This window comes from Arachis ipaensis, chromosome B1 (assembly GCF_059453495.1).
Source record: "Arachis ipaensis isolate K30076 ecotype BB chromosome B1, ASM5945349v1, whole genome shotgun sequence".
In the NCBI taxonomy this organism is placed as follows: Eukaryota; Viridiplantae; Streptophyta; class Magnoliopsida; order Fabales; family Fabaceae; genus Arachis; species Arachis ipaensis.
The window spans coordinates 121,130,389-121,274,567 of NC_142436.1; the positions used below are offsets into that span (position 1 = coordinate 121,130,389).

Here is a 144,179-nt window from a genome sequence, read left to right on the forward strand (position 1 = left end):
CTACAAGTCCATAAGCCTGTTTCCTTGAATTTTCTGCCATTTCTAGTGAGATTCTTGTAGCTTGTACCTCAAAGATCCCTAGTTTCTCCATTACAGAGAGTGGCATGAGGTTTATACTTGACCTAAAGTCACACAGAGCCTTTTTAAAGGTCATGGTGCCTATGGTACAGGGTATTGAGAACTTTCCAGGATCATGTTTCTTCTGAGGTAATTTCAGTTAAACCAGATCATTCAGTTCATTGATGAGCGATGGAGGTTCACCCTCCCAAGTCTCATTACCAAATAACTTGGCATTCAACTTCATGATTGCTCCTAGATACTGAGCAACTTTCCCTTCAATAATATCTTCATCCTCTTCAGAGGAAGAATACTCATCAGATCTCATGAATGCCAATAGTAAGTTCAGTGGAATCTCTATGGTCTCTATATGAGCCTTAGATTCCTCTGGTTCCTCAATGGGGAACTCCTTAGTGGTCAGTGGACGTCCATGGAGGTCTTCCTCGCTGGAAATCACTGCCTTTTCTTCCTCTCCAGGTTCGGCCATGTTGTGTATATTTATGGCCTTGCACTCTTTTTTTGGATTCTCTTCTATATTGCTTGGGAGAGTACTATGAGGAATTTCAGTGACTCTTTTACCCAGTTGACCCACTTGTGCCTCCAAATTTCTAATGGAGGACCTTGTTTTAGTCATGAAACTGAAAGTGGTCTTAGATAGATCAGAGACTATGGTTGCTAAGTCAGAGTGGCTCTGCTTAGAATTCTCTGTCTATTGCTCAGAAGATGATGGAAAAGGCTTGCTATTGCCAAACCTATTTCTTCCACCATTATTATTGAAGCCTTGATTAGTCTTCTGTTGATCCTTCCATGAGAAATTTAGATGATTCCTCCATGAAGGGTTATAGTTGTTTCCATAGGATTCTCCCATGTAATTCACCTCTTCCATTGCAGGATTCTCAGGGTCATAAGCTTCTCCTTCAGGGGAGGCTTCTCTAGTACTGCCTGATGCAGCTTGCATTTCAGTCAGACTCTGAGAAATCATATTGACTTGCTGAGTCAATATTTTATTCTGAGCCAATATGGCATTCAGGGTATCAACCTCAAGAACTCCTTTCTTCTGAGTCATCCCATTATTCACAGGATTTCTTTCAGAAGTATACATGAACTGGTTATTTGCAACCATTTCAAATGAGTTCCTGAGATTCTGCAAGCGTCTTCTTCAGATGAAGAGATCCACCAGCAGAGTGATCCAATAACATCTTGGATAATTCAGACAGACCATCGTAGAATATACATAAGATGCTCCATTCTGAAAGCATGTCAGAAGGACACCTTTTGATCAATTGCTTGTATCTTTTCCAAGATTCATAGAGGGATTCACCTTCCTTCTGTCTGAAGGTTTGGACTTCCACTCTAAGCTTGCTCAACTTTTGAGGTGGAAAGAATTTGGCCAAGAAAGCATTGACCAACTTTTCCTCAGAGTTCAGGCTTTCTTTAGGTTGTGAGTCCAACCATATCCTAGCTCTGTCTCTTACAGCAAAGGGGAAAAGCATGAGTCTGTAGACCTCGGGATTAACCCCATTGGTTTTAACAGTGTCACAGATTTGCAAGAATTCAGCCAAGAACCGATGAGGATCTTCCAATGGAAGTCCATGAAACTTGCAATTCTGTTGCATTAGAGAAACTAATTGAGGCTTAAGCTCAAAGTTGTTTGCTCCAATTGCAGGAATTGAGATGCTTCTTCCACAGAAGTCAGAAGATGGTACAATAAAGTCACCAAGTATCTTCCTTGCATCTCCACCATTGTTATTATTTTTGGCTACCATCTCTACTTCTTTTTCGAAATTGTTACTCAGGTTATAAAATTTGTTGTTCGTTCTCTCCCTGGCAATGGCGCCAACAACTGGTGCACAATACCATGGTACAAACATAACTTCACAACTTCGCACAACTAACCAGCAAGTGCACTGGGTCGTCCAAGTAATAAACCTTACGAGAGTAAGGGTCGATCCCACGGAGATTGTTGGTATGAAGCAAGCTATGGTCATCTTGTAAATCTCAGTCAGGCGGATATCAAATGGTTATGGAGTTTTCGAATAATAATAATAAATAAATAGAAAATAAAGATAGAAATACTTATGTATATCATTGGTGAGAATTTCAGATAAGCGTATAGAGATGCTTTCGTTCCTCTGACTCTCTGCTTTTCCGCTGTCTTCATCCAATCAATCTTACTCCTTTCTATGGCAAGCTTTCTGTAAGGGCATCACCGTTGTCAATGGCTACATCCCATCCTCTTGTGAAAAAGGTCCAAATGCTCTGTCACGGCACAGCTAATCATCTGAGGTTCTCGATCATACTGGAATAGGATTCACCCTCCTTTTGCGTCTGTCACTACGCCCAGCACTCGTGAGTTTGAAGTTCGTCACAGTCATTCAATCCCTGAATCCTACTCGGAATACCACAGACAAGGTTTAGACTTTCCGGACTCTCATGAATGCCGCCATCAATCTAGCTTATACCACGAAGATTCTGATTAAGAGATCCAAGAGATAATCATCCAATCTAAGGTGGAACGGAAGTGGTTGTCAGGCACGCGTTCGTGGGGGAATAATGATGATTGTCATGTTCATCACATTCATGTTGAAGTGCAAATGAATATCTTAGAAGCGGAACAAGTTGAATTGAATAGAAAAACAGTAGTACTTTGTATTGATTCATGAGGAACAGCAGAGCTCCACACCTTAATCTACGAAGTGTAGAAACTCTACCGTTAAAAATACATAAGTGATAAAGGTCCAGGCATGGCCAAATGGCCAGCCCCCAAACGTGATCAGAGGATCAAAAATACAATCCAGGATGTCAAATACAATAGTAAAAAGTCCTATTTATACTAAACTAGTCACTAGGGTTTACAGAAGTAAGTAATTGATGCATAAATCCACTTCCGGGGCCCACTTGGTGTGTGCTTGGGCTGAGCTTGAAGTTTACACGTGCAGAGGCTTCTTCTGGAGTTGAACGCCAAGTTGTAATGTGTTTTTGGCGTTCAACTCTGGTTCGTGACGTGTTTCTGGCGTTTAACTCCAGACTGCAGCGTAGAACTGGTGTTCAACACCCTTTTGCATCATCTAAACTCGGCCAAAGTATGGACTATTATATATTGCTGGAAAGCCCTGGATGTCTACTTTCCAACGCAATTCGAAGCGCGCAATTTTGAGTTATGTAGCTCCAGAAAATCTACTTTGAGTGCAGGGAGGTCAGAATCCAACAGCATCAGCAGTCCTTCTTCTACCTCTGAATCTGATTTTTGCTCAAGTCCCTCAATTTCAGCCAGAAAATACCTGAAATCACAGAAAAACACACAAACTCATAGTAAAGTCCAGAAATATGAATTTAACATAAAAACTAATGAAAACATCCCTAAAAGTAACTAGATTCTACTAAAAACATACTAAAAACAATGCCAAAAAGCAAATAAATTATCCGCTCATCACAACACCAAACTTAAATTGTTGCTTGTCCCCAAGCAACTAAAAATCAAATAGGATAAAAAGAAGAGAATATACTATAAATTCCAAACTATCAATGAAACATAGCTCCAATCAGATGAGTGAGACTTGTAGCTTTTTGCCTCTTGAATAGTTTTGGCATCTCACTTTTTCCATTGAAGTTCAGAATGATTGGTATCTATAGGAACTTAGAGTTCAGATAGTGTTATTGATTTTCCTAGTTCAGTATGTTGATTCTTGAACACAGCTACTTTATGAGTCTTGGCCGTGGCCCTAAGCACTTTGTTTTCCAGTATTACCACCGGATACATAAATGCGACAGACACATAATTGGGTGAACCTTTTCAGATTGTGACTCAGCTTTACTAAAGTCCCCAATTAGAGGTGTCCAACGTTCTTAAGCACACTCTGTTTTTTGCTTTGGACCTTGACTTTAACCGCTCAGTCTCAAGTTTTCACTTGATACCTTCACGCTACAAGCACATGGTTAGGGACAGCTTGGTTTAGCCGCTTAGGCCAGGATTTTATTCCTTTAGGCCCTCCTATCCACTGATGCTCAAAGCCTTGGATCCTTTTTATTTACCGTTGCCTTTTGGTTTTAAGGGTTATTGGCTTTTTGCTCTTGCCTTTTGGTTTTAAGAGCTATTGGCTTTTTCTGCTTGCTTTTTTTTATTTTTTTTTTTTGCCATTTTTTTTCTGCAAGCTTTGTTCTTTGCTGCTTTTTCTTGCTTCAAGAATCATTTTTATGATTTTTCAGATTATTAAATAACATGTCTCCTTGTCATCATTCTTTCAAGAGCCAACATATTTAACATTCTTAAACAACAACTTCAAAAGACATATGCACTGTTCAAGCATTCATTCAGAAAACAAAAAGTATTGTCACCACATTAATATAATTAAACTAAGTTCAAGGATAAATTCGAAACTCATGTACTTCTTGTTCTTTTGAATTAAAACATTTTTCATTTAAGAGAGGTGATGGATTCATATTCACTACTTTAAGGCATAGACACTTAGACACTAATGATCATGTAATAAAGACACAAACATAGATAAATATTTAACATAAGAAAATGAAAAACAGAAAGTTTAAGAACAAGGAATGAGTCCACCTTAGTGATGGTGGCGTTTTCTCCTTGAGGAACCAATGATGTCCTTGAGCTCTTCTATGTCTCTTCCTTGTCTCTGTTGCTTGATCCCTAGTGATTTTGGTGCTCCTATCCTTAGTTGCTCCCAATAATTGTGTGGGGGAAAATGTATCCCCTGAGGTATCTCAGGAATCTCTTGATTTGTAGTCAAATGTTCTACCACTAAGCTATAGATCCTTTACATGAATCTCTCCATCTCCCATGACTTGGAGGTGGAAGCTTTTGTCTTCCCTTTTCTCTTCTCTCTTTTTTTTTTTTTTGAGGTTTCTCTGGCCTTAGGTGCCATCAATGGTTATGGAAAAGAAAAATAAGCAATGCTTTTACCACACAAAACTTAGAATGTTGCTCGCCCTCGAGCAAAAGAAGAAAGAATAGATGAAGAAGAAGATGTGGAAAAAAAACTAGGATTATGAGGAGGGAAGGTGGGGATCCTGTGGGATCCACAGATCCTGAGATGATCCTGTGAGGTTCACAGATCTTGAGGTGTCAAGGATTTACATCCCTGCACCAATTAGGCATGTAAAATGCCTTTGCATGCAATTCTGGCATTTAAACGCCAAACTGATGCTTGTTCTGGGCATTCAGTGCCCAGATGCAGCATGTTTCTGGCGTTGAATGCCAGCCAGATGCTTGTTTCTGGCGTTCAGTGCCAGCTCTTCCTCAGTGTGCATTTCTGGCGTCTGAACACCAGGATGCTGCTTGTTTCTGGCGTTCAACGCCAGATCCATGCTCTGTTCTGGCGTTGAACGCCAGCCAGATGCTCCTTACTGGCGTTTGAACGCCAGTGAACTCCTCCTCCAGGGTGTGCTATTTTTAATGCTGTTTTTTATTTTTCTTCAATTTTTTCAGTTGTTTTTGTGACTCCACATGATCATGAACCTATAAAGACATATAACTAATAAAAATATAATTAAATAAAAATTGGGTTGCCTCCCAACAAGCGCTTCTTTAATGTCAATAGCTTGACAGTGGGCTCTCATGGAGCCTCACAGATGTTCAGAGCATTGTTGAGACTCCCCAACACCAAACTTAGAGTTTGGATATGGGAGTTCAACACCAAACTTAGAATTTGGTTGTGGCCTCCCAACACCAAACTTAGAGTTTGACTGTGGGGGCTCTGGTTGACTTTGTTTTGAGAGAAGCTTACTGTGCCTATTTTCCATGTTTACAGAAGGATGTCCTTGAGTTTTAAACTCAAGGGAGTCCTCATTCAATTGAAGGACTAGTTCACCTCTGTTAACATCAATCACAGCTCTTACTGTGGCTAGGAAGGGTCTTCCAAGGATGATGGATTCATCCTCGTCCTTCCCAGTATCTAGGATTATGAAATCAGCAGGGATGTAAAGGCCTTCAACCTTTACTAACACGTCCTCTACTTGTCCATAAGCCTCTTTTCTTGAGTTGTCTGCCATCTCTAATGAGATTTTAGCAGCTTGCACCTCAAAGATTCCCAGTTTCTCCATTACAGAGAGTGGCATGAGGTTTATTCCTAATCCCAGGTCAAATAGAGCATTCTCAAAGGTCATGGTGCCTATGGTACAAGGTATTAGGAACTTTCCAGGATCCTGTTTCTTCTGAGGCAATCTCAGTTGATCCAATGCATTTAGTTCATTAGTGAACAGGGGAGGTTCATCTCTCCAAGTCTCATTACCAAATAAATTGGCATTCAGCTTCATGATTGCACCAAGGAACTTGGCAACTTGTTCTTCAGTAACATCTTCATTCTCTTCAGAAGAGGAGTACTCTTCAGAGCTCATGAATGGCATAAAGAGGTTCAATGGAATCTCTATGGTCTCTAGATGAGCCTCAGATTCCTTTGGTTCCTCAAAGGGAAACTCCTTATTGATCACTGGACATCCCAGGAGGTCTTACTCCTTGGGATTCACGTCCTCCCCTTCCTCTTTGGATTCGGCCATGATGGTTATATCAATGGCCTTGCACTCTCCTTTGGGATTTTCTTCTGTATTGCTTGGGAGAGTACTAGGAGGGATTTCAGTGATCCTTTTACTCAGCTGGCCCACTTGTGCCTCTAAATTTCTAATGGAGGACCTTGTTTCATTCATGAAATTTACAGTGGCCTTAGATAGATCAGAGACTAAGTTTGCTAAATTAGAGGTATTTTGTTCAGAGTTCTCTATCTGTTGCTGAGTGGATGATGGAAAAGGTTTACTATTGTTAAACCTATTTCTTCCACCATTATTAAAGCCTTGTTGAGGCTTTTGTTGATCCTTCCATGAGAGATTTGGGTGATTTCTCCATGAGGGATTATAGGTGTTTCCATATGGTTCACCCATGTAATTCACCTCCGCTATTGCAGGGTTCTCAGGATTATAAGCTTCTTCTTCAGAAGATGCCTCTTGAGTACTGTTGGATGTAGCTTGCATTCCATTCAGACTCTGAGAAATCATATTGACTTGCTGAGTCAATATTTTGTTCTGAGCCAATATGGCATTCAGAGTATCAATTTCAAGAACTCCCTTCTTCTGAGGCATCCCATTACTCACAGGATTCCTCTCAGAAGTGTACATGAACTGGTTATTATCAACCATGTCAATGAGTTCTTGAGCTTCTGCAGGCGTTTTCTTTAGGTGAATGGATCCACCTGCAGAAGTATCCAATGACATCTTAGCTAATTTAGACAGACCATCATAGAATATATCCAGGATGGTCCATTCTGAAAGCATGTTAGAAGGACTTTTTAGTCAGTTGCTTGTATCTCTCCCAAGCTTCATAGAGGGATTCACCTTCTTTCTGTCTGAAGGTTTGAACATCCACTCTAAGCTTGCTTAGCTTTTGAGGAGGAAAGAACTTGGCTAAGAAAGCCATGACCAGCTTATCCCAAGAGTTCAGGCTATCTTTGGGTTGAGAGTCCAACCACACTCTAGCTCTGTCTCTTACAGCAAAAGGGAAAAGCATGAGCCTGTAGACTTCAGGATCTACTCCATTAGTCTTAACAGTATCACAGATCTGCAAGAATTCAGTTAAGAACTGAAAAGGATCTTCAGATGGAAGTCCATGGAACTTGCAGTTCTGCTGCATCAGAGAAACTAATTGAGGTTTCAGCTCAAAATTGTTAGCTCCAATGGTAGGGATGGAGATGCTTCTTCCATGTAAATTGGAATTAGGTGCAGTAAAGTCACCAAGCATTCTCCTTGTATTATTATTATTTTCGGCTGCCATCTCCTCTTCCTGTTCGAAAATTTTTGAAAGGTGCTTGCTGGATTATTGTAATTTAGCTTCTTTTAGTTTCCTCTTCAGAGTCCTTTCAGGTTCTGGATCTGCTTCAACAAGAATGTTCTTGTCCTTGCTCCTGCTCATATGAAAAAGAGGGAACAGAAAAATAATAATAATAATAATAATAATAATAATAATAATAATAATAATAATAATAATAATAATAATAATAATAATAATAATAATAATAATAATAATAATAAGGATCTTTTTTGCCTAGGTATAGAGGTTCCCTTATGTGAGTAGAAAAAAAGAAAAAGAGAAAATCTGAACTCAGAGAGAGAAAGAGGGTTCGGATTTTTGGTGAGTGAGGGAGAGATGTTAGTAGATGAATAAATAAACAGAAGGAGATGAGAGAGAAGGATTTTCGAAAATTATTTTTGAAAAATGGTTAGTGATTTTCGAAAATTAAAAGAAGAAACAAATTAAAATTGAATTTTGAAACAATTAGTTAATTAAAAAGAATTTTTGAAAAAGAGGGAGATATTTTCGAAAATTAGAGAGAGAGAGTTACTTAGGTAGTTTTGAAAAAGATAAGAAACAAACAAAAAGTTAGTTAGTTAGTTGAAACAAATTTTGAAAATCAATTTATGAAAAGATAAGAAGATAAGAAGTTAGAGAAGATATTTTAAAATCAAATTTTTGAAAAAGATAAGATAAGAAGATATTTTTTGAAAAGATATGATTGAAATTAGTTTTTGAAAAATATTTGATTTTTAGAATCACAATTAATGACTTGATTCACAAGAAATCACAAGATATGATTCTAGAACTTAAAGTTTGAATCTTTCTTAGCAAGCAAGTAACAAACTTGAAATTTTTGAATCAAAACATTAATTGATGATGTTATTTTCGAAAATTAGGAGATAAAGATAAGAAAAAGATTTTTGAAAACTATTTTAAAAATTTTCGAAAATAAATAAGAAAAGTGAAAAAGATATGATTTTTGAAAAAGATAAGATTTTTAAATTGAAAATTTGATTTGACTCATAAGAAACAACTAGATTTTAAAAATTTTGAAAAAGTCAACTCAAATTTTCGAAATTTATGAGTGAAAAAGGGAAAGATATATTTTTTTATTTTTGAATTTTTAATAATGAAAGAGAAAAACATGAAAATGATGCAATTCATGAAAATTTTGGATCAAAACAATGAATGCATGCAAGAATGCTATGAATGTCAAGATGAACACCAAGAACACTTTGAAGATCATGATGAATATCAAGAACATATTTTTGAAAAATTTTCAATGCAAAGAAAACATGCAAGACACCAAACTTAGAAATTTTTCATGTATAGACACTATGAATGCAAGAATGCATATGAAAAACAAGAAAAGACACAAAACAAGAAAATATGAGGATCAAACAAGAAGACTGGCCAAGAACAACTTGAAGATCATGATGAATGCAATGCATGAATGCATGAATTTTCGAAAAATGCAAAATATTTTAGAAAAAATGTAATTGACACCAAACTTAAAATTGACTCAAGACTCAAACAAGAAACACAAAATATTTTTGATTTTTATGATTTTATGAATTTTTTTTGGATTTTTTTTTCGAAAATTAATATGAAAAAGAAAAATAAGGATTCCAAAAGTTTTAAGAAGAATTCCAGGAATCTTGCACTCTTAGTCTAAAGCTCCAATCTGAGGGTTAGACATGGCTTAATAGCCAGTCAATCTTTAGCATGTAAATCAGGTGGATCTGGAGCAGCAGCAGGTGGATTAGCAACAACTAGCTTGCTCTTGATAATGTTGGGTTGGAAGCCCCAGTCCAAATAAATTTAGACATGGCTTTACAGCCAGTCAGGCTTCAACATGCTTCATGAAACACTAGAATTCATTCTTAAAAAAGTTTAGAATAATTTTCGAAAACAGATGAGAAATTTTTGAAAATAAGAAGAAAATTACCCAATCTAAGCAACAAGATGAACCATTAGTTGTCCAAACTCGAACAATCCCCGACAACGGCGCCAAAAACTTGATACATACGAAATTGTTACTCAGGTTGTAAAATTTGTTGTTCGTTCTCTCGCTGGAAATGGCGCCAACAACTGGTGCACAATACCATGGTCCAAACATAACTTCACAACTTCGCACAACTAACCAGCAAGTGCACTGGGTCGTCCAAGTAATAAACCTTACGAGAGTAAGGGTCGATCCCACGGAGATTGTTGGTATGAAGCAAGCTATGCTCATCTTGTAAATCTCAGTCAGGCGGATATCAAATGGTTATGGAGTTTTCGAATAATAATAATAAATAAATAGAAAATAAAGATAGAAATACTTATGTATATCATTGGTGAGAATTTCAGATAAGCGTATAGAGATGCTTTCGTTCCTCTGACTCTCTGCTTTCCCGCTGTCTTCATCCAATCAGTCTTACTCCTTTCCATGGCAAGCTTTCTGTAAGGGCATCACCGTTGTCAATGGCTACATCCCATCCTCTTGTGAAAAAGGTCCAAATACTCTGTCACGGCACGGCTAATCATCTGAGGTTCTCGATCATACTGGAATAGGATTCACCCTCCTTTTGCGTCTGTCACTACGCCCAGCACTCGCAAGTTTGAAGTTCGTCACAGTCATTCAATCCCTGAATCCTACTCGGAATACTACAGACAAGGTTTAGACTTTCCAGACTCTCATGAATGCCGCCATCAATCTAGCTTATACCACGAAGATTCTGATTAAGAGATCCAAGAGATAATAATCCAATCTAAGGTGGAACGGAAGTGGTTGTCAGGCACGCGTTCGTGGGGGAATAATGATGATTGTCACGTTCATAACATTCATGTTGAAGTGCGAATGAATATCTTAGAAGCGGAACAAGTTGAATTGAATAGAAAAATAGTAGTACTTTGTATTGATTCATGAGGAACAGCAGAGCTCCACACCTTAATCTATGGAGTGTAGAAACTCTACCGTTAAAAATACATAAGTGATGAAGGTCCAGGCATGGCCGAATGGCCAGCCCCCAAACGTGATCACAGGATCAAAAATACAATCCAGGATGTCAAATACAATAGTAAAAAGTCCTATTTATACTAAACTAGTTACTAGGGTTTACAGAAGTAAGTAATTGATGCATAAATCCACTTCCGGGGCCCACTTGGTGTGTGCTTGGGCTGAGCTTGAAATTTACACGTGCAGAGGCTTCTTCTGGAGTTGAACGCCAAGTTGTAACGTGTTTTTGGCGTTCAACTCTGGTTCGTGACGTGTTTCTGGCGTTTAACTCCAGACTGCAGCGTAGAACTGGCGTTCAATGCCCTTTTGCGTCATCTAAACTCGGCTAAAGTATGGACTATTATATATTGATGGAAAGCCCTGGATGTCTACTTTCCAACACAATTGGAAGCGTGCCATTTTGAGTTCTGTAGCTCCAAAAAATCCACTTTGAGTACAGGGAGGTCAGAATCCAACAGCATCAGCAGTCCTTCTTCTACCTCTGAATCTGATTTTTGCTCAAGTCCCTCAATTTCAGCCAGAAAATACCTGAAATCACAGAAAAACACACAAACTCATAGTAAAGTCCAGAAATGTGAATTTAACATAAAAACTAATGAAAACATCCCTAAATGTAACTAGATTCTACTAAAAACATACTAAAAACAATGCCAAAAAGCGTATAAATTATCCGCTCATCAGGGGTTTTCAAAAATTAAGAGAAGAAATAAAAGTAATATGAAAGCTAAATAAATTCATTAATTAAAAAGATTTTTGAGAAAGTTGTTAGTGGATTTCGAAAATTAGAGAGAGAAAAGTAGTTAGGTAGTTTTGAAAAAGATAAGAAATAGTAAACTTTTAAAATCAAACAAAAAAAAATCAAGTGGTTAATTGAAAAAGATTTGAAAATAAATTTTGAAAAGGTAAGAAGTTAGAAAAAGATTTTGAAATCAAATTTTGAAAAAGATATGATTGAAAATCATTTTGAAAAAGATTTGAAAAGGAAATTAAAAAGATTTAATTTTTGAAATTAAAGTTGATGACTTGACTAACAAGAAACTAAAAGATATGATTCTTAGAATTTAAAGATTGAACCTTTCTTAATAGGCAAGTAACAACTTGAAAATTTTTTACTCAAAACATTAAATGTTAGCAATAATTTCGAAAATCATGAAATAAAATTGAGAAAAAGATTTTGATAATTAAATTTTAAGATTTTCGAAAAACATGAAAGAAAAATGAAAAAGATTTGATTTTTTTTTTGAAAAAGATTTGAAAAGATAGAATTTTTTTAAATTGAAATTTTAACTTTACTAACAAGAAACAACTAAAATTTAAAACTTTATGACTAAATCAACCCAAAGTTTCAAAATTTATGAGGAATTAAAGGAAAAAATATTTTTTTATTTTTGAATTTTTAATGAGGAGAGAGAAAAACATCTAAGTGACACAAAACATAAAAGTTTAAGATCAAAACAACAAATGCATGCAAGAACACTTTGAATGTCAAGATGAACACCAAGAACACTTCGAAGATCATGATGAACATCAAGAACATAATTTTAAAAATTTTTTAAGAAAAAAAAGACATGCAAGACACCAAACTTAAAAACTTTTAATCTTTAGACACTAATAATTCAAGAATACATATGAAAAATAAGAAAAGACACCAAACAAGAAAATTTAAAGATCAAATAAGGAAAATTACCAAGAACTATTTGAAGATCAAGAAAGAACATAATGCATGTACTTTTCGAAAATTAAAGAAAAATTAAAAGCATGCAATTGACACCAAACTTAAAATTTGACAATAGACTCAAACAAGAAACACAAAATATTTTTGGTTTTTATGATTTTATAAATTTTTTGGATTTTTCAAAAACTATTTTGGAAAAATAAAATTAAGGATTTCAAAATTTTTAATAAGAATTCCAGGAATCATGCAATGTTAGTCTAAAGCTTCGGTCCAAAAGATTAGACATGGCCAATGGCCAGTCAAGCTTCAGCAGAGCATCACATACAACAGCCAAATTGATGAAAAATCCAAAGAAGCATAAAGATAAGTGGAAACCTCGGTCCAAGATATTAGACATGGCTTAATAGCCAGCCTTCAACATATCATGATGAAACTCTAGAATTCATTCTTAAAAATTCTGAAGAACAAAATTTTTTTGAAAATTTTTTCGAAAATAAAAAGCTTAAAAATAAAATAAAATTACCTAATCTGAGCAACAAGATGAACCGTCAGTTGTCCAAACTCGAACAATCCCCGGCAACGGCGCCAAAAACTTGGTACGCAAATTGTTTGTTTGTTCCATAGCAACGGCGCCAAAAACTTGGTACCACAAATTGTTGATCTCAACACTTCTTCACAACTCTGCGTAACTGACCAGCAAGTGCACTGGGTCGTCCAAGTAATACCTTACGTGAGTAAGGGTCGATCCCACGGAGATTGTCGGCTTGAAGCAAGCTATGGTCATCCTTGTAAATCTCAATCAGGCGGATTCAAATGGTTATGAGGTTTTGATAATTAAAAGATAAATAAAACGGAAAATAAGATAGAGATACTTATGTAATTCATTGGTAGGAATTTCAGATAAGCGTCTGGAGAAGCTTTATTGCTTCTAAACTTCTGCTTTCCTACTGCCTTCTTCCAACCATGCGTTACCTCCTTCCATGGCAAGCTGTATGATCCTCTCGGATGAAAACAAATCCATATCCGCTATCACCGCATGGCTAATCATCTGTCGGTTCCCGCTAGCATCAGAATAGGACCATTGTCCTTTTGCACACTGTCACTTGTGCCCCACATTCGCAGGTTTGAAGCTCTTTACAGTCATCCCTTCCCAGATCCTACTCGGAATACCATAGACAAGGTTTAGACTTTTCGGATCTCAAGAATGCTGCCAATGGTTCTAGCCTATACCACAAAGATACTAATCTCACGGATTCGTGTATTAGATATCCAAGAGAGTATACTCCAGCTGTCGTCCAATGACTACATTGAACATCATATAGATCGCTTTATGGTTGTCAAGCACACGACCTTGGCTAAGCGAGTAACGAAGATTGGGTGATTGTCACGGGTCACCCCTTCATTCTGACTTAACTGAATTAAGAACAAGAGTATATCTTGGAGAAGAAGTAGGCATGAATTGAATAGAAAAACAATAGTACTTGCATTAATTCATGAAGAACAGCAGAGCTCCACACCTTAATCTTTGGGGTGTAGAAACTCCACCGTAGAAAATACATAATTGAAAAAGGTCTAGGTATGGCCGTGAGGCCAACCTCCAAACGTATACAATGATCTAAAAGTGATAAAGTATCAAAAGCTGGTCAAAAAGACATAAAATAAATCTCTAAAATTAGTTTTTATACTAAACTAGTAGCCTAGGGAAAAATGAGTAACTAAGTGCAGATAGTGCAGAAATCCACTTTCGGGGCCCACTTGGTGTGTGCTTGGGCTGAGAATTGAAGCTTTTTCGTGCTTAGGCTGTTCCTAGAGTTAAACGCCAGCTTTGGTGCCAGTTTGGGCATTTAACTCCAATTCTGGTGCCAGTTTGGGCGTTTTACGCCAAGATATTTTAGGCTGACTTTGAACGCCAGTTTGGGCCATCAAATCTCGGGAAAATATGGACTATTATATATTGCTGGAAATCCCAGGATGTCTACTTTCCAACACAATTAAGAGCGCACCAATTGGGCTTCTGTAGCTCCAGAAAATCCATTTCGAGTGCAGGGAGGTCAGAATCCAACAGCATCTGCAATCCTTTTTCAGCCTCTGAATCAGATTTTTGCTCAGGTCCCTCAATTTCAGCCAAAAAATACCTAAAATCACAGAAAAATATACGAACTCATAGTAAAGTCCAGAAATGTGATTTTTGAATAAAAACTAATAAAAATATACTAAAAAGTAATTAAATCATGCTAAAAACTATGTAAAAACAATGCCAAAAAGGGTATAATTAGATTAGCAGGGCTATTAAGATCAGTCTTAATTAGATGAGCGGGGCTATTAGCTTTTTGCTTCTGAACAGTTTTGGCATCTCACTTTATGCTTTGAAGTTTAGAATGATTGGCATCTATAGTAACTCAGAATTTAGATAGTGTTATTGATTCTCCTAGTTTAGTATGTTGATTCTTGAACACAGCTACTTATTGAGTCTTGGACGTGGCCCTAAGCATTTTGTTTTCCAGTATTACCACCGGATACATAAATACCACAGACACATAACTGGGTGAACCTTTTCAGATTGTGACTCAACTTTGCTAGAGTCCCCAATTAGAGGTGTCCAGAGCTCTTAAGCACACTCTTTGTTTGCTTTGGACCACGACTTTAACCGCTCAGTCTCAAGCTTCTCACTTGACACCTTCACGCCACAAGCACATGGTTAGGGACAGCTTGGTTTAGCCGCTTAGGCCAGGATTTTATTCCTGTGGGCCCTCCTATCCATTAATGCTCAAAGCCTTGGATCCTTTTTATTACCCTTGCCTTTTGGTTTAAAGGGCTATTGGCTTTTTCTGCTTGCTTTTTCTTTTTCTCTTTTTTTTCACAAGCTTTTTCTATTCACTACTTTTTCTTGCTTCAAAAATCATTTTTATGATTTTTTGGATTATCAATATTTCTCTTTTTTTCATCATTCTTTCAAGAGCCAACAATTTTAACATTCATAAACCTCACTATAAAAAATATGCACTGTTTAAGCATTCATTCAGAAAACAAAAATATTGCCACCACATCAAAATAATCAAACTATTTTCAAGATAGAACTCGAAATTCATGTACTTCTTTTTCTTTTGCAATTAGAAACATTTTTCATTTAAGAAAGGTGAAGGATTCATAGGACATTCATAGCTTTAAGACATAGACACTAGACACTAATGATCATGTAATAAAGACACAAGCATGAATAAAACATAAAGCATAGTAAACGAAAAACAGAAAATAAAAAGCAAGAAAATTAAAGAACGGGTCCACCTTAGTGATGGCGGCAAGTTCTTCCTTTTGAAGATCTTATGGAGTGCTTGATCTCCTCAATGTCTCTCCCTTGCCTTTGTTGCTCTTCCCTCATGGCTATTTGATCCTCTCTAATTTCATGGAGTGTAATTGAGTGCTCTTGGTGCTCTATTTTTAGTTGCTCCATATTGGAACTCAGATCTCCTAAGGAGGTGTTGATTTGCTCTCAATAGTTGTGTGGAGAAAAATGTATCCCTTGAGGCATCTCAGGGATTTCTTGATGAGGGACTTCCTCATGCTCTTGTTGAGGTCCATGAGTGGGCTCTCTTATTTGCTCCATCCTTTTCTTAGTAATGGGCTTGTGAGATGAATCTCTCCATCTCCCATGACTCGGAAGTGGAAGCAATTGTCTTCCCTTTCCTCTTTCTAGAGGTTTCTCCGGCTTTAGGTGCCATTAGAGGTTTTGGAAAATAAAAAACTTTAGCTTTTCCCGCACCAAACTTAGAATGGTTGCTCGTCCTCGATCAAAAGAAGAAAGAAAGGAGTAGAAGAAGAAGATGGAGTAGATGAAGGTGCGTGAAGGGTTTGGCCAAGGGGGTTTTAGGTGGTTATGATGTGTGAAAAGGAATGATTGATGAGGGGCTTATATAGGAGTGGAGTGGAGAGGGGATTCTTGTAATAGGGGTTGGGTTTGGGAGGGAGATGGAGGTGATTGGTGGAGGTTATTTTGGGGAAAAGTTTTATGGAAAGGTGTGAAGAGGAGAGAAGAAGAGGTGGGGTAGGTGGGGATCCTGTTGGGTCCACAGATCCTGAGGTGTCAAGGATTTCTCATCCCTGCACCATTTTGGCATGTAAACGCCCCTTTGAGTGCCAATCCTGGCATTAAACGCCAGGTTGCTGCCCATTTCTGGCGTTTAACGCTAGCTTTTCTTCCCTTTCTGGCGTTTACCGCCAACTTGATGCCCTTTTCTGGCGTTAAACTCCAGTTTGGTGCCCTTTTCTGGCGTTAAACCATTTAACGCCCATTCTGCTACCCTTACTGGCATTTAAACGCCAGTAAGCTCCTCCTCCAGGGTGTGTTGTTTTTTATTTTGCTTTGATTTTTGTAGTTGTTTTTGTAACTCCACATGATCATCAACCTAAGAAAACATAAAAGAACAATGGAAAATAAAATAAATATAATTAATTAACATTGGGTTGCCTCCCAATAAGGGCTTCTTTAATGTCAATAGCTGGACTTTACTGAGCTTTAATATAGTCTCAGTTTTGAGCATTCTTGCTCAACATTGCTTTCAAGATAATGTTTGACTCTCTGTCCATTAACAATGAACTTTTTGTCAGAGTCAATATCCTGAAGCTCTACATATCCATATGGTGACACACTTGTAATCACATATGGTCCCCTCCACTGGGATTTTAATTTCCCAGGAAATAATCTGAGCCTAGAGTTAAACAGCAGAACCTTCTGTCCTGGCTCAAAGACTTTGGATGACAGTTTCTTGTCATGCCACCTTTTTGCTTTCTCCTTGTAAATTTTTGCATTTTCGAAAGCATTGAGTCTGAATTCCTCTAGCTCATTCAACTGGAGCAATCTTCTCTCTCCAGCTAACTTGGCATCAAGGTTTAGGAATCTGGTTGCCCAGTAGGCCTTATGTTCCAGTTCCACTGGCAGGTGACAGGCTTTTCCATACACAAGCTGGTATGGGGAGGTCCCTATAGGAGTTTTGAATGTAGTTCTGTATGCCCATAGAGCATCATCCAGACTCCTTGCCCAATCCTTTCTACGGGTACTTACAGTCCGTTCCAGGATTCGTTTTAGTTCTCTATTTGAGACTTCAGCCTGCCCATTTGTCTGTGGATGATATGGAGTTGCCACTTTGTGATTAATTCCATATCGGATCAGAGCAGAGTCAAGCTGTTTATTGCAGAAATGAGTCCCTCCATCACTGATTAGTATTCTAGGGACACCAAATCTGCTGAAGATATGCTTCTGGAGGAACTCCAGCACTATCTTAGTATCAGTAGTAGGTGTGGCAATTGCCTCTACCCATTTAGATATGCAGTCTACTGCCACCAGAATGTAAGTGTTTGAGTATGATGGTGGGAAAGGCCCCATGAAGTCAATACCCCATATATCAAACAACTCAATCTCTAAGATCCCTTGCTGAGGCATGGCATAACCATGAGGCAGATTACCAGCTCTCTGGCAACTGTCACAGTTACGTACAAACTCTCGGGAGTCTCTATAGAGGGTAGGCCAATAGAAGCCACATTGGAGAACTTTTGTGGCTGTTCGCTCACCTCCAAAGTGTCCTCCATATTGTGATCCATGGCAATGCCATAGGATCTTCTGTGCCTCTTCTCTAGGCACGCATCTGCAGATCATTCCGTCTGCATATCTCTTAAAGAGATATGGTTCATCCCACAAGTAGTACTTTGCATCAGAAATTAATTTTTTTGTTTGCTGTCTACTGTATTCTTTGGGTATGAATCTCACAGCCTTATAGTTTGTAATGTCTACAAACCATGGTATTTCCTGAATGGCAAAGAGTTGCTCATCTGGAAAGGTTTCAGAGATCTCAGTAGGAGGGAGGGACGCTCCTGCTACTGGTTCTACTCGGGACAAATGATCAGCTACTTGGTTCTCTGTCCCTTTTCTGTCTCTTATTTCTATATCAAACTCTTGCAGAAGCAACACCCATCTTATGAGCCTGGGTTTTGAATCCTGCTTTGTGAGTAGATACTTAAGAGCAACATGGTTAGTGTAGATAATCACTTTTGATCCTACTAAATAGGATCTAAACTTATCAATGGCATAAACCACTGCAAGCAACTCTTTTTCTGTGGTTGTGTAATTCTTCTGTGCATCATTTAGAACACGGATGGCATAGTAAATAACATACAGAAGCTTATTGTGCCTCTGTCCTAATACTGCACCAATGGCATGGTCACTGGCATCACACATTAATTCGAATTATGATCAACTTAGCTTTCAGAGTTTCAAACGCCTGCAGACACTCTGTGTCAAAGACAAATGGCGTGTCAGCAGCTAGCAGATTGCTCAGAGGTTTTACAATTTTTGAAAAATCCTTTATAAACCTCCTATAGAATTCTGCATGTCCCAGAAAGCTTCTGATTGCCTTAACATTGGTGGGTGGTGATAATTTTTCAATCACCTCTACCTTAGCTTGATCCACCTCTATTCCTTTGTTCGAAATTTTATGCCCAAGGACAATTCCTTCAGTCACCATAAAGTGACATTTTTTCCAGTTTAAAACCAGGTTAGTCTCTTGGCACCTTTTCAGAACAAGTGCTAGATGATCAAGACAGGAACTGAATGAGTCTCCAAATACTGAGAAGTCATCCATGAAGACTTCCAGAAATTTTTCCACCATATCAGAGAAAATAGAGAGCATGCATCTCTGAAAGGTTGTAGGTGCATTGCACAGACCAAATGGCATCCTTCTATAGGCAAATACTCCAGATGGACATATGAATGTTGTTTTCTCTTGATCCTGAGGATCTACTGCAATTTGGTTATTACCTGAATAACCATCCAAAAAGCAGTAATAATCATGACCTACTAGTCTTTCTAGCATCTGGTCTATGAATGGTAAAGAAAAATGATCCTTTCTGGTGGCTGTATTGAGCCTTCTATAGTTAATACACATACGCCACCCTGTAACTGTTCTTGTAGGAACCAGTTCATTCTTTTTATTGTGAACCACTATCATGCCTCCCTTTTTGGGTATGACTTGGACAGGGCTTACCCAAGGGCTATTAGAAATAGGATAAATAATCCCAGCCTCTAGTAATTTAGTGACCTCTTTCTATACCACTTCCTTCATGGCTGGATTCAGCCGCCTTTGTGGTTGGACCACTGGCTTAGCATCATCCTATAATAGGATCTTGTGCATGCATCTGGCTAGGCTGATTCTCTTAAGGTCACTTGTGGACCACCCAAGAGCTGTCTTGTGTGTCCTTAGCACCTGAAGTAGTGCTTTCTCTTCCTGTGGCTCTAAGGTAGAGCTTATGATCACAGGAAAAGTGCCATCCTCTCTCAGAAACGCATATTTCAGGGACGGTAGTAGTGGTTTGAGCACGGGTTTAGAAGGCTTATCCTCTTCCTGAGGAATTTTCAGAGGCTTTTCTGTTTTCTCTGGTTCCTCCAGATCAGGCGGAACATCTTTAAAGATGTCCTCTAGCTCTGATTCGAGACTCTCAGTCATATTGATCTCTTCCACCAAGGAGTCAATAATATCAACGCTCATCCAGTCATTTGATGTGTCTAGATGCTGCATAGCTTTGAAAGCATTTAACTTGAACTCATCCTCATTGACTCTCAGGGTCACTTCCCCATTTTGGACATCAATGAGAGTTCGTCCAGTTGCTAGGAAGGGTCTTCCTAGAATGAGAGTTGCATTCTTGTGCTCCTCCATTTCCAGTACCACAAAGTCAGTGGAAAAGGCAAATGGCCCAACCTTGACAATCATGTCCTCAATTATGCCTGATGGATATTTAATGGAGCCATCAGCAAGTTGAAGACATATCCGGGTTCGTTTGACCTCTTCAGTCAAGCCAAACTTTCTGATAGTGGATGCAGGGATTAGATTGATACTTGCCCCAAGGTCACATAGAGCTGTCTTGGTACAAGTACCCTCTAATGTGCATGGTATCATAAAGCTTCCAGGATCCTTTAGCTTTTCTGGTAAGCTTGTTAGAATGACTGCACTGCATTCTTCAGTGAGGAAAACTTTTTCAGTTTCTCTCCAATCCTTCTTATGACTTAAGATCTCTTTCATGAACTTAGCATAAGAGGGTATTTGCTCAAGTGCTTCTGCAAACGAGATCTTTATTTCAAGAGTCCTGAGATAGTCTGCTGATGAGCGGATAATTTATACACTTTTTGGCATTGTTTTTAGTATGTTTTTAGTAGAATCTAGTTGCTTTTAGGGATGTTTTTATTAGTTTTTATGTTAAATTTACATTTCTGGACTTTACTATGAGTTTGTGTGTTTTTCCATGATTTCAGGTATTTTCTGGCTGAAATTAAGGGACTTGAGCAAAAATCAGATTCAGAGGTTGAAGAAGGACTGCTGATGCTGTTGGATTCTGACCTCCCTGCACTCAAAGTGGATTTTCTGGAGCTACAGAACTCACAATGGCGCGCTTCCAATTGCGTTGGAAAGTAGACATCCAGGGCTTTCCAGCAATATATAATAGTCCATACTTTGGCCGAGTTTAGATGACGCAAAAGGGCGTTGAACGCCAGTTCTACGCTGCAGTCTGGAGTTAAACGCCAGAAACACGTCACAAGCCAGAGTTGAACGCCAGAAATACGTTACAAACTGGCGTTCAACTCCAAAAGAAGCCCCTGCACGTGGAAAGCTAAAGCTCATCCCAAGCACACACCAAGTGGGCCCCGGAAGTGGATTTATGCATCAATTACTTACTTCTGTAAACCCTAGTAACTAGTTTAGTATAAATAGGACTTTTTACTATTGTATTAGACATCTTATGATTTTTAGTTCATCTTAGGATCATAGTGATCACGTTTTGGGGGCTGGCCATTCGGCCATGCCTGGACCTTTCACTTATGTATTTTCAACGGTAGAGTTTCTACACTCCATAGATTAAGGTGTGGAGCTCTGCTGTTCCTCATGAATTAATGCAAAGTACTACTGTTTTTCTATTCAATTCAACTTATTCCGCTTTTAAGATATTCATTCGCACTTCAACATGAATGTGATGAACGTGACAATCATCATCATTCCCCCACAAACGCGTGCCTGACAACCACCTCCGTTCCACCTTAGATTGGATGATTATCTCTTGGATCTCTTAATCAGAATCTTCGTGGTATAAGCTAGATTGATGGCGGCATTCATGAGAATCCGGAAAGTCTAAACCTTGTCTGTGGTATTCCGAGTAGGATTCTGGGATTGAATGACTGTGATGGACTTCAAACTCGCGAGTGCTGGGCGTAGTGACAGACGCAAAAGGAGGGTGAATCCTATTCCAGTATGATCGAGAACCTCAGATGATTAGCCGTGCTGTGACAGAGCATTTGGACCATTTTCACAAGAGGATAGGATATAGCCATTGACCACAGTGATGCCTCCAGACGATTAGCCATGCAGTGACAGCGCATCGGACCATTTTCCAGAGAGGATGAAAAGTAGCCATTGACAATGGTGATGTCCTTACATAAAGCCAGCCATGGAAAGGAGTAAGACTGATTGGATGAAGACAGTAGGAAGGCAGAAGTTCAGAGGAATGAACGCATCTCCATACACGTATCTGAAATTCTCACCAATGATATACATAAGTATTTCTATCTTTATTTTCTGTTTATTTATTATTAATTTTCGAAAACTCCATAATCAATTATTATCCGCCTGACTGAGATTTACAAGATGACCATAGCTTGCTTCATACCAACAATCTCCGTGGGATCGACCCTTACTCACGTAAGGTTTTATTACTTGGACGACCCAGTGCACTTGCTGGTTAGTTGTATCGAAGTTGTGAATGAAAAACGATTTATTAAGACGTGCGTACAGAGTTTTTGGCGCCGTTGCCTGAGATCACAATTTCGTGCACCAAGTTTTTGGCGCCGTTGCCGGGGATTGTTTGAGTTTGGACAACTGACGGTTCATCTTGTTGCTCAGATTAGGTAATTTTCTTTTTGTTTTATTTTCAAAAAAAAAAATTTCAAAAATCTTTCAAAAATTTCTCCTTTGTTTTCGAAAAAAAAAGATTAAAAATTCTTTTCAAAAATTTTATTATGTTCTTCAGAATTTTTAAGAATGAATTCTAGTGTTTCATGATGATTTGTTGAATCCTGGCCGGCTGTAAGCCATGTCTAATCTTTTGGACTGGGGTTTCAACTTATCATCACAAGAGCTTATTGATTCTCACACACTTAGTTGCTCTATACATGGAAAATATCAATACCTTCTAAAGCTTGACTGGCTATTCAGCCATGTCTAACCCTCAAATTGGAGCTTTAGAATAGGAGTACAAGATTCCTGGAATTCATATTAAAAATTTTGGAATCCTTATTTTTATTTTTCAAATAATTTTCAAAAAAATCCAAAAAAAATCATAAAATCATAAAAATCAAAAATATTTTGTGTTTATTGTTTGAGTCTTGAGCCAAATTTTTAAGTTTGGTGTCAATTGCATACTTGTTACAGTGGGTAACCGGAGATTAATGGGCTGGATGGCGTTGGTTGGCCCAATCATTTGGGGGAGGAAGCCTTTGAGAGGGTCTGCGCCTTGAAGGCCTCCGTCCGACTTGTGAGTATGGATGAATAGGGGGTGGTACCTGCAAGGACACTCCGATGCCTAAGTCAGCAAGAGTGTTAGCAGGTCTAGAGAGTATTGGGACTTAGAGATACCTGAGGGGTGTCAGTGTATTTATAGTGGTGAACCAATAACCACCGTTGGAGTAGTGCCACTTTTCTAGGGTGTTAACCATCCCTTTATCTTAGGGAGGTTAAGATATGGTTCGTGGAAGTGGTTAGAGAGATTCTAGGGGCAGTTACTCATTCAAATAAGTGCTTATCTGCTAGTTAACCCTCGTTCCCGACTTCTTTAGAGCAAGTCGTGATGAGTACCGACTTCGTAGTGGCTAATCTAGTGAAAGGTGAGGTCAACCCTTTGGGTTGGGCCTTTTTACTTAGACCCTGGGCCTTAATCGTTGGGCCAGGGTATGAACAGTGCCCCTACTCGAGCCCAATTTCTCTTTAAGATTTGGGTTCGAGTATACTACTCGGGGTTGTGACCGACTTGTTGGGGGACCGACGTGATGATCCGAAACCGACGTGACTTTTTGTGACCTTTTGGTTCTGACAGTTACGTCTAATCAAGCGTCGTGTCTGTTAGGGATGTGCGTAGGGATTGATGGTCTTGGTAACGGTGCATTTTCATTAATGACTGCCCCGTTTTTACCATTGTGCCCCTAACGTATTTATAAATACTTTCCCTCTCTTTCATTGTTTCGTTTCTGCGATTTTTCAAATTTTCCCCTTCATTTGTTCGTGCTGCATTTTTGTATCTTCGAAGGCTTTCGTTTTCTCCAACCCTCATTTTCGGATAAAGGTTAGTTCTTTTTTGTAACATGCTTTTCTATTCGTATGCCTTTACTTTGTAGATAGGTTGGTTTGTAGACTTCAGTTCCGTATTCCCTCCTTTAGAGACCGTGTTTTTGATTTTCCTTTTCTTTTTCCCTTGTAGGTTTTTTGTTACCTTTTTAAGAAAAAGAAATGGCTTCCGTAGATATCCTTTCTCAGTGGGTTGATGTCACGGTCCTAGGGGAGGAACCCTCGGTCGATACTGAGTTTATCACCAACCTTCGCACTCACCACAGAATTTGTACTTCTGAGGAGGACGAGCCGAAGTATGAATTGGTAGTCCCGGATCCTGAAGACCGGGTTTGCTTTGGGAGGGCCAATGAGGAGGCCCCTCATTTTTTCTTTATGTATGAGTGTATGATCACCCGCTTGGGTGTTTTTCTTCCTTTTTCAAACTTTGAGATATGTGTTTTGCATCACTGCCGAGTTGCCCCTACCCAGCTTCACCCCAACTCTTGGGGTTTTTTGAAAATTTATCAATTTATTAGCCATGTTTTGGAGTTTCCGACTTCTTTGAAGATTTTTTTCTATCTCTTCCATATGACCAAACCCTTCAGTGGGCTAAACAATAAGCAACAGTGGGTGTCTTTCCGAGCCATACAGGGTCGGAGAGTTTTACCCTTTTTGACGAATCCTTCCATGACTTTAAAAATTATTTTTTCAAAGTTCAAGCCGTAGAGGGTCACCACCCCTTTTTTCTGGATGATAATTCTTCTCCCCGATTTCCTTTATACTGGCTGGAGGCCTCCCCCTGCGAGAAATATGGTCTGGACGACCTGGACGAGGTAGAAGCAGCCATTGTGGGGTTCCTCCGAGAAGTGTGGGGGAGAGCCCCATATTTGGACAATAAAAAGTTTCTCCAGGGGTCCCCGACCTTTGTCCAGGCACAGCTAGGTAGCTTTTATTTGAAGTTGTTAGATTACCGACTTGTCTGATTGACCTTCCCGACTTGTCTTAATCTATTACCTATTGTTTTTTCAGAGATGGCAAAGACAAACACTCAGGAATCTTACCAAAGAGTCCAGGAGGCTAAAGCAAGGTCTCGCGCCAGGACTGGTGGTGCCAGGGCGGTTATCCCTCCTCCTCCTCCTCCTCGGAACGCGGGGACTCCCTCTCAGCCCATTGTGATTTCTTCTTCAGCTTTCTCTCAGCCGCCCCCCTCCGCCCGATCTTCTCCTGAGCCAGAGACGAAGAAGCGCAAGGTTTTAGAGTCTGGCTCTTCTGGTGAGGTTAAGACGGATGCTCTTGCATTCGTCCGAAAGAACATCTATCCCCATGCTCGTATAAGCATGGATGATGTTTCTATTCGGCGCCACCTTACCACTCTGGTTGAGGAGAGCCTCAAGGCGGCGGGGGTTTGTGGCAAACTCTTATATATTTTTGAGAAGGCTCCTCTCATCTCTTTAGGGATGACCTCGAGGGTTGAGGAACTGGAAGGAAGGCTTCTTTTATATCAAGAGCAGGAGAGGGAGTTGAAGGAGGAAGTCGCCAAGTTGAAGGAGGAGAGGGATAGCCTCCGGGAGAAGGAGAGGAAATTGCAAGCCCAAAGCAACATGGAGGTGGGCTTGAGGAAGACAGCACAAGACAGCTACCAAAGTTTATTTAACGATCTTATGTCTGCGAAAAACGAGCTGCTGAATTCTCAGAGGGCCTATACCGAGTTGGAGGACTCTATTGCTGATGGGGCTGAGGAGGCTTGGAGGATCTTTAGGGAGCAGGTCGGAGTCATTGCTCCTGGCCTGGACCTTTCCCCTTTAGATCCTGATAAAGTTGTCATTGATGGTGCCATTGTGGATCCCCCTGTCCCCGAGATTATTTCCGAGTCAGAATTGAAGACTCGGGGGCAGAGAATTATAGAGTCCCCTCCTCGCCCTAAGGACGCTCCGAGTTCTTCTACAGTTCCTCCGACTTCCTCTTCGTCTCCTATGGATGCCTCTCTTCCTAGTCCTGGCGGCGTTCTTCCTGACTCTGGTGGTGGTGATCCGTCTACTCTTCTTCCTAAAAAGTAATTTGTTGGCTATTTTGGGGGCCCGGCCTGTGGGTCCCCCCTTTTTAAACTTCTTTATTTGGGTTGGTGGTGATATTCTGAACAATTTGCTTTTGGCCTTATAAGGCCGTAAACAAAACATTTAAAATACCCTTTTTTTAATAAGGGTTTAAGTTAAAAAATAAATACCCTTTTTGGATAAGGGTCTAAGTTACCTTATGCGTGTATGCTTTTCTGATTGCGATTTTTTTGAATTCCCCTTGATCTTTTCTGGAAAACCTTTTCTTTGGCTTGACTGTCTTTCCGAGCCTTTTTGTTTTAAGGATCCTTAGGACAGCCTTTTAATTCTTTTCTTAGGTTTTTCCTACCTCTGTTTTGTTATTCCTAGTACTCAATTTCATTTCATTGAGTTTTTATGACTTAGGTATTTTTGCGATTCGTTTTCTTTTTCTACTCGGTTCTTTATTTCGACTTATGAGTCGGAACGTTTCCGAGTTTCTTACGATCAACTTATATAACCTCTTTACACCGACTTGTACCTCGTCATTTTATCCTGATGACCATCTAGGTCGGTTCATGGGATTTTCACGTTTTGTCGAGCTTAAGTCGGTGTGTTTCGTAGAAAGAGAAAACAACAAAGGAATTTAAGAGATATTTGTAAAAAAGATCTTTATTAATTGGGGACTTCATTGCTACTAAGGGTTTTTGACAGTCTATTTCCCTTAGCCCCTACTATGATGCCTCGTTAAAAACCCTTCTCCAGAAAAAACCCTTTGGTTTTGGGAAAAAATCATGAAGTTGGAAAAAGAGTACATCAGGGAGTAGAGTGCGCTTTTAGCTATAGTACCTTTTCATATTACAAGCATGCCACGACCTTGGTAACTCGGTGCCGTCCAAGTCGGTTACTTTATAATAGCCTTTTCCTAAGACCTCATTGATTTTGTATGGTCCTTTCCAGTTTGCAGCGAGCTTTCCTTCTCCTGATTTGTTGACTCTAATGTCGTTTCTGATCAAGACTAAGTCACTTGGGGTGAATGCTCTTCGAATGACTTTTTTGTTGTATCTTGTGGTCATCCTTTGTTTCAACGCTGCTTCTCTTATCTGGGCTTCTTCTCGGACCTCGGGAAGCAAGTCGAGCTCCTCTTTATGCCCCTGTATATTTCTGATCTCGTCATGGAGAATCACTCTTGGGCTTTGTTCGTTGACTTCTATTGGGATCATGGCTTCTACGCCATAGACTAGTCGGAAGGGTGTTTCTCCAGTGGCGGATTGGGGGGTTGTCCTGTAAGCCCATAGCACTTGTGGGAGCTCTTCGGCCCAGGCTCCTTTTGCATCTTGTAATCTTTTCATTAGCCCTGCCAGTATGACTTTGTTGGCTGCCTCGGCTTGCCCATTGGCTTGCGGGTGTTCCACCGAGGTGAACTGGTGTTTGATCTTCATACTGGCTACTAGGCTTCTAAAGGTAGAGTCGGTGAATTGGGTTCCATTATCTGTAGTAATGGAATGAGGTATCCCATACCTTGTGATGATATTTTTGTAGAGGAACCTCCGACTTCTTTGTGCGGTGATGGTGGCCAATGGTTCTGCCTCTATCCACTTTGTGAAATAATCTATTCCCACAATCAGGTATCTGACTTGTCCTGGCGCTTGGGGAAAAGGTCCTAGCAAATCCATTTCCCATTTTGCAAAAGGCCATGGAGAAGTGATACTGATGAGCTCCTCCGGGGGAGCCACATGGAACTTTGCATGCATCTGGCATGGTTGGCACTTTTTCACAAATTCCGTGGCATCTTTCTGCAAGGTCGGCCAGTAGAATCCAGCTCGGATCACTTTTCTGGCTAGTGACTTTGCTCCGAGATGATTTCCGCAGATCCCACTGTGGACTTCTTCCAACACTTCGGTGGTTTTTGAGGTCGGTACACACTTTAATAATGGTGTTGATATCCCCCTTCTGTAGAGGATATTTCTCACCAAAGTGTAATGTTGTGCTTCCTTCGGATCTTCTTAGCCTCTTTCTCCTCCTTGGGGAGGATGTCGAATTTCATGTATTCGACCAAGGGGTTCATCCAACCGAGGTTTAATCCGACTACCTCAAGGACCTCCTCTTGTTTGTCTTTTTCTTTTACTACGGATGGTTTCTGGAGAGTTTCCTGGATCAGGCTTCTGTTATTCCCTCCTGGCTTGGTACTTGCCAACTTGGATAGGGCGTCTGCTCTGCTATTTAGATCCCGAGTTATGTGTTTGACCTCGGTTTCTGCAAAGCGCCCAAGATGTTCCAGAGTTTTTTCCAAGTACCTTTTCATATTTGGGTCCTTTGCCTGATACTCTCCACTTATCTGGGAGGTTACTACTTGCGAATTGCTGTATATCATCACTTTTGTAGCACCGACTTCTTCCGCCAGCTTCAATCCAGCAATCAAGGCTTCATACTCCGCCTGATTATTTGAAGCTGAGAATTCAAATTTGAGGGAAACCTCTATTTGGGTCCCTCTTTCGTCCACCAATATTATGCCTGCACCACTTCCTGTTTTGTTTGAGGATCCATCTACATAAAATTTCCATGTAGTTGGTTTTTCCTCTTGGTCTCCCGCGTACTCCGCAATGAAATCGGTGAGGCACTGGGCTTTGATCGCCGTCCGAGTTTCATACTTCAAGTCAAACTCGGAGAGTTCTATTGCCCACTGAACCATTCTCCCTGCAACATCCGTCTTTTGGAGGATTTGCTTCATGGGTTGGTTCGTGCGAACTCTTATTATGTGAGCTTGAAAGTAAGGCCGTAGCCTTCGTGAGGCTACTACTAAGGAGTAGGCAAACTTCTCTAGTTTGTGGTACCTTAGCTCAGGGCCTTGTAGGACTTTACTCATGAAGTATACTGGGTGCTGTCCGACCTCGTCTTCTCTTATCAGGGCCGACGAGACGGCCTTGTCTGCTACAGATAAGTATAGGACGAGGTCTTCCCCAGCTATAGGTCGGGTCAGAATAGGAGGTTGGCTCAAGAATCTTTTGAACTCTTGGAACGCCTCCTCGCATTCCGGAGTCCATTCGAATTAACATCCCTTTCTTAATAAGGAGAACAGCGGAAGGGATTTTAGTGCTGATCCTGCCAAGAATCTGGAGAGGGCTGCAAGTCGGCCATTCAGCTGCTGGACCTCTCTCAAACAGGTCAGGCTTTTCATCTCTAGGATAGCTCTACACTTGTCGGGATTAGCTTCAATCCCTCTTTGTGTTAGCATAAACCCTAGGAATTTTCCTGCCTCTACCGCGAAGGCACACTTTGAGGGATTTAGTCTCATCCCGTGTAACCTTATGGTGTCGAAGACTTGTGAGAGGTCTGCCAAGAGATTGACTTCTTTCTTGGTCTTTACCAGCATGTCGTCGACGTATACTTCCATTAGGCTTCCAAGGTGAGAGGCAAACACCTTATTCATCAGCCTCTGGTATGTGGCCCCCTGCATTCTTTAATCCAAACGGCATGACAACGTAGCAAAAATTAGCTCTGCGCGTGATGAATGATGTTTTCTCTTGATCTGGCTCATACATCGGGATTTGGTTATACCCCGAGTAGGCGTCCATGAATGACAAGTATTGATACCCCGAGCTGGAGTCTACCAGGGTGTCAATACTTGGCAGTGGGTAAGGGTCCTTGGGACAGGCCTTATTTAAGTCGGTATAGTTGACACACATTCTCCATTTACCATTTTGTTTTTTGACTAGCACTACATTGGCTAGCCACGTTGGGTACTTGACTTCTCTGATGAAGCCGGCTTCTAGGAGCGCTTGTACTTGCTCTTCTACTATTAGGGCTCGTTCTGGGCCGAGCTTGCGTCTTTTTTGTTGTACAGGTCGAGACCCCGGATAAACCGAGAGCTTATGGGACATGAGCTCGGGGTCTATCCCAGGCATGTCGGAGGCCTTCCAGGCAAAGAGATCGGAATTATCTCTTAGGAGCTTAGTCAACCCTTTTTTTAGGGTTTCCCCTAGGTTGGCCCCTATGTGGGTATTTTTCCCTCCTCTTCGCCGACCTGTATCTCCTCGGTTTTTCCTCCCGGTTGTGGACGCAGCTCCTCTTTGGCCCTTGTGCCTCCGAGCTCTACTGTGTGAACTTCTCTGCCTTTTCCTCTCAGGTTTAGGCTTTCATTATAGTATTTCCTTGCCAATTTCTGATCTCCCCTTACCGTTGCTATCCCCGCTAAGGCCGAAAATTCCATACAAAGGTGAGGAGTGGATACCACCGCTCCGAGTCGATTAAGGGTAGCTCTGCCAACTAAAGCGTTATATGCTGACCCTACATCGATGACTATGAAGTCTATGTTCAGAGTTTTTGATTTTTCCCCTTTTCCAAAGGTGGTGTGGAGGGGCAAAAATCCTAGTGGCTTTATTGACGTGTCGCCTAGTCCGTATAAGGTGTCGGGGTAGGCTCTTAATTCTTTCTCATCCAACCCTAGTTTGTCGAAAGCGGGCTTAAAAAGAATGTCCGCTGAGCTTCCTTGGTCTACTAGGGTTCTGTGGAGATGAGCATTTTGCTAGGATCATAGTTTTTACCACTGGATCATCGTGTCCAGGGATTATTCCTTGCCCATATTCTTTTGTGAATGAAATGGTTGGGAGGTCAGATGACTCTCCTCCGACTTGGTAGACTCTCTTGAGGTGTCTTTTGCGAGAGGATTTGGTGAGTCCCCCTCCCGCGAACCCCCCTGAGATCATATGGATATGTCTTTCCGGAGTCTGCGGTGGTGGGTCTCTTCTATCCATATCATCTCGCTTTCTCTTCCCCTGACTGTCCGACCTTTCTATGAGATATCTGTCAAGCCGACCTTCCCTCGCCAGCTTTTCTATCACATTTTTGAGGTCATAGCAATCGTTTGTAGAGTGACCATATATTTTATGGTACTCACAGTAGTCGCTGTGGCTCCCCCTTTTTTATTTTTAATGGGTCTGGGGGGTGGCAGCCTCTCGGTGTTACAAATCTCTCTGTATACATCCACTATAGAAACTTTCAGAGGAGTATAAGAGTGGTATTTTCTTAGTCTATCGAGACCGAGTTCTTCCTTCTTCTTGGTTTCCCTTTCTCTCTCTTTTGTTGAGGGAGGGTGCCCAGGTCGCCAACTCAGGTATCTTAACTTAGCATTTTCCTCCATGTTGATGTACTTTTCAGCTCTTTCCTGTACATCACTTAGAGAGATGGGATGTCTTTTGGATATGGACTGTGAGAAGGGACCTTCTCTGAGCCCATTGACTAACCCCATTATGACTGCCTCGGTGGGCAGGTCTTAGATCTCTAAACATGCTTTGTTGAACCTTTCCATATAGGCTCGTAAGGTTTCTCCGACCTCCTATTTTATTCCCAGGAGGCTTGGTGCATGTTTTACTTTGTCTTTCTGGATAGAGAACCTCATCAAGAACTTCCTTGAGAGGTCTTCAAAACTGGTAACCGACCTCGGGGGGAGGCTGTCGAACCACTTCATCGCCGCTTCCGACAAGGTTGTCGGAAAGGCTTTGCATCGCGTAGCATCAGAAGCATCAGCCAGATACATCCGACTTTTAAAATTGCTCTGATGATGCTTTGGATTAGTGGTTCCGTCGTAGAGGTCCATATCGGGGCTTCTAAATTTTCTCGGAACTTTTGCCCTCATTATGTCCTAACTAAAAGGATCTTCCCCCCCTAGGGGCGACTCTTCTCTACCGTCACGGGAGTTCCGACCTTTGAGGGAGGATTCTAACTTTAAGAGTTTTTCCTCTAACTCTTTTCGTCGATCCATCTCCTCTCTTAGGTGCTTTTCTATCTCCCTTTGTCGCTCCCGTTCCTGTTCTAGTTGTTCCAAACGACTTTGGTGGACATGAACTAATCCCATAAGCTCAGTTGCGTGGGACTGTTCGTCTTTCTCTGACTCACGGCCTTCAGAGGAATTCACCTTCGGGGTTTTGACTCCGGAGGTTCCTTCTTTGTGTTGATCGTTGGTTTCCTGATGGAGGGTTAGGTCCGCGTCATTATTTCTGGTATTCAGATTCTCTTGTTCAGAATCTGTTTCCACATGACCCTCCTCAGGGGATCTGTCCGCCATCACTGGTTGATCTCTCGGGTCCCCGGCAACGGCGCCAATGTTACGGTGGGTAACTGGAGATTAATGGGCTGGATGGCGTTGGTTGGCCTAATCGTTTGGGGGAGGAAGCCTTTGAGAGGGTCTGCGCCTTGAAGGCCTCCGTCCGACTTGTGAGTATGGATGAATGGGGGGTGGTACCTGCAAGGACACTCCGATGCCTAAGTCAGCAAGAGTGTTAGTAGGTCTAGAGAGTATTGGGACTTAGAGATACCTAAGGGGTGTCAGTGTATTTATAGTGGTGAACCAATAACCACCGTTGGAGTAGTGCCACTTTTCTAGGGTGTTAACCGTCCCTTAATCTTAGGGAGGTTAAGATATGGTTCGTGGAAGTGGTTAGAGAGATTCTAAGGGTAGTTACTCATTCAAATGAGTGCTTATCTGCCAGTTAACCCTCATTCCCGACTTCTTTAGAGCAAGTCGTGATGAGTACCGACTTCGTAGTAGCTGATCTAGTGAAAGGTGAGGTCAACCCTTTGGGTTGGGCCATTTTACTTAGACCCTGGGCCTTAATCGTTGGGCCAGGGTATGAACAATACTCATCTTACATTTTTCGAAAATTGCATTCATGCATTGCATTCATCATGATCTTCAAGTTGTTCTTGATAAACCTTCTTAATTGATCTTCATATTACATTGTTTTGTGTTGTATGTTGTTTTTCATATGCATTCTTGTATTCATAGTGTCTAAACATGAAAGATTTCTAAGTTTGGTGTCTTGCATGTTTTCTTTGCATATAAAATTTTCAAAAATAAGTTCTTGATGTTCATCATGATCTTCAAAGTGTTCTTGGTGTTCATCTTGACATTCATAGCATTCTTGCATGCATTCCTTGCTTTGATCCATAACTTTCATGCATTGCATCATTTTCATGTTTTTCCTCTCTCATCATAAAAAAAATTCAAAAATCAAAAATATATCTTCCCCTTTTTCACTCATAAATTTCGAAAATTAGATTTGACTTTTTCAAAAAATTTTAAAATCTAGTTGTTTTTATGAGTCAAATCAAATTTTCAATTTAAAAATCTTATCTTTTTCAAAATCTTTTTCAAAAATCAAATCTTTTTCATTTTTCTTATTTATTTTCGAAAATTCTAAAAAAATATTTTTCAAAAATCTTTTTCTTAATTTTACATCATATTTTCGAAAATAACATCATCAATTAATGTTTTGATTCAAAAATTTCAAGCTTGTTACTTGCTTGTTAAGAAAGATTCAAACTTTAAGTTCTAGAATCATATCTTGTGATTTCTTGTGAATCAAGTCATTAATTGTGATTTTAAAAATCAAATCTTTTTCAAAACTAATTTCAATCATATCTTTTCAAAAATATATTTCTATCTTATCTTTTTCAAAATCAAATCTTTTTCAAAAATTTAATTTTAAAATATCTTTTCTAACTTCTTATCTTCTTATCTTTTCAAAATTGATTTTCAAATTTGTTTCAACTAACTAACTAACTTTTTATTTGTTTCTTATCTTTTTCAAAACTACCTAACTATCCCTCTCTCTCTAATTTTCGAAAATATCTCCCTCTTTTTCAAAAATTCTTTTTAATTAACTAATTGTTTCAAAATTCAATTTTAATTTATTTCTTCTTTTAATTTTCGAAAATCACTAACCATTTTTCAAAAATAATTTTCAAAAATTCTCTTTCTCTCTCATCTCCTTCTATTTATTTATTCATCTACTAATACTTCTCTTCATCTCACATCTCTGCTCTCCTCACCCTTGTGTTTCTTTCCTTACATTACATTCTTTTCTTCTTCTTTTCTTCTACTCACACAGGGACCTCTATACTGTGGTAAAAAGGATCCCTATTATTATTATTTTTCTGTTCCCTCTTTTTCATATGAGCAGGAGCAAGGACAAGAATATTCTTGTTGAAGCAGATCCAGAACCTGAAAGGACTCTGAAGAGGAAACTAAGAGAAGCTAAATTACAACAATCCAGCAAGCACCTTTCAGAAATTTTCGAACAAGAAGAGGAGATGGCAGCCGAAAATAATAATAATGCAAGGAGGATGCTTGGTGACTTTTGATGAGCGGATATTTTATACGCTTTTTGGGGTTAATTTCATATAGTTTTGAGTATGTTTTAGTTAGTTTTTAGTCTATTTTCATTAGTTTTTAGGAAAAATTCATATTTCTGGACTTTACTATGAGTTGTGTGTTTTTCTGTAATTTCAGGTATTTTTCTGGCTGAAATTGAGGGAGCTGAGCAAAAATCTGATTCAGGCTGAAAAAGGACTGCTGATGCTGTTGGATTCTGACCTCCCTGCACTCAAAGTGGATTTTCTGGAGCTACAAAACTCGAAATGGTATGCTTCTAATTGCGTTGGAAAGTAGACATCCAGATCTTTCCAGCAATATATAATAGTCCATACTTTGCACAAGGATAGATGACGTAAACTGGCGTTCAACGCCAGTTCTCTGCCCAATTCTGGCGTCCAGCGCCAGAAAATGATCAAAAGCTGGAGTTGAACGCCCAAACTGGCACAAAAACTGGCGTTCAACTCCACAAATGGCCTCTGCACGTGACTTACTTAAATCTCAGCCCCAGCACACACCAAGTGGTCCCCAGAAGTGGATCTCTGCATCATCCATCATAGTCTACTCATTTTTTGTAAACCTAGGCTACTAGTTTAGTATTTAAACAACTTTTAGAGACTTATTTTGTACCCTATGACATTTTAGAGCAAAACTTTGTATTCTCTGACGGCATGAGTCTCTAAACCCCATTGTTGGGGGTGAGGAGCTCTGCTGTGTCTTGATGAATTAATGCAAGTATTTCTGTTTTCCATTCAAACACGCTTGTTCCTATCTAAGATGTTCATTCGCGCTTAACTGTGATGGAGGTGATGATTTGTGACACTCATCACCTTCCTCAAATCATGAACGTGTGCCTGACAACCACCTCCGTTCTATATACGATTGAATGAGTATCTCTTAGATTCCTTAATCAGAATCTCTGTGGTATAAGCTAGAATTGATGGCGGCATTCATGAGAATCCGGAAAGTCTAAACCTTGTCTGTGGTATTCCGAGTAGGATTCAAGGAGTGAATGACTGTGACGAGCTTCAAACTACTGAAGGCCGGGCGTTAGTGACAGACGCAAAAGGATAGTAAATCCTATTCCAACCGGATCAAGAACCAACCGGTGATTAGCCGTGCTGTGACAGAGCGCGTGAGCGTAGTTTTCACTGGAAGGATGGAAGGTAGCCATTGACAACGGTGATCCACCAACACACAGCTTGCCATAGGAGGACGTGCGTGCATGAACAAGAAGACAGAGGAAAGCAGAGATTCAGAAGACAAAGCATCTCCAAAACTCCAACATATTCTCCATTACTGCATAACAAGTAACCTTTAATCCATGCTCTATTGTTTATTTGCAATTCAACTGATAAACATAATTGACTTCCTGACTAAGATTTACAAGATAACCATAGATTGCTTCAAACCAACAATCTCCGTGGGATTCGACCCTTACTCACGTGAGGTATTACTTGGACGACCCAGTGCACTTGCTGGTCAATGGTACGAGTTGTGAAAAGTGTGATTCATAATTCGTGCACCAACTTTACTGCACCTAATTCCAATTTACATGGAAGAAGCATCTCCATCCCTACCATTGGAGCAAACAACTTTGAGCTGAAACCTCAATTAGTTTCTCTGATGCAGCAGAACTGCAAGTTTCATGGACTTCCATCTGAAGATCCTTTTCAATTCTTAACTGAATTCTTGCAGATCTGTGATACTGTTAAGACTAATGGAGTAGATCCTGAAGTCTACAGGCTCATGCTTTTCCCTTTTGCTGTAAGAGACAGAGCTAGAGTGTGGTTGGACTCTCAACCCAAAGATAGCCTGAACTCTTGGGATAAGCTGGTCACGGCTTTCTTAGCCAAGTTCTTTCCTCCTCAAAAGCTGAGCAAGCTTAGAGTGGATGTTCAAACCTTCAGACAGAAAGAAGGTAAATCCCTCTATGAAGCTTGGGAGAGATACAAGCAACTGACCAAAAAGTGTCCTTCTGACATGCTTTCAGAATGGACCATCCTGGATATATTCTATGATGGTCTGTCTGAATTAGCTAAGATGTCATTGGATACTTCTGCAGGTGGATCCATTCACCTAAAGAAAACGCCTGCAGAAGCTCAAGAACTCATTGACATGGTTGCTAATAACCAGTTCATGTACACTTCTGAAAGGAATCCTATGAATAATGGGACGCCTATAAGGAAGGGAGTTCTTGAAATTGATACTCTGAATGCCATATTGGCTCAGAACAAAATATTGACTCAACAAGTCAATATAATTTCTCAGAGTCTGAATGGAATGCAAGCTGCATCCAACAGTACTCAAGAGGTGCCTTCTGAAGAAGAGGCCTATGATCCTGAAAACCCTGCAATAGCAGAGGTGAATTACATGGGTGAACCATATGGAAACACCTATAATCCCTCATGGAGAAATCACCCAAATCTCTCATGGAAGGATCAAAAGCCTCAACAAGGCTTCAATAATGGTGGAAGAAATAGGTTTAACAATAGTAAATCTTTTCCATCATCCACTCAGCAACAGACAGAGAACTCTGAACAAAATACCTCTAATTTAGCAAACTTAGTCTCTGATCTATCTAAGGCCACTGTGAGTTTCATGAATGAAACAAGGTCCTCCATTAGAAATTTGGAAGCACAAGTGGGCCAGCTGAGTAAAAGGATCACTGAAATCCCTCCTAGTACTCTCCCAAGCAATACAGAAGAAAATCCAAAAGGAGAGTGCAAGGCCGTTGAATTGATCACCATGGCCGAACCTGTAAAGGAGGGAGAGGACGTGAATCCCAGTGAGGAAGACCTCCTGGGACGTCTAGTGATCAATAAGGAGTTTCTCTTTGAGGAACCAAAGGAATCTGAGGCTCAACTAGAGACCATAGAGATTCCATTAAACCTCCTTATGCCATTCATGAGCTCTGATGAGTATTCCTCTTCTGAAGAGAATGAGGATGTTACTAAGGAGCAAGTTACCAAGTACCTTGGTGCAATCATGAAGCTGAATGCCAAATTATTTAGTATTGAGACTTGGGAAGATGAACCTCCCTTGTTCACCAATGAACTGAGTGATCTGGATCAACTGACATTGCCTCAGAAGAAACAGGATCCTGGAAAGTTCTTAATACCTTGTACCATAGGCACCATGACCTTTGAAAAGGCTCTCTGTGACCTTGGTTCAGGGATAAACCTCATGCCCCTCTCTGTAATAGAGAAACTGGGAATCTTTGGGGTGCAAGCTGCTTAAATCTCATTAGAGATGGCAGACAATTCAAGAAAACAGGCTTATGATCAAGTAGAGGACGTGTTAGTAAAGGTTGAAGGCCTTTACATCCCTGCTGATTTCATAGTCCTAGATACTGGGAAGGATGAGGATGAATCCATCATCCTTAGAAGACCCTTCCTAGCCACAGCAAGAGCTGTGATTGATGTTGACAGAGGTGAATTAGTCCTTCAATTGAATGAGGACTCCCTTGAGTTTAAAACTCAAGGACATCCTTCTGTAAACATGGGAAAGAGGCACAGTAAGCTTCTCTCAAAACAGAGTCAACTAGAGCCCCCACAGTCAAACTCTAAGTTTGGTGTTGGGAGGCCATAACCAAATTCTAAGTTTGGTGTTGAACTCCCATATCCAAACTTTAAGTTTGGTGTTGGGGAGTCTCAACAATGCTCTGAACATCTGTGAGGCTCCATGAGAGCCCACTGTCAAGCTATTGACATTAAAGAAGCGCTTGTTGGGAGGCAATCTAATTTTTATTTATCTAATTATATTTTTTATTAGTTATATGTCTTCATAGGTTCATGATCATGTGGAGTCAAAAAAACAACTGAAAAAAATTGAAGAAAAATCAAAAACAGCATAAAAAAAACAGCACACCCTGGAGGAGGAGTTCACTGGCGTTCAAACGCCAGTAAGGAGCATCTGTTTGGCGTTCAACGCCAGAACAAAGCATGGAGCTGGCGCTGAACGCCAGAAATAAGCATGAAGCTGGCGTTCAACACCAGAAATATGCTGCATCTGGGCGTTGAACGCCCAGAACAAGCATCAGTTCGGCGTTTAAACGCCAGAATTGCATGCAAAGGCATTTTACATGCCTAATTGGTGCAGGGATGTAAATCCTTGACACCTCAAGATCTGTGGACCTCACAGGATCATCTCAGGATCTGTGGACCCCACAGAATCCCCACCTTCCCTCCTCATAATCCTAGATTCTTCCACATCTTCTTCTTCATCTATTCTTTCTTCTCTTGCTCGAGGGCGAGCAAAATTCTAAGTTTGGTGTGGTAAAAGCATAAGCTTTTTATTTTTCCATAACCATTGATGGTACCTAAGGCCAGAGAAACCTCAAAAAAAAAGAGAGAAAAAGAAGAAAAAAGGGAAGACAAAAGCTTCCATAGCTCAGTGGTAGAACATTTAACTGCAAATCAAGAGATCCCTGAGATACCTCAGGGGTACATTTTCCTCCACATAATTATTGGGAGCAACTGAGGATAGAAATACCAAGAATCACTAAGGAGGAGCAACAAAGACAAGGAAGAGACATAGAGGAGCTCAAAAGCACCATTGGTTCTTCAAGAAGAGAAAGACGCCATCCTCACTAAGGTGGACTCATTCCTTAATCTCCTTGTCTATTTATTTCTGTTTTTCGATTTTTGAGCTTTATGTTTATTTATATTTGTGTCTTACTACATGATCATTAGTGTCTAAGTGTCTATGCCTTAAAGTAAGTGAATATGAATCCATCACCTCTCTTAAATGAAAAATGGTTTAATTCAAAAGAACAAGAAGTACATGAGTTTCGAATTTATCCTTGAAATTAGTTTAATTATATTGATGTGGTGACAATACTTTTTGTTTTCTGAATGAATGCTTGAACAATGCATATGTCTTTTGAAGTTGTTGTTTAAGAATGTTAAATATGTTGGCTCTTGAAAGAATGATGACAAGGAGACATGTTATTTGATAATCTGAAAAATCATAAAAATGATTCTTGAAGCAAGAAAAAGCAGCAAAGAACAAAGCTTGCAGAAAAAAAAAAGCAAAAAAAAAAGAAAGAAAAAGCAAGCAGAAAAAGCCAAAACCTCTTAAAACCAAAAGGCAAGAGCAAAAAGCCAATAGCCCTTAAAACCAAAAGGCAAGGGTAATAAAAAAGATCCCAAGGCTTTGAGCATCAGTGGATAGGAGGGCCTAAAGGAATAAAATCCTGGCCTAAGCGGCTAAACCAAGCCGTCCCTAACCATGTGCTTGTGGCGTGTAGGTGTCAAGTGAAAACTTGAGACTGAGTGGTTAAAGTCAAGGTCCAAAGCAAAAGAAGAGTGTGCTTAAGAACCCTGGACACCTCTAATTGGGGACTTTAGCAAAGCTGAGTCACAATCTGAAAAGGTTCACCCAATTATGTGTCTGTGGCATTTATGTATCATGTGGTAATACTGGAAAACAAAGTGCTTAGGGCCACGGCCATGACTCATAAAGTAGCTGTGTTCAAGAATCAATATACTGAACTAGGAGAATCAATAACACTATCCGAACTCTGAGTTCCTAATAGATGCCAATCATTCTGAACCTCAATGGATAAAGTGAGATGCCAAAACTATTCAAGAGGCAAAAAGCTACAAGTCCCGCTCATCTGATTGGAGCTATGTTTCATTGATAGTTTGGAATTTATAGTATATTCTCTTCTTTTTATCCTATTTGATTTTCAGTTGCTTGGGGACAAGCAACAATTTAAGTTTGGTGTTGTGATGAGCGGATAATTTATACGCTTTTTGGCATTGTTTTTAGTATGTTTTTAGTAGAATCTAGTTGCTTTTAGGGATGTTTTTATTAGTTTTATGTTAAATTCACATTTCTGGACTTTACTATGAGTTTGTGTGTTTTTCTATGATTTCAGGTATTTTCTGGCTGAAATTAAGGGACTTGAGCAAAAATCAGATTCAGAGGTTGAAGAACGACTGCTGATGTTGTTGGATTCTGACCTCCCTGCACTCAAAGTGGATTTTCTGGAGCTACAGAAATCAAAATGGCGCGATTCCAATTGCGTTGGAAAGTAGACATCCAGGGCTTTCCAGCAATATATAATAGTCCATACTTTGGCCGAGTTTAGATGACGAAAAATGGCGTTGAACGCTAGTTCTACGCTGCAGTCTGGAGTTAAACGCCAGAAACACGTCACAAGCCAGAGTTGAACGCCAGAAATACGTTACAAACTGGCGTTCAACTCCAAAAGAAGCCTCTGCACATGGAAAGCTAAAGCTCAGCCCAAGCACACACCAAGTGGGCCCCGGAAGTGGATTTATGCATCAATTACTTACTTCTGTAAATCCTAGTAACTAGTTTAGTATAAATAGGACTTTTTACTATTGTATTAGACATCTTATGATTTTTAGTTCATCTTAGGATCATAGTGATCATGTTTTGGGGGCTGGCCATTCGGCCATGCCTGGACCTTTCACTTATGTATTTTCAACGGTAGAGTTTCTACACTCCATAGATTAAGGTGTGGAGCTCTGCTGTTCCTCATGAATTAATGCAAAGTACTACTGTTTTTCTATTCAATTCAACTTATTCTGCTTCTAAGATATTCATTCACACTTCAACATGAATGTGATGAACGTGACAATCATCATCATTCCCCCACGAACGCGTGCCTGACAACCACCTCCGTTCCACCTTAGATTGGATGATTATCTCTTGGATCTCTTAATCAGAATCTTCGTGGTATAAGCTAGATTGATGGCGGCATTCATGAGAATCCGGAAAGTCTAAACCTTGTCTGTGGTATTCCGAGTAGGATTCTGGGATTGAATGACTGTGACGGACTTCAAACTCGCGAGTGCTGGGCGTAGTGACAGACGCAAAAGGAGGGTGAATCCTATTCCAGTATGATCGAGAACCTCAGATGATTAGCCGTACTGTGACAGAGCATTTGGACTATTTTCACAAGAGGATAGGATACAGCCATTGACCACGGTGATGCCTCCAGACGATTAGCCATGCAGTGACAGCGCATCGGACCATTTTCCAGAGAGGATGAAAAGTAGCCATTGACAATGGTGATGTCCTTACATAAAGCCAGCCATGGAAAGGAGTAAGACTGATTGGATGAAGATAGTAGGAAGGCAGAAGTTCAGAGGAATGAACGCATCTCCATACACGTATCTGAAATTCTCACCAATGATATACATAAGTATTTCTATCTTTATTTTCTGTTTATTTATTATTAATTTTCGAAAACTCCATAATAAATTATTATCCGCCTGACTGAGATTTACAAGATGACCATAGCTTGCTTCATACCAACAATCTCCGTGGGATCGACCCTTACTCACGTAAGGTTTTATTACTTGGACGACCCAGTGCACTTGCTGGTTAGTTGTATCGAAGTTGTGAATGAAAAACGATTTATTAAGACGTGCGTACAGAGTTTTTGGCGCCGTTGCCTGAGATCACAATTTCATGCACCATCTGCAAAGCGGGCAAATTCTTTATCCTGTTCCGTTTGGCGGAGTTTCTGAGGATAAGGCATCTTGGCTTTATATTCTTCAACCTTAGTTGCTGCAAGTTTACTTCCTACAGAAGTGGTTGGAGAAGCCTGCCTAAGGGGGTTGTTATCAGCACTTGCAGGTGTCTGATCCCCCATTGGCGTTTGAACGCCAGAATTGGGTGCTATATGAGCGTTTACGCCAGATTGCCACCCTTTTCTGGCGTTTGGACGCCAGACTTGGCTATCCACTGGGCGTTCAACGCCAATTTCTTACACTTTTCTGGCGTTTGAACACCAGAATCCTTCCTCTCTGGGCTCTTATTGTCCTCAGAGGGATTTTGGGCAGTGATTTGGTCATCCTTTGTCAGCTGTTCCTTTCTTGGCTTTTTGCTGCCTTGAGTTGAAACATTCAATGTCTTCCCACTCCTTAAAAGAACATCTTGGCACTCTTCTATTATCTGTTTAGATAACTGCTGTCTTGTCTGATTCAATTATTTTTCCATATTCTGGTTAGCATCTTTGGTTTCTTGCAGCATCTCTTTAAATTCTGCTAACTGTTTGTTATAGAAAATAGTTGCTGATTGAGTTCAGCAATTTGTTCTGGAGGACTAAGTTCAGTGGATACTGCCTCAGCCTCTTCTTTCATGGAGGTCTCACTACTTGAGTACAGGTGCTGATTTCTGGCAACTGTATCAATGGGCTCTTGAGCCTCTTCAATTGTCTTTCTCATATGTATAGATTCACCAGCTGAGTGGTCTAGAGACATCTGGGCCTTTTCTATAAGCCCATAGTAAAAGATGTCTAACTGCACCCGTTCTGAAAACATTTCAGAGGGGCATTTTCTTAGCATCTCTATGTACCTCTCCCAGGCATTATAAAGAGATTCATTATCCCCTTGTTTAAAGCCTTGAATATCCAGCCTTAGCTGTGTCATCCTTTTTGGAGGGAAATAGTGATTTAGGAATTTGTCTGATAACTGTTTCCATGTTCTTATGCTTGCTGTGGGTTGGTTATTTAACCACCTCTTAGCTTGATCTTTTACAGCAAATGGAAACAATAATAATCTGTAGACATCCTGATCTACTTCTTTATCACGTACTGTGTCAGCAATTTGTAAGAGCTATGCCAGAAACTCAGTAGGTTCTTCCTGTGGAAGACTGGAATACTGGCAATTTTGCTGCACCATGATAATGAGCTGAGGGTTTAGCTCAAAACTGCTGGCTCTTATGGGGGTATACAGATACTACTCCCATATGCAGCAGTAGTGGGGTTAGCATATGATCCCAGAGTCCTTCTAGACTGTTCATTTCCACTTAAGTCCATAATGGAGAAAGGGAGATGATGTGGATTGCAATTAAAATATATTTTTTTGTTTTTATTTTATTCAATTAAAGATAAACTGAATTAAAAGAAAGAAATAAAATAATTGGAAAATAAAATATAAGTTTCGAAAACTAAAAGAAAAAATAAAATAAATAAATAACATAAATGAATAAAAAATTTGAATACTAAAATGGCTAATTAATTAAAAATATTTGAAAAATTTTGGATATGATTTTCGAAAATTGAAGAGAGAGAAAGTGGTTAAGGAGTTTTGAAAAAGATATGTCTTAAAATTAAAGATATTTGTAAAAAAAAAACTAAATAGATAAAAGAAAAGATTTGAAAAAGATATGATTTTAAAATTTTAAAGATTGAAACTTTCTTAACAACAAAACACCAAACTTAAAATTTTTCAATCAAAATAGTGAAATAGGACAAGAATTTCAAAAATTATGTCTAAAAGGAAAAATATTTTGAAAAAATTTATAAAAGATTTTCAAATTTTGAAAATTGAAAATTGAAATTTGAAATAAAATAAGATAAGATTTTGAAAAAGATATGATTTTTTCGTTTTGAAAAAGATTTGAATTTTGAAATTTTAAAACTAAGATAAGATAAAATAAAAAATTTAAAATAAGAATCTGAATTTTTAAAAGTAAAAATCGAAAATTCAATTAAAATAAAGGGAAAAGATATTTTGAATTTATTGAGGAAAGAGAAAAACAATAAAAAGATACCAAACTTAGAATTTTTTAGATCAAAACAAAGAAAACAAACAAGAAAACTTTGAATGTCAAGATGAAAACCAAGAACAAATTTTGAAAATTTTTAAGGAAATAAGGACACAAAGGACACCAAACTTAAAAATTTTTATATTTTGGACACTAATAATTCGAAAATGCACAAGAAAAACAAGGAAAGACACAAAACAAGAAAGACTAAAGATCAAACCAGGAAAATAAACAAGAACAACTTGAAGATCAATAAAGAACTAAGAACATGTAATTCAAAAAATTGAAAGAAAAATAAAAACATGCAATTGACACCAAACTTAAAATATGAAACTAAACTCAATTATTAGTTTATTGGTTTTTATTTATTTATTAAAAATTTTTGAAAACATTCTAGAAAAAGGAAATAAGGATTTTAAAAATTTTAACAAAAACAATAATGAAACACTCAAATTTAGTAACTCTAAACAAAAAAAATCAAAGTTTTCCTAATCTAAGCAACAAAATAAACCGTCAGTTGTCCAAACTCAAAAAATCCCCGGTAACGGCGCCAAAAACTTGGTGCACGAAGTCACAATCACACTTTTGCAATTCCGCACAACTAACCAGCAAGTGCACTGGGTCGTCCAAGTAATACCTTACGTGAGTAAGGGTCGATCCCACAGAGATTGTCGGCTTGAAGCAAGCTATGGTTATCTTGTAATTCTTAGTCAGGATATCAGTAATGATTCTTAGTTTTAATTGCAAAAAGTAAAAAAACATGAAATAAATAGTTGTTATGCAGTAATGGAGAACAGGTTGAGGTTTTGGAGGTGCTCTGTCTTCTAAATCTCTGCTTTCCTACTGTCTTCTTCTTCACGCACGCAAGGCTCCTTCCATGGCAAGCTGTATGTTGGTGGATCACCGTTGTCAATGGCTACCATCCGTCCTCTCAGTGAAAATGGTCCAAATGCGCTTGATAAACCACTATTTTATGGTTTATAATGTGTTTAATTGTGTGGTTTTATCATGATTTTTACCCACTTATTCATATGATTAGCATGCATTTATATTTCCTTCCTAAAATTATTACATGATTAAAAACTTGCTTCTTAGAGACTTTTAATTACGCATTTTAATTCTCCTTTATTCCATTCGATGCCGTGATCTGTGTGTTAAGTGTTTCAGGCTTTACAGGGCATGAATGAATTGGAGATTGGAAAGGAAGCTTGCAAAAAATGGAAGAAACACAAGAAATTGATGAGATGACCAGCGAGAAGTGACGCGGCCACATGGCTCACGCGACCGCGCAAAAGAGAGGAAATCGCAGTGACGCGGCCGCATGGCTCATGCGACTGCGCGGATTAGAATAGCACAAGTGACGCGGAGGCGTGGACGACGCGCCCGCGTGGCAAAGCAAAACGCCGAATGACGCGTCCGCATGAATGACACGATCGCGTGACATGCGCGATCTGCAGAATTCGCTGGGGGTGATTTTGGGCCCTGTTTTGACCCAGTTTTCGGCCCAGAAAAGCAAACTAGAGCCAGAGAACATGCAGAAACGAAAAACAACATTCACTCTACACAATTTTTAGTTTTTAGATCTAGTTTTACTCCTCCTCTAGGTTTTCTCTCTACACATTCATAGTTCTTAGGATTTTTATTTCTATTGCTCTTTGCATTGGGATATTGAGAAGAGTTATTACCTCATCAAGACTTCGTCATTCTAGTTCGTTTTCTTTACTTGGCTTTACTCTTCCATGTCCTTTAATTTACTCAATTTCACAATTGGATTATTTTAGAATTTATTAATACAAGAGTTATTTTTATTTTTAATTGATTCCTTTGAGTTTTATTTATCATGTCTTTCTTTAATTCCCTTTCCTATGTTATGAGTTCTACATTCACAATGAGCGAGTAGTTCCCTAACTTGATGGGGAGTTGATTGAAAGGAACTCTTGAGTTGGAATGCTCAAAAGAGAAATTGTAATTGGGTTTATTGTTGGATTGCTCTCTGGTCACTAACGCCAGTCCTTCCAAGTAAGCGGATTGGGACTTGTGAATAGAAATAGCATTCCAACTTGTTTGACTTTCCCTTACCTAGTAAGGGATAACTAAACAGAACAACCTTCAATTATCAATTAATCTTGAGAGTACTGCAACAAGAATAGGGCTTCCAACTAATCTACTCCCAGTCAAGCCTTTTATTTAAATTACTTAATTTCTTTAATTTAATTTCCTGCTTATTCAACTCAAACTCTTTTTGAAAACATCTGATTAATAAAATAGCACACATTTCTGCAACTCGTTGGGAGACGACCTGGGATTCATACTCCCAGTATTTTAATTTTAATTTTTGTGACAACCCTTCTAAATTGATAAGCGGATTCCTAGTTAGTTAAGAACTATACTTGCAACGCATATCTTATAACAATTCTTAACTTGCCAATTTCTGCCACGTCAATTTTTGGCGCCGTTGCCAGGGAGTTGCAATAGAATGCTAAAGTTATTGATTGGATTTTATTTATTTGCATTTTATTTTATTTTGCTACTATGAGCTGCTTGTTTCTTTCGTTAGATGACGCGTTCACTTCCTGATCCAAGCATGCCAGTATTCGATCCTGAGATTGAAAGAACTATTTCAAGAATAAGGCAAGCTCAGCGTCGGTTAGTCCTCTCTGAGGGCGGATCTGAAACGTCATTTGAGGAAGAAACCGGCCCCCGTTCTACTGATTCGGTTGATTTACGTATAGGTAACATGGCAGCACCTAGGAGAGTTACTATCCAGGAGGCTGGAGCCCCTGATTTTACAATGCAACCGTTTTAAGCGCATCACCCAGCGGTGGCTACAGACTTTGAAATAAAGACTGCGCTGCTCAATCTGATGCCCAAGTTTCATGGCTTACCTGCTCAAGAGCCTATCAAGCACCTGAGAGATTTTCAAGCAGCCTGTTCTACTGTCAGGCGTGATGGTGCGGATGAAACTTTTATTTTGCTAAAAGCCTTCCCGTTCTCTCTTGAGGGAAAGGCGAGAGAGTGGTACTACACTCAACCCGCAGCAACTGTATCCAATTGGGATACACTGAGAAGAGAATTCTTGGAAAAATTCTTTCCAGCTGAAGTTACTGATAAACTGAGGAAAGATATTTCCATGATTGTTCAAGATGAATCCGAGACTCTCTATGAATACTGGGAGCGTTTCAATAATCTTCTGGAAGCTTGCCCCCACCATATGATTGACAGGATAGTGTTACTCGGTTACGTCACACAGGACATGAGTCCCCAAGATAAGACCACATTGGAAAGTGCTAGCAATGGGTCTATGAAAAAGTACAAGACCACTGATGAGGCATGGCAATTGATCAGTGACTTAGCTGAATCTACTCAGAATCACAGGCAGAAACAAGGCCGTTCAAAAGCCGTTGCAGAAGTATCCTCTAGCAGAGAGACTGCTGCTCTAACTCAGAGTATCTGTGAAATGACCAACTTGCTGAAGCAGATGCAATTAAATCAACAACAAGTTTAGCAAGCTCAACCTTCTCCACCACAGCAAAACCAACAGTTAGTCCCACAGAGAGTTTGCGGAATCTGTGCTGATTATAGCCACTATACTGATGAATGTCCGCAGCTCCAGCAGGAAGACAACACCGTGGCAGCCACTCATAACTTCTATGACCGCCCCAACTAAGGGTACAATCAAAGTGGCAATTACAACCATGGATGGCAGGACAATTCTAACTAGAATTGGAGGGACAACAACAACAGAGGAGGCAGAGACAATCAGGAAAATCAGAGGTGGAATAATAACAACAACAGGCAACAGAACCAATACCAGTCTTACAGAGCACCTCACTTGAGGTAATCCCAAGGACCACAGAATACCCAACAGCAGACCTCTCAAATTACCTATCCTTCTTCATCTACTAATGATGACTTATTACAATCTATTGATCGGAGACAACAGACCATGGAAAATAACATTAATGCCACTCTAAATGGTCTGAACGCTACTTTGCAAGCTCTTGTCTCACAGATTGGATCAATGAATAACTCCAATAACCAGCCTTTGAGCTCCAGTGGAATTCCCTCTCAACCATTACCCAATCCCAAGGGTGGCATTAATGCCATCACCCTAAGGTCCGGAACCACACTGCAGGAGAGGAACCAGGAGGAGCCAAGCCCACCAGAACACACCTCAGCTGAAGAGGTAGTGGAAATAGAAGATGTTGAAGAGGAAGAAGACATACAGGACATAGCTGAAAAAGAAGAAGTTTAACCACAGGAGGAAGCATCAAAAGGCGCAGACACTGCAGAAGACACCACTCCTATTCCATTTCCACAACTTGCAAGGAAGCCCGGGAAGCAGCTGGAACCTGATCCAAAAATGGTAGAGATATTCAAAAAGGTTGAGATAACTGTTTCTCTATTTGATGTTATTCAACAGGTACCTAAATATGCAAAGTTTCTAAAAGATTTATGTATACATAAAGATAAAATTAATGAATTAGAAACTATTCCTTTAGGTAGTTCCATATCTGCTTTAATGGGAGGTTTACCTGAAAAGTGTAGTGACCCAGGTCCTTGTATGGTTAATTGTACTATTGGTGGTGTGATAATTTCTGACTGCATGTGTGATTTAGGATCATGTGTGAGTATAATGCCTTTGTCTATATATGATATTTTGAGGCTCCCTCCCTAAAAAAGGCCGACATCTCGTTTTGTGTTAGCAGATAAAAGCATTATTACAGTGGTTGGAGTTGCTAAAGATGTATTAGTGGGCATTAAGGGACTCACATTCCCCACTGATTTTTATATCCTGGAGATGCTCCAAAATGACTCAGAGAAGCTATCATCAATCCTACTTGGAAGACCATTCCTGAAGACATCAAAGTTCAAATTGGATGCTTTTTCAGGAACATACTCTTTTGAAATAAATGGCCGATTAGTAAGTTTCAATCTGAATGGAGTTATAAAGCACCCTCCAGAAGATCATTCTATCTTCCAGTGTGACATCATAGATGAAACCGTAGCCGAAGTTCACAAGGAGGAGTTAGAAGAGAAGCACACAGGACAAGGTCCGAGTGTGGGGACACTCTTGAACGACAATGATGGCACTTCGCCATTTTCACCAGCTTCAGACAATCCAGAGCCTGACCATAAGCAGAAGTTAGAGTTGAAACCCCTTCCTCCATACCTCAAATATGCTTACCTTGAGGACAAGCAAAAGTGTCCAGTTATCATTGCAAGGGAACTCACTTCTCAACAAGAAGAGCAGTTACTCAGTGTGCTGAGGAGGTACAAGAAGGCAATTGGGTGGAGTTTGGCGGATATAGTAGGCATCAGCCCTCAAGTATGTGAGCACAGAATATTTTTAGAAGAGGGAGCAAGACCTGTAAGTCAACCCTAGAGAAGACTGAACCCCACTATCTTAGAGGTTGTCAAGAAGGAAGTGACCAGACTACTGGAGGTAGATATCATCTATCCCATCTCAGACAGTGAATGGATGAGCCCAGTACAAGTGGTGCCCAAGAAGTCTGGCGTCACTACAGTGAAGAATGAGCATGGAGAGCTCATAGCAACCAGAGTACAGAACTCTTGGAGGGTCTGCATTGATTACAGACGCCTCAACCAAGCAACTCGTAAGGATCACTATCCTCTTCCATTCATTGATCAAATGCTGGATCGCCTGTCAGGTAAATCACATTATTGCTTTTTAGATGGTTATACAGGTTATTTCCAGATTCATATAGCTCCTAAGGATCAGGAAAAGACTACTTTTACATGTCCTTTTGGGACTTATGCTTACAAGAGAATGCCCTTTGGCTTGTGCAATGCACCAGCTACCTTTCAAAGGTGCATGATGAGTCTTTTCTCTGATCTTATTGAGGACTGTATGGAAGTTTTTATGGATGATTTTAGTGTGTATGGCGATTCCTTTAGCCTTTGCTTAGAAGGATTATCTAGAGTATTAGATAGATGTGTCAGTACAAACCTCGTATTAAATTTTAAAAAATGTCACTTATGGTAAAACAAGGTATTGTACTAGGACATGTTGTGTATAATACTGGCATTTCTGTAGATCCAGCAAAGGTGGATGTTATTTCTAATTTACCTTACCCCTCTTCTGTGAGGAAAGTCCGTTCGTTCCTTGGCCATGCAAGTTTTTATAGGAGATTCATTAAGGACTTCAGTAAGGTAGCACTTCCCTTATCCAGACTACTACAGAAGGATATTGAGTTCGAGTTCAGTGAGGATTGCAAACAACCGTTTGATAAGCTAAAGACCGCCCTGACTCAAGCTCCAATTGTGAGAAGACCTGACTGGAGCCAGCCATTCGAAATAATGTGTGACACCTCCAACCATGCAGTAGGAGCAGCACTGGCTCAACATGAAGGTAAGGACCCCTTTGTTATTGCTTATGCGTCTAAAACATTAGAAGCCGCTCAGTCTAACTATACTACTACTGAGAAAGAGCTTCTTGCTATTGTTTTTACTCTGGATAAATTCCGAGCATATTTACTTGGTACGAAGGTAGTAGTGTATTCAGACCACGCAGCTCTAAAGTATCTATTAGCTAAAAAGGAGTCCAAACCAAGGCTTATACGCTGGATACTGCTATTACAAGAATTTGATTTAGAAATTAAGGATATGAGTGGTAACCAGAATTTAGTGGCAGACCACTTGAGTCGCCTTGAGCATATTACAGATGACTCCACTCCTATAGCCGATAATTTTCCATTTGATAACCTGCAAGCAGTATCTGAGATAGTCCCTTGGTATGCACCTGTAGCTAATTATCTAGTTAGCCGCACCTTTCCTCCAAACTTTTCTAAGCATCAAAGAGACAAGCTGAAAAGCGAGTCTAAATATTATATATGGGATGACCCGTATTTATGGAGATGTGGCGCTGACCAGGTAATTAGACGGTGTGTGCCTCAATCAGAATTCCAGTCCATCTTAGAGGCCTGTCACTCATCTGAGAGTGAAGGACATTTTGGCCCTCAAAGAACAGCTCAAAAAATCTTAGACTGTGGATTCTGGTGGCCTACTCTTTTTAGAGACGCTGCTGAATTTTGTAAATCTTGTTTCCCATGCCAAAAATTTGGTAATATATCTAGGAGGGATGAGATGCCTCAACAAATTATGCTTTTTTGTGACATTTTTGATGTTTGGGGCATTGACTTCATAGGTCCATTTCCAAATTCTAATGGTTATTTTTATATATTGTTAGCTGTAGATTACGTTTCTAAATGGGTGGAAGCAACTGCTCCATCAGATACTCAAAAGGTTGGATCGGCAGGAACACAAAGCTAAGATGAGAGAGCGCCGTAACAAGCGCCGATTCACATACCTCAAGGAACTGATCATGGGAAAATTCAAGGACTTAGACACTCTGGACTCCACTTCCTTTACCAGCACAGGGAGCCATGATGGTCCCGACTATGGAGATACTGCTACCAGCCCACCCCTGTTCCTGACAGATGGCACCGAGGACGGTGTAAAGCCTTAAGTGTGGGGAGGTCGGTCAATACCTGACTTCCGGAGGTAATTTCTCTTCCCTAAACACCAATAAATTAGGATATTTAGTTAGTTTTTCTTTTGTAGAATAGGATAAATTGCATAGTAATATATTAGTTGCATGCATGTTCTACTTGATTGAAAAGACAATAAGTTTCTTCTAAGACTCTATTTTTGGAACAAAATTTCACTAATTTTAATTAAAATTTTTTATGTTAAATTTGCTTGAAGTTGTATTTGGAACATGATTTTTAAGCTAAAGAACACACAACCTGTGAGATTTGAGCCTTTATGCATGGTTACATTATTTAACCATAATTATTTTATTCTTGTGTATTTACTTCTCTATGATTGTGATCTATATTTTGTTCCATCCTATATGTCCAAAGTTTATTATATTTATATGTTTGCATATGATTGAGGCCATTAATTATTTAGCTCACTTATCCAAATTAAGCCTACCCTTTCAATTACCTTTGTTAGCCACTTTGAGCCTTTATATCCCATTTGTTCTATATTTTACCACATTACTAGCCTTAAGCGGAAAAATAATTGTATACCCCAAACTGAATCTTTGGTTAGCTTAAGATAGAATTGTATGTGTCAATTAAGTATGGGAAATTGTGGGAACAAAAGATAATAAGGGAATGTGTCATGATAATATAATGGAAATTTGGAGACCTACTCATGTGAAACTATGAAAAAAAATTGAAAATCTATGTGCATTGATAAGCTATGTTTATTTTTATGCTTATGAAAAAAAAAAACCCAAAAAAATATTCAATAAATAAATAAAGGGACAAAATTACCCCAATGTAAAGTTAAAAATTCAAAGATCAATGCATGTATGATAAAATTAAGATAAAAAGTTGATACATGAGTATGGAATGTGAAAGGAATTTCTGGGTAGCTAGGTATGAATTCTAGAGTTATATAGAATATATATATAGGTTATGTTAAAGCTTGGGTTAATTAAAGATTCAGTTTATAAGCTTACTTAGCCATATGTGTATCCTTACCATTACCTTAACCCCATTACAATCTTGAAAAGACCTCATGATGTTTGCATTGGTATATTAAATGTTGTTGATTAGTTAGGAGAAGAACAAAAATTAGAGAGCATGATTAGAGAAGGATAGAGTGATTGCCCTATACACTAGAGAGATTAGAGCATACATACATCATCAGTGAGGGTTCAATGCTTAAAATTCTATGTTCCCTGCTTTCATGAGCTACCTTCTTGCATTTTTATCTGTTCTTACTGCATGAGAATTGAATTAGTGGAATTTGATTTGTAATTGTTTTGAAGAGCTTATTTACTATTGATCAAGTGGACAAGAATCATATAGTTGCATTTACATATATATGTTGTATTGCATTGCATGAGTTTTTACATATTCCTACTCATTTGTTCTATCTCCTTCAACTAAGCATGAGGACATGCTAATGTTTAAGTGTGGGGAGGTTGATAAACCACTATTTTATGGTTTATAATGTGTTTAATTGTGTGGTTTTATCATGATTTTTACCCACTTATTCATATGATTATCATGCATTTATATTTCCTTCCTAAAATTATTACATGATTAAAAACTTGCTTCCTAGAGACTTTTAATTACGCATTTTAATTCTCCTTTATTCCATTCGATGCCGTGATCTGTTTGTTAAGTGTTTCAGGCTTTATAGGGTATGAATGAATTGGAGATTGGAAAGGAATCTTGCAAAAAATGGAAGGAACACAAGAAATTGAGGAGATGACCAGCGAGAAGTGACGCGGTCGCATGGCTCACGCGACCACGCGAAAGAGAGGAAATCGCAGTGACGCGGAGGCGTGGACGACGCGCCCACGTGGCAAAGCAAAACGCCGAATGACGCGTCCGCATGAATGACGCGATCGTGTGACGTGCACGATCTGCATAATCTGCAGAATTCACTGGGGATGATTTTGGGCCCTGTTTTGACCCAGTTTTCAGCCCAGAAAAGCAAACTAGAGCCAAAGAACATGCAGAAACGAAAAACAACATTCACTCTACACAATTTTTAGTTTTTAGATCTAGTTTTACTCCTCCTCTAGGTTTTCTCTCTACACATTCATAGTTCTTAGGATTTTTATTTCTATTGCTCTTTGCATTGGGATATTGAGAAGAGTTATTACCTCATCAAGACTTCGTCATTCTAGTTCGTTTTCTTTACTTGGCTTTACTCTTCCATGTCCTTTAATTTACTCAATTTCACAATTGGATTATTTTAGAATTTATTAATACAAGAGTTACTTTTATTTTTAATTGATTCCTTTGAGTTTTATTTATCATGTCTTTCTTTAATTTCCTTTCCTATGTTATGAGTTTTACATTCATAATGAGCGAGTAGTTCCCTAACTTGATGGGGAGTTGATTGAAAGGAACCCTTGAGTTGGAATGCTCAAAAGAGAAATTGTAATTGGGTTTATTGTTGGATTGCTGTCTGGTCACTAACGTCAGTCCTTCCAAGTAAGCGGATTGGGACTTGTGAATAGAAACAGGAATCCAACTTGTTTGACTTTCCCTTAACTAGTAAGGGATAACTAAACAGAACAACCTTCAATTATCAATTAATCTTGAGAGTACTGCAACAAGAATAGGGCTTCCAACTAATCTACTCCCAGTCAAGGCTTTTATTTAAATTACTTAATTTCTCTAATTTAATTTCCTGCTTATTCAACTCAAACTCTTTTTGAAAACATCTGATTAATAAAATAGCACACCTTTCTGCAACTCGTTGGGAGACGACCTGGGATTCATACTCCCAGTATTTTAATTTTAATTTTTGTGACAACCCTTCTAAATTGATAAGCGGATTCCTGGTTGGTTAAGAACTATACTTGCAACGCATATCTTATAACAATTCTTAACTCGCCAATTTCCGCCACGTCAGCGCTGTCACCGCACGGCTAATCATCTGTCAGTTCTCACTCATGTTGGAATAGGATCCATTGATCCTTTTGCGTCTGCCACTATGCCCAACACTCGCGAGTTTAAAGCTCGTCACAGTCATCCCATCCCAGATCCTACTCGGAATACCACAGACAAGGTTTAGACTTTTCGGATCTCAAGAATGGCCGCCAATAATTCTAGCCTATACCACGAAGGTTCTAATCTTATATTAGAAACCCAAGAGATATGCACTCAAGCTATTACGGGTAGAACGGAGGTGGTTGTCAGGCACGCGTTCATAGGTGAGAATGATGATGAGTGTCACGGATCATCACATTCATCAGGTTGAAGTGCGAGTGAATATCTTAGAATAGAAACAAGCGTGATTGAATGGAAAACAGTAGTAATTACATTAATCCATCGAAACACAGCAGAGCTCCTCACCCCCAACCATGGAGTTTAGAGACTCATGCCGTAGAAAATACAAGTTCTAAGGTAAAATGTTATGAGGTACAAAATGAATCTCTAAAAGTGATTTTTATACTAAACTAGTGACCTAGGTTTACAGAAAATGAGTAAGCTAAGATAGATTATGCAGAAATCCACTTCTGGGGCCCACTTGGTGTGTGTTTGGGCTGAGCATTGAAACTTTCACGTGTAGAGGCTATTCCTGGCGTTAAACTCCAGCTTTTGTGCCAGTTTGGGTATTTAACTCCAACTTTTATGCCAGTTCTGGCGTTTAACGCCAGAAAAGGGTAGAGAGTTGGCGTTTAGACGCCAGTTTGCGTTATCAAAACTCGGGTAAAGTATGGACTATTATATATTGCTAGAAAGTCCAAGATGTCTACTTTCCAACACAATTGAGAGCGCGCGAATTGGGCTTCTGTAGATCTAGAAAATCTATTTCGAGTGCAGGGAGGTCAGAATCTAACAGCATCTGCAGTCCTTTTTCAGCCTCTGAATCAGATTTTTGCTCAGGTCCCTCAATTTCAGCCAGAAAATACCTGAAATTACAGAAAAACACACAAACTCATAGTAAAGTCCAGGAATGTGATTTTTGAATAAAAACTAATAAAAATATAATAAAAAGTAACTAAAACATACTAAAAACTATGTAAAAACAATGCCAAATAAGGAGAATCAAACAAATCAAAGATTATAATCATAGAAAGAGAATAATCACACAAGAAGGAAATAAAGTGGTTATATGATGTAACCACACAATTAGGCTTAAAACTCGCATGCTTGTGTTCTTAGGTCAAAACATGTTCCACAATGTATAGTTCAAGCAAGTTCAATGAAAAATTTTTACTCAAATCAATTGGGGTGCCCTATAGATAGATTTCTTGAAAAATTTCATTATTTTGACTAAGCTTATTATGTATATATATGCAAAGTAAGAAAATGCAACTAAAAATCCTAAAAGACCTAAAAAATAAAATGCAAAAGTGTTGGGATTAGAAATTTGTCACCCAAAAACACCGACTAGTCGGACGACCTCCCCACACTTAAAAATTTGTACCGTCCTCGGTGCATTCAAAAATGAGCAAGGGGGTACGATGACTTTCTGGATTGCCACCTTCAACTGGTGTTTCAACCAGCTGCTGCATGTTCTTTGTCCCGCCTCCTTTGTTGCTTATGGTGCATCCTCCACGAAAAATAGACACCAGATAAGAAGACAAGTAAATGCAAAAGCAAGGAAGCATATATTGTTGGAATGAGGTAATAATCACTAGAATGAAGTGAGTGACCCAATGTGTGACATGGATAAAAATCAGTGTGCACTTCACTCATTCTAGTGTGCTTAAGATGCTCTAAACTCGTAGGTTAAGACAACCAGACAAGAAATAAAGAAGCATGAAAGCATTCAAACTAAAAAAACATATGGATGCATATGATCAAGAAACACAATGCATTAAGATAAATGCACACATCCATCAAGAAATTGCCTAATCAAAGGAAAGGATTCAAATCACATGGTGGCCAAGTCATGCAACTTAAAAAGATTCAACATTCGTTAAAGGCAATTCTCATGTACTTGGTGTTCAAAAGGTTAAGCATGAAAAATTCAAAACCAAGTAATAAATTGTAACCTCAACAAGAGAATCCAACAATAACAATTAACAACAATGATGTTAAAACAACATCTTATCTGTAAGGTCCCATATCGGTTGGGGAGGGGAATGAAGCATGCCTTATAAGGGTATGGATACCTCTCCCTAGCATGACGCATTTTGACGAGTGAGTGTGGGGGGGCTTCGGCTATCATCCCTATCGTCAAAAACAAAACCGTGAGACCTTGTGTGCCAAAGCGGACAATATCGTACTAGCAGGTGGTCTGGACTGTTACATTATCAGTAATTAGCAACAATAAACAGCAAACAATATTAATAATCCAACACTTATCATGAAAAGCAGAAATTTAGACAAAAATTAAACTAAGTAGCTAATTAACTAAACTAACTAATGGTTGATGGTGTGTGGTAGTGTTCGATGATAAGTAAGAGAGGAAAGAAAAAGAAGAAGAAAGAAGAAGGAAAGAAATGGAAAGAAGAGAAGAAAAGAAGTATGTGAAACAAGGCATTCCACGCGTACGCGTGGTGAGGTGAAATGGGATCGACGCGTATGCGTGGGTCACGCGTACGCGTGATGGGTTATTCAGAGAGGCGACACGCACGCGTAGGTCACGTGTACGCGTGGGTTGGCTTTGTTCTAGAGGCACAATTCCAGTCCAAAACTGGCACAACTCTCTCGAATTTGTATGGAGGTGGAAATTTTGAATCCACGCGTACGCGTGGGTGACGCGTGCGCGGGATAGTGGAAATGCTTGGGTCATGCATACGCGTGGGTTGGTGCTCTATTTTTCAAAATTTTTCCAAGTTCTTGCGCCAAACCAAGCATTCCAAACCTCCAAATAGCTACCAAAACACCATAAAACCTTATTTAACATACCAAACTACCAACTAAACTCAACAAACTAAACAAAACATGAAATTAAACTAATTCTACCAATATTTACAAAGGAGAAAAAGGAAAGATGTTACCATGGTGGGGTGTCTTCCACCTAGCACTTTTATTTATTGTCCTTAAGTTGGACTTATGGGGAGCTCCTCATCAATGTGGCTTGTGTTTGAAGCCATCCTTGAACATCCACCAATACTTGAGTCTCTAATAAGTTCCATTCTTCAAAATTAATGCCAGCAAGCCTTGATGGAGTTCCGCACAAGCTAAGGGCCCCCAAAATTGATCCTCATGTATTCCCGGATCCCAAATCTTGTTTCTACACCCGTCTTCAAGTTGATTATCATTAATCCATCCGGGTGCCATAATCTTGGAGTTCTCACTCAAGTGACCAAACATCATCCTAGACCCAAGCATTCTGGTTCTACACCAACCCTTGCTATTAAGCCTTGAACATGCAACCATCATGAACTTTGATTTACAATGCCAACCACTAACCATCTCCCTTTTGCTCTTAAAACCATAAAGAGCTCTAAGTTGTCCATCCGTCTCAAGCAAATCATATTCAAGTGGAATCATGAAGTTTAGGGATAAGAGGTTTACCCATTTGAATAAAAGAATGGATGGTGATGGCTTGGGGAGAGGTATTTCCATTGGTCTTGCAAGCTTCACTCCCTTGTATTCTTCCTTGACAACTTTCACCTCTAGGCACGCTTCTTCAATTTCAACCTTCTCCTCTTGGTAGCTTTCTTCCAATTCAATCTCTTCTTCATTGCTTACCAAGGGCATGGGAGGTTGTACCTCTTCTTCTTTAATCTCTTTTTCAAGTCCAATGGGATAGGATTCAATTGTAGATAAGAATTCACCAATAATTGTATCCATCTCTTGATAAATCTCTTCAAAATCTTCAACCATGATATGTTTTGGAGGTTGTACACCCTCCTCAACATCAATTTCAAGCTTCTTGGAAGAGGGCTCCATGATTCTACGTTCCCATGGATTTTCAACATCTCCTAAATCTCCAACCACTTCTTCCTCTTCAACAACAATCATAGCTTTCTCCAATTGTTCCAATACGAAATCCCACTCCTTATTCTCCATTGGAGTTTTCAATCTCTCCTTCTTGCTACACTCTTCTATTGATTCTCCACAATTGGCAATGGAAGTGCCTTGAGTGTGTGAGTATCAGGAGGCTAAAGTGTTTACTACCTTGATCAAGGCGGCCGTGGATTCTAGTACCTCCCTTTTCATCTCTTCTTGCCTTTGAAAGAATAAAGTGAGAGAATCATCTGTTGGGGCTTGGGGTGGATAGGAGGGTTCATTATTTGGGAGGAAGGGTTTATAATAGGAAGGTGGTTCTTCTTGGTAAGGGTATAAAGGTGGTGTGTATAAAATTTGTGGTCCTAGGGAGTAATTGTATTGGAATGTAGGTGGTTCTATGGGTTTTCTCTCATAATGGGCACAAGAATGCGGTAAAGGTGATTGGTTACATGATGGATGAGGGTCATAAGAAGGTGTTTGGTAAAAAAGGGCTTGTGAGTATGGTTGAGGGTTATGTTGAGGATGAGGTTCATAGGCATATGGTGGGATTTGTTGATAACTACAAGGGGGTCCACCATAGCTATTGGATTAATATGCATTAGGAGTGGAATTATACCTATAAAAAATCAGAGGAGGTTGTTACCAAAAAAATTGTCCATAAGCTTGAGGCTCCTCCCACTTTTGATTGTTCTATCCTTGATGCATATTCTTATTGAAATCTTTACTTCCTACAATATAATTGTAACCAAACTCATAGCCAAAAGGATGAGAATTCATAATAAAAAGAGAAAATAAAAATAAAAATTAGTAACAATTAAAGAGAATAAATTCTTACAACTACCAAAACTTAACAAAAAAATAAAAGACAAATATATTCACATATTCTAAATTTATGTATAAATACATAATAATTTAATTTATTTTTAATATATTTTATATTTTAATATATATTTTATATTAATAACTAATTTTAACAGACACTTAACATCGTTAATTTAAATATATGTATAAAATTATTTTAAAGTACATTAAACTTAAATTCTTTATTTTTTATTAAAAGATCTGAGATCTCTAATGTTGTAGGTTCCGGTGGTGGTGTTGAAATTTATCACTTTTAATGAAAAGAGAGAAATGGGAACACGTGGGTGCACAGAGTCACCGCATTGCCGTGACTGAGTTCTCGTGCCTCTGTCATCAGTCTTCACCACATGCTTAGGAGCCAAACGGTGACTTAACTATCCGTTAAAGCCATTAGTCATGAAAGTGAAACTGGCACATACCTCTTACTCTGAACGTGTCGCTTCAAAACGAAGACAAAACAATACACCCTGCACATGATTCTACCTTACATTATTAACTCTTAACTCCTTCTATTTTATTTATTTATTATTTCTTTAGAACCAACCAAAGAAACCAAACTTAGGAACCAAACTTGGGATTTAAAGGGGGAATCTTTCGAAGCATTATTGGCTTCCGTAGTCTCACGTGTCTTCTTGATACCTAACATGCTTCCTGGGTTTTGTTAACACAAGGACCATTGGAAACTGCGGTTACTTCTTCTTGCATCTTATATGCTTTCTTTGTTGTTTACAACTATGGTTTCTGTGCTTCTGTGTTTGTGTGTGTTTCAGTAATATAAGGGTGTGTTTGGTTGGTTTCTTTTCAGGGTAATGATTGATGATATGGCTGGGGAGGTTGAAGAATCATTCAGCATTAACTTTCAGGTTTTTGTGTTGTCTTTTCATCCACTTTTGTTGATTTCAGCATGGATCTATGGTTTTCACTTTCAGCTTCAGTTATCATGTTCCATTCATAATCCATTACCACACATGCTTTTATGTTTTGGTAATTCTTAGTTAGTATATTCAGTTATTGTGTCATAGTCTCTGATACATTGTAGTTTCGATCTCATATATTATTGCTTCTTGAACTTAATCTAAAATTAGATTTAGGTAAAGAAATTGACTGGAATTGAATAGTGTAATGTTGTTATTATGCCAGTTCATTCTTAGTAAGGTTGAAGGTATACTATTGAAGGTATACTATGCCAGTTGGATAGATTTTGTTTGTGTTCTAATTTCTACGGGTTGCATCTTAAGGAAACATTCATATCTATGATTTGTAATACTGCATATACATGTTTTATCTCTTTTTTTTTTTCATGTAATTTTCTCCCCGGTCACTTGCAACTCACTGTAATATCTTGCAATAGTATCAACATTATGAGAATTTAATGGATATGGTCTTAATGTTGATACGAAAAGCTTGATTTTTGTTCATGACTGTTGTTGCTTTGGATTCTTCCTTGCCAAATTTGCAGGCCAATTCTATACATTCGGGCTCGATCTCATTTGGCAGATTTGAAACAGAACCTTTATCTTGGGAAAGAAGGTCTTCTTTCTCTCACAATAGGTACTTAGAGGAGGTTGAGAAATGTTCAAAACCAGGTTTAGTCACTCAGAAAAAAGCATATTTCGAGGCTCATTGCAAGGAGAAGGGCCTTTTTGGTTTTATTCCATCCGGTGGTCATGACAAATCGGATAGAGCAAACTCCGAAAACAAAGGCTCAGAGGGAAAGAGCAACCAAGAAGGTTTGATTCAAATGATGATGTTCATTATGTTCAATATGATGAAATGTCATGAGAGGATTTCGATTCGGATGAAAATACACATTGTGTTCAGATAGAAAAGAATTTCTGAGAGCCAAATGAAGATGACTTCTATATTCAATTTGATCAAAGATTCCAAGAAGATTTCGGAGCAGATGTAGCAAGCAACTATGTTGAAATAGAAGAAAGATCCCAAGAGGAGTTTGTGCATAAACACAATGGTTCAGATTACCATGGAGATTATGAAATGATTACATGTGAAAGAGAATATGTCATCAGAGAATGTCCAATTGTTTCAGTTTCAAGTTTGCAGACAGAATCTCCTATTAACAGTTCAAATTATTTGGAAGATTTCACTCATAAAGATATTACTTTGGATGAAGCTTGTCAATTTGAAAATGAAACAAGAAATATACTCTTAGTCAGTGATGAGGGGATTACTGAAGCGAAGAAAGACGATGAAACTGCAAATGATGATGAATTTTCAAGAAGCACCAGTATGATTGTGAATGAACCAGCTCATGGTGTTGATAGAGCAATTTTGCATGATCCTGTGAATCCTTCTCCAAAGGTACACATTTCGAGTGTTTGGCGTGAATAGTGTTAATTGGGTGCAGAATAAATACTATGAAGATAGTACATCAAGATTACTCATTTTAACCATAACAGCATGTGCTTATGCTTATATTTTATATTTTCTTCAACTGAAGCCTTGTTTCCTTTCTTATACAACCTTGCTTCTTATATACATAGGAAACAAAGACCGAGCCTAGTCTGAATTTTGAAGTGAAAAATATTCAAGTGCGCAAAAGCAGTTCTTCAAGATCATCAAAGGACCCTGCAAAATATCATGGTAGAGAGAGTCCAAGGAGAACAAATATGGGAAAGAATTCCTCTAAACCTGCAACTCCAACTACTCGATCATTGAGCAGAACCACCAAAGAGGGAAGAATTTATGAGTATTAAAAATTTTGGTTGTTAATTCCATTGTATTGCTATACGGTATGAACATGGTTTCCCTTCTATATATTTGGCTTATAGTTGTTGGAGTAGTACCCCAAATCAGTTCCCATAAAATTTTTAGTTGGACACTTTAATTTTCAACAAATTTTAATCACCAAATTAGTCTCTAACCATTTATTTTGTTAGACAAATCAATCATCACGTCAATAAAAAATAGACAAATCTGTCCTTATCGTTGTTTAATAATGACATAACAGTTTCTAAGAAATTTTAAAATTCTCATATCAGTCCCTCCATATAGACGAACAATCTGATGTGAGGATTGATGATTTGTCTAAATAAATAAAAGTTTGAATATTCATTTGGTGGATAAAATCTGTTTGTCCGGCAAAAAGTTTGTTAGGGACTGATTTGGGGTATTCTCTACTCTTTGGATTCCCCTTAACTTTTGTGCCTCCGTATGCAGGTTTCTAAAGTTCCGGAAAGCCTAATTCTTGAAAGAAAAAGGTAGTTGTTTCTCTTCTGGAAATGTTATTATTCACTTCACATTTTTCATACCTGAAATGCTTTTAAATTGTGATAGTGATAAAGTTTCAAGGGTTAGAAAGGATGCAGAATCCCAAGCTACTGTGCTAAAAACCAATTCCAAAGGAATTCAAGAAGCAGAGAGGTTTGTAACCTGTAGTGCTATTTGTACGGAATAATGTTTTGATTTCCTTATTTTTTATCTGTGATTAATGTCATATAGGTCAAATTGAACTTTCAATACAACAAAGTCTGATGGTAAGCCTAAGGCTGCAGCTTTCAACTTTAAATGTAGTGAACGAGCGGAACGGAGAGAAGAGGCAAGTGTTATCATTTTATAGTCTCACTTTCCCTGTGCTTTTATGTTTTTATCATTAAAAGAAAAAAATGGGTTTTTAAGAATGTTGATTTGTTTCCATGATTGTTTTACTCAGTTCTACTTGAAGTTGGAAGAAAAATTGCACGCCAAGGAAGCTGAGATGAATCAAATACAAGCAATATCACAGGTAATATAAGTTACCAATAATATCTTATGGTTCTTATAAGTTGGTATGCATGATAGAATATCAGGGTAAAGTTTTCAAACCGGTTAAACTTGAAGAAAGGAATGAAGTTACCAAGTTCCAAATGAGTTTCCTTTTTTTTTATGCTAATGTTAATATGTAATTTGTCTGAGTAATATGAAAGATCTGGTTTCCAAAGGATTGTGTAACTCTAACTAAATGTAGCTGACCCCACTTAGTTTCATATTTATGAAGCTTGAAGAATTTTCTTATATTCAAGGTCTATTTATGCAGGAGAAGAAAGAAGCTGACATTAAAAAACTCCGGAAGAGCCTTAACTTTAAAGCAACACCAATGCCTTCATTTTATCGCACGAATTCGCCTTCACAATCACAGGGTAATAAGGTACAGGCTTTCTAAGGAGCTGATTAGTTTGTGAAAATATTTTCTGTTTTCGTCTTCTATTTTGATTTTCTGAAAATGATTTTCATTTTCAACTTTTCCCATTTTAGAAAACACGATTGGTTTGTGAGATGAAGATTCATTTTTAAGTATCGAAAATAATAAAAATATGTTTTGTTGGTTTATTTTCAAAATGCATTTTCAATAGTTTAAAATCACAAAACTATATTTTTATTAAATGCACGATTTTAGTTATTTAATTTTTTATTAAATTAACAATTAATTTTTAGACGGTATGAATATGAAATAAATTATTCTTATTATACTATTTTAGAAAAATTTGGTATCTCTTATATATATATATATATATATATATATATAACATCAATTGAAACAAAAAATCAAAACTAAAATTAGTTTTACACCGAACGAATCAATTAATTAATATCAAAATTTAATGATGCAAACAATTTTTTAACAAATAATTTATTAATAAAATAATGAATAAATAAATATTAAAGTTTAAAAAATTTAAAACAAAAAACCAACTTTCTTGTCAATATTTTTAAGTTTTTATATATTTTTTAATTTTAATTATCGATACTTTCATTATTGATTATCGATTTAAAAAATTATTTTCATAACAAAATTATTTTTTTAAATGAAAAAATAAAGGTCAAAAATAAAGAAATTTAACAAATACATGTTAATTCAGAGAGTATGTACTCAATACTAAATAAAATAAAAAGCTCAATAAATACATATTTTAATTCTAATTAGAGCTCTATTTTTTTCTTTAATTACCTTGTCTATATACTCAAAGATACAAAAATCAAGCATAAAATAAAAAATTGAGTCAATTGAAATAAAAAAATAAAAAAAAAATTCACTTTTTCAAAAGATGTATAAATTGGTAAATAATGGATATCCTAACAACGGAAGAGAAGACGGAAAAGAACGAGCGAAGTACATTGGGTGAATGCAGTGTGAGAAAAAAAATATAAAAACGAGTAGGAGATTGGGTGAATGCAGTGTGAGAAAAAAAAATATAAAAACGAGTAGGAGAGATTCGAATCTTTGTCCCAAAACCAAAAACACCGTGTTTTGGTGTGAAAACGTTTTCAAAAGTTAAAACTGGAAAGACTGAAAACATGAAAATAGCGTTTTTAACTTTGTTTTGTTTTTTTAAAACGTTTTCGTTGAAAATATTTTTAAAATGTTTAATCAATCATATTTTCATGTCTTATTTTCATTACGCCTAAACCAATCAGCCCCTAACTTTTCCTAGTTTGCTTTTGTTTATAAATTAGAACTTATGATCTATACATGAACTGTTACGTCTTGATCACACTCATCTTCAAAATTATGAGACTTCCTTAGACTTGGGGTCGGTTCAACCTTTCTTTACCTGGTCTAGTTTAATAATTTAGTCAAGAAATTCGTCAAACTGTTATTTTAACTGCACCTAATCAATGTTAGTGGATTCCTCAGGCTGTGTCAAGTAACACCAGAAGTAGCAAAGCACAGAATCAACCAAAATGTTCAGGGAGTGAAGCAGCTGTATCATTACCTTCAAAATCGAAGACCAGAAGTGATCAATCTTCTTGTGAATATGTAACATCAACCGAACGATATAGTATTTTGGTCGAAGAGTGCAATCAGACAAATGTGTCTAAAGCCAGTCGAACAATTTCTCCTGCTCCATCAACTAGCCAGAGCTGCCGCCCCAATCCTGCAACAAATAATCGCCCCAATCCTGCAACAAATAATCGCCTTTCCGGAGAGAAAGAACGAGCAAAGGTTACACTGCAAAAACATAGAGTATCGGAGAGTAGTAAAGGAGCAAAAAGACAAGACAATGAAGGAAAAGACAGTGATCAAACTCAAAAAACATCAAAACACAGATTTGAGATCATGAGAAACAGTTCTTCTAGAGGTGGTAATCTCACTGTACGTGTTGCTTCCTGAAGAAGATTGCCCCTTCATCTTCAATCTTGAGCCATTTGATTAAAGCATATTGCAGAATGCTGATTGAAGTAGCAGCAGCATGTTTAGACAGTATTATGCAGAATGCAGATTGAAATAGCAACAGCATATTAGTATTCAGGATATTTAACTGATGGTATAGCTGAGGTAATTTAATGAGGGTTACTAATTTTAGTGTATAGGCAGCAATAGCATGTAAAAGTGAGCTTTAGTAAATACTAATTTGCATACTTTTTACTGTTGTTCCTGTTAGACCTTAGAACCTTAAAGTATCTGTTTATCATAAAATAAATGAACTTGATTGAACTTTTTGTTTTCAAATACATTACCCTTCAATTGATATTTCTTCTAAACCGTATATTGTTACCTATTATCAGAAACTGGCAGTTCTCAATCGAATGTCTCTAATCCCAGGCTTTTCACATTCCTGTTGGTTCTCAATTGAAACACAGTTAAAGTTAATAATATCAACATTATTATGGTCATACTTTCATACATATGGAGACACATAATACACCGTGTTTTGGTGTGAAAACGTTTTCAAAAGTTAAAACTGGAAAGACTGAAAACATGAAAATAGCGTTTTTAACTTTGTTTTGTTTTTTTAAAATGTTTTCGTTGAAAATATTTTTAAAATGTTTAATCAATCATATTTTCATGTCTTATTTTCATTACGCCTAAACCAATCGGCCCCTAACTTTTCCTAGTTTGCTTTTGTTTATAAATGGCTCAAGATACAAGTGGTTTTCACAATTCACTTGTATACTGCAAATTTTTCTGCCCCTCATCCTTCATAACAGAATGTACATGGAAGCTTATAATGGCATAGTAGCCATTACAGCATTAAGAATGATTAAGAATTGATATAAACAACTAGAAGCTGCAAGATTATGAAAACCTATTGCTTTTGATTCGTCAAATCGGGTGAGGCCAAATATTTATCCAGCTTGAATCCTGCTTCCTCTGCCTCCTTGCAGATATCCTTGCACTTTGCCATTCTTCCGGAGGCCATGTAGATTCCAAGCAAGTCCTTGTATATGCCATAAGTGGGAGAACATCCTGCTTCTTTAAGCTTTGAAAAATATCTCACAGCTCTAGGTAGATCATTCAAAGCAACAAACAGCTTTATCACCACACGATAAGCCGGAAGATCGAAGAGGCAGTTTGAAGCCTCCATTTCCCAAACTACAGCCAATGCCTCCCTGTATTTCTTCTGCATGTAGCGGCTGTGAATCAAACAACTGAACATGACAACATTTGGTTTGGAACTGGACTGTATGAACCAGCTAAACAGGCTCTCGACTAATTCAAATTTCCCTATCTTATTGCACACTTTCATTATAGCTGTACAATCTTGCTGGCTTAGATTCAATTCGTCTCTTTCTCCAAGTTCATCTAATAATGACTCTACATGCTTGTGTCTATCAGGGTTCTTTCCAAGTTCTAATATCAGTTTCGCATAAATGCTTGGATCCAACATTCTTCTGTCCCTTCTTGCAACTAAAAGAACCTCCAATGCAAGCTTAAGGTTTCCGCCTTTAACGAAACCCTTTATCATTGCCTCCAAAACACCACGACTTGCCAAAGCAGTGAACTTTTCGATGTTGAATGGAATCTTCAACTCATGGTTCCTGGCCAAAACTTCAACCGTTGAGGCCAGAATCCAACCATCTGGGTAGAGATGATGTTGCTTTTGTGCCCAATTGAATGTCTGCAAAGCTCTCTCAGGTAGCCCCATATGACCTAATTCCCGTATTGTCATTGATAAGGATCCCTTCCTTAGGAACTGCACCCATTTTCCAAGAACTATAGATACATCTTTGTCTGGTTTAAGCTTATTGATCTCTCTTGCTAACCCAACTAGGAAACTTGGGCTCTTATACACTTTCTTAGCCATAGAAGCACGGGATGAAGCTACTGCTGGAGCTGCTAATTTCACTAGTCGTTTTGGTGTAGGTAGTCCCAAGGGTCGAAGCTTGTAGGGAACTGGAAGTGGAAGAGGTCTTTTCCGTTCTAATTTTCCAGGCTTCTGTGGGATTCTCCCTTGAAACAAGGAAGAGATGGCTTCAATCTCATCAGATTCCCAAAGAACAATAGTATTTTCTTTTTCCTCTTCTTCCTCTTCGTTGGCAACAATAGATCCTCCTTCACGGAAATCAGTATTTTCCTCTCTTGTTTCAGGGGTGGGGCTAGGCTTCTTCAAGAACAGATTAACGCCAAACTCTGGAGGTTGCTTGGCACGTCGTGGAAGCTGGACATTCTTTGTTGATCTTCTCCTATTTGAATGTGCAGCTAAAATGAATCTGTCATGTCTGCACAGAATTCTTCCCAATGGAACAAAATGAACACCAGGAAATGACACCGCGTAGGCCATTATTTAGAAGAATGAACCAGAAATATTATGGTTGAACTATTAATTGTCATTGAGAACCTGCAAAAAAGAATGATAATACACAACATATATATTAGTGGATGTTTGGTTTGGCGTTGGTCATCTCCCAACGCATGTTAAGTTTGCCTCAAATGAATACACTTGTATTTGGATAATATTGGGTAAGCTCAATGTAGATTGAGTTTTGTTCTAAACAGTGATAAGATGTTAATTACCTATTTTGACCTTTTATATTGAGTAGTATGTTAATTTTGATCTTTGACTTTCCTTCTAGTAATTTTGCATTTCAATGTAATTTTATATAACATGTCCAAACAATATTCATTTTTCAAAATAATGTCCGACAAAAAAAATCCAAACACAAACTACATTGAAATTTATCCAATTTTAATAAAAATTAATTTTACAAAAGCACATTCATACCAACATTCATTTGCAAACACTAATGATCGAACATAACTTTATCAATTAAATCACATGAACCGAGTTCAAAAACCATATTGATTATAATATAAAAGTAATGGTCGAGCAGAACTTTTATCAAACAGATGGTATACAAATTCTAGATGGTATCAAACAAGTGTGAATTATCTTTTCATTCGAACATAAAGAAACTTGAAGCATACCATAAACCGGTATGTGAAGTGCAAAGGAATAAAGGCATCAGCTAATGAACTTGTCAACAGAAGAACTTACCTGAAGTTCAGAGATCAAGTGTAAAACCATCATTTGCCATTTCCCTTTGCAATTTTCATAATTTTATTCAAATAAGAATTCAAAAACAAAACGAAAACAAACCAAAAACCTCTTATGCTGTTGACGGACGACTACGGCGGTATAACGGCGACGGATATGGAGAAACGGATTACAGAGAAACACAACAACGCTGACGGGACAGAGACAGCACGAAGAGCGGCTTTCCGCTGCTGTTTTACCAGCGGGGACGCAGACGCCGAGCAAGAGAGGGACTTAGGGAACGTGCGAATGGAGGTTGTTGTGAGCGGAACAAGAAGAGCAAAGAGGCAGGGTTTCTATGTACATTTTGGTTTTATATACAGGGACAAAAGAATCTTTCTAGATTTGGATTTTGGAATGCCATCAATTTTGGGTTCAGAACTTCAACTTAATCTCTAATTATCAAGGTTAAGAGAACCGAATCGATAATGAACCGGTAAGGCGATTGGCTTATTAATTTAGTGGTACGACTGGGGTTTAACCAAAATTGAACCGATTTAATTAAATATTAAATAAAATTATTAAAAATTTAATATATAATTTTAAATATTTAAATTCAATAATTTCTAAGTCAAAAAATTTTAATATGAAAATAATTTTAGAGTTATACCTCAACATGAGACTAAAAGATGTTATACCTCAATATTAGATATTAGTAATTTTTTTAAAAAAATTATTAATAAGTTTTGGTCAACTAATGTACACTAGTTAAACACGGGCAAAACTACAACCGCACAATTATAAGGACTCATATTACTGAATCAAAAGTTAGAGTGATAAGCCCAGTGGATACAATTTGTTCTTAATGCATAATATAATTTTCTTCTACAATGAAACTAGAAGCACTAATACTGGATACGTTAAGATGCTCAATAAAAACACTAATAGGGATAATACATTCATATTAATTAACACAAGGTCTCTCCATTATTTAGATACAAATGGTACCAATGAAAATAAAAAATACGCATATCAATACAGGAACATGTCCGCGAATGTCATGATTGATTGAATTGGGTGAGAAATTTGCCATGGCTTAAGAAGCTGACCCAAATCCAAAATTTTGAAATCAAAATTACAACTTACATACAACAAAATCCAAAATCCAGAATCCAACATTCAGAATCATTTCATTCATATAATTCAGAATTCAAATCAAGAATACAGAATGATTAATTCATATAATTAACACTTTGTGATTGTTCCATCTTCAATGTACAACAAAGAAAAATTAAAATCAGCAAAAAAATCAGCAAACTCCACAATAAAACTAAAATGAGCAAACTCCACGGTAAAATCAGCAAACTTCATAGCAAAATTATGAACAAAATTAACTCAGCAAACTTCACATTAAAACTAAAATCAACAAACTCCACAGAAAATTATAAACAAAATTAACTCCGCAAACTAATTAACTATTATCACATAAAATTATGAACAAAATTAACTATGATCAAAGGGAGCTCAAACAGGGGAGAAAGGAGACACAGCGGCGAAGAGGAAGGGGAGTGCTTACCGGCGGCGAAGAGGAAGGGAAGTGAGGCAGCGACAGAGGAGACGGCGACACCGGCAAATACAGAGAGAGAGAAAGAGCTCGAACAGAGGAGAGGAGATGCGGTGGCTATGGAGCCTGCGGGGCTGTGGTGGCTACGCGGCTACGCCGTTAGGGTTCTTTTCTTTGTTGAGTTTGTTTTTCTTCGAATTTTCAGAGAGGAGAGGAGAGATGAGTGGGACTGGGGGATGGGGTCTGCCATTTAGTTTTTTCCTTTAAAGGGGTCAAAACGGCGTTTTGGAGGGAGTCACCAGAAAACCCCTAAAAAACCAATCGGTTTTGTCAGTTCACCAGTTAACCGTTGGTTTGATTGGTTTTTTGTCAAACGATTTTTGAGATCAATCGAACCACTTTGGTAATAGGTTTTTAGTTAATCTGGTTGAACCGATCGGTTCGGTTATTTTCCTGATTATTAGATCGTTGAACCATCCGGTTCAACTGAAAAACTAATGAACCGGATCTTAATCCTGTTCGTGTGATGTTCTGATCGTTTTAGTCTGAAAACACCGCAAATTCAGAAAAATTTATTTGAATTAGTTTAAACTGCTGAAGAACCGGACATAACAACCGTGGTCAACCTGCGCCTCTATCTTGGACTTGTAATGCCTGGAATATAGTAGGAACGCCAGCTAATTGCCTTCAAAAAAGAGCTATGACATGTCTCGAACTCTCACCATGAAGAAATCTAATGCCACACTAGTCACTGGGCCACATGACAACCGATCCGAACCGGTGTAAACCACTCACACCATGAAGGAATCTAACGCCATACTAGGCACTGGTCTGCATGACAACTAATCCGAGCCAATGTAAACCACTAAGAAACCAGATATGATAACCGTGGTCAACCCCCGCCTCCACTTTCGACTTGCAATGCGTGGAACATAGTAGGAACGCTAGTTAATTGTCTTAAAAAAAAGAGCTACGACATGAAGAAACATAAAGAAACTTGAATTATCTTCATTCGAACATAAAGAAACTTGAAGCATACCATAAACCGGTATATGAAGTGCAAAGGAATAAAGGCATCAGCTAATGAACTTGTCAACAGAAGAACTTACCTGAAGTTCAGAGATCAAGTGTAAAACCATCATTTGCCATTTTCCTTTGCAATTTTCATAATTTTATTCAAATAAGAATTCAAAAACAAGACGAAAACAAACCAAAAACCTCTTATGCTGTTGATGGACGACTATGGCGGAATAACGGCGACGGATATGGAGAAATGGATAATAGAAAAACACAACAACGCTGACAGGACAGAGACAGCACGAAGAGTGGCTTTCTGTTGCGATTTTTCCGGCGGGGACACAGACGCCGAGCAAGAGAGGGATTCATGGAACGTGGGAAGAGAGGTTGTTGTGAGCAGAACAGGAAGAGTAAAGAGGCAAGATTTCTATGTACCCAAATCAATCCCTAAAGATTTTAAAAGCACACATTTTAGTACCTGTTCATACCCTGGCCCAATAAATAGGGCCCAGGACCCAAGCAAAGACGCCCAACCCAAAGGGTTGACCCTCTCCCCAGTACCAGCCTTCATCCCAGAAGTCGGTACTGAACACGACCTGTTCCTGGGAAGTCGGATACGAGGGTCAGCTGGCAGATAACACTCATTTAAATGAGTAACTGCCCCTAGAAACTCTCTAACCACTTCATAGAGCCATATCTTAACTCCCCTAAGATATGGGAACGGTTATCCGCCTAAAAAGGTGGCACTACTCCAGCGGTGGTTATTGGTTCACCACTATAAATACCCTGACACCCCTCAGGTATCACTAAGTTCCAATATACATTCTAACCTGCTCCCACTCTTGCTAACTTAAGCATCGGAGTGTCTTTGCAGGTACCACCCCCCATTCTTTCTCACGCACAAGTCGGACGGAGGAACACCGAGTACCAGGTCCACTCGATAGCCACCTCCCTCACACGTTTGGGCCAACCTACGCCATCCGGCCCATTAATCTCCGGTTACCCACCGTAACATTGGCGTCGTTGCCGGGGACCCGAGAGATCAACCAGTGATGGCGGATAGATCCCCTGAAGAGGGTCATGTGGAGACAGATTCCGAACAAGAGAACTTGAACACTGGAAACAATGAGGCAGATCAGACCCTCCACCAGGAAGCCAATGATCAACATAGGGAAGGCACCTCCGGAATCAAAAATCCGAAGGTGAACTCCTCGGAGGGGCGCGAATCAGAAAAAGAAGGACCCTCCCACACTAGTGAGCTTATGGGATTAATCCATAGCCGCCTCGAGCAGCTAGAACAGGAGCGGGAATGAAAAAAGGAAGCCGAAAAGAACCTAAAAGAGGAGATGGAGTGACGAAAAGAGTTAGAAAGAAAACTCTTAAATTTGGAATCCTCCCTCAAAGGTCGGAGTTCCCACGACGAGAGAGAAGATTCCCCCTTAGGAGAGAAAGATCCTTTTAGCGAGGACATAATGAGGGCAAAAGTTCCAAGAAACTTTAGAAGCCCCGATATGGACCTCTACGACGGGACCACTGACCCAAAGCATCATCTGAGCAACTTTAAAAGTCGGATGTATCTGACTGACGCTTCTGACGCTACGCGATGCAAAGCTTTTCCGACAACCTTATCAAAAGCAGCGATGAAGTGGTTCGACAGCATCCCTCCGAGGTCAATTACCAGTTTTGAAGACCTCTCAAGAAAGTTCTTGATGAGGTTCTCCATCCAGAAGGACAAAGTAAAGCATGCACCAAGTCTCCTGGGAATAAAACAGGAGGTCGGGGAGTCCTTACGGGCCTATATGAAAAGGTTCAACAAAGCATGTTTGGAGATTCAAGACCTGCCCACCGAAGCAGTCATCATGGGGCTAGTCAATGGTCTTAGAGAAGGCCCCTTCTCACAGTCCATATCAAAAAGACACCCCGCCTCTTTAAATGATGTACAGGAAAGAGCCGAAAAGTACATCAATATGGAAGAAAACGCTAGGCTAAGAGACCCGAGTCTCCGACTCGGGCACCCTCCCTCAACGAAAGAGAGGGAGAGGGAAGTTAAGAAGAAGGAGGAACTCGGCCTCGATAGGCCAAGAAAATATCACTCTTATACTCCACTGAAAGTTCCTGTAGTGGATGTATACAGAGAAATTTGCAATACCGAAAGGCTGCCCCCTCCCAGGCCCATTAAAAATAAAAGAGGAGGGAGCCGCGGTGATTACTGTGAGTACCATAAAATATATGGGCACTCCACAAACGACTGTTACGACCTTAAAAATGTGATAGAAAAACTGGCCAGAGAAGGTCGGCTTGACAAATATCTCATAGAAAGGTCGGACAGTCATGGAAAAAGAAAGCGAGATGATATGGATAAAAGAGACCCACCACCACAAACTCCGGAGAGACATATCCATATGATCTCAGGAGGGTTTGCGGGAGGGGGACTCACAAAATCCTCTCGTAAAAGACATCTCAAGAGAGTTTACCAGGTCGAAGAGGGGTCCTCCGACCTCCCAACCATTTCATTCACAAAGGAAGATGGGCGAGGAATAATCCCTGGGCACGACGACCCAGTGGTAATTACCATGATCCTGGCAAATGCCCATCTACACAGAACACTAGTAGACCAAGGAAGCTCAGCGGACATCCTCTTTAAGCCCGCTTTCGACAAACTAGGGTTAGATGAGAAAGAGTTAAGAGCCTACCCCGACACCTTGTACGGATTAGGCGACACGCCAATAAAGCCACTAGGATTTTTGCCCCTCCACACCACCTTTGGAAAAGGGGAGAAATCAAAGACTCTGAGTATAGACTTCATAGTCATCGACGTGGGGTCGGCCTATAATGCTTTAATCGGCAGAGCTACCCTTAATCGACTCGGAGCGGTGGTATCGACACCCCACCTCTGCATGAAATTTCTGACCTCAGCGGGGATAGCAACGGTGAGGGGAGATCAGAAGTTGGCAAGGAAATGCTACAATGAAAGCCTAAACCTGAGGGGAAAAGGCAAAGAAGTTCACACAATAGAGCTCGGTGGAGCAAGGATCAAAGAGGAGCTGCGACCACGACCCGGAGGAAAAACCGAGGAGATTCAGGTCGGAGAAGAGGAAGGAAAAAACACTCACATAGGAACCAACCTGGGGGAAACCCTAAGACAAGAATTGACTAAGCTCCTAAGAGATAATTCCGATCTCTTCGCCTGGAAGGCCTCCGACATGCCTGGGATAGATCCAGAACTCATGTCCCACAAGCTCTCAGTCTACTCGGGATCTCGACCTGTACAACAACGAAGACGCAAGCTCGGCCCAGAGCGAGCTCTAATAGTAGAGGAGCAAGTACAAGCGCTCCTAGAAGCCGGTTTCATCAGAGAAGTCAAGTATCCAACATGGCTAGCCAATGTAGTGCTAGTCAAAAAACAAAATGGTAAATGGAGAATGTGCGTCGACTATACCGACTTAAATAAGGCATGTCCCAAGGACCCTTATCCACTACCAAGCATTGACGCCCTAGTAGACTCTAGCTCGGGGTATCAATACTTGTCGTTCATGGACGCCTACTCAGGGTATAACCAAATCCCGATGTATGAACCAGACCAGGAAAAAACATCATTCATCACGCCCAGAGCTAACTTTTGCTACGTGGTCATGCCATTTGGATTGAAAAATGCAGGGGCCACATATCAGAGGCTGATGAATAAGGTGTTTGCCCCTCACCTAGGGAGCTTAATGGAAGTGTACGTCGACGATATGCTGGTAAAGACCAAGAAAGAAGTCGACCTCTTGTCTGACCTTTCACAAGTCTTTGACACCATAAGGTTGCACGGGATGAGACTAAATCCTGCAAAGTGCGCCTTCGCGGTGGAGGCAAGAAAATTTCTAGGATTCATGCTAACACAAAGAGGGATCGAAGCCAATCCCGACAAGTGTAGAGCTATCCTAGAAATGAAAAGCCCGACTTGTTTGAGAGAGGTCCAACAGCTGAATGGCCGACTAGCAGCTCTCTCCAGATTTTTGGCAGGATCAGCACTAAGATCCCTTCCACTGTTCTCCCTATTGAGAAAGGGACACCAGTTTGAATGGACTCCCGAATGCGAGGAGGCGTTCCAGGAGTTCAAAAAGTTTTTGAGCCAACCTCCTATTTTGACCCGACCTGTAGCCGGAAAAGACCTCGTCCTATACCTATCCGTGGCAGACAAGGCTGTCTCAGTAGCCTTGATAAGAGAAGACGAGGACGGTCAACACCCCATCTATTTCATCAGTAAAGTTCTACAGGGCCCTGAACTAAGGTATCACAAATTAGAGAAATTTGCCTATTCCTTAGTGGTAGCCTCTCGAAGGCTACGGCCTTACTTTCAAGCTCACACAATAAGAGTCCGCACGAACCAACCCATGAAGCAAATCCTCCAAAAGACGGATGTTGCAGGAAGAATGGTTCAATGGGCAATAGAACTCTCCGAGTTCGACTTAAAGTACGAAACTCGGACGGCGATTAAAGCCCAGTGCCTCGCCGACTTCATTGCAGAATATGCAGGGGATCAAGAGGATAAACCAACTACATGGGAACTCTATGTAGATGGATCCTCCAATAAAACAGGAAGCGGCGCAAGCATAATATTGGTAGATGAAAGGGGAACCCAGATAGAGGTTTCCCTCAAGTTTGAATTCCCAGCTTCAAATAATCAGGCAGAATATGAAGCCTTGATTGCAGGATTGAAGCTGGCAGAAGAAGTCGGTGCTACGAAGGTGATGATATACAGTGACTCTCAAGTGGTGACCTCCCAAATAAGTGGAGAATATCAGGCAAAAGACCCAAATATAAAGAGATACTTGGAAAAAACTCTGGAACACCTTGGGCGCTTTGCAGAAACCGAGGTCACGCACATAACTCGGGACCTAAATAGCAGAGCAGACGCCTTATCCAAGTTAGCAAGTACCAAGCCAGGAGGAAATAACAGAAGCCTGATCCAAGAAACTCTCCAGGAACCTTCAGTGGTAAAAATGGAAGACAAACAAGAAGTCTTTGAAGTGGTCGGATTAAACCTCGGATGGATGAATCCCTTGGTCGAATACCTGAAATTCGACATCCTCCCCAAGGAGGAAAAGGAGGCAAAGAAAATCCGAAGGGAAGCGCAACACTATACCTTGGTGAAAAATATTCTCTATAGAAGAGGGATATCGACACCATTGTTAAAGTGTGTGCCGACCTCAAGAGCCACTGAGGTATTAGAGGAGGTACACAGTGGAATCTGCGGGAACCATCTCGGAGCAAGGTCGTTAGCCAGAAAGGTGATCCGAGCTGGATTCTACTGGCCAACCTTGCAGAAAGATGCCACAGACTTTGTGAAAAAATGCCAACCGTGTCAAATGCATGCAAATTTCCACGTGGCCCCCCCAGAGGAGCTCATCAGTGTCACCTCCCCATGGCCCTTTGCAAAATGGGGAATGGATTTGTTAGGTCCTTTTCCCCAGGCGCCAGGACAAGTTAAATACCTAATAGTGGGAATAAATTATTTCACAAAGTGGATAGAAGCAGAACCACTGGCCACCATCACTGCACAAAGAAGTCGGAGGTTCCTCTACAAAAACATAATCACAAGGTATGGGATACCTTATTCCATTACCACAGATAACGGAACCCAGTTCACCGACTCCACCTTTAGAAGCCTAGTAGCCAGTATGAACATCAAACACCAGTTCACCTCAGTGGAACACCCACAAGCCAATGGGCAAGCCGAAGCAGCCAACAAAGTCATACTGGCAGGGCTGAAGAAAAGATTACAAGATGTGAAAGGAGCTTGGGCTGAAGAGCTCCAACAAGTACTCTGGGCTTACAGAACAACCCCCCAATCCGCCACTGGAGAAACACCCTTCCGACTAGTTTATGGCGTAGAAGCCATGATCCCAATAGAGGTCAATGAGCAAAGCCCAAGAGTGATTTTCCACGACGAGATCGGGAATATACGGGGGCACAAAGAGGAGCTCGACTTGCTCCCCGAAATCCGAGAAGAAGCCCAGATAAGAGAAGCAGCGTTGAAGCAAAGGATGACCGCGAGATACAACAAAAAAGTCATTCGAAGGAGTTTCACCCCAGATGACTTGGTCCTAATCAGAAACGATATCGGAGTCAACAAATCAGGGGAAGGAAAGCTCGCTGCTAATTGGAAAGGGCCATACAAGATCAACGAGGTCTTAGGAAAGGGCTATTATAGGGTAACCGACTTCGACGGCAACGAGTTACCAAGGTCATGGCATGCTTGTAATATGAAAAGGTACTACAGCTAAAAGCGAACCCTACTCCCTGATGTACTCTTTTCCCAATTTCATGATTTTTTCCCAAAACCAAAGGGTTTTTTCTGAAAAGGGTTTTTAACGAGGCATCATAGTAGGGGCTAAGGGAAAATAAATAATCAAAAGCCCTTAGTAGCAATAAGGTACCTCCTCAATTAATAAAGATCTCTTTCATTTTAAATATCTCTTTTAAATTCCCTTTTTATTCTCTTTCTACGAAACGCGCCGATTTAAGCTCGACAAAACGTGAAAATCCCATGAACCGACCTAGATGGTCGTCAGGATAAAACGACGAGGTACAAGTCGGCGTAAAGAGGCTATAGAAGTCGATCATGATAAACTCGGGAGCAGTCCGACTCACAAGACAGAATGCGAAACCGAGTAAAATTAAAATGAATCGCAAAAGTAGCCTAAGTCACGAAAAACTCAATAAAACAAAATTGAGTACTAGGAATAACAAAAAGAGATAAGAAAAAACTAAGAAAAATAGTGAGGCTGCCTTGAGGATCAAGGAAATTCAGAAAAGCAGGCAAGCCCCAAAGAAAAGGTTTTTTCCAGAAAAGATCAAAGAGTCAAAAGAACCACGAAAAGCATGCGCGCATAAGGTAACTCAAAACCCTTATCCAAAAAGGGCATTTATTTAAAACGCTAAATTAAACCCTTATTAAAAAAGGGCATCATAAATTGTTTTGTTTACGGCCTTAAAAGGCCAAAAATTGTTCAAACACCAACAAATAAATATAAAGAGTTTAAAAAGGGGGGTCCACAGGCCGGACCCCCAATAGCCAAATCACTTCTTTGCAAGAGGAGTAGGAGGATCACCACCACCAGGACTAGGGGTTGGAGAGAAAGTCGGAGGAGCAGCAGAAGAACTCGGAGCGTCCTTAGAGCGAGGAGGGGACTCTATGATCCTCTGCCCCCGAGTCTTCAAATCAGACTCAGACTCCACCACGGGGACAGGAGGATCCACGATGGCACCATCAATGACAACCTTATCAGGGTCCAAAGGAGAAAGGTCCAAGTCAGGAGCAATAACTCCGACCTGCTCCTTGAAAACCCTCCAGGCCTCATCAGCACCATCCGCGATAGAGTCCTCCAACTCGGTATAGGCCTTCCGAGCATTCAGCAAGTCATTCTTTACAGACACAAGATCAGCAAATAAACTGTTGTAGCTGGCTTGCGCTGCTTTCCTCAAATCCACCTCCATGTTGCATTGGGCTTGCAACTTCTGCCCCTTCTCCCGGAGGCTATCCCTCTCCTCTTTCAGCTTGGCGACTTTTCCCTCCAACTCCCTCTCATGCTCCTGATATATGCGAAGCCTACCCTCCAGCTCCTCGACCCTCGAGGTCGTCCCTAAAGAGCTGATAGGAGTCTTCTCGAATATATCCAAGAGTTTGCCACAAACCCCCGCCATCTTGAGACTCTCCTCAACCACAGTGGTGAGGTAGTGCCGAACAGAAACATCATCCATACTCATACGAGCATGAGGATAGATGTTCTTTCGGACGAACGCAAGAGCGTCCGCCTCACCAGAAGCGCCAGACTCTAAGGTCTTGCGCTTCTTCAGCTCTGGTTCGGGAGTAGGTCGGACGGAAGGGGGTGGCAGAGAGGAAGCAGAGGAAGAAATCACAATAGGTTGGGAGGGAGTCCCAACATTCCGAGGAGGAGGAGAAGGAGAGACAACCACCCTAGCACCACCAGATCTGGCGCGAGACTTCGCCTTGGCTTCCTGAACCCTCTGGAAAGACTCTTGAGCATTTTTCTTTGCCATCTCTGCAAAAACAAATTGGTAGCTAAAAGTCAGACAAGTCGGTAAAAGAAATTGCAAGTCGGAAATAAGTGAAAAACGCAAAAAGCTACCTAGTTGTGACTGGACAAAGGCCGGCGACCCCTGGAGAAATTTTTTAGTATCCAAGTATGGGGCCCTCCCCCACACTTCTTGGAGGAACCCCACAATGGCCGCCTCCACCTCATCCAGGTCGTCCAGACCATATTTCTCGCAGGGAGAGGCCTCCAGCCAATATAAAGGAAATCGGGGAAAAGAATCATCATCCAGGAAAAAGGGGTGGTGACCCTCTACTGCTTGAACTTTGAAAAAATAGTTTTTGAAATCATGAAAGGATTCGTCAAAAAGGGTAAAAAGCCTCCGACCTTGAATGGCCCGGAAGGACACCCACTGTTGCTTATTATTTAACCCACTGAAGGGCTTGGTCATGTGGAAGAGATAGAAGAAAATCCTCAGAGAAGTCGGGAACTCTAAGGCCTGGCTGATAAATTGGTAAATTTTCAAAAAACCCCAAGAGTTGGGGTGAAGCTGGGTGGGAGCAACCCGGCAATGACGCAACACAGACATTTCAAAGGGGAGAAAAACGCCCAAACGAGTGACCATACTCTCATACATAAAAAAGAAATGAGGGGCCGTCTCGTCGGCCCTCCCGAAGCAAACCCGGTCTTCTGGACCCGGGACTACCAACTCGTACTTCGGCTCATCTTCTTCAGAAGTACAAATTCTATAGTGAGTACGAAGGTGGGTGATAAATTCAGTATCAACTGAGGGCTCCTCCCCTAGGACCGTAACATCAACCCACTGGGAGAGAGCATCTATGGAAGCCATTTTCTTTTCTTAAAAAGGGTGACAAGAAACCTACAAAAGAAAAGGAAAATCAACACACGGTCTCTAAGGGAAGGGGTACGGAACTAAAGCCTACAAACCAATCTACCTACAAGATAAAGGCACGCAAATAGAAAGCATGTTACAGAAGGGGAAAAAGCTAACCTTTAAGTCTGAAATCGAGACTGGAGGAAGTGAAAACCTTCGAAACGCAAGAAATGCAACACGAACGAATGCAGGAAAATTTTGAAAGATCGCAGAAACGAAACAACGAAAGAGAGGGAAAAGTATTTATAAGAACGTTAGGGGCATAATGGTAAAATGGGGGCAATCCTTAATAAAGGTGCACCGTTACCAAGGCCATTAAATCCCTACGCACACCCAACGGACACGACGCTTGATTAGACGTAACCGTCAGAACCGAAAGGTCAAACAAAAATCACGTCGGTTTTTAAACCATCACGTCGGTCCTCTCGCAAATCGGCCAAGACCCCGAGTTGAATACTCGAACCCAACCCTTAAAAAGAAATTGGGCTCGAGTAGGGGCACTGTTCATACCCTGGCCCAATAAATAGGGCCCAGGACCCAAGCAAAGACGCCCAACCCAAAGGGTTGACCCTCTCCCCAGTACCAGCCTTCATCCCAGAAGTCGGTACTGAACACGACCTGTTCCTGGGAAGTCGGATACGAGGGTCAGCTGGCAGATAACACTCATTTAAATGAGTAACTGCCCCTAGAAACTCTCTAACAACTTCATAGAGCCATATCTTAACTCCCCTAAGATATGGGAACGGTTATCCACCTAAAAAGGTGGCACTACTCCAGCGGTGGTTATTGGTTCACCACTATAAATACCCTGACACCCCTCAGGTATCACTAAGTTCCAATATACATTCTAACCTGCTCCAACTCTTGCTAACTTAAGCATCGGAGTGTCTTTGCAGGTACCACCCCCCATTCTTTCTCACGCACAAGTCGGACGGAGGAACACCGAGTACCAGGTCCACTCGATAGCCACCTCCCTCACACGTTTGGGCCAACCTACGCCATCCGGCCTATTAATCTCCGGTTACCCACCGTAACAGTACCCAATAAAAATTAATACACAGATCAATTCTCAATATTTTTCTATTTTTTATATAAACAAATAAAAAATACATTTATTCCATAAATACGCAGGGATAAAAAGTATTCTAAAAATATACAGGACCATTTCAAACAGGACGCTCACGAAATGAATTTTGCCTTCAAATCAAGAATGAGACTCACAAAATGGTGTTGACATAGCAGAGCCATTTCTCTCCCGACGAGCACGAAATGGTTCAATGGAACCAAGACGCTAATGGTGTCTACGAAATAGCCAATTAAAAGGGGCATGCACGAAATGGGCTCCAAATCATGGATACAATATACGAGATGGAGCAACTAAGGTGTACCGCATGCGAAATACGTACCAAATTTCGCTATATAAATTGTTGTGGCTACTAGTGCACTAACATGGAGGTGGAATAAAAATTAATTTTTATAAAATAAAAATTAATATCATTAAACTTGTAATTTTTAAAAAATATATTTTTTATTATTTTAGTTTTAAAAAATAATTTTGTTATTTTATTATTTTATCAATTTATTCTATTTAAAAGATTTTATTCAAAGATTAAGTATTAAAATAATCTTAAAACTGAATAATAGATTTTTTATCTAAATGACAGAGAATTGAATCACATATTTTATGTGTGTGAGAATAGTCCTAATTTAGTCAAATAATAATCAATAATTGGATATTTAGAGAATATGAATAGTACCATACTACATGAAAATGAAGTCAAAAAATAAAAATATATAGCAAATATAGAATTTAACAAAAAAATAATTGAGTTAAGTATTTGACGTACTAAAATTAATTTTGTAAAATATTTATTGTATGAATATTTATAGATATAGATCAAATTCATTTCAATATCCTAGTAAAATTAAAACGGATTTTATCTCAATTTTAAAATCTAATTCAAGAAATAAAAATATCTTTATATTTATAAATTATTTAGACATATAACAAAAAAATATAACTATCTGAACATAATATAAGCAAATTTTGGACTTATAACAATACTTATAAGTCCAGAGTCGCTTTGAAATAAAAATTTAATGTTGTTAATTTTTATTTTATCATTTTAATAATTTTTTTTATTTTAAAACATTTAAATTCTTTAATTTTTTTTAGATATTGTCTTTGAAATAAAAATAGAGTTATTCATGCACAATAATTTAATCTTTTAAATGAAGTTTTTTTTTTATTTATTTTGAAAGATAAATCTTTGTTGTAATAAAATAACTTTTTATATTCATTTTTTAAACTAATTAAATTTTTCACTTCATAAATTTATTGAAAAATTAATATTCAACTCAAAAATTTTTTAGTACAAATTAAAATTATGTCTAAATATATCTATCGATTTTGGGTTTACACGTAAATCGTGTTTGGGGCTGATGGTTGTATATTTACACGTAAATTGTGCTAGGGTTGTAGACTTTAGGTTAAGAAACGTAACTCATACTAAAATGGGACGATTTACGTACAACTTGATAAACACATTGGCTTGGGACGATTTATATGAATTTGTCTAAAGAATTTCATACATAAATCGTCTCAGGATAACATGTTTCATGCATTATCTAACCCACATCACCCTGGTTGAGTTTATAAATACACATTGACTCAATTGTTTTGTTATTAGTGTCCTAGGCATGCGGTTAGGAATTATCATATTCACTAAACTATTATTAAAAATATATTAAAAATACTAATACACTATTAATTTGCTTGAAATATTTAAATATTAGTATAATCTAATTACTATTTTTAATGTTGTACTGGATGCCTCTGGTACGGGTTGAGAGATGGATCGGGAACTTGCAGGTCGAGGCGGATGCCGGATTATTTGACTGGAGTAATGTGGGGTGGTACCTGCAAAGACACTCCAACACTCAAGTCAGAATGGATCTAAGAGGTATAAGGTGTGAGGAATGAATGACATACCTGAGGGGGCCTGGAGCTCTCTTTATATAGGTGACGGTAATTATCTTATCTTATCTTATCTTATCTTATCTTATCTTATCTTATCTTATCTGGTTAAGATAAGAGAGGTATTTGAATTTGATTGTTGGTTAGAAGCTCTTGTGGGCCGGTTCCGGGCCTTCTAGAAGGGTGAAACAGTTCGGATCTGGGTAACCGGGTTTGGAGACTATTCCGGATGTAGAAGTCGTGGGCCGGATCTAATGATTGGATTTTTGACGGTTTAGAATTCACAAATGAAATCTCGTTCCAAGTATAGTTTCTAAACCAACATTAATCCTTTCATACAAAAATTTTGTTTGTCACGAGTACAAACCCCTAAAATTATAAACCGAAGTATTTAAACCTCGGGTCGTTCTCCCTAGGAATTGTAATAAAGTGTTCAATTATTGGTTATGAAGTATTGATGCCTGAGCATCTTATCTATCTTTTCCTTGTGAATTTGTACTTGAATTGCCAAGTTTAATCAAAATTTAAATATCTTTTAGTCACTATGGATGCTACTTTGAGTTGTGCATAATTCTATTTATTTCAGGTAGCATTTGGATGGATTTGACGGAGTTTTGTAGCAGAAAAGGGAGAAAGCGAATGATACTGTCAATTCTGACCTCCTTGCACTCAAACATGAATAACTTGAGCTACAGAGGTCCAATTGATGTGATTCTAGCGGCGTTGAAAAGCTAACTTCTAGCGCTTTCCAACGATATATAATAGTGTATACTTCTTCCCCAGCAACCTCTGCCTCCTCCACGTTGAACTTGGCCCCTGCCAAGTTCAGCGTGGACTTGAAAGCTCCCAGGGAAGCACGCGCCACATCCCACGTTGAACTTGAAAAAAGCCAAGTTCAGCGTGGACTTAAAGGGAAACAAGCAAAACGCTGCTGCCTCCTCCACGCTGAACTTGGGAATTTCCAAGTTCAGCGTGGATCCGAATGCCCCAAGTGGTCCCCAAGTACTCATACAAAGCTGCGCTGAAATTAATTAATTTTGATTTAATTTTGATTTTATTTATAATTAGAAAAAGATATTATTTAATTTTTTGGGGTCTTTGAGATAATAGACAAGAAATATAAATGGCAAAGGAAATAAACTAACAACTAACAAAGCTCTTGGCAAGGTATGAGAATTGGAAGTCTTATCCTAGTTATCCTCCTCAATTGTGACCACAATTGTCCATTGCTCCCACTTAGTTAACCTCTAACCATGGAAGAAAATCAAGTGGATGGATTAACTTGATTCCACAAGTCCTAGCCTAATCTAGATGAAAGACTAGCTTTAGTAGCATTCAAATTAATTAGCAACTTCTAATCTTCAATCAACAAAGGAATTAGATAACTCAAGAGTCACTAATTACTCTACCAAAACCAAGAGGAGAAAAATCTACACTAAGATCCAACCAAGCATTTTCATCAAACACTTAGAAGGCATAAAAGGAAAGTATAATGAATTAAGCAATTCAACAATAAAGGAACATGAATCATAAATTGCATTGAAAGAAAAATAGAAGAACAAAAGTGTAGCAACATAAAAGTAGAGAATTAAAAGAATTAAATGCTAAACTAGAGAGAGGAGATGTAGAAGAAGAAGAATTACAAAAGGAAAAGTAAATCAAAGCATGAATTAAACCTAGATCTAAGAAATTCCTAATCTAGATCTAACCTAATCCAATTCTAGAGAGAAGTGAGAGCTTCTCTCTCTAAAAACTAACTTTCCCTCCAAAACATAAACTAAAACTAAACTAATGGTAAAAGTATGTTGACTCCCCTTGAATTTTGCCTTAAATAGCCTTAGAAGTGAGTTAGAATTGGGCTTGGGAAGCTCAAAATTTGTCCCCAGCGTTTTGCCTTTAAGTGAGTCACGTGCGGACACCGACGCGTACCTACACGTCACGCGTACGCGTCGCTTGACAATTTTCCATCCACGCGTATGCGTCATGTGTGCGTACACGTCGCCATGCGACCTCATCATTTCACGCGTGCGCGTCTGCTGCGCGTGCGCGTCGTTGATCTCATCCCAAATCCTTGCTTTTCCATGATTTTTCCACTTTGCATGCTTTTCTCTCTATTCCTTTGATCCATTCCTAGCCTTTTCAACCTGAAATCACTAACACACACATCAAGACATCTAGTGGAATCAAAGGTGAATCAAAATTGGCAATTAAGGGCCTAAAAAGCATGTTTTCACACTTAAACACAAATCATGAGACAATTATGAAACCATGCTATTTCATCGGATAAATATGGGTAAAAGGTGATAAAATCCCCTAAATCAAGCACAAGATAAACCCTAAAAATGGAGTTTATCAACCTCCCCACACTTAAACCATAGTATGTCCTCATGCTAGAATCAAGAAGGAAACAAAAGGGTATCAACATTTATTCAATGTAAATTAACTAAATGCAACCTAAACTATATGCAACTATCTAAATGAATGCAATTTCTTGGTCAAAATAAATGAATTCCCAAGAAGCATATATGCACAAGGGCTAAGGACTAGCAAGTCTAATCCACAATTGAATTGAGTTATTAAATATTTTTACAAACTTGCAAGAAAAGTGATGATTATAGGTGAAAACATGTAATTGAGCAATCGAACCCTCACCGGAAGTGTTTGCACTCTATTCGCTCAAGTGTTTAGGGTTGATTCACTCAATTCTCCCCTAATCATGCTTTCTAAGATTTGTTTTTCATCTAACAATCAACAGTTATTTCATGCATGCATACAATTATCATGAGGTCTTTTCATTGGTTGTAATGGGGCTAGGGTCAAGGTAGAATGCATATTTGGTCAAGTGAGCTTGAAATTTGAATCTTTGATAAGTTTAGACTTCTCACCTAACCTATGACATCCTATACAATTCAAAACTAACCTAACTACCCATTCTTCACTTTTTCACATACTCATGCATTTTCTTTTCACTTCACAACACATATGCATTGATTCTTATTGAGCTTTGCTTTGGGGCAATTCGTCCCCTTTTATTTCTTTTCTTTTTCTTTTTTCTTTCTTTTCTATTTTTTTCTTTTCTTTTACATATTACTTCTTTTTTTTCTTTTTCTTTTCTTTTTGTTTTTCTCATTTTTCTTTCTTTCAAACTATATACAAGAACATCAATGCATAAGGTCTATACATTTAATCAATACATGAGTATGTACCCGATTCCCAATATTTACAACAAAAATACAAACTCCCCTTTTATTCAACCAATGTCCCAAGATTTCCCACACTTGAATGTTACACACTCACTAGCCTAAGCTAATTAATCAAAGATCCAAATAAAGGACATTTATTGTTTTCTGCTTTAGGCTTGTAATGTGCTAAAATTAAGAACAAAGTGGATTAATCGTAGGCTCAAAGTTGGTTACAATGGAAGATAAAAGGTAGGCTATTTGGGTAAGTAAGCTAAATAAAATGATGGCCTCAATCATGTAAATGCATGTTTACACAAAATAATGGACATAGAGATTCAAACAAATCAAAGATTACAATCATAGAAAGAGAATAGTGCACATAAGAAGGAAAATAAGTGATTATAAGATGTAACCACACCATTAGGCTCAAAACTCACTAGGTTGTGTGTTCTTAACTCAAAAATCATGTTCCACAATATATATAATTCAAGCAAGTTCTATGAAAAGTTTTTACTCAAATCAATTGGGCCCTATAGATAGAAATCTTGAAAAATTTCATTATTTTGACTAAGTTTATTACGTATATCTATGCAAAAATAAGAAAATACAAGTAAAAATCCTAGAAAACCTAAAATGAAATGCACAAGTGTTGGGATTAGAAATTTGTCACCCAAGAACGCCGAACGGTCGGACGACCTCCCCACACTTAAAAGTTTGCACCGTCCTCGGTGCATTCTGAGATGAGCAAGGGGGTACGACGACTTTCTAGATTGCCACCTTCAGCTGGTGGTTCAACCGGTGCTGCGTATTCTTTCTTCCGCTTTCGTTTTTGCTTGTGGTGCATCAATCATGAAAAATGAAAAATAACACCATAAGGTAAGAAAATACAAAAGAAAGGAAGCGTACATTGTTGGTATGAGGTAAATCACTAGAATGAAGTGAGTGAATTAGTGTGACATGGCTTAAAGTATGTGCGCATTCTAAGTTGCGCACGGTTTAGAACACACTAGCATAAAAAGCTATGTCACATTTAAACCGAAGGAACATGCACTTCACTCATCCTAATGTGCTTGAGATACTTTAAACTTGTGGGTTAAGTCAACCAAACAAGCGATAAAGAGGCATGAAAGCATTCAAGCCAAAAAGCATATGGATGCATATGATCATGGAGCACAATGCATTAAGATGAATGCACAACATCAACCATCAAGAAATTGCCTAATCGAGGAAAAGGATTCTAATTACATGGTGGCCAAATCATGCAACTCAAGAAGAGTTTCAAGCTCGAAAGCAGTTCTCATCACTTGGTATTCTCAAAAGGTAAGCATGAAGAACTTAAAACCAAGTAGCAAAATATAACCTCAATCAAAGAATCTAACAAATATTATAAACATAATGATGTTAAGATAACATCCTTTTTAGTACTCAGCAGCAATTAATGGTAAACAAGATTAACAATCCAACACTTATAAAGAAGAATAGAAAGTTAAATGAGAATTAAACTAACTAACTAACTACCTAAATGGTTACAAGTGGTGTTTGGAAGTGTTGGATAATGGGGAAAGAATAAAGGAGAAGAAAGAAAAGGGGAAGAAATGGAAAGAAGAGAAGAAAAGGAGTGTAGTGAAATAAGGGAGACCACGCGTACGCGTATGTCACGCGTGCGCGTGAGTGGTGGCGGAATGGGCGCGACGCGTACGCATGGGTCACGCTTACGCGTGGGTTGGTTTGTGCCTCAGGCTCAAATTTTGCACAGTGCACGCGCAACTCTCGGGTTTGTGGCTGGGAGGTAGAACTTTTCAATCCACATGTACGCGTGCTTGACGCGTGCGCGTGGATGGTCAAAAACGCTTGTTGCACACGTACGCATGAAGTGTGCGTACGCGTGGATGGTGCTCTGTTTTTCAAAAATTTTTCTATGTTTTTGCACCAAACCAAGCCTTCCAAACCTCCAAACAGCTACCAAAATACTATAAAACCTTATTTAACATACTAAATTACCCATTAAATTCAACAAACTAAACAAAACATAAAACTAAACAAATTTACCAATATGTACAAAAGAGAAAATGAAAAGAAGTTACCATGGTGGGGTGTCTCCCACCTAGCACTTTTGTTTATTGTCCTTAAGTTGGACTTATGGGGAGCTCCTCTCAAGGTGGCTTGTGCTTAAATTCTTCTTGGAACTCCCACCAATGCTTGGTTCTCCATTGTGCCCCAAGAATTTTCATGAGTTGCACCAAGCCTTGATGGAGTTCTTCACAAGCTTGGAGCTCCCAAAGTTGATCCTCTTCTTGTAATCCGGGATCCCACACCTTGTTTTCACACCCGTCTTGAAGTTGATCATTATTAGTGCATCCGGGTGGCAAGCAAGATGAATTCTCAATGAAGTGGCCAACAATCCTCCTAGACCCATCTATTTGAGTACTACTCCAACCTTTATATTTCATGTTTGATGTATCAACTATAATGAGCCTTGATTTGCAACGCCAACCACGAAACATCATTCTCTTACGCTTCATCCCACAAAGTTCTCTAAGTTGGCTATCCGTTTCAAGCAAACCATATTCAAGTGGGATAATAAAGCTAATAGAAATGAATTTTACCCACTCAAATGAAGGAGTAGATGACAACCTAGGCAAAGAGGCTTCTAAAGATCTTGACAAAGCGTATCCCATCCTCCTTTTTCTAAGGACCTCCACCTCCTCACAAGATCTCTTAATCTCAATCATTTGTTCAACAATTTTATCTAAGTCTTTTCCCTCACTCAAATCATAAATGGGAGAATGAGAGAAATTTACCTCCACATTGCTTTCTATCTCATCGGGAGAAGGTGCTTAAAGCTCAAAGGATTCTTCACCACTAAGATTTGATGCATGATCTTCAATTCCAAGGGAACTCGATTCTTGCTCTATCCTATCCACTTCTTCATATGGAATATGCCATGGAGGTTGTGCACATTCTTCCTTAGCATCAAATTCAATCATCTTGGAGGGATTTTCATCAATTCTAGATTCCCATGGAGGTTCTGCATCTCCTAAGTCTTCAACCACTTCTTCCTTTTCTCTTCAACAATTGTAGCTTCCTCCAATTGTTCCAATATAAAACAACTTCCCTCATTTCTCACCGGAGTATCCAAACTCTCCTTCTTGCTATGCTCTCCCTTGGGTTCTTCACATGTAGCCATGGGAGTTCTTTGAGTATTCAAGCACTGGGATGCTAACCGACTTACCACCTCCTCCAAGGCGGCCGTGAATTGTTGCACATCCCTTTTTCATCTCCTCTTGTCCTTGAACAAGAACATCAAGGATGTCATCCATTGGAGGTTGGGGTAGATGGAAGGGTTCATCAAATTGGGGGAAGAATTCATAGTAGGAAGGTGGTTCCTCTTGGTAGAGTTGTAGTGGTTCAATACTTTCCACTCTTTCCACTTGTTACACAACACGCTCCATGGTTGCTTGAAGTTGATCCAATGTTTCCTTGAGACGATCCCTTGACTCTTGTTCCTCTTGGATAATATGATTAGGATCATACGGCTCTTGGATCGATGGACATGAGTATTCTTCCATGGGAGGTTGTGGTGGGAAGTAGAGTTCATCTTGTGGTTGAAAATTTTCATACATTGGAGGTGGTTCATCTTGGTAATAATATGAAGGGGGTGGTTCTTGAAAGTATTGATGTTGGGATGGTGGTGGCTCAATATGTGGCTCATATGGCTCATATGGTTATCAGAATGGTGGATATAGATTAGGGTCATATGAAGGTGGTTGGTAAGAAGGGGCTTGTGAGTATGGTTGAGGGTTATGTTGAGGATATGGCTCATAGGCATATGGTGGTGGTTCTTGAAAGTCACAAAGATATTTGCCATAGCCATTGGATTCGTATGCATCATAGAATGGCTCTTGTTCATAATATGTTGGTGGAGGTTGTTGCCATGAAGATTGATCATATGCATATGGCTCCTCCCACCTTTGATTATCCCATCCTTGATACATATCCTCATTGAAGCTCTCATTTCCTACAACATAATTAGAACCAAACTCATAGCCAAAGTGAGAGTTCATAATGAAAAGAGAAAAAAAGAAACAAAAACTACTAAGAAAGAATCAAACAAAGTTCTAAAACTAACAAAAACTAACAAGCAATCCAAAAATCAAGCTATTCACAATATTCACATATATACAATAACCAATAACATAACACTATTACAACTCCCAGCAACGGCGCCATTTTGATGATTGGATTTTTGACGGTTTAGAATTCACAAATAAAATCTCGTTGCAAGTATAGTTTCTAAACCAACATTAATCCTTTCATACAAAAATTTTGTTTGTCACGAGTACAAACCCCTAAAATTATAAACCAAAGTATTTAAACCTCGGGTCGTTCTCCCTAGGAATTGCAATAAAGTGTTCAATTATTGGTTATGAAGCATCTTTTGGGGTCTTTGAGATAATAGACAAGAAATATAAATGGCAAAGGAAATAAACTAACAACTTACAAAGCTCTTGGCAAGGTATAAGAATTGGAAGTCCTATCCTAGTTATCCTCCTCAATTGTGACCACAATTGTCCATTGCTCCCACTTAGTTAACCTCTAACCATGGAGGAAAGTCAAGTGGATGGATTAACTTGATTCCACAAGTCCTAGCCTAATCTAGATGAAAGACTAGCTTTAGTGGCATTCAAATCAATTAGCAACTTCTAATCTTCAATCAACAAAGGAATTAGATAACTCAAGAGTCACTAATTACTCTACCAAAACCAAGAGGAAAAAAATCTACACTAAGATCCAACCAAGCATTTTTATCAAACACTTAGAAGGCATAAAAGGAAAGTATAATGAATTAAGCAATTCAACAATAAAGGAACATGAATCATAAATTGCATTGAAAGAAAAATAGAAGAACAAAAGTGTAGCAACATAAAAGTAGAGAATTAAAAGAATTAAATGCTAAACTAGAGAGAGGGGATGTAGAAGAAGAAGAATTACAAAAGGAAAAGTAAATCAAAGCATGAATTAAACCTAGATCTAAGAAATTCCTAATCTAGATCTAACCTAATCCAATTCTAGAGAGAAGTGAGAGCTTCTCTCTCTAAAAACTAACTTTCCCTCCAAAACATAAACTAAAACTAAACTAATGGTAAAAGTATGTTAACTCCCCTTGAATTTTGCCTTAAATAGCCTCAGAAGTGAGTTAGAATTGAGCTTGGGAAGCTCAGAATTTGCCCCCAGCATTTTGCCTTTAAGTTAGTCACGTGCGGACACCGACGCGTACCCGCACGTCACGCGTACGCGTCACTTGACAATTTTCCATCCACGCGTACGCGTCATGTGTGCGTACACGTCGCCATGCGACCTCATCATTTCACACGTGCGCGTCTGCTGCGCGTGCGCGTCGTTGATCTCATCCCAAATTCTTGCTTTTCCATGATTTTTCCACTTTGCATGCTTTTCTCTCTATTCATTTGATCCATTCCTAGCCTTTTCAACCTGAAATCACTAACACACATATCAAGACATCTAGTGGAATCAAAGGTGAATCAAAATTGGCAATTAAGGGCCTAAAAAGCATGTTTTCACACTTAAGCACAAATCAGGAGACAATTATAAAACCATGCTATTTCATCGGATAAATGTGGGTAAAAGGTGATAAATTTCCTAAATCAAGCACAAGATAAACCCTAAAAATGGGGTTTATCAGGATCCGTAACAGTTGCCCCCGGAGTGAGAGAGTGAGGGTGCTCAGTCTCATAACTGGAGGAACCTTTTTCTCGCTGTTGTGGTTTGGAAAGGAGATCGTTGTTTGGTTTTCCGGTCGAAGTTAGGAATTCGAGGAGTTCCTGGCTATTTCATGGTCAGGCGAGGAGTGTGTTGTTTGGGCATCTCATCACATGCCGGGTTTGATGACCGTTCCGAGGAAGGGCCCGGAGATCAGGTCTGGAACAGTTGCCCCCGGAGCATGAGAGCATGCTTTCTTGGTCTCAATGCTAAGTTGTTTAGAGAGTCTGATTCTCTGTAGTTTGGGAGACTGTGAGGGGTCTGGAAAGGGCATGACATCATCCTACACCGATTGGCAGGATGTTGGTCAGTCCGGCTTTTCGCGAGTTGGAAGACCATCAGCTCATGCTTGTTTTGTGTGGTCTTTTTTGGGCCGTTATTGTGAACTTATTTTAGGCCTCTTGGTGGGCCGATTTAAAGACTTTGTTTATTTAGCTTATTTGAATTTCCGTTTTGTTGGCCTCGTTGTGATCGATCCCCGGGCCGTCATTTTTTGTTGTTTGGATAACCGTTTTGTTATTTGGATATCCGTTTTGCTGGCCTCGGGGTGATCGATTCCCGAGTAGCTGTTTACCTATTTGAATATTCATTTTATTATTTGGATATCCGTTTTGTTGGTCTCGGGGTAATCGATTTCCGTGTAGCTGTTTACTTATTTAGATATCCGTTTTGTTATTTGGATATCCATTTTATTGGCTTCGAGGTGATCGATTCCCGGATAGCTATTTGCTTATTTGGATATCCGTTTTATTATTTGGATATTTGTTTTGTTGGCCTCAGGGTAATCGATTTCCGTGTAACCGTTTACTTATTTGGATATCCGTTTTATTGGCCTTGGGGTAATCGATTCCCGTGTAGCCGTTTACTTATTTGGATATCCGTTTTGTTATTTGGATATCCGTTTTGTTAGCCTCAAGGTAATCGATTTTCGTGTAGCCGTTTACTTATTTGGATATCCGTTTTGTTATTTGGATATCCGTTTTATTGACTTTGAGGTGATCGATTCCCGGATAGCCGTTTACTTATTTAGATATCCATTTTATTATTTGCATATCCGTTTTGTTGGCCTCAGGGTAATCGATCCTCGGGGGTAGCCGCGTTTGGTTCGTGCCGTCGAACGTGGCAATGCTTTTGACCAAATGAATTTCATTTGTGGTTTGGGCCTCGTTAAAACCTCCCGATGTGGGTAGGAAAGAGTGCCCAGTAAGAAAATATACGATTAAACAACTTAAGCAATAAATGCAAGTGAAAAAGGCAAAATATAAAGGGTAAAGAGATAGTCTTAAACGACCTCGATCTTGTTGCTTTGGAAGGATGTTTCTACATATAGTAGCGCTGTAAATTGGTGGAATTTTAGGATCTTGGGAGCTTGGTCTCGTCTAGTCTTTCGAGCCTGTAGGCTCCTTTTTCGATTACCGTCTTGATTTGGTAGGGACCCTCCCAGTTGGGCGTGAGCTTCCCTTCTCCGGGAGTGGGTGGACCGATGTCGTTTTGTCGTAAAACGAGGTCTCCTGGTCCAAAGTCTCGTCATACCGTGCTGTCATTGTACCTTAGGCTTATTCTCTATTTTAGGGCTAGCTCCGGTAGGTGTGCTATGCTCTTGACCTTATCTGCAAGGTCCCACTCTACTTCTTTGTCGTTTCCTCCCATGATTCTGTGTTGACTTTGGTCTTGGTGTGCATCGAGGTCGGCGAGGATGATGCCTGCCGCATCTCGGGATCTCTTGCAGAGGGTCGAGCTGGTGTTCTCACACTCTACTGCGACTTTCCGGTCCCTGTGTATTGTTTTGATAGTGCAATTATCGGCCTGAAACTTCATGATTAAGATCTTGGTAAAGATGACAGCGGATAGGTCATTGATAATCTTTTTTCCAAGGATGATGTTGTAAGCAGTGGAGTCCTTGAGGACCACAAACTCGGAGAGGATGGTCTTCCTCTGGCTTCCGGTTTCAATGGTTAGTGGTAACACTAAGGAATCGTCCAGTTTGAGAAACTTGTCTCCGAGTCCAGTAAACCCGTTGTGGTGGGTTTGCGGATTTTTGTTTCAAAGGCCCAGCTTGTCGAAGGCTACTCTGAAGAGGATGTTGGAATCAGCTCTAGTGTCGACCAATATTCTTTTCACAAGTCTGGTTCTGACTTTTTTCAGAGATGACGAATGGGGTGTCTTCCGCCGAAGTGCCGTGTTGGCAGTCATCAGGGAAAAAATGTGATTGCCGCTAGAAACGAGGAGATTGGTGCTTGGTTTCTTACAGTTAGGACTTTGAGATCCTTTTTTATGGCTGATTTTGACTTTTTCAGCGCGTCTTTTCCGGTGATGACGTTTACGATTATGATGGGGTCGGTTTCCAGACTTTCTTGGGATGCCTATCGTATCGTCTTCGGGTTGCGTCCTTCACATTCTTGTGACCTTTCTCTTTCAGTTCTCCGAGGTTCTCAAATGATTTTGACAAACTCGGGGAGTTTGCTGTCTCGGATGTCTTATTCGAGGGCATCTTTTAGGTCGAAGCAATCTTGGATTTTTGCACATATCATCGGTGGTAGTTGCAACTTGTTGCCACCTGTCCGTTACTTTAGCTATCGCGCCTTCGGAAGGATGCCTCATTCTGCTATTTGGTGGCATATGTCAGTGATGGGCGCGGGTAGGGGGTGTAGTTTGAGAACTTTCTAACCCTGGGTGGTCAGTTGGCGTTCACAAGTTTGAGGTGCTCTTTTGGTGTATCTCTTGATGGTGGGTAAGTACGAGGTGCCGTGTTACCGTGCTGCCATTTGTTGGCGGCCATGACTTGGCTTACCTCTTCATCGGTTATGTATTCCCTTGTGATGCTTTGAATTTCGTGCATGGTCCAAATTGGTTTGGTGGTGAGGTGTTTCTGGAAGTCTTCATTTATGAGGCTGTTGGTTAGACAGAGACTGACAACCGAGTCCCTGAGTTTGTCGGCCGTTAAGCACTCATCGTTTAAACCTATCGAGGTATTTTCTTGTGGATTCATCTTGTCTTTAGGTGATTCCGAGAAAGATGATGGGGTGTTTTGCTTTGGTGATCCTGGTGGTGAATTGAGCCATGAACTTTCTGGAGATGTCATGAAAGCTGGCTATGGAGCCGTTTGGAAGGGCGTTGGACCATTTGATGCGGGGCCGGCAAAGGTTATCGAGAAGGCCTTACACCGGACCATGTCGGCGGCTCATTCCAGGTTCATCTTGGCCTCGAAGGCCTTTAGGTGTTCCTAGGGATCTTTGGTCCCGTCGTATTTCATGTCAGTGGGCTTGTTGAAGTCCTTCAGGAGTTTTGACTCTCAAGGATTTTTCTATGAACGGGATGGCTTCCATTATCACGTGCATGTTTCCTCCTCGTTTGGCCTCCCGATGGTGTCATCGGTCATCTTCTCCGCGTCGGTGTTTCGGATCTAGGGAAACGCTGCTGTCGTGCTGTTTATTGTGTCATTGCTCAGGCGGCCTGGTGTTCCTGATATCGCGGTGAGATCAGGTCCTGGAAGTTGCTTGGCTTGCATGCTCCGGGTGGTACCGTTCTTTGGGTGTAACTCGGCCTTTGAGGTTTTGCACCTTGAGGCACAGCTCTTGGATTATCTGGACCGCCTTCTCTCCCAGGCCGTCAGGTGGCCGGGCTTTAGTGGGAGGACAATTGTCCTCTCTTGGTTGTTGCTGGGTTGAGGTTGGTTGGCGATGTGCCGCACTTGTTATACTCCCATGGGTGGGAGGAGTGTTATCTTAGAGTTCGGGAGTTGGGCTTCGTGGGTTTGAGTTGGGGTGTTGGCTGGAGGATTGCTCCTCGAGGTTCTCCGTCATACCACCACGATTTGGCAGTCCCCCGCATTTGTGCAAGAACCTTGAGAACTTTCTTGATCTCTTGGCTCCTGAGAGGTCTGAGCTTGGCCACGGTGGTGGCGTTAAGGAGGTCGTTCATGATGAGCTTCCTTATGAATTTTCAGTAAGGTCCGAAGGGGGGGATCATGGCAACAGAGTTGTCATAGGTGAGGCGGCGGATGGCAGAGGTTTAGAACCGGGTATTGAAGGAGGTGACCTCGTGGGTTTGGAGGAAGAGCTTAAAGAGTTCAAAAGAAGAAGCAACTACGGTGGGTATGGAGCCGAAGTAGAGGGAGAAGATGGGGTCATGGCGCTTGGAGAGACGGATGAGGGAGTGGTGAATGAGAGGGTCCAAGAGGTGGAGGTGTCCCACTGAAGGGAGGCGAGACTTTGGACTCGGAGGATTTGGAATTTCACCGTTGGAGTAGGGCGAAGGTGCATAAAGAGTGTTATCACTAAGAAGGTGATTGCAAGTCGAAGAAACATTGTTCCTTTGGGATTTCGCCGTTGGAGTAGGGTGAAGGTGTGTTATCACTAAGAAGGTGATACAAGTTAAAGAAACATTATTCCTTTTTGCTCTCAGTTAAAAGCGAAAAATCAAGTGAGTGAGTTTGAGGATTGCTCTTCTGGGTTATCCGCCATGCTGCCACAACGTTGCAAATTCCCCACAGACAGCGCCAATGTATTGGATGCCTCCGGTACGGGTTGAGAGATGGATCGGGAACTTGCGGGTCAAGGCGGATGCCGGATTATTTGACTGAAGCAATGGGGGTGGTACCTGCAAAGACACTCCGACGCTCAAGTAAGAATAGATCTAAGAGGTATAAGGTGTGAGGAATGAATGACATACCTGAGGGGCCTGGGGCTCCCCTTTATATAGGTGACGGTAATTATCTTATCTGGTTAATATAAGGGAGGTATTTGAACTTGATTGTTAGTTAGAAATTCTAGTGGGCCGGTTCCGGACCTTCTAAAAGGGTGAAGCGGTTCGGATCCGAATAATCGGATTTGGAGACTATTCCAGATATAGAAATCGTGGACCGGATCCGTAACAAATATCACTTTTTTAAGATTTCTACTGCTCAGTTAAAATATTAAGGTTTAATGTGTATTTCGGATAATAGTATTAAATTTATATATTATTTTTCATAGGTATAGTATAATACACTTGAGAAGTAGAGTTTAATATTCCTAGTGATATATATATAATTATAGGATCCATATAATTCTTACTAGGTAATTACCTTAATATAATTATAGTGTATACTATTATATAATAGTATTATAAAGAATTATTATCCTAGATAAATATATAAATACCGTATTATTTATAAACCAATAGGATATGTACTATATTTATAAATTAATTACCCTAAATATTATTACATAATTACTTTATATTGGAAATATATTTATTATTTATAATTAATATTTTAATAACTAATTGATATAATATACCTAACTATTTATATTACCAATAATGGTATTATATTAAGGTTAAAATATTATTGTATCAATATGGGTATATTTTTATGTAATATATTGATAATTTCTTATATTAGTATATAACCAAATATTAACCCATGTAATTACCTATTCCGCCACAGCTTTTATATCATATTAACAGTATTTTATATATATATATATGACATCATTAAAAATTATCAATTTTTAATCTATTATTTTAAAAATTATCTAAATACGTAAATTTGATTATACAATTATATAATTTTTTTTACATTATTAATATATTAAAATTATTTTTAAAATTGATAATAATTTCTTTTTTTATTTTGTAATATCTAATATACATATAATATTTCTCACCAATAAATAAAACTAAACCAAACTAAAGTAAACCCTAAAAGGAGTTAGGTAAAGAAAGTTGTATGATCTCATAATTCCATACAAATTAAACTATTAGGCAAAGGATTCAATGGTCCTAGAACGTTTGAATCATTAAATGGTCCCATAACAAAACATGTTTTTTAAGTTTTTTTAATAACTGCTAAATAGTCCTTTTTTAATTTTAATTACAAATTAATCTCATATATTTTATTTAATCATAAAAATTATTTTTTATTTTATAAATTATTATTTTATCATGAATTTATTATGTTTATTAACAATAAAAAATAAAAATAATAACGAATTAGATCTTCCATTGATCGTAATAAACTTTTTTTCTATTCCAATCGATTAAAAGATTATATTTGATCCGTGACGTTCATCCAGGACTGTGAAATCGTGTTTCTTTAAAAATCAATCGATTGGATTATCAAAATAATGAATTGAATTTCAGGTTTCTCATAACTCAATCGATTGAACTACAGGTTGTTATCACAAAATAATCGATTGAAAATTGCAAGGCAGCATGGTTTTTGCAAAAATCAATCGATTGGTCATATTACCCAATCGATTGAATGATGACTAAAATGTGGGTTTTTAAAAATTCAATCGATTGTTTATACTAACCAATCGATTGAATGCTTCAAAACAATCTGAGGTCTCACAATTCAATCGATTGGTTGTGTTACCCAATCGATTGAATTCATCAAAACAATATGGATTTGCCAAATTCAATCGGTTGGTTGTGCTACCCAATCGATTGAAGTGTGTACTACGCCTATTTCAATTTTGTTATCGTTTTTATAAATTATTATCTTATTATTCATCTATCTTATCTTTAAAATTCTATCTTCAATTTTTAAGGTTTTATTTTGATTTAGATACTCTAATCTTTTCTTTTCTTTAATATTAACATTATAAATTGGTGAATAATCCATCATCAATTATTCAATCCCACCATTGAAATCGTGTATCGATCTCTTTGATTATAAAAAATTTCATTGTTTTTCTTTCGAATATCCATCTACTTAGTATCCAATTTTTTTTATTTTTTATCCGTCTATTTAATGTCCACTATTTATTCATCATTAATTGATAATTACAGTCGCAGCAATCAGCAAAGGTTGAATCAATTTTATTATTGTAGTGTTCAGAAAATAATCCATCGTTTTGATTACAAAATCGAGGTCAGTGAATAGAATCTCTAATTTTGTAATTCTTCGTTTCGATACTTTATTCGTAAAATTAATTGTGTAATGAAAAAAATATTTTTTTTATCTTTTAATAATTCACAGAAATTGAGAAATACTAAAAAATAAATAGATTTTATTATTTTTTATTATTAATTAGCTAAAAATCAGGGACGGACCTAGACGGGGGAGTAGTGGCCTGGACCCCCTAAATTTTAAGAAACTATACTTATATATAAGATTTGTGTTTAAAAAATAAAAAATATTATGTAATTTAATAGTTTTATATGTATTATTTTTCACAATGTAATAAATCTATGTCTTAATTGTTTAATTCACAAATATTTTTTACCTAACTAATTTAATATCATATCCTCAGATCTTTGTACCTTTCAATTTATTTTTTATATAATAATTTTTATATTTATTTAAAAAAATCATTTGTTTTTTTATATTAATATATTTAACATTCATATTTTTATATTAATAATAACTTACGCAGTTATGTTTTAGTAATCACATTATGTACTTTACATATTATTTTCTTGTAAAAAATATTAATTTTTCTTCTAAATTTACGTTGTTAAAAGAAAAATTTTATAAAGATATGTTATATCTTATATTTTATAAGGGTACTGTGTCTTTCAAATAATTAATAATTTATAATTTATTTTCAAATTTTTTAAAATTTTTGAAAGAATGAATTTTAATTAATAAGATATGTGATAATTTTTAGTTAAACACGCTATAAATTATTGGTATTTTATAATTTTATAATGTACTATTGATATTGTTATATTTTCTTTATGTAATTATTATATTAAAAATAAAATTGTGAAAAAAATTATAATTATATGTATCTTAATAAATTTGTTAAAAAACTAACTCTAATAACTATATGTTAATTATTTTTATAGATTAAAAAAAATTATTTAAAAACTGGCACCTCCATATTAAAATTTTTGGATCCGTCCCTACTAGCAATATTAGAACTATTTATTTTTTGTAATGTTATAAGACAAAGTGTACTGAATTTTTTTTTCATTAGACATTTTTAAGATGTCAGGTATATTTATGGACACTGAGATGAATGAGCAATATCAGGAGGACGATGACATTAACCAACAATTAAGAATTGAGTAACACAACCAATTGATTGAATTTGGCAAATCCATATTGTTTTGATGAATTCAATCGATTGGGTAACACAACCAATCGATTGAATTGTGAGACCTCAGGTTGTTTTGAAGCATTCAATCGATTGGGTAGTATAAACAATCGACTTGAATTATAAAAAAAACCCACATTTTAGTCATCGTTCAATCGATTGGGTAATATGACCAATCGATTGATTTTTGCGAAAACCATGTTATGGAAAACCTGAAATTCAATCAATTGTTTTGATAATCCAATCAATTAGTTTTCAAAGAAACACGATTTCACAGCCCTGGACGAATGTCACGGATCAAATATAATCTTTTAATCGATTGAAATAGCTAAAAAATTTATTACGATAAATGGAAGATCTAATTCATTATTGTTTTATTTTTTATTATTAATAAACATAATAGATTAATGATAAAATAATAATTTATAAAATAAAAAATAATTTTTATGATTAAATAAAATATATAAAATTAATTTGTAATTAAAATTAAAAAATAACTATTTAATAAAATTAGGCAGTATACTTAATTTAATTCAGCTAAAAATTACCACGCACAAACTATTCAAAGGACATAAAGCTAAAGCCAAAAAAAAAAGCTTTCGTACTCCTAATCTCAAATAAAAACAATAGAAAATCTATAATTAAATACATAATAATAAAATACAAATAATCATAATTTGTTTTTCTACTTTTAGATTATGTCTCGGCGCTTCGTCCAACCGTGTTGCCAATTTTATTAGTATTTACATCAGCAGCAGAGATTTTATTTATTAACAAAGAATCTTACGCTACTACTTTTTAGACTTTTAGTAACATTTATATGTCAACATTTATCAAAATGTTAGTAGTTATCATCAAATTAAATTTTAAGTAATATTTTTACTCAAATGTTAGTAAATATATTTATTTTTTTTAAAAAATTACAAAAAGTGTTATCTATTCTATTCTCAGTTAGTTTTTAAAATCGAAACCACATCTCACTCTCATTCTCACTCTCAGTGCTTTGAAACGTGAAATCTCATCTCCATCTCCATCCTCCTCAATTTCTTACTCTGCCTCTTCGATCTCTCCTCAAGATGGAAACCACAATCGCGTGTTCTGCTCTGAAGTTTTGAATCCACCTTTTAATCCTCTTCAATCTCTTGCTCTAACTCTTCGATCTCTCTTCCGCCACCGTCATCGAAGCCTTCGTCGCGTCATCGTCACCGTCAACGTGAGTTCTCTACTCTAGGATCTGAATTGGAAACTCTTAAGGTACGTAGCACATAATCTATTGTTTTATGCTTGTGTTCTTGTGTCTAAAGTTAATCTCGTTGAATTTAATCCATGTCTTCTGAAAATTGTGCCTTTTGTTAATCTCATGCTTCACTACTCATTTCAATCATTTTGGAAATAAAAAGGTTGATTTGATAGGTTCACAAGTCTTTCATGCTAGTTCTCTTACCTGATTGTGCCTTAAGCGATTCATCAACATCATGCAATGGAGTTTCTTATTGCAGATCGAAAAAGAGAAACTTCAACAGCACAAGTAACTTCTCTTAGTTTTCGCTGAATTTGTTTATTCATTTGGCTTATCAATTATAGCTAAAAAATTATAGTTAATGAATTTTCATTGTTATGCCAATGAATACATATGTTGTGTTTGATGAATGATAATAAATCTAAATTTTTTGAGTCCAAGTTTTTTTAATAAAGTTCTTTATTCTTTTGGAAGTGCATTTAAGGTGTTTGAAGAAATGCCTCACAGAATTTTATGTTACTATATATCTTATATCTTAGAGAAATTTGGACATAGTACAATTTAAGAGAGTATGATTTGAGAATATACAAAATAAAAATTTTCTTGAAGTCACCAAAAGTCTGAAATGGGGTGGTTTTGGTTGTAGAAACTATGAATAAAGATTGGAAATCATCGCTGCTTTCGCTTGTGAAGGCGTTTAATCCTGTTCTAGCTATTTATGAAGGTTTCTGCAATTTGAAACAGGTATGGTTTCTCTGTTTCTTCAGTTTCTTTGTTAAAATAGAATGCAACGACATGCAAAATTTGAAACTTTGCAAAGACTAGTTCTAAATTCTACCCCCTTTTTGTGCTCTTGAATTTTGATTCCTTACTGGAAATAAACAAAGAGTTTAAATTTTCAATTTTCGTAATTTGAATTACTTTTTTAGACCTGAATTGTGAGGCAATTTTGAGATTCTTTGGTGGGGATGGTTCAGGTGGATCTCAAGCTCAAAATTTGCCGTGGTTCATCAGTGAAAAAGATTTTGGTCAGGGAAGCCATTGTTCTGCAACTCATCTTGTACTGGGAACATGCCATGGCCACCATAAAATCCGGTCATCCACCTCTGTGGCTAAGTACTGTGCCAAGAAGTTTTCTAAGGACTGTTGTGTTCTTGCTGTTAACAATGGGAAAGTTGTCTTCAAGAGTGATGGCTTGCCAGATATGGCTGCCCACGACTCACAAGGTTTCACAATTTTTCTGGTTTTGCGTTTTGATTGAGGTGAATTTCATGGAATTTATGTTGAATTCTCAACCATGGAAGTTTTTTTAGGTCACAGAAATGGTTTGCTTGGTTCAATTCACTGGAAAATCAGTAAGAGTACAAAAGTGCTAAGTGATGAGAGTGCAGAGAGTGATGCTGGTAAGAGTACTGGCCAATTTTTGGTTCACAGTTTGGCAAAGATTTTAATGGATACTACTGAGTTTGATAGAAAAGATAGTTGCTCGGTTTATGATCCAACCTTGGCATTGCCGCTGACGATCGGGATTTTCTATCGGTAAAGAATAAAAGTAATCGCGTTGTAAGTATAGTTTCTAAACCAACAGAAAATCCTTTCGTACAAACGTTTTGGTTGTCACAAGTAACAAATCCCTAAATAAATTGATAACCGAAGTATTTAAACCTCGGGTCGTCTTCTCAAGAAACTGCAGGGAGGTATGTTCTTATTATTGGTTATGAGTTTTGTAAATTGGGATTTTGAAAGTGAGGAACAAGTAATTTAAATGACAAATAAAATAAATAAATAACTGTAAAATAAACTCTTAGCAAGGTATGAGAATTTGGAATTCCTATCCTAGTTATCCTTATCAGGTGCGATGAGAATTGGATTTTAATCCCACTTAGTTAAGTCAAGTGGACTAATTAGATTGATCCTCAAGTCCTAGTCAATCCCTGTGGGAAGACTAGCTTTAGAGCGATCTAGATTAATTAGGAATCTGCCAATTTCAACCACTGCTGAGTTTGACAACTCAAGTGTTACCAATTACTTAACCAAAGCCAAAAGGAAGAAAATTTAAATTATTAATGTAAATAAAGGAAAGCAATCATAATTCTGAAATACCTCAAATCATATTAAATAGAAAACCAAATCTAAACATGAATAGTTCATAAGCCAAATTGGCAACAAAAGTAATTAAAGGAAGCATTAGAATATCTGAAAGCAAAGTGAAATATAAAGTAAAGGAATATTGAACCTGATAAGGAGTTGGAATACTAAAATTGAAATAATAAGAAATCCTAATCCTAAAACCTAAGAGAGAGGAGAGAACCTCTCCCTTTAAAAATTACATCTAAACTATGAAAAGTGAATAATTGGAGCTCCCTCTCTGAATGGATGTATTCTCCCACTTCATAACCTCTAATCTGTGCCTTCTGGACTTGGATCTGGGCCAAAAAGGGCTTCAGAAATCGCTGGGGGCATTTTCTGTAATTTCTGGTGCGTGGCGTCTGTCACGCGTCCGCGTGGGTCACGCGGTCGCGTCATCTGGAGTTTTCCTTATCACGCGTTCGCTTTGGTCATGCATCCACGTCATCTGTGTTTTGCTTAAGGCGCGCGTCCGTGTCAGTCACGCGTTCGCGTCGCTGTCTTTTCGCGCTAGGCATGCAGCCGCGTCGTCCATGCGTTCGCATCGCTGCCAGTTTCTTCAAAAACTCTATTTTGTGCTTTCCTTCCATTTTTGTATGTTTCCTTTCCATCCTTTAAGTCATTCCTGCCTTAGGAGATTTGAAACTACTCAACACACAAATTACGGCATCGAATGGTAATAAAGAGTGATTAAAATAATTTATTTTAAAGCATAGGAAACATGTATTTCACATATATCACATAATAAGGAAGGGGAAGTAAAACCATGCAATTTACATGAATAAGTGAGTGAAGGATTGAATAAATCTCTTGAATTGAGCACAATATATATCATAAAATATGGGTTTATCAACCTCCCCACACTTAAACAATAGCATGTCCTCATGCTAAGTCCAAGATAAAGAGTAAGGTAAGGTTAAAGTGGTGGAATCTCATGCAATGCAATCTATTCTAAATGCAATTACCTAAATGAATCATGCAATTCTAATTTTTATTCACTTGTATATAAAACTTACATGTAGTTAAATTAATTCACATTCTCAAGGAGTCATATATGCATAGCCAACCTTAGATAATGTTAAGGCACTTTTACAATTGAGATGGGTAAAAATATTTTTTAAACTTGCAAGACAATTAACAATTTAAGCAGAGATATATGGTGATGAGCTATTGAACCCTCACTGGATTTTGTGTTTACTCTCTAGTCACTCAGTGTTTATTGGGTTAATCACTCTATTCTTCTTTTTATCCTTACTTCCTATAACTTTGTTCTTCATCTAACCAATCAACAATTATAGAATACAGACATACAAAAATCATGAGGTCTTTTTCAAGGTTGTAATGGGGCCAAGGTAAAGGTAAGGGTATATGTATAAGGCTAAGTGAGCTAATAAGTGAATCCTTGACTAGTCTAAGATCTCACCTAACATACATATTTTGTAATTCAAAGCTTCTTAACCTATTTGCCCATATTTTTCTCACTTTGTATTGCAAGCTCATTAACTTAAATTTTATCCCATGTGCATTGATTCTTTTTAATTTGCAATTGGAAAATTTTTTTTGTATCCCTTTTATTTAAATAAATTTTTTTTAATGCACATGGTAATTCAATTAATTTCACATAAGCATGCTTCCCAAAATTTTTATTTTGAGATATCTTTATTCTTTTTAACTTTCTACCTTTGTTTCTATCATCCATGTTCCCATAAGTTTCCCACACTTAAACAATACACAATTTCTATCTTAAGCTAACCAAGGATTCAACTTGGGATTTTTATTTTGTTTTTCTGCTTAAGGCTAGTAATGTGGTTTATATAACAAGAGGGGTTTAAAAGCTCAAGGAGGCTAACAAGGGTGATGTAAAAGGTAGGCTTATTTAGGATAAGTGAGCTTAAACAAGTAATGGCCTCAATCATCTCTTAGTATGTATCTATACTCTATAATTGGACATATAGATTAAAACAAAGCAAAGAACATCAGAATAAAAAGAAGGGCGAAACACACAGGAATAAAATTATGGTTTGAATGTAACCATACAATTAAGCTCAAAACTCACAGGCTGTGTGTTCTCTAGCTCAAAAAAAAATCATATATCAGTTATACATGTCATGCAAGTAGAAATTAAGAGTTCCCATTATTCTCAATGTAAAATTTATTTTGGGTGGCTTTAAAGTTTTAGTCTAACTCCTTGATGAAATGTTGTTAACTAACTAACATGTTATGTTCTATGTACAAGGTGTGTGGATTGTTTTTATTTTGTTAAAGTCTCTAGTTTACTTCCTTTTTATTTTCAATTTAAACCAACTATCACATGCTAAAGGGTAAACTATACTAATTAATCCACATATTCTATAACTAATAAGTTAGAATTGCAAACTAAACTAAATGGCTAAAATATGAAATAAAGTGCAAAATGCAAAAAATAGAGTAAAAACACATAAAAAGAACAATGTATAAGTACTGAAAGATAAAAATAAAATAAAGATAAAAATACAGAAAAATAACCAAAATAAAATAAAAGAGTCTGTAGTGGTTCACCAAAAAATGCGCCAGAGATGGCGACCTCCCCACACTTAAAATAAAGCATCGTCCTCGATGCTCACTCAAGCTGGGTGTGAAGGAGTGTCATCACTGGAAGGACGGGCTGCTGGAGTCTCGGTGGTGGCCTGAGGATCTGCAGACTGGATGAGCGTAGGTGGGTCTGTCTGCTGGAGAGGAGGCTCTGACCGGATAGGAATCTCTGGATCTGCGGCCTGAATCTGCTGTGGCTCCTCCCGCTGTGGCGCAGCCTGCTCTGGTCCTGCCTGTGCAGCCTGGGTGGGGGTCTCCTCCTCGTGAGCATCCTCCTCCACCTCAGATGTATCAGAAGGGGTGTCAGGCTCGGAGGGGATGTCGACGCTGGAACGGATCATCAACTTGACGTGCTCATAGCGTCGTTTGTTGCGACGCTCCATACGATCCAAGCGGGCGAAGAGTCGATGTACCAAATGGTAAATAGGCTCAGGAGCAGCTGGAGGTGCAGTGGGTGGGGTAGGTGCAGTAGTGGAAGAAGAAGGGGCAGCCGAAGGTGTGGCTGTCTCATCAGAAGTAGGAAGGAATGGAGGTCTGTATCCTAAAGCCAGAAAGTTCCTGCTGTGAGGAATGATCTTCTTGCAGTCCGCAGCAGGTGGCTTCTCATCAGCATCCTCCCAAGGCACGTCAGCTCGACGGCCTAGCTGGGTAACCAGGTAAGGGAAAGGGAGGGTGCCTCTGACATGAACCCTGGCCATATAGTACCGGATGAATCGTGGCAGGTACAGGTCCTTACCCTCCATCACATACCAGAGGAGGGTAATCATAGCAGCAGACAGCTTCGTCTCATGAGTGCTCGGCATAATAAAGTTACTCAGGATCTGGTGCCAGAGCCGAGCCTCATCATTCAAGTATATCCGCTTGATTCCTTTAGGCATGGTGGTGTTCTTACCCATGACCCATGGGACAGTAGGGTCAAGGGCTATCCTCTCCTTGACAGCGTCCCAGTCGAATCTCAGAAACCTCATATCCTCTTCAGCCTTTTGGTAACCGTCAGGCTGATCTGACTTAGGCTGAAGGCGCAGAATATCCTCAATGGCCTCTTCAGTGATCAGTAACTGTTTCCCTCTGAGGTGCACTGCATCCAGGGAAGTCTTGAAATAATTGCAGTAAAACTCTCTTACCCAGGAAGCATTGACCTCAGTCAAATTCCTCTCCAAGAAGAACCAGCCTCTTTGTTTGATCTGATTGGAGGTGTACTGCTGTAGTTCTTCTGGAATTTTTAAAGTCCTCTCTAGGTACAGATTTCTGGAGGTAGCAAACACCGGATACTTCAGCTCACAGTATCGGTTTGCAAACTTAATTGGATCAGTGGTTGGGAGGAGCTGGTCAGCCTTCTCCTGCGGGGTAAAATACTTTTCCCGCCAGGAGTCATCATGCATAAGCTCCAGGAGAGACATAGAGGATCACCTCTTTTCCATTTGTCAGTTTTTGCCTTACCTTTTCCTTTTCTTTGAGTGTCAGACATCCTGAAAAACAGAAATCTAGGATATAATAAAAACAGAAAAACAAGTAGGCAAATAACAAGATAAGCACAAAGTGGCAAAGGAGCAGTGAACTATGAAATGAGTTGAATAATTATGATATAAAGAGAATTCATGTTAATTAGGAAAGATGATAATCATGCCTTGAGTTAAAAAGTAAAAATAAAAAGTTGGTCAAAAAGCAGAGGGGGTTGTTAGAAAGTTAAAAGTGGTTTGAAATTGAAAAAGAGGTTAGAAAGCAAAAATCAGTGAGTTAGTAAAAAGAAAGTCAGAGTAAGTGGCATGATGATTGGTTCCGAAGTAACAAGAATTTCACAATTCGAAGCAACAGACAACTCATATTCAAGCAAGGAAATCAAGTTGTTGATGATTCAGATAGATATACCAATAGTGAAAATTGAGATCTAATCAACAATAATGTGAGTTATTAACCGGGAAAACAAAAGGAATAAGAATGCTGGCCCGTGCATTCATGAATTGGTTTGGTAAAAGCTAAGGAAAGCAAAATTGAAAATGCCAAAACCAATACATGAATGAGAATCAAAACGATTTACAGAAAATTGGGCAGCATTCCGGCTAAAATTGGATGTTCCCGGAAAATAAACAGCAGCAGAATAGTTCATATAAATTAAAATAAATTGTAAATAGATATAAATAATATGAACATAAAAGAGCAGTCGCAATAGCAACATGAACAGTAAGAACATCATATGAACTATACTAACATCACAGCAATAGCAGAATTGCGAAAATTATAAAACAAGTAGCAAGAACAGCGTAATTAATCAGCCCTAAATCCACTAACCACATCCTAGCTACTTAACCACCTAGAATCCACTACAACATACATCTCTAACTAACCTAAATTTAAACATAAACTGAAAAAAATATGAAAATAACTAGGAATGAAAGAAAGGTGGTGTTCGGCGGAACTTGGTAGGCGTATGAGCTAAGCTAAGGAACTGAGAGATGGCGAGGGTGTGGTTGTGGTGGCGTGGCGGCGGCGTAGGGTGGTTGGCGCGGCGGTTGGTGGCTGTTTGGTGGCAGGGGGTTAAGGGTGGGGGTAATGGTGGTGGGAGGGTTTAGGAGGGGGAAAGGAAGGGGGTAAGGGTGATGGTGGTGGGTGGCGCGGCGGTGACGGCGCGGTGGGGGTGGTTGTCGCGGAGGGGGGCAGCGGTAATGGAGGGAAGAAGAGAGGAGAAAGAGAAGAAGGAGAGGGAAGGAAGAAGGGGGGTGGCGTCGCTTCGTGGCTGGGTGGTCGACGGTGGTGCGGCCGGTGGAGGTGGTTGGGGTGGTGGTGATGGGCGCAGGGGAGGGTTGCAGAGAAGAAATGGAGAAGAAGGGGAATGGGGGGCGCGATGGGGTAGGGTTTCGCGTCACAGGGGGTTAATAAATTTGAATCCACGTGAACGCGTGGGGCACACGGTCGCGTGGCTAGGGTGGACCGGGGGGGGGGGGGGTTGACGCGATCGCATGTGTGACGCGATCGCATGAAATAGGAAGAAGGATGAATGACGCGGTCGCATGAGGCATGCGACCGCGTCGCTGGAATTTGTGCGAAACGCACAATTCCAGTGTCGTTTCAGCACAACTCTCTGTCTCCTTTGGGGTGTTGTGCAATCCATGCGACGCGAACACGTCGCTCACGCTTTCGCGTGGGATAGGTTTTGTGCAAGTGACGCGTTCGCGTCGGGGACGCGAACGCGTGGGCCGTTTGTGCTAGACGCACGACAGCCGCACGATTCCAGCCCAGATTTCTAGGCGTTGGATTTTTACGCCGATTTCCAGATCACGCGGCCGCGTGAATGACGCGGACGCGTGGGAGGTGGTTTTCGCAACTGACGCGAACGCTTTAGCGATGCGATCGCGTCGCACGCCTTTCTTTTTTTTTATGCAAATGTGCAGTTATGCAGTATGTAATGCTAATATGAATGTTATGCAAAACTCCAGGTTCAATACAATAAAATAAAATAAAACTCGAAAACAAATAAAACTAAATAAAAAATGAAAAGGGAACGATCATACCATGATGGGTTGTCTCCCACCTAGCACTTTTAGTTAAAATCTTTAAGTTGGACCTTAGATGAGCTTCCTGTTATGGTGGCTTGTGCTTAAATTCATCCAGAAATCTCCACCAATGTTTGGAATGCCAACAGCCTCCGGGGTCCCAAACTAGGCATGTAAAACTTCTGAGCAGCTTCAAACAGATTCTCAGGCTTCCGGGGTGACGAATGTCATAATAGATTCTAGGATCCCAAACTTTGCTTTTAAATCCGCCTCCGTCTTGATCTATATTTTTCCATCCGGGCGGTTTAGAAATTGTATTCTCACCAGGATGACCAAACGCCTTCCGAGACCCATTCAATTGAACTTGGTACCAATCCGTGCACTTTGAATTGGAGCGTGGGACCTTATTGAACCTTGCGCACCAGCTCTGAGTACAAGCCATTTCTCTCTTACTCTTAAAGCTGCAGAGAGCTCTAAGCTGTCCATCTGTTTCAAGCAAACCATATTCAAGTGGAAAAATAAAGTTAAAGGTTAAGGATTGTACCCACTTGAAGCTTGTATTAGGTGGTAATGGCCTTGGGATAGGTGTTTCCAGTGGTTCTGTAAGTTCTACTCCCTTGTGATCTTCTGTGAATTCCTCCACTTCTTTGCAAAATTCTTCAGCTGTAACTGCGTCCTGATTAAAGTCTTCTATGTATTCCTCATCATTTAAGTCATACGTTGGAGGTTGAGAGAAATCTACCTCGACGTCATCTTCGTATTCCTTTGGATAAGGTTCTTCAGGCTCAAGGAATTCAGTTGCGAATGTGAGTTTGTGACTAGGAGAGCTTGATTCGTGATCATTACTGCCCATGGAATCAACCTCTTGGTCTGTTCCGTCCAATTTTTCACAGGGCATATGCTGTGGAGGTCGTGCACTGTCCTCCTTGGCATTAAATTCGGACTTCTCAGTGGAATCCTTTACGGTTCTTGATTCCCATGGAGTTTCAGCATCTCCTAAACCTTCAACCACTTCGTCCTCTACAACTACCATGGCTTCCTCTACTTGTTCCAGTACGAAGTCATGCTCCTCATTGTCCACCAGAGTTTCTAGTGTTTCTTTCATGCTACGCTCTTCTTTTGATTCTCCACATGCGGCCATTGGAGTACTTTGGGTTCTCAGATGTCGGAAAGCTATTAAATTTACTACCTCAGTTACGACAGTAGTGAGTTCTAGTACGCCCTTTTCTATCTTTGCTTGCCCCTGAAGAAGAACACGAAGTTTGTCATTCACTGGAGGTTGGGGTGGGTGTGAGGTCTCATTGGTTGATGGAGAGGGTTCAAAGTAAGAATGTGGTAGTTCTTGGGATTAATTGGATTGGGATTGTGGTGGATAAGGGTCATGTGGTGCTGAATGGTGAAAAGGAACTTGTGAGTGTGGTAGTTCAAATCTACATTGAGAGGATGGTCTATAAGCACAGGGTGGGACTTGTTGGTAGTTACAAGGTTGTCCACCATATCTATTAGCTTGGTATGCATTGTAAAGTGGTCCTCGTCCATGATATCTTGGAGGGTGTTGCTGCCTAAAGGGTTGATCAAATCCTCTTGGCTCCATCCATCTTTGATTGTTTAGACCTTGATGCATATTCCTGCTATAACTTCCGTTCCCTTCAACAATATTAGAACCAAACTCAAAGCGAGAGGGGTGAGAATTCATAGTAGCTAATTGAAATAAAAGGAGAAAACAAAAACAAATAAACAAGCAAAAGAAAAAATATTTACAATAACCAATAATAAGGCACACGTTTGCGGTTCCCCGGTAATGGCGCCAAGTATAGTTTACAATAACCAATAAAAGTAATCGTGTTGTAAGTATAGTTTCTAAACCAACAGAAAATCCTTTCGTACAAACATTTTGGTTGTCACAAGTAACAAACCCCTAAATAAATTGATAACAGAAGTATTTAAACCTCGGGTCGTCTTCTCAAGGAACTGCAGGGAGGTATGTTCTTATTATTGGTTATGAGTTTTGTAAATTGGGGTTTTGAAAGTGAGGAACAAGTAATTTAAATGACAAATAAAATAAATAAATAACTGTAAAATAAACTCTTAGCAAGGTATGAGAATTTGGAATTTCTATCCTAGTTATTCTTATCAGGTGTGATGAGAATTGGATTTTAATCCCACTTAGTTAAGTCAAGTGGACTAATTAGATTGATCCTCAAGTCCTAGTCAATCCTTGTGGGAAGACTAGCTTTAGAGCGATCTAGATTAATTAGGAATCTGCCAATTTCAACCACTGCTGAGTTTGACAACTCAAGTGTTACCAATTACTTAACCAAAGCCAAAAGGAAGAAAATTTAAATTATTAATGTAAATAAAGGAAAGCAATCATAATTCTGAAATACCTCAAATCATATTAAATAGAAAACCAAATCTAAACATGAATAGTTCATAAGCCAAATTGGCAACAAAAGTAATTAAAGGAAAGCATTAGAATATCTGAAAGCAAAGTGAAATATAAAGTAAAGGAATATTGAACCTGATAAGGAGTTGGAATACTAAAATTGAAATAATAAGAAATTCTAATCCTAAAACCTAAGAGAGAGGAGAGAACCTCTCCCTCTAAAAACTACATCTAAACTATGAAAAGTGAATAATTGGAGCTCCCTCCCTGAATGGATGCATTCCCCCACTTCATAACCTCTAATCTGTGCCTTCTGGACTTGGATCTGGGCCAAAAAGGGCTTCAAAAATCACTGGGGGCGTTTTCTGTAATTTCTAGTGTGTGGTGTTTGTCACGCGTCCGCGTGGGTCACGCGGTTGCGTCATCTGGAGTTTTCCTTATCACGCGTTCGCTTCGGTCATGCGTCTGCATCATCTGTGTTTTGCTTAAGGCGCGCGTCCACGTCAGTCATGCATTCGCGTCGCTATCTTTTCGCGCTAGGCATGCGGCCGCGTCGTCCATGCGTTCGCGTCGCTGCCAGTTTCTTCAAAAACTCCATTTTGTGCTTTCCTTCCATTTTTGTATGTTTCCTTTCCATCCTTTAAGTCATTGCTACCTTAGGAGATCTAAAACTACTCAACACACAAATCACGGCATCGAATGGTAATAAAGGGTGATTAAAATAATTAATTTTAAAGCATAGGAAACATGTATTTCACATATATCACATAATAAGGAAGGGGAAGTAAAACCATGCAATTTACATGAATAAGTGAGTGAAGGATTGAATAAATCTCTTGAGTTGAGTACAATATATATCATAAAATATGGGTTTAACAACCGCCTCTAGACTCTTGCCACCAATCTGCAGAAGAAGAATCTTGCAGTGATAGTGGTTGTGATAATTCCTTGGCTATAGTGCCCGTTCCGGCCATGGATGCTGCATCACCTGAATTGAAACCAGGCTGGTCACTACTTCACCAGAGAATCTTATCAGAAACTCAGTTTCCTAATAGACTATCGGCACGCTAGATCTCTGTGGTCTAGTGGGCAATGAGGTTGCCTAGTAGGAATCTTTCATATGCTTCGGATCAAGATCGCAAGCCTCAAGATGAATCTGTGTCTTTGGATAGTGAAAATGGTGCTGTTGTTCCAGTAGATTATGGAATAGTGAATCTATGCTGTTGTTCCACCCTAAAATGGTGCTGGGGCATGCAGGTTAAAATCTGCAATGGAAAGGTAATAGAAGTGGCGGCTTCAGAGAAAGGGTTTTATACTGTTGGAAAACAATCTCTGCAAAATCACACTTTGGTTGATCTTCTGCAACAGCTAAGTCGAGGTTTCGCTAATGTATGTAGTTTTCTGGTTACTAATCATGAACTTGTTGCTGTAATGGAACATATTCATGTTTTAAGTTTTAACATTTTCTATATTCTGTGTTGGTTGTTCTGTAAATTTTAAACAAGCACAATTTTGAAATTCAAGTTTTCTATTGAAATCCTTTTAAATAATTTTCTGATTGGTGCAGGCATATGAATCTTTAATGAAAGCTTTCTCTGAAGTCTGAACATAATAAGGTAATATTTATACCAACTGATTTTATTTTTTCTTTTAAATAAAAAAGTATTTTCCTTTTTCTTTTCCTAACAATTTATCTCGCGCCAAGTAGGGATGGATCCAGAAATGTTATCATGGGGGGCCAATAATATATGTAATATAAAAAAATATATGCAATAATGTAAGATGTATTATAAAAATATACAGATAGAGAATATATATTTAAAGTATAACAAAATGTGTACTTTTTACTAACGAAGTGGTACACGTCGATTCTTCATATCATAAAATTCATCAATAATAGAATCTGTGTCAAATTTTTCAGCAATCTTATTCTCAATGAAAATCAAAAGACAATTAGCAAGCAATTCATCTTCCATTTTGTATCTGAGTCTATTCTTCACAATATTCATAGCTGAAAAAGATCTTTTAGTTGTAGCAGTTGAAACAGGGAGAGTTAATACCAAGCGAATCAAACGATCAATAAAAGGATATGTTAAAGACTTTCCTGTCTTCGTTAATCCTTGACATAACTCCGAAATTGTGCATAAGTTAGTTAATTCAACATGATTAGGAACATCAAGTTCATAATGTTGAGCTTGCATTCTAATGTGAAATTTTTCTTGGTCACTGAAGTCACCTGGATAAAACCGTTCTACTAATTCACATACTTTGTTGACACTGAAGAACTTATAATTATCTCTGCGATCTAAAGTTGAACTTAAGGTAAGCAATTCCACCATATTATCATTGAATCTTCCATTAAGCTCTTGCAATTGTGTATCAATTACAGCCAGAAATAAATTAACACGGTAATGATGCTCCACTGAAATTTGATCAACAATTTTGCGAGTTCGGCCTCTTCTAGGAATATGCAATGCATTCATATCAGGAACTTCAACTTCATGTTTCTCACAAAATAATATAACTTCTTTTATGAAAGCCTCCTAACTTGATTTTTTCGTTGCAAAGCTTGACAAAGATCATGACTAACTTTCAAAATATTTCTCATCAAATGCAAAACAAAGACAAATTCAAAGGATGTGATAGCATCATAAGCAGCACTAGCATCACCACAAGTGGAGAAATTACCTTCTTCGGTGCTTTTTTTAAGGACTTCACAAGTAGCATCAAACATACATAACAAGCTACGTACAGAATTCAAATGAGACCCTATCTAGTATCTCCAGCTCTTTGCAAAGTACCAATTTGATTAAGTCCACTACCTATCACAATTTGATCATTGGCAATTAATTTTGTAACATTATTTGCTTGAGCAACCCTTAACTGATCATGACGTTTAGGAGAAACAGTCACAATATTCACAATTAGTGTAAGTTTTGAAAAGAATTGATGAACATAACAAACTTCTTTGGCTGCAGAAACAAGTGCTAATTGTAATCGATGAGCAAGACAATGAATGTAATAAGCAAAAGGACAATCTTTCAAAAATAGAGCTTGCAATCCATTCCATTCACCACGCATATTACTAGCTCCATCGTACCCTTGTCCCCTAAGATTTTGGACATCAAGATTATGACGAGAAAGAACTGATGAAATTTCTGTTTTCAATGTCAAAGAACATGTATCAGAAACATGTATAAGATCAAAAAATCTTTCTTGAACACAACCGTGCTTGTCTACAAATCTCAAAACCACAGACATTTGTTCTCGCTTTGATTCATCTCTTGCTTCATCAATAATTATACAAAATTTAGAATCACCAATTTCTTCTCGAATTGTTGCACGCACTTTTCTAGCAAAGATATGCAATATATCTTTCTGAACACTGGGAGATATATATTGAGCATTTCCAGGAGCATTTTCAAGAACAACATTGTTAACATTCTGATTACAGGAAGCTAAAAGCTTAATTAACTCAATAAAATTTCCCCTATTCAAAGATCCAGGACTTTCATCATCACCTCTAAATGCACATGCTTGAAATGAAAGCCATCGAATAGCATTAATAGATGTCTTCAACCTTAAACGGTTATTTGCAATAGTTTCATCACTATGCCTATCAAGAACTTTGTTTATATGCTTAGATTGAGCCATTAAATCATCATAAGATTTCACACATAAATTATGGGGAGAATTAGGAATAGAACCCTCGTGACATACAAATGCACAATTCACCCCATTGTTTACTTTCTTCCAATTACTAAATCCTAATTCTGAAAATGTATTTTTTCCATCATTGCGAGCACCATAATGTTTACCAAACAAGTAGCAAGGCAAACAATAAACAACATCTTTTTCTGGTGAATATTCTAACCAACTTGGAAATTTCTTAAACCAAGAAGATTGAAAATATCGACGGTGATTGTTATTACCAGAAGCTGGATAGCTAATATTTGTTGGTTGGTATGGCCCATCTATTATGTATGCTCTACGAATCTTGTCACGTTCATTGAAATTATACTGCCAAATTGGACGTTGCTTTCCTGGATACCTTTCTAGTAAAGAGATATCAACATCTCTTTCTAATCTTGGTACTTTGGTTTCATGTTGATGTGTAGTTTGAGTAAGATTAGAGAGTTCTCTTACTTGAACTTCTTGTGAAATAAGATTAGAGAGTTGACTTATTTGAACTCCAACATTATTAGTAGCTTTTCTCCTAAAAATTGCATTAATTTTACTTTGCTTTTTCATCATAAAATGTTCTAATTTCTTTTTACCTGAAAAAAAATAATTCAAATAATTATATGCTTACATGAATAAACAAAATTTAAGTATTTTTTATTAATTAAATATCAATAATAATAATTTTTTTTACTAAATTACTATCAATTTCATTAAAAAAATAAAATAAAAAAAAGAGAAAATAAATCTCAAAAATAAAATGAATACCTTGCGTCCTTGCTCTAATTGATATGAATATATTATATATGATTAAAAATAGCATTAGCTACTTACCCTGGGAATGGCACTATGGCAGTGACACTGTGAATATGTGATTGTGACTTAGTGAGCGCCGAAAAGCATGAATAGTGAGAAAACAAGAGAATTAGAAAACGTGAAGAAAGGGGTATAATTTTAGGGATTTAAAAGCTATTTTGTTTTATTTGGGTTGGGTTAAGTTTTTAACTACTAGCTATTTTTTTTTAAAGCTGGGGGGCCCAGGCCTCCACTTGCCCCCCCATACATCCGTCCCTGATTCCAAGCAAATATCTGGCTTGTCCCTCCATCTGTTGCCGAGTCACCTTCAAACTTTTCCCTCAATTTCAATTAGTCTATTCTGCTCCCTGCTTAATAAAATTGTGACTTAAGTGATGAGAGCTGGATAAGTATAATTAGAAACCTTAAAAATGAGTTGAAATGAAGTTTGATTGTCACAATTTTTGTTGGGACTTTTATGCAATGAATAGATGAATGTTTGTTACGAATGTCGTATCCGTAAGTTTACTGTTAATATGGAATACTTGTCACTGGTTCTAGTCATGTGCTCAGCTCTCTATTTTTTTTATTTTTAATTGTTTGCTAAGAAGATTTCATTGGATAAGGTCTTAAGTAAATATTTGAGTCCTTAGGTGAAGTTATCCAGGCATATTTTGAAAAGTTTTATTATCTCATCATTGTACAATTTCTTGCCGAAGTTTTATATACTTTTGCTCAAAATTCATTAACCCCACTTACAAGCCTTTAATAAGAATAACCAAATAGTTTTCATTTATTTTTAAGATTAATTATAACGATGTCAGATTGTTTTCATTGTATTCCCCATTTCATTATACTTACGCATGCTCCTAGATCACACATGCATTCAGAAATTATCACACCACCAATAGTACAATTAACTATACAAGGACCTGGGTCACTGGTGTGCGAAATCGTGATCTTTACTTCCTTCGTAACGGCGCTAAAAACTTCATACGCACGTTCATATTCTTAATTTTGTTTCACAACTTCGTACAACTAACCAGCAAGTGCACTGGGTCGTCCAAGTAATAAACCTTACATGAGTAAGGGTCGATCCCACAGAGATTGTCGGTATGAAGCAAGCTATGGTCACCTTGTGAATCTCAGTCAGGCGGATTCAACTGATTTTATGAACTGATAAGTAAAAGATAAATAAAATATAAAATAGGATAGTGGTACTTATGTAATTCATTGGTGAGAATTTCAGATAAGTGTATAGAGATGCTTTCGTTCCTCTGAACCTTTGTTTTCCTGCTATCTTCATCCAATCAATCCTACTCCTTTCCATGGCAAGCTGTATATTGGGCATCACCGTTGTCAGTGGCTACATCCCGTCCTCTCTATGAAAATGGTCCGATGCGCTTTCACTGCATGGCTAATCATCTGGAGGTTCTCGATCATACTGGAATAGGATTCACCATCCTTTTGCGTCTGTTACTACGCCCAGCACTCGCGAGTTTGAAGCTCGTCACAGCCATCCCTTCCCGGATCCTACTCGAAATACCACAGACAAGGTTTAGACTTTCCGGATCTCAAGGATGGCCATCCATGGGTTCTAACTTATACCACGAAGATTCTGATTAAGAAATCCAAGAGATACTCATTCAATCGAAGGTAGAACGAAAGTGGTTGTCAGGCACACGTTCATAGGGAATGATGATGAGTGTCACGATCATCACATTCATGTTGAAGTACGAATGAATATCTTAGAAGCGGAATAAGTTGAATTGAAAAGAAAAATAGTAGTACTTTGTATTAATTCATGAGGAACAGCAGAGCTCCACACCTTAATCTATGGTGTGTAGAAACTCTACCGTTGAAAATACATAAGTGATGAAGGTTCAGGCATGACCGAATGGCCAGCCCCCCTAAAGGTCTAAGATAGCATAAAACTAATCAAAGATAATTTAAATACAATAGTAAAAAGTCCTATTTATACTAAACTAGTTACTAGGGTTTACAGAAATGAGTAAATGATGCAGAAATCCACTTCTGGGGCCCACTTGGTGTGTGCTTGGGCTGAGCTTGAAGTTTACATGTAGAGAGGTCTTTCTTGGAGTTGAACGCCAGTTTGTAACGTGTTTCTGGCGTTGAACTCCACTTTGCAACTTGTTTCTGGCGCTGAACGCCAGACTGCAACATGGAACTGGCGTTCAACGCCAGTTTGCATCATCTAAACTCGAGAAAAGTATGGACTATTATATATTTCTGGAAAGCCCTGGATGTCTACTTTCCAAGGCAATTGAAAGCGCGCCATTTGGAGTTCTGTAGCTCCAGAAAATCCACTTTGAGTGCAGGGAGGTCAGAATCCAACAGCATCTGCAATCCTTCTTCAACCTCTGAATCTGATTTTTGCTCAGGTCCCTCAATTTCAGCCAGAAAATACCTGAAATCATAGAAAAACACAAAAACTCATAGTAAAGTCTAGAAATGTGAATTTTAATTAAAAACTAAAAAAATATACTAAAACTAACTAAATCATACTGAAAACTATGTAAAAACAATGCCGAAAAGCGTATAAATTATCCGCTCATCACAACACCAAACTTAAATTGTTGCTTGTCCCCAAGCAACTGAAAATCAAATAGGATAAAAATAAGAAAATATACTATAAATTCCAAAATATCAATGAAACATAGCTCCAATAAGATGAGCGGGACTTGTAGCTTTTTGCCTCTTGAATAGTTTTGACATCTCACTTTATCCATTGAAGTTCAGAATGATTGGCATCTATAGGAACTCAGAGTTTAGATAGTGTTATTGATTCTCCTAGTTCAGTATGTTGATTCTTGAACACAACTACTTTATGAGTCTTGGCCGTGGCCCTAAGCACTTTGTTTTCCAATATTACCATCGGATACATAAATGCCACAGACACATAACTGGGTGAACCTTTTCAGATTGTGACTCAGCTTTGCTAAAGTCCCCAATTAGAGGTGTCTAGGGTTCTTAAGCACACTCTTTTTTTTTTGCTTTGGACCTTGACTTTAACCGCTCAGTCTCAAGTTTTCACTTGACACCTTCACGCCACAAGCACATGGTTAGGGACAGCTTGGTTTAGCCGCTTAGGCCAGGATTTTATTCCTTTAGGCCCTCCTATCCACTGATGCTCAAAACCTTGGATCTTTTTTATTACCCTTGCCTTTTGATTTTAAGGGCTACTGGCTTTTTGCTCTTGCCTTTTGGTTTAAAGAGCTTTTGGCTTTTTCTGCTTGCTTTTTCTTTTTCTTTTTTTTTTCGCTATTTTTTTCTGCAAGCTTTTGTATTCACTGTTAAATATGTCAAAAAATATGTTAAATATGTATTCACTGTTTATGAATGTTAAATATGTTCACTGCTTTAGTGATGGTGGCGTTTCCTTCTTGAGGAACTAATAATGTCCTTGAGCTCTTCTATGTCTCTTCCTTGTCTTTGTTACTCCTCCCTCATTGCTCTTTGATCTTCTCTAATTTCATGAAGGATGATGGAGTGCCCTTGATGTTCCACCCTTAGTTGTCCCATGTTGGAACTTAGTTCTCCTAGGGAGGTGTTGATTTGCTCCCAAAAATTCTGTGGAGGAAAGTGCATCCCTTGAGGCATCTCAGGGATTTCTTGGTAATGAACTTCTTCATGCGTCCCTTGAGATCCATGAATAGGCTCTCTTGTTGGCTCCATCCTTTTCTTAGTGATGGGCTTGTCCTCATCAATGAGGATATCTCCCTCTATGTCAATCCCAGCCGAATTGCATAGATGGCAAATGAGGTGAGGAAAGGCTAACCTTACCACAGTGGAGGACTTGTCAGCCACCTTGTAGAGTTTTTGAGGTATAATCTCATGAACTTCTACTTCCTCCCCAATCATGATACTATGGATCATGATGGCCCGGTCTACAGTAACTTCAGACCGGTTGCTAGTGGGAATGATTGAGCGTTGAATGAACTCTAACCATCCTCTAGCTACAGGCTTAAGGTCCAATCTTCTCAGTTGAACCGGTTTGCCTTTTGAATCAATCTTCCATTGAGCTCCTTCCACACATATGTCCATGAGGACTTGGTCCAACCTTTGATCAAAGTTGACTCTTCTTGTGTAGGGGCATGCGTTCTCTTCCATCATTGGCAAGTTGAACGCCAGTCTTACATTTTCCGGACTAAAATCTAAGTAATTCCCCCGAACCATGGTAAGATAATTCTTTGGGTTCGGGTTCTTACTTTGATCATGGTTCCTAGTGATCCATGCATTGGCATAGAACTCTTGAACCATTAGGATTCCGACTTGTTGAATGGGGTTGGTTAGGACTTCCCAACCTCTTCTTTGGATCTCATGTCGGATCTCCAGATACTCATTTTTCTTGAGCTTGAAAGAGACCTCGGGGATCACCTTCTTCTTGGCCACAACATCATAGAAGTGGTCTTGATGGGCTTTGGAGATGAATCTTTCCATCTCCCATGACTCGGAGGTGGAAGCTTTTGTCTTCCCTTTCCCTTTTCTAGAGATTTCTCCGGTCTTAGGTGCCATCAATGGTAATGGAAAAACAAAAAGCTTATGCTTTTACCACACCAAACTTAGAATATTGCTCGCCCTCGAGCAAGAGAATAAAGAAAAGAAGAAGAAGAAGAGAAAATATGGAGGAGAGGGAGAGGGGTGTATTCGGCCAACGTAAAGAAGACAGGGTTGTGTTGTGTGAAAATGAAAGAGGGATTGAGGTGTTTATATAGTGAGGGGAGAGGGAGTAGGTTCGGCCATATGGGGTGGGTTTTGGGTGGGAAAGTGATTTTGAATTTTGAAGGTAGGTGGGGATCCTGTGGGGTCCACAGATGCTGAGATGATCATGTGGGATCCACAGATCCTGAGGTGTCAAGAATTTGCATCCCTGCACCAATTAGGCATGTAAAACACCTTTTCATGCAATTCTGGCATTTAAACACTGAATTGATGCTTGTTCTAGGCGTTCAACACCTAGATGCAACATGTTTCTGGCGTTGAACGCCAGTTCTATGCTTGTTTCTAGCGTTCAGCGCCAGCTCTTCTCAGGGTGCATTCCTGGCGTTTGAACGCCAGGATGTTGCTTGTTTCTGGCGTTCAACGCTAGATCCATGCTCTGTTCTGGCGTTGAACGCCAGCCAGATACTCCTTACTGGCGTTTAAACGCCAGTAAGTCCTTCCTCCAGGGTGTGATTTTTCTTCTGATGTATTCTGTTTTTAATTTTTGTATTTATTTTGTGACTCCACATGATCATGATCCTAATAAAACATGAAAGAACAATAAAAATAAAAATAAAATTAGATAAATAAAAATTGGGTTACCTCCCAACAAGCACTTCTTTAATGTCAATAGCTTGACAGTGGGCTCTCATGGAGCCACACAGGTGATCAGGTCAATTTTATAGACTCCCAACACCAAACTTAGAGTTTGGATATGGGAGTTCAACACCAAACTTAGAGTTTGGCTGAGGCCTCCCAACACCAAACTTAGAGTTTGACTGTGGGGGCTTTAGTTGACTCTGTACTGAGAGAAGCTTTCTATGCTTCCTCTCCATTGTTACAGAAGGAGATTCTTGAGTTTTAAACACAAGGTTGTCCTCATTCAGTTGAAGGATCAATTCTCCTCTGTCTACATCAATCACAGCTCTTGCTGTGGCTAGGAAGGGTCTTCCAAGGATGACGGATTTATCCTCATCCTTCCCAGTGTCTAGGATTATGAAATCAGCAGGGATGTAAAGGCCTTTAACCTTTACTAACACGTCCTCTACTAGTCCATAAGCCATTTTCATAGATTTGTCTGCCATCTCTAATGAGAAATTGGCAGCCTGTACCTCAAAGATTCCTAGTTTCTCCATTACAGAGAGTGGCATGAGGTTTATCCCTGACCCAAGGTCACATAGAGCCTTCTCAAAGGTCATGGTGCCTATGGTACAAGGTATTAAGAATTTTCCAGGATCTTGTTTCTTCTAAGGTAATGTCAGTTAATCCAGATCACTCAGTTCATTGATGAGCAAGGGAGGTTCATCTTCCCAAGTCTCATTACCAAATAATTTGGCATTTAGCTTCATGATTGCACCAAAGTACTTGGCAACTTGCTCTTCAGTAACATCCTCATTCTCTTCAGAAGAAGAATACTCATCAGAGCTCATGAATGGCACAAAGAGGTTCAATGGAATCTCTATGGTCTCCAGATGAGCCTCAGAGTCCTTTGGTTCCTCAAAGGGAAACTCCTTGTTGATCACTGGACGTCCCAGGAGGTCTTCCTCACTGGGATTCACGTCCTCTTCCTCCCCTGTAGGTTCGGCCATGATTGTTATATCAATGGCCTTGCACTCTCTCTTTGGATTCTCTTCTGTATTGCTTGGGAGAGTACTAGGAGGGGTTTCAGTGATTCCTTTACTCAGCTGGCCCACTTGTGCTTCCAAATTTCTAATGGAAGACCTTATTTTATTCATGAAACTCACAGTGGCCTTAGATAGATCAGAGACTATATTTGCTAAGCTAGATGGAATCTGCTCAGAATTCTCTGTCTGTTGCTAAGTGGATGATGGAAAAGGCTTGCTATTGCTAAACCTGTTTCTTCCACCATTATTAAAGCCTTGTTGAGGCTTTTGTTGATCCTTCCACGAGAGATTTGGGTGATTTCTCCATGAGGGATTATAGGTGTTTCCATAGGGTTCACCCATGTAATTCACCTCTGCTATTGCAAGATTCTCAGGATCATAAGCTTCTTCTTCAAAAGATGCCTCTTGAGTACTGTTGGATGCAGCTTGCATTCCATTTAGACCCTGAGAAATCATATTGACTTGCTGAGTCAATATTTTGTTCTGAGCCAATATGGCATTCAGAGTATCAATTTCAAGAACTCCCTTCTTCTGAGGCGTCCCATTACTTATAGGATTCCTCTCAGAAGTGTACATGAACTGGTTATTAGCAACCATGTCAATGAGTTCTTGAGCTTCTGCAGGCATTTTCTTTAGGTGAATGGATCCACCTGCAGAATGGTCCAATGACATCTTTGATAGTTCAGATAGACCATTATAGAATATATCCAAAATGGTCCATTCTGAAAGAAGATTCGTCTTGTTAGGGTAGCTTTGATTTTCTTCTCGTGTTGTTGTTTGTCTGGAAGGGATTTTCTTTGCTGAAAGTTTTGGGGTGTAGCTTCATAGCCCTTTCCTGAGTCTTCCTTATTTTGTCTTTGCCTCCAAAGGATGCCACTGGACCTTGGTGTGTGTCTTGGGATTTTCCTTTTGCTATTTGTATTGCTCTGTGTCATGTTTGTCCGAGTTGTTCTGATTTCACCCGAGCTGTTTTTGGTTAGTAATCCATTTTATTTTCTTGTTTGTAGGGCTAGTTGGCCATGTCTTCTCGTAAAAATATTTTTGAGACGTCTTCTAAGGTTCCTGAGGGGATGTCCGACTGGTTGGACTCCCTTGTGTTAATGTGTATTTCTGTGGTGAATGCTGAGTTTTGTATGGAACTTAGGAAACATCACCGTCTTTGTAAGAGTAGAGATCAGGAAAAGAACTATGAATTAGTGGCGCCTGATTCTGAGGAGAGGGTTTGCTTTCCTGCTCTGACACGGGGAGAGCGCCCTTTCTTTTATGCTTATGACTATTTTTCAGCCAATTGAATATTACTTTTCCTTTCACTTCCTTTAAGACTGATTTGTGATGGTCATGTAACGTAGCTCCATCCCAGCTCCATCCGAACTCCTGGGGTTTTATCAAGATCTTTCAGTTGCTTTTCCAAGAGTTGGACGTTACACCTTCTTAGACTCTCTTTCTATATCTCTTTGTTTTAACCAAGCCTGGGACTGCCAAAAAGAAAGCTTCTTGGGTTTCTTTTAGGTCTGCCCAGGGACATAAAGTTTTTGCTATGTATGATGAGTCCTTTAGGGATTTTAAGAATTACTTTTTTAAGGTCCGAGCTGTTGAGGGAGCTCGACCGTTTTTTTAGAAGCAAATAATGAGCCTGCCTTCCCCTTGTGTTGGCAAAAGAAAGTGGTAGTGTCTCGATACACGTGGGAGATGCTTGACGAGGTCGAGCAATCTTTTGTAAATGTCTTGGGGGATATTTGGGGGAATCTCCCCATCTTGATACCAAGAAGTTTTTGGGGGATCCATCTCTCGTCCGAACTGCGCTGGGTATTGATCAATATATTTTGCTCTGTTTTTACTTTGCTTCCTTCTTTTTCCAGTTTGTAATCTGCTTCTATGGTTGATTCTGTTTTTCAGAGATGGCCAAGAATAATAAGTCTATGAAAGCCTTTAAAAAGACGAGGAAGGCTACTGCGGCCCAAAATATCTCGGCCAGAGTGGCCGAGGAAGGGTCTTCTCGTGTTCCTCCCAAATAGCCGGTGCCAATTTCTCCTGGACCGAGGAGGATGATTCCTACCCCTCGGGTCCATGTGCTCGATCCTCCCCAGGCTTCTACTGCTGTCTCTTCTCCTATGGCCGTTCCTCCTTCGAAAAGACCTCGGACCGTTGAGCTCTTCAATCTAGATGCTCCTGAATTTGACGCTGTTGGGTTTGTCAACCAGCAGATCGGTCCCTATGGTGTCATTCCTACTGACGATGTTTTTTTTCTTCGTCACTTGGACTTTATTAGCCGTAGTAGTATTAAAATGGCACATATGCCGGCTCTGTACCGAACTACCCAGGATCTTCCTATCCATGCAACGAAGGCCTTCATGGAGGAGGCCAAATCAGAGTTCGATCGAATGAAGGGTTTGAAGGAAGAGCTTGATGTAAAAATGGCTAAGTTGGAGAAAGAGTTGGAGGGTGAGAAGTCTAGAGCTATTGCTTTGGCGGCTTCTACAAAGTTGGCTGAGGATATAGCATTGAAGCATAAGGAGAGCTACGTCACCACTTACAGGGAGATGATGGATCTCAGGGAGAGTTTGGAGTCTGTCCGAGCTGATTATGCCGAGCTTCAAGGTCATCTTGTAGGCATTGTTAATGCTGCTTATGAGAATTTGAAGGAGCAGGTTCGAGTTCTTGCGCCCGAGCTCGACCTTACTTTATTCAGCTTGGACAACATTGTGAAGGATGGTAAAATTGTCCCTGATGATCTTGATGATGATGACGATGTCGAGCCTCTTCCTGTACCTGCTGCCAAAGTTTCTGCTGCACCGACTTCTTCAACTCCTGCTGCTGAGGTTGGTCATCTCGATTTGGATCCTGATTGTCAGGTCCTGAACCGAGATGATGGGACGGTAGATGCGGTGCCTTTTCAGATTCGTCCTCCTTCACCTCGTGATACTGCGACTGGGAACTCTTTGGATCCTCTATGATTATGTTTTGTATATAGCCCAGCTTGTGGGCTTTGAACTTTTTATATTTTGTTCTGACTTCTTGATACTCTTTTAGTTGCTTTTTTAGTAACTTTATTTTGAAAAACAAAGTAGTTTCTCAAGCTCTTGGGGCTGACTTTTGGTAGCCTCTTGGGTTTGTTATTATTATAACTTGTACTTTTCATTACATGTTTGTCTGCATCTGTCTGGTACCTTTTTATGTTTTTGGGAGTGTTGGAGCCTTGTTGTCCGACCTCTTTTGATTGCCTTTGTATTTTTATACTTGTGGCTTGATTCTTTTGAGGTCGTGGATGTTGGGGTCCAACTTTGTATGTCGACTTCCTCATTTCTGCCTGAAGTTATTTCTAGTAATCCGTTTTGTTTGGACCTTTGTTAGGAATTACTTTTTATAACGTTAAGGTTTTTGGGCCGACTTCTTTACGTTGGTCCCTCCTAAGTTATTTCTAGTAGTCCTCTTTTTGGACCTTTGTCAGGTCTCTTTTAGGGATTACTTTTTATAACTTGTTTGTGGGAGGCCGACTTCATCATGTTGGTCTCTTCTAAGTTATTTCTAGCAATCCTCATTTTGGACCTTTGTTAGGTCTCTTTTAGGGATAACTTTTTATAACTTGTTTGTGGGAGGCCGACTTCATCATGTCGGTCTCTTCTAAGTTATTTCTAGTAATCCTCTTTTTGGACCTTTGTCAGGTCTCTTTTAGGTATTACTTTTTATGACTTATTTGTGGGAGGCCGACTTCATCATGTCGGTCTCTTCTAAGTTATTTCTAGTAATCCTCTTTTTGGACCTTTGTCAGGTCTCTTTTAGGGATTACTTTTTATAACTTGTTTGTGGGAGGCCGACTTCATCATGTCGATCTCTTCTAAGTTATTTCTAGTAATCCTCTTTTTGGACCTTTGTCAGGTCTCTTTTAGGGATAACTTTTTATAACTTGTTTGTGGGAGGCCGACTTCATCATGTCAGTCTCTTCTAAGTTATTTCTAGTAATCCTCTTTTCGGACCTTTGTCAGGTCTCTTTTAGGGATTGCTTTTTATAACTTGTTTGTGGGAGGCCGACTTCATCATGTCGGTCTCTTCTAAGTTATTTCTAGTAATCCTCTTTTTTAGGGCTGGCTAGGCCTTTTTCCAGGGATTGACTTTTTATAACTTTGGTTATTGTGGTCGACTGGTCCGACTTCTTTATGTCGGCCTGTCTTTTAAGTTATTTTTAGCAACCCATTTTATTAAGACCTCGTCAGGTCCTTTCTATGGATCACTTTCGATAACTTCTTGCATTATTCTATTTTCGTCGCTTTTTCATCTTTGCCGATTTTGTCGAAGTTAGGTTTGATCCTTGTTTGGTCGACCTTTTGATAAATTTGGTTTTCATCTTCTTTGGTCTTTATTGTGGACGGTGAATTTGATCTTCACTTTCTACCGATCTTGTAGCTTTATAATCGGGCGATGAATTTTTTAGCGTTTCAGACTAATGCGTCTTGAGAATTTGTAGAAAATCTAAAAACTTTATTCAAAAGAAAATGCAGATATATACATGTGGGAGTTTTATCCCTCTAAGTCGGGCAATTTGTAGATCTTGGCTTGGCACCTCATTAAAAAACCTTTTCAGGAAAAAGAGTGTACCTTATCCTAAGATCTTTATTACCTTCAACTATAGTACCTTCTTAGGTTGCAGGCATGCCATGACCTAGGAAGCTCTCGCCCTTCGAGTTCGGACAGTTTGTAGTAGCCCTTTCCAAGTACTTCTATGACTCGGTAGGGTCCTTTCCAGTTTGCTGCCACCTTTCCTTCTCCAGGTCGAGTTGTTCCGATATCATTTCAGATTAGGATGAGGTCGTTCCCGGCAAAACCTCGCGGCACTACCTTTTGATTGTACCTTAAGGCCATTCAACGTTTTAATGCCTCTTTCCTGATCCAAGCTCTTTCTTGGATTTCTGGAAGTAGGTCGAGTTCTTCCCTTCGAAGTTGGGAGTTGGCTTCTTCATTATAGTGGATCACTCTGGGCGACCCTTCTTCGACCTCTACTGGGATCATTGCCTCCGTTCCATAGGCTAGTCGGAAAGGTGATTCCTTTGTGGTGGAATGTGGTGTTGTTCGATATGCCCATAGGACTTGTGGAAGCTCTTCGGCCCAGGCTCCCTTTGCATCTTGTAATATCCATTTTAACCCGGTCAATATGACTTTGTTAGCAGCTTCCGCTTGCCCGTTGGCCTGGGGGTGTTCTACGGATGTAAATTGGTGTTTTATGTTCAGATCGGCCACCAATTTTCTGAAGCCTGTATCTGTAAATTTAGTGTCAGTGTCCGTGGTGATGGAGTGTGGAACCCCAAACCTTGTGACAATGTTTCTATATAGGAATTTTCGACTTCTTTGAGCAGTGGCGTTAGCTAAGGGTTCTGCCTCGATCCATTTTATGAAATAGTCTACCCCTACTATGAGGAATTTGACTTGTCTCGATCCCTGAGGGAAAGGTCCGAGAAGGTCGAGTCCCCATTGTGCGAATGGCCAAGGCGAGGTTATGCTGATAAGTTCTTCTGGCGGGGCGATGTGAAAATTGGCGTGTTTCTGACATGGTGGACATGTCTTTACGAACTCTGTGGCTTCCTTTTGTAGAGTTGGCCAATAAAATCCTGCATGGAGTACTTTTTTGGTAAGTGCCTGCGCTCCGAGATGATTGCCACAGATGCCACTGTGTACTTCTTCTAAAACTTCTTTTGTGTTGGAAATCGGCACACATTTTAACAATGGTATTGAAATTCCTCTTTTGTATAGAGTATTATTTATGATAGTGTAGTATTGTGCCTCCCATTTTAACCTCTTTGCCTCCTTTTCATCTGTAGGGAGTGTTTCTGTTTTGAGGTAGTTAATTATGGGAGTCATCCATCCTTGATCCAGATCTGTTATGGCTAGGACTTTTTCTTCTTCTGAGATTGACGGGTTCTGCAGCATTTCCTGGATGAGGCTTCTATTGTTTTCCCCTGGTTTGGTGCTGGCTAGTTTTGAGAGTGCATCAGCTCGGGCATTCTGTTCTCGGGGTATATAGCAGACCTCATATTCCCTGAGTTGTCCGAGCTGTTCTCTGGTTTTGTCCAAGTACCCTTTCATGGTGGGATCTTTGGCTTGGTAGCTCCCTGCTATTTGTGAACTGACTACTTGCGAGTCACTGAAGATGATAAGCTTTTGAGCTCCAACCTCCCTAGCCAGCTTTAAACCAGCTAGTAGCGCCTCATATTCAGCTTGGTTGTTTGAGGCAGGGAACCCGAATTTGAGGGAAAGTTCGATTTGGGTTCCCTGGTCGCTTTTAATTATCACGCCCGCGCCGCTTCCAGTTTTATTTGAGGAACCGTCTACATAGAGATTCCATTCTATAGGGATTTTCGGGGTGTCTGTAAATTCTGTGATGAAGTCGGCCAGATATTGCGATTTGATGTCTTTCCGACCGTCGTATTGAAGGTCGAATTCGGACAATTCGACTGCCCATTGCAAGATTCTGCCTGCTAAGTCTGTTTTCTGTAAGATCCCTTTATGGGTTTGTTGGTCTAAACCCTAATGGTGTGGGCTTGGAAATATGGGCGAAATTGTCGAGATGTTAATATGAGAGCATAAGTGAATTTTTCTATTTTTTGGTAGTTCAGCTCGGATCTTTGTAGTGCTTTGCTGATGAAGTATATTGGCTGTTGTTCACTGTCATCTTCTCGGACCAGTGCTGAGGCTACTGTCCGATTTCCTACTGCGAGGTACAATATAAGTGGTTCTCCTTTCCGTGGGCGAGTTAAAATAGGTGGTTGTCCCAGGAATCTTTTGAAATCTTGAAAATCTTACTCGCACTCCGTTGTCTATTCAAATCTCTTTCCCTTTCTTAGAGTGGCGTAGAAGGGGAGAGATCTTATTGCCGATCCAGCTAGAAATGTGGACAAGGCTGCCAACCTTCCATTGAGTTGTTGTACCTCTTTGACACAAGTCGGGCTCTTCATGTCGAGTATGGCCCGACATTTATCTGGATTTGCCTCGATTTCTCTTTGTGTGAGCATAAATCCCAAGAATTTGCCAGCTTCTACTGCGAAGGTACATTTTGCAGGATTAAGTCGCATGCCATGCCTTCTTATAGTGTCGAATACTTGGGTTAGGTCGGACAGTAACGTCTCTTCGCTTTGTGTCTTTATTAACATGTCGTCCACATAGACTTCCATAATTTTCCCGACGTGGTCTGTCAAGACCTTATTCATTAATCTCTGATAAGTGGCTCCCGCATTTTTGAGTCCAAAAGGCATGACGATGTAGCAGTAGTTTGCTTTTGGGGTTAAAAATGAAGTTTTTTCTTGATCGGGTGGGTACATCGGGATTTGATTGTATCCTGAGTAAGCGTCCATAAATGAGAGGTATTTGTATCCAGAGGAGGCATCCACCAAAGCGTCGATACTTGGGAGTGGATATGGATCCGTTGGGCATGCTTTGTTGAGATCAGTGTAGTCGGTGCACATCCGCCACTTCCCATTTGATTTTTTCACCAAGACGATGTTAGCTAACCATAGTAGGTACTTGACTTCTCTTATGAATCCTACCTCTAATAGGGCTTGTACCTACTCTTCCACAGCTTGGGATCGTTCTGGTCTGAGCTTTCTATGCCTCTGCTGTACTGGCCGAGATCCTGGGTAGACTGCCAGCTTGTGGCACATTAACTTAGGGTCTATGCCCGACATGTCTGCAGCCTTCCATGCAAAGAGGTCGACGTTATCTCGTAAGAACCGTACGAGTGATTCTTTTATATCTCCTTTTAGGATTGTTCTAATGTTGGTTGTTTTGTCTGTGACATCTCCGATTTGGACTTTTTCTACTTCGCCTTTAGGTTGTGGACGGAGTTCTTTCCTTCCTCGAACTCCACCAAGTTTGATGGTGTGGAACTCTTCTCCTCTGCCCCTAAGGTTTAGACTTTCGTTATAACAGCGCCGTGCTATCTTCTGATCTGCTTTTATTGTAGCTATTCCTTCTGTGGTTGGGAATTTCATGCACAGGTGTGGAGTTGAGACTACTGCGCCGAGCTGATTTAACGTTGTCCGACCTATTAGGGCATTGTAGGCTGAACTCACGTCGACCACGATGTAGTCTATATTGTGTGTCCTTGACCAATTTCCTTTTCCAAAGGTCATGTGTAATGAGATGTACCCAAGTGGTTGGATTGGAGTACCTCTGATGAGCGGATAATTTATACGCTTTTTGGCATTGTTTTTAAGTAGTTTTCAGCATGTTTTAATTACTTTTTAGTATATTTTTATTAGTTTTTATTAAAAATTCACATTTCTGGACTTTACTATGAATTTGTATATTTTTCTTTGATTTCAGGTATTTTCTGGCTGAAATTGAGGGACCTGAGCAAAAATCTGATTCAGAGGCTGAAAAAGGACTGCAGATGCTGTTGGATTCTGACCTCCCTACACTCGAAATGGATTTTCTGGAGCTACAGAAGACCAATTGGTGCGCTCTCAATTGCTTTGGAAAGTAAATATCCAGGGCTTTTCATCAATATATAATAGTCCATGCTTTGCCCAAGTTTTGATGACGCAAATTGGCGTTTAACGCCAAGTCTTTACCCTATTCTGGCGTTAACCGCCAGAAACAGGTTGCAAACCAGAGTTAAATGCCAGAAACAGGCTACAACCTGGCGTTTAACTCCAAGAGAAGCCTCTACATGTGTAAAGCTCAATGCTCAGTCCAAGCACACACCAAGTGGGCCCCGGAAGTGGATTTCTGCACTATCTGTACTTAGTTACTTATTTTCTGTAACCCTAGCTACTAGTTTAGTATAAAAACAACTTTTAGAGACTTACTATACACCTCATGACATTTTACACATTTCATATTGTATTTCTGACGGCATGAGTCTCTAAACCTCATGGTTGGGGTGAGGAGCTCTGTTGTGTCTCGATGAATTAATGCAATTACTTCTGTTTTCTATTCAATCACGATTGTTTCTGTTCTAAGATACTCGCTTGTACTTAACCGTGATGAATGTGATGATCCTTGACACTCATCATCATTCTCAACCTATGAACGCGTGCCTGACAACCACTTCCGTTCTACCTTAGATTGAGTGTGTATCTCTTAGCCTCTTGGTTCATGATCAGAGTCTTCGTGGTATAGGCTAGGATTATTGGCGGCCATTCCTAAGATCCAAAAAGTCTAAACCTTGTCTGTGGTATTCTGAGTAGGATCTGGGATGGGATGACTATGACGAGCTTCAAACTCACGAGTGCTGGGCGTAGTGACAGACGCAAAAGGATCAATGGATCCTATTCCAACATGAGTGAGAACCGACAGATGATTAGCCGTGCGGTGACAGTGCATTTGGACCATTTTCACTGAGAGGACGGATGGTAGCCATTAACAACGGTGATCCACCAACATACAGCTTGCCATGGAAGGAGACCTGCGTGTCTGAAGAAGAAGACAGTAAGAAAGCAGAGATTCAGAAGACAGAGCATCTCCAAAACCTCAATCTGTTCTCCATTACTGCATAACACGTACTATTTAATTTATGCTTTTTACTCTTCATAAATATAATCACTCTTATCATTGATTTCCTGACTAAGAATTACAAAATAACCATAGCTTGCTTCAAGCCAACAATCTCCGTGGGATCAACCCTTACTCACGTAAGGTATTACTTGGATGACCCAGTGCACTTGCTGGTTAGTGGTACGAGTTGTGAAAAGTGTGATTTACAATTCGTGCACCAAGTTTTTGGCGCCATTGCCGGGGATTGTTCGAGTTTGGACAACTGACAGTTTATTTTGTTGCTTAGATTAGGAAAATTTTTTTCTTTTTGGTTTAGAGTCTTCTATTATTGTTTTTGGTTAAAATTTTAAAATCCTTATTTTATTTTTCTAAATTATTTTCGAAATTTTTTAAAACCAATAACTTCATGATTTAGTCTTCTCTTTGAGTTTAGTTTCATATTTTAAGTTTGGTGTCAATTACATGATTTTATTTCTCTTTCAATTTTTCGAATTATATGTTCTTAGTTCTTTCTTAATCTTCAAGTTGTTCTTGCTATTTTCTTGTTTGATCTTTAGTTTTTCCTGTTCTGTGTATTTTCTTGTTCTTCTTGTGCGTTTTCAAATTATCAGTATTCAAAAAAAAATTTATATACATTAAATACCTTTTTTTAAAACACTTTAAATTTATAGCTTAGTTGGCTAGAGCGTTGTGCTTATGTTCTTGGTAATTAGGTATCTTCCTTTTAAAACTTTTTCAAAAATAATTTTTCTTTGATTAAATCTTGTGTCAAACTTTTAAGTTTGGTGTTCTCTTGTTATTTTTCTTTAATTTTCGAAAACTTATTTTCAGTTTTCTAAAAGTTTTAAGTTTAGTGTTCTTTTTTTTTTTTACGTTCTTGTGAGTCTTTAAGGTGTTCTTGAGTCGTCTCTGTATTTTGATCTTAAAATTTTTAAGTTTGGTGTTCCTTGGTGTTTTTCCTCCAAAACTTTCGAAAAACAAGGAGCATTAGATCTAAAAATTTTAAGTCTTGTGTCATTTTATTATTTTTCTCTTTCCTCATTAAATTCAAAAATATCTTTTCTCTTTATTTTAAATTGAATTTTCAAAAATTACTTTTAAAAATTCAGATTTTTATTTTAAAAATTAAATCTTTTCAAAATTCAAAATCTTTTTCAAAAATCATATCCAAAGTTTTTCAAATCTTCTTAATTAAGCAATTATTTTCATTTTCAAATTTATTTTTCTCTTGGTTTTCGAAATCTACATTTTAATTTCTAAATATTTTATTTTATTTTATCTTATTATTTTTATTTATCTTAATAATTTGGTTTGTCCTACTTAAATAAAATAAAAACAAAAATATATTTTCTTTGCAATTCATATCAATTCCATTTTATCCATCATGGATCTAAGTGGAAATTAACAGTCTAGAAGGACTCTGGGGTCATATGCTAATCCCACTACTGCTGCATATGGGAGTAGTATCTGTATACCTCCCATCAAAGCAGGCAGTTTTGAGCTAAATCCTCAGCTCAGTGTCATGGTGTAGCAAAACTGCCAGTATTTCGGTCTTCCACAGGAAGAACCTACTGAGTTTCTGGTACAATTCTTACAAATTGCTGACACAGCACGTGACAAAGAGGTATATCAGGATGTATACAGGCTGTTACTATTTCCATTTGCTGTAAAAGATCAAGCTAAAAGGTGGTTAAATAACCAACCCACAGCAAGCATAAGAACATGAAAACAGTTATCAGACAAATTCCTGAATCAATATTTCCCTCCAAAAAGGACGACACAGCTAAGGCTGGACATCCAAGACTTTAAACAAGATCGAGGATGATGAATCCCTTTATAATTCCTGGGAGAGATACAGAGGGATGCTAAGGAAATGCCCCTCTGAAATATTTTCAGAGTGGATACAATTAGACATCTTCTACTATGGACTTACAGAAAAAGCTCAGGTATCTCTAGACCACTCAGCTGGTGGATCTATACACATGAGAAAAACTATTGAAGAAGCTCAAGAGCTTATTGATATAGTTGCTAGAAATCAGCATCTGTACATAAGTAGTGGGTCCTCCATAAAAGAAGAAGCCAAAGCAGTATCTACTGAACCTGGTCCTCCAGAACAAGTTGTTGAACTCAATTAACAATTGTATTTTCTAACAAAACAGCTAGCAGAATTCAAGGAGATGCTACAAGACACTAAAAATGCTAATAAAAATATGGAAGCACAATTGAATCAGACAAAACAGCAGATATCAAAGCAGATAACAGAAGAGTGCCAGGCAGTTCAATTAAGAAGTGGGAAAATATTAAATACCTCACTTCAGAGCAGCAGAAAGCCAAGAAAAGAACAACTGACAGAGGATGAGCATAATATCATCCAAAATCCTTCTGAGGACAGTAAGAGCCCAGAGAGGAATAACTCTGGCGTTCAAATGCCAGAAAAGGATGCAAAGCTGGCGTTAAACGCCCAACCCACGCGCAGTTCTGGCATTCAAACGCCAGAAACAAGCAAGGAGCTGGCGTCAAACGCCCAATGGAAGCTCAGTTCTGGCGTTCAAATGCCAGAAACAGGTAAGAAGTTGGCGTCCAACGCCAATCCAGCTTCCAATCCTGGCATTCAAACGCCAGTGAGGGATCAGACACACACAAGTACTGATAGCAACCCCTCTAAAAAGGCTTCTTTAACCACCTCTGTAGGAAATAAACCTGCAGCAACTAAGGTTGAGGAATATAAAGTCAAGATGCCTTATCCTCAAAAACTCCGCCAAGAGGAGCAGGATAAGCAATTTGCCCGCTTCGCAGACTATCTCAGTACTCTTGAAATAAAGATTTCATTTGCAGAGGCACTTGAGCAAATACTCTCTTATGCCAAGTTCATGAAAGAGATCTTGAGTCATAAGAAGGATTGGAGAGAAACTGAAAGAGTTTTTCTCACTGAAGAATGCAGTGTAGTCATTCTAAAAAGCTTCCCAGAAAAGCTTAAAGATCCCGGGAGCTTTATGATACCATGCATATTAGAGGGTAATTGCACCAAGACAGCTTTATGTGATCTTGGGGCAAGTATCAACCTAATACCTGCATCCACTATCAGAAAGCTTGGTTTAACCGAAGAAGTCAAACCAACCCGGATATGTCTCCAACTTGCTGATGGCTCCATTAAATACCCATCAGGCGTGATTGAAGACATGATTGTCAGGGTTGGGCCATTTGCCTTTCCCACTGACTTCGTAGTGCTGGAAATGGAGGAGCACAAGAGTGCTATTCTCATTCTAGGAAGACCTTTCCTAGCAACTGGACGAACTCTCATTGATGTCCAAAAAGGGAAAGTAACCCTGAGAGTCAATGAGGATGAGTTTAAGTTAAATGATGTTAAAGCCATGCAGCATCCAGACACACCAAAAGACTGCATGAAAGTTGATCTTATTGACTCTCTGGTAGAGGAGATCAACATGGCTGAGAGTCTCGAATCAGAACTGGAAGACATCTTTAAAGATGTTCAGCCTGATCTGGAGGATTCAGAGGAATTGAAAGAGCCTCTGAAACTTCCTCAGGAAGAGGAGAAACTTCCTCAGGAAGAGGAGAAACCTCCTAAACCCGAGCTCAAACCACTACTACCATCCCTGAAATATGCATTTCTGGGAGAAGGTAACACTTTTCCGGTGATCATAAGCTCTGCTTTAAATCCACTGGAAGAGGAAGCACTACTTCAAGTGCTAAGGACACACAAGGCAGCTCTTGGGTGGTCTATAAGTGATCTTAAGGGCATCAGCCCAGCAAGATGCATGCACAAGATCCTATTGGAGGATGATGCTAAGCCAGTGGTTCAACCACAGAGGTGGCTAAATCCAGCCATGAAGGAGGTGGTGCAGAAAGAGGTCACCAAGTTACTAGAGGCTGGGATTATTTATCCTATTTCTGATAGCCCCTGGGTGAGCCCTGTCCAAGTTGTCCCCAAGAAGGGAGGCATGACAGTGGTTCATAATGAAAGAAATAAACTGGTTCCTACAAGAACAGTTATAGGGTGGCGTATGTGTATTGATTACAGAAGGCTCAATACAGCCACCAGGAAGGATCACTTTCCTTTACCATTCATATACCAGATGCTAGAAAGACTAGCAGGTCAGGAATACTACTGCTTTTTGGATGGCTATTCAGGTTACAACCAAATTGCAGTAGATCCTCAGGACCAAGAGAAAATAGCATTCACATGTCCTTCTGGAGTGTTTGCCTACAGAAGGATGGCTTTTGGTCTGTGCAATGCACCTGCAACCTTTCAGAGGTGCATGCTCTCTATCTTCTCTGATATGGTAGAGAAATTTTTGGAAGTCTTCATGGATGACTTTTCAGTCTTTGGAGACTCATTCAGCTCCTGCCTTAACCATTTAGCACTTGTTCTGAAAAGATGCCAAGAGACCAACCTAGTTTTAAACTGGGAAAAATGTAAATTTATGGTGACTGAAGGGATTGTCCTTGGGCATAAAATTTCAAATAAGGGAATAGAGGTGGATCAAGCTAAAGTTGAAATAATTAAAAAATTACCACCACCTGCCAATGTTAAGGCAATCAGAATATTTCTGGGGCATGCAGGATTCTATAGGAGGTTTATAAAGGATTTTTCAAAAATTACAAAACCTCTGAGCAACCTGCTAGCTGCTGACACGCCATTTGTGTTTGACACAGAGTGTATGCAGGCGTTTGAAACTCTGAAAGCTAAGCTGGTCATAACACCAGTTATTTCTGCACCAGACTGGGCATTACCATTCGAACTAATGTGTGATGCCAGTGACCATGCCATTGGTGCAGTATTGGGGCAGAGGCATGACAAGCTTCTGCAAGTCATTTATTATGCTAGCCGTGTTTTAAATGATGCCCAGAAAAATTACACAACCACAGAAGAATTGCTTGCAGTGGTTTATGCCATTGACAAGTTTAGATCATACTTAGTAGGATCAAAAGTGATTGTGTACACTGACCATGCTGCTCTTAAATATCTACTTACAAAGCAGGATTCAAAACCCAGGCTCATAAGATGGGTGTTGCTTCTGCAAGAGTTTGATATAGAAATAAGAGACAGAAAAGGGACAGAAAACCAAGTGGCTGATCATCTGTCCCGGATAGAACCAGTAGAAGGGGCGTCCTTTCCCTCTATTGAGATCTCTGAAACCTTTCCAGATGAGCATTTGTTTGCCATTTAGGAAACACCATGGTTTGCAGACATTGTAAACTATAAAGCTGCAAGATTCATACCCAAGGAGTACAGCAGGCAACAAAAGAAAAAAATTAATTACTGACGCAAAGTACTACTTGTGGGATGAACCCTATCTCTTTAAGAGATGTGTAGACGGAATAATCCATAGGTGTGTGCCTAGAGAAGAAGCATAGAAGATCTTATGGCATTGCCATGGGTCACAATATGGAGGCCATTTCAGAGGTGAGCGAACAGCCACCAAGGTCCTCCAATGTGGCTTCTACTGGCCTACCCTCTATAGAGATTCCCGAGAGTTTGTACATAACTGTGACAGTTGCCAGAGAGCTGGTAATCTGCCTCATGGTTACGCCATGCCTCAATAAGGAATCTTGGAGATTGAGTTGTTTGATGTATGGGGTATTGACTTCATGGGGCCTTTCCCACCATCATACTCAAACACTTATATTCTGGTGGCAATCGACTATGTATCCAAATGGGTAGAGACCATTGCCACACCCACTAATAATACTAAGATAGTGCTGAAGTTCCTCCAGAAACATATCTTCAACAGGTTTGGTGTCCCTAGAGCACTAATTAGTGATGGGGGCACTCACTTCTGCAACAAACAACTTTACTCTGCTATGGTCCGGTATGGAATTAGCCACAAGGTGGCAACTCCATATCATCCACAGACAAATGGGCAAGCTAAAGTCTCTAATAGAGAACTAAAAATAATCTTGGAACGGACTGTAAGTACCCGTAGAAAGGATTGGGCGAGAAGTTTGGATGATGCTCTGTGGGCTTACAGAACAGCATTCAAGACTCCTATAGGGACCTCTCCATACCAGCTTGTGTATGGTAAGGCATGTCATCTGCCCGTGGAACTGGATCATAAGGCCTATAGGGCAACCAGATTCTTAAACTTTGATGCCAAATTAGCTGGAGAAAAAAGATTACTCCAGCTGAATGAGCTAGAGGAATTCAGACTCACTGCTTTCAAAAATGCCAAGCTTTCCAAAGAGAAAGCTGTCATCTAGAGTCTTTGAACTTGGACAGAAGGTTCTGCTGTTTAACTCTAGGCTCAGATTATTCCCCAGGAAACTAAAATCCCGGTGGAGGGGACCATATGTGATTACAAGTGTGTCACCATATGGCTATGTGGAGCTTCAAGGCATTGATTCTAATAAGAAGTTCATTGTTAATGGACAGAGAGTCAAGCATTATCTTGAAGGCAATATTGAGCAAGAATGCTCAAAGCTGAGACTAGATTAAAAGCTCATTGAGGTCCAGCTAAAGACAATAAAGAAGCGCTTATTGGGAGGCAACCCAATGTTTACTTATCTATGTTAATTTTCTGTTTTCCATTTTTATTTTATGTTTTCTTTAGGATGATGATCATGTGGAGTCACAAAAATCAAAGCAAAATCAAAAACAGCATTAAAAACAGCTCACCCTGGAGGAAGAGCTTACTGGCGTTTAAACGCCAGTAAAAAGCATCAGACTGGCGTTTAATGCCAGAAAGAAGCAGCAGTCTGGCGTTAAACGCCAGAAACAAGCACCAACTTGGCGTTAAACGCCAATAAAGGGAGAAAAGCTGGCGTTTAACGCCAAAAACAAGCAGCAGTCTGGCATTAAATGCCAGGATTGCACTCTAAGGGCATTTACATGCCTAAATGGAGCAGGGATGCTAAGTCCTTGCCCCTCCTATCTCCTCCTTTCTTTCTTCTTTTGCTCGAGGATGAGCAAACATTTTAAGTTTGGTGTGGAAAAAGCCCCACTTTTTAATTTTCCATAACCATATGGCACCTTCCATGAGATTAGAGAAGATCAAAGAGCTATGAGGGAGGAGCAACAAAGGCAAGGAAGAGACATAGAGGAGCTCAAGAGCACCATTGGTTCTTCAAGAGGAAGAAGACGCCACCCTTACTAAGGTGGACCCATTCCTTAATCTCTTTGTCTATTTATTTTTTCTGTTTTTGTTCTCTATGCTTTATGCTTATTTATGTTTGTGTCTTTATTACATGATCATTAGTGTCTAGTGTCTATGCCTTAAAGCTATGAATGTCCTATGAATCCATCACCCTTCTTAAATGAAAAATGTTTTAATCACAAAAGAACAAGAAGTACATGATTTCGAATTCATCCTTGAAATTAGTTTAATTATATTGATGTGGTGACAATACTTTTTGTTTTCTGAATGAATGCTTGAACAGTGCATATTTATGAATTTGTTGTTTATGAATGTTAAATTTGCTGGCTCTTGAAAGAATGATAAAAAAGGAGAAATGTTATCTGATAATCTGAAAAATCATAAAATTGATTCTTGAAGCAAGAAAAAGTAGTGAATAACAAAGCTTGCGAAAAAAAAGGGGGCGAAAAGAAAAAAAAAGAAAGAAAAAGAAAAAGCAAGCAAAAAAGCCAATAGCTCTTTAAACCAAAAGGCAAGAGCAAAAAGCCAATAACCCTTTAAACCAAAAGGCAAGGGTAAAAAGGATCCAATGCTTTGAGCATTAATGGATAGGAGGGTCCGAAGGAATAAAATCCTGGCCTAAGCGGCTAAACCAACCTGTCCCTAACCATGTGCTTGTGGCGTGAAGGTGTCAAGTGAAAAGCTTGAGACTGAGCGGTTAAAGTCGAGGTCCAAAGCAAAAAGAGTGTGCTTAAGAACTCTGGACACCTCTAATTGGGGACTTTAGCAAAGTTGAGTCACAATCTGAAAAGGTTCACCCAGTTATGTGTCTGTCGCATTTATGTATCCAGTGGTAATACTGGAAAACAAAGTGCTTAGGGCCACGGCCAAGACTCATAAAGTAGCTGTGTTCAAGAATCAACATACTGAACTAGGAGAATCAATGACACTATCTAAACCCTAAACCCTAAACCATAAACCCTAAAGCTTAATGCTCAGCCCAAGCACACACCAAGTGGGCCCCAGAAGTGAATTTCTGCACTATCTGCACTTAGTTACTTATTTTCTGTAACCCTAGCTACTAGTTTAGTATAAAAACAACTTTTAGAGACTTACTATGCACCTCATGACATTTTACACGTTTCATATTGTATTTCTGACAGCATGAGTCTCTAAACCCCATGGTTGGGGGTGAGAAGCTCTGCTGTGTCTCGATGAATTAATGCAATTACTTCTGTTTTCTATTCAATCACGCTTGTTTCTGTTCTAAGATACTCGCTTGTACTTAACCGTGATGAATGTGATAATCCGTGACACTCATCATCATTCTCAACCTATGAACGCGTGCCTGACAACCACTTCCGTTCTACCTTAGATTGAGTGTGTATCTCTTAGCCTCTTGGTTCATGATCAGAGTCTTCGTGGTATAGGCTAGGATTATTGGTGGCCATTCCTGAGATCCGAAAAGTATAAACCTTGTCTGTGGTATTCCGAGTAGGATCTGGGATGGGATGACTGTGACGAGCTTCAAACTCACGAGTGCTGGGCGTAGTGACAGGCGCAAGAAGATCAATGGATCCTATTCCAACATGAGTGAGAACCGACAAATGATTAACCGTACGGTGACAGCGCATTTGGACCATTTTCACTGAGAGGACGGATGGTAGCCATTGACAACGGTGATCCACCAACATACAGCTTGCCATGGAAGGAGACCTGCGTGCGTGAAGAAGAAGACAGTAGGAAAGCAGAGATTCAGAAGACAGAGCATCTCCAAAACCTCAATCTGTTCTCTATTACTGCATAACACGTACTATTTAATTTATGCTTTTTACTCTTCATAAATATAATCACTCTTATCATTGATTTCCTGACTAAGAATTACAAAATAACCATAGCTTTCTTCAAGCCGACAATCGCCGTGGGATCAACCCTTACTCACGTAAGGTATTACTTGGACGACCCAGTGCACTTGCTGGTTAGTGGTACGAGTTGTGAAAAGTGTGATTTACAATTCGTGCACCAATCTCCCAGCCCGAACAGGCTATTTGGATATGCTCTGAGCTCTTTTTTTCCAGGCCGAGTTTGTCGAATGCAATTTTGAACAAGATGTTGGCCGAGCTTCCTTGGTCTACCAGTGTGCGGTGGAGATTTGCGTTGGCCAATATGATAGTGATGACCATGGGATCGTCATGTCCCGAGATAATGCCGGCTACATCCTCTTTAGTAAAAGTGATTGTGGGAATGTCGGGTGCTTCCTCTTTTCCCTCGACATGATATACATCTTTAAGATGTCTTTTGCGAGATGATTTGGAGATACCTTGATGAGCGGATATTTTATACGCTTTTGGGGGTTAATTTCATGTAGTTTTTAGTATGTTTTAGTTAGTTTTTAGTATAATTTCATTAGTTTCTAGGCAAAATTCATATTTCTGGACTTTACTATGAGTTTGTGTATTTTTCTGTAATTTCAGGTATTTTCTGGCTGAAATTGAGGGAGCTGAGCAAAAATCTGATTCAAGCTGAAAAAGGACTGCTGATGCTGTTGGATTCTGACCTCTCTGCACTCGGAATGGATTTTCTGGAGCTACAGGAGTCCAATTGGCGTGCTCCTAATTGCGTTGGAAAGTAGACATCTAGGGCTTTCCAGAAATATATAATAGTTCATACTTTGCTCAAGGATAGACGACATAAACTGGCATTCAACGCCAGTTCCATGTTGCAGTCTGGCGTTAAACGCCAGAAACAGGTTACAAGTTGGAGTTAAACGCCCAAAACAGGCTACAACCTGGCGTTTAACTCCAGAAACAGCCTAAGCACGTGTAAAGCTTAAGTCTCAGCCCCAGTACACACTAAGTAGGCCCCAGAAGTGGATTTCTGCACTATCTATCATAGTTTACTCATTCTCTGCAAACCTAGATTACTAGTTTGGTATTCAAACAACTTTTAGAGATTTATTTTGTACCTCATGACATTTTAGATATGAACTTTGTACTCTTTGACAGCATGAGTCTCTAAACTCCATTGTTGGGGGTGCGGAGCTCTGCTGTGTCTCGATGAATTAATGCAATTATTTCTGTTTTCTATTCAAACACGCTTGTTTCTATCTAAGATGTTCATTCACACTTCAATATGATGGATGTGATGATCCGTGACACTCATCACCATTCTCAACCTATGAACGCGTGCCTGACAACCACCTCCGTTCTACCTTTGATTGAATGAGTATCTCTTGGATTCCTTAATCAGAATCTTCGTGGTATAAGCTAGAATCCATTGGCAGCATTCTTGAGAATCCAGAAAGTCTAAACCTTGTCTGTGGTATTTCGAGTAGGATTCAGGAATTGAATGAATGTGACGAGCTTCAAACTCACAAGGGTTGGGCGTAGTGACAGACGCAAAAGGATTAATGGATCCTATTCCAGCATGAGTGAGAACCGACAGATGATTAGCCGTGCGGTGACAACGCACCTGGACCATTTTCACTAAGAGGACGGATGGTAGCCATTGACAACGGTGATCCACCAACACACAGCTAGCCAAAGGAGGAACCTTGCGTGCGTAAAGAAGAAGACAGGAGGAAAGCAGAGATTCAGAAGACAAAGCATCTCCAAAACTCCAACCTATTCTCCATTACTGCATAACAAGTATTTAATTCATGCTCTTTTATTTTTCGCAATCCAAACTGATAATTATAATTGATATCCTGACTAAGAATTACAAGATAACCATAGATTGCTGGTTAGTGGTACGAGTTGTGAAAAGTGTGATTCACATTTCGTGCACCATACCTCCTCCCATGAATCCTTTGTGTATCATGTGAACATGTCTCTCAGGCGAACGAGGGGGTCGTTCAGACCATCCGACATCTTCGTCCCTTCTTCTTTTTCTTGGATTGTCTGCTCGGCTGGCTAAATACCGATCTAACTTTCCTTCTCTTACCAGTTTTTCTATGATATTTTTAGGTTGAAACACTCGTTGGTGGAATGTCCATAGATTCGATGATATTCGCAATATTCAGTCCAGTTTCCTCCTCCTTTTTTGCTTTTGAGTGGTCAAGTTGGAGGTATCTTTTCAGTATGGCAAACTTCTCTGTAGACATCCACAAGGGACACCCGAAGAGGGGTATAATTGTAGTATTTTTTTATATTTTTCCCATGTTTATCCTCTTTTTTCTTGAATTCTTTGTCCTTATTTCGGGAGGAGTTGGAGAATCCAGATTTTGAGGTCTCTCCTAGTCGAGAGTTTTTCTCCATATTGATGTACTTCTCTGCTCGTTCTTGCACTTTGTTCAGAGATGTGGGATATTTTTTCGATATAGAGTGGCTAAAAGGTTCCTCTCGCAAGCCATTGATGAGACCCATAATGGCGGCCTCTGTTGGTAGACTTTGTATGTCTAGACATGCTTTGTTGAATCTTTCCATGTAGCTGCAGAGACTCTCTTGATCTCCTTGTTTGATCCCTAATAGGCTTGGGGCGTGCTTAGTTTTGTCTTTCTGGATAGAGAATCTGGCTAGAAACTTCTTGGCTAGGTCGTCGAAGCTTGAGATGGACCTAGGGGGTAGATTGTCGAACCACTTAATCGTCGTTTTTGTTAAGGTAGTCGGGAAGGCTTTACAGCGGACTGCGTCTGAGGCGTCGGTGAGGTACATTCGACTCTTGAAATTACTGAGGTGATGGCTGAGATCTGCCGTGCCATCGTATAAAGTCATATCCAGGAGTTTAAAGTCTTTTGGAATTTTGGTCTTCATGATCTCCTTGGTGAATGGATCTTGGTCCTTGCGGGAGCTATCCTCATGAGTGGATCGAGTAGCTTTGGCCTTGAGATCGGCTTCGAGTTTTAGAAGTTTGTTCTCCAATTCCCGGCGTCGCGTTATTTCCCTTTGTAGGTCTTTTCCAGCTTTTCGTTGATGTTGGGCTTCTTTTTCAAGTTGTTTTAGACGGTCTTGAAGCGCCTCCAGGGCTCCCAGGTTTGGTGAACTCTTATCTCCGTTAGGTTGTGGGATATCTTTTGGTGTAATGTCCGCATTTTTGTGCGGCGTTCTATCTTCTAGATCCGAGTCGTGGTCGTTGTCATGGTCATCCAACATGGTGGTGGGATGACTTCCAGATTCCCCGGCAACGGCGCCAATGTTTCGAGGGTTACCTGAAACTGTAGGTCGATCTCGGATGAGATCTTCTGTGCTGGTCAGAGCTGACGTATCCGGCTGATGGATGGTGGCCAGAGCGGCCGTGTCCGACTTGTTGGACTGGCTATGCTACTGATCCTTTGTCATCGGAGGGTGGTGGTACCTACAAGGGACTCCGATGCTTAAGTTAGCAAGGGTATTAAGCAGGTTTTTAGAAGAATCAGAGTATAAGTTATACCTGGGTGATCCAGTGTATTCATAATAGTAGAGGATGACCTTTCTGGGG

At 39.2% G+C, this 144,179-nt stretch overlaps 5 protein-coding genes, 4 non-coding genes and 2 pseudogenes across 10 annotated transcripts; 2 read left to right on the forward strand and 9 right to left on the reverse strand.

Annotated features, from left to right (window-relative positions):
• Positions 1-35,954: 35,954 nt before the first annotated feature.
• Positions 35,955-36,062, reverse strand: LOC148578162 (small nucleolar RNA R71). The gene has a single exon (XR_015904292.1). It is a non-coding gene; the product is annotated as a small nucleolar RNA R71 (small nucleolar RNA).
• A 10,651-nt stretch (positions 36,063-46,713) lies between these two features.
• LOC148578163 (small nucleolar RNA R71) lies at positions 46,714-46,821 on the reverse strand. The gene has a single exon (XR_015904119.1). It is a non-coding gene; the product is annotated as a small nucleolar RNA R71 (small nucleolar RNA).
• A 12,575-nt stretch (positions 46,822-59,396) lies between these two features.
• Positions 59,397-62,619, forward strand: LOC107633790 (uncharacterized; annotated as a pseudogene). Its single transcript, XR_015902699.1, has 8 exons — positions 59,397-59,564; positions 59,682-59,739; positions 60,336-60,676; positions 60,719-61,195; positions 61,378-62,094; positions 62,171-62,257; positions 62,336-62,432; positions 62,547-62,619. The product of XR_015902699.1 is annotated as an uncharacterized LOC107633790 (transcript).
• Positions 62,620-65,747: 3,128 nt separating this feature from the next.
• LOC107633776 (pentatricopeptide repeat-containing protein At2g01860) lies at positions 65,748-67,377 on the reverse strand. The gene has a single exon (XM_016337379.3). It carries the CDS (start codon positions 67,375-67,377, stop codon positions 65,902-65,904), a length of 1,476 nt encoding a protein of 491 aa, XP_016192865.1. The 3' UTR covers positions 65,748-65,901.
• Positions 67,378-68,054: 677 nt separating this feature from the next.
• LOC148578164 (small nucleolar RNA snoR101) lies at positions 68,055-68,118 on the reverse strand. The gene has a single exon (XR_015904381.1). It is a non-coding gene; the product is annotated as a small nucleolar RNA snoR101 (small nucleolar RNA).
• A 2,588-nt stretch (positions 68,119-70,706) lies between these two features.
• LOC148578165 (small nucleolar RNA snoR101) lies at positions 70,707-70,770 on the reverse strand. Its single transcript, XR_015904382.1, has one exon. It is a non-coding gene; the product is annotated as a small nucleolar RNA snoR101 (small nucleolar RNA).
• Positions 70,771-75,027: 4,257 nt separating this feature from the next.
• On the forward strand, positions 75,028-76,796 carry LOC148578166 (uncharacterized). The gene is made up of 2 exons (XM_088502978.1): positions 75,028-75,924; positions 76,749-76,796. The coding sequence occupies exons 1-2, from the start codon at positions 75,028-75,030 to the stop codon at positions 76,794-76,796; spliced, it is 945 nt and encodes a 314-aa protein (XP_088359104.1).
• A 920-nt stretch (positions 76,797-77,716) lies between these two features.
• Positions 77,717-78,697, reverse strand: LOC148578167 (uncharacterized). The gene has a single exon (XM_088500701.1). It carries the CDS (start codon positions 78,695-78,697, stop codon positions 77,717-77,719), a length of 981 nt encoding a protein of 326 aa, XP_088356827.1.
• Positions 78,698-95,245: 16,548 nt separating this feature from the next.
• LOC148578168 (2-hydroxyisoflavanone synthase pseudogene) lies at positions 95,246-95,832 on the reverse strand (annotated as a pseudogene).
• Positions 95,833-113,214: 17,382 nt separating this feature from the next.
• On the reverse strand, positions 113,215-113,850 carry LOC148578169 (uncharacterized). Its single transcript, XM_088502979.1, has one exon. It carries the CDS (start codon positions 113,848-113,850, stop codon positions 113,215-113,217), a length of 636 nt encoding a protein of 211 aa, XP_088359105.1.
• A 286-nt stretch (positions 113,851-114,136) lies between these two features.
• Positions 114,137-115,618, reverse strand: LOC107610978 (uncharacterized). The gene has a single exon (XM_016312951.1). It carries the CDS (start codon positions 115,616-115,618, stop codon positions 114,137-114,139), a length of 1,482 nt encoding a protein of 493 aa, XP_016168437.1.
• Positions 115,619-144,179: the final 28,561 nt, after the last annotated feature.

Bases quoted from the DNA above. Each gene is read 5' to 3' on its own strand.
- LOC148578169 (XM_088502979.1), bottom strand. From the start codon at position 113,850: ATGAATGCATTGCATATTCCTAGAAGAGGCCGAACTCGCAAAATTGTT.
- LOC107610978 (XM_016312951.1), bottom strand. From the start codon at position 115,618: ATGAAAAAGCAAAGTAAAATTAATGCAATTTTTAGGAGAAAAGCTACT.
- LOC148578166 (XM_088502978.1), top strand. From the start codon at position 75,028: ATGAAGCAAATCCTCCAAAAGACGGATGTTGCAGGAAGAATGGTTCAA. The intron at 75,925-76,748 runs GTGATCCGAGCT...GGTCCTAATCAG, and splicing joins CAAGGTCGTTAGCCAGAAAG to AAACGATATCGGAGTCAACA.
- LOC148578167 (XM_088500701.1), bottom strand. From the start codon at position 78,697: ATGGCAAAGAAAAATGCTCAAGAGTCTTTCCAGAGGGTTCAGGAAGCC.
- LOC107633776 (XM_016337379.3), bottom strand. From the start codon at position 67,377: ATGGCCTACGCGGTGTCATTTCCTGGTGTTCATTTTGTTCCATTGGGA.